This window comes from Mytilus galloprovincialis, chromosome 7 (assembly GCF_965363235.1).
Source record: "Mytilus galloprovincialis chromosome 7, xbMytGall1.hap1.1, whole genome shotgun sequence".
NCBI lineage: Eukaryota > Metazoa > Mollusca > Bivalvia > Mytilida > Mytilidae > Mytilus > Mytilus galloprovincialis.
In genome coordinates this window covers 57,829,355-57,973,533 of record NC_134844.1, presented here as the reverse complement: position 1 = coordinate 57,973,533, position 144,179 = coordinate 57,829,355, and the positions used below count along the sequence as shown (strand labels likewise).

At 31.5% G+C, this 144,179-nt stretch overlaps 1 protein-coding gene and 3 long non-coding RNA genes across 5 annotated transcripts; 1 reads left to right on the top strand and 3 right to left on the bottom strand.

The window, feature by feature from the left end:
* Positions 1 to 10,389: 10,389 nt before the first annotated feature.
* Positions 10,390 to 17,864, bottom strand: LOC143083368 (uncharacterized). The gene is made up of 2 exons (XR_012980668.1): positions 17,706 to 17,864; positions 10,390 to 15,605 (listed from the first exon to the last, which is right to left on the bottom strand). It is a non-coding gene; the product is annotated as an uncharacterized LOC143083368 (long non-coding RNA).
* Positions 17,865 to 41,487: 23,623 nt separating this feature from the next.
* Positions 41,488 to 89,225, top strand: LOC143083367 (uncharacterized). Of its 2 annotated transcripts, XR_012980667.1 has the most exons (4): positions 41,488 to 41,693; positions 82,675 to 82,852; positions 83,980 to 84,114; positions 88,786 to 89,225. It is a non-coding gene; the product is annotated as an uncharacterized LOC143083367 (long non-coding RNA). The 2 variants fall into 2 exon arrangements; XR_012980666.1 differs by lacking the exon at positions 82,675 to 82,852 and having other exon boundaries at positions 41,519 to 41,693.
* A 6,435-nt stretch (positions 89,226 to 95,660) lies between these two features.
* LOC143083365 (uncharacterized) lies at positions 95,661 to 109,675 on the bottom strand. The gene is made up of 4 exons (XM_076259623.1): positions 109,587 to 109,675; positions 107,603 to 108,112; positions 100,261 to 100,423; positions 95,661 to 98,237 (listed from the first exon to the last, which is right to left on the bottom strand). The coding sequence occupies exons 1-4, from the start codon at positions 109,666 to 109,668 to the stop codon at positions 98,114 to 98,116; spliced, it is 879 nt and encodes a 292-aa protein (XP_076115738.1). The 5' UTR covers positions 109,669 to 109,675; the 3' UTR covers positions 95,661 to 98,113.
* Positions 109,676 to 121,955: 12,280 nt separating this feature from the next.
* LOC143083362 (uncharacterized) lies at positions 121,956 to 124,705 on the bottom strand. Its single transcript, XR_012980664.1, has 3 exons — positions 124,167 to 124,705; positions 123,361 to 123,429; positions 121,956 to 122,599 (listed from the first exon to the last, which is right to left on the bottom strand). It is a non-coding gene; the product is annotated as an uncharacterized LOC143083362 (long non-coding RNA).
* Between the last annotated feature and the right edge of the window lie 19,474 nt (positions 124,706 to 144,179).

Here is a 144,179-nt window from a genome sequence, read left to right as displayed (position 1 = left end):
ACTCGCATTTTGAAATATTTTATATGAATTTAAACAGGATTTTTCTCAAAATCGTAAAAATTAAAATCGCATTTAGAATGAAATTCAAAACAGTGTAGCTGTGGCCATTGATTGACACATCAAAATCATCCATTGACTGGGACAATTTACGTGAACGTTTGTCTGTAACGACCACTGTTCACGACGTACCTACGATAGACATTTAAACGGTGGGATCACCAAAGGTTTCTTAACGCCTTTAATTATAAAACAATTCGAAAAATTAATCAGGAATAACCTTTGTGTTTTGATTTATATAATTGATATAAATCAAAATATCGTGTTATTTCTGATTAATTTTTCGAATTACTTTATTTAGGTGTTGAGAACCTTTGGTGACCCCATAGTTTAAGTGTCTTTAAAAAGTACATAGTGAGGATTGGTCGTTACATACAAACGTTCACCTAAATTGTCCCAGTCAATGGATGATTTTAATGTGTCAATCAATGGCCACAGCTACACTGTTTTGAATTTCATTCTAAGTCTAAAATGACAAAATCGCAATAATAAATGCACGCAATAATTTCTGAATTTACAATAATTTAAAACAAGACTGTGACAGTGTAGGAATAATGCATACGTCTTCGTGTTTTTTCTAATCTTTTGTGTATGCTTCATTGCCATATATATGTTGTGATGTTGTGTTGATGTCTTTAATTAATAAACTGTAAATTGTATTTGCGTCAGACTCGCGTTTTGTCTACTCATTAGTGTCGCTCGAATAAAGAAAAAAAAGGCCAAAATAAAGTATAAAGTTGAAGTTGAAGATATACAACATAATTCAAACTTGCGATATCCTCAAATATTTAATAAATGTTGAACATGCCTTTATTTTTATCAAGTTTTCATAACAAATGTTTGCTAGCAATCTTTGATTTATTGACTTCTCAATTTGTCCAGATACGAATAAGAACCATACATTTTTAACGGCCACATACTTTTCTTAAAACTATGATTGTGGCAGCACTCCACAGTTTGGTGTGTAGGTTTGCTTTTTGGCCCCTGTGGATTTTGTTTAAATATGAGACCTAGTGTGGAATAAAATTCATTTTTGAGTAGCTGGAGATTAGAATAGCCTTAAAAGTGGGTTTATATGAACATCAAGATTATGTTATACATGTGATATTTTTTGTGTGAAAGTCCGTATTTGCATATCCATACACACATTGGTCAGGCAATTATTGTAATGTTCTTTTTCCAACTTTTAGTCGCAATAACTTTGTGATCAAATTTTACAAAAAAATAAGACGAAAGACACCCATTTTTTATTTGATCATAAGGTAGTTTAATTTCAACAGTTTCGGAAAAGGTATCACTTAAACACATTGAAATTCTATTTTGATCCGAAGTTGGTGGAGATATGTGACTTTTTTACCCCTCTTTTTGCAATATTGTCTGGTTAATAAATGAAGACTGAATACATAACAATTATATTTCGTCCTTTTAACTTTTGAAAATCAAATTTATGGTAGATACTGATTACATACATATGCACATGTATAACACAAACAGTTAGGTTGATGTATTAGAAAGCCAGGAATAAAAGATGATTAATCGTTTCTGGTTCAATTTTAATTTTATTGTCTAACTATGGAGTGCTACCTGTAGAACACTAGACAGAAAAAGTAGAATATCATTTTCTGGGCTGTAGGTTGACCTTTAGTGTACCAATGACAGAAGGAAGTTATATTTGGAGTACGGCCATAGATTGTAAGGGTAACCCTTTTTGTTAAATTAATTTATGAATATCTGCAATTTCGTCAATTCAGAATATCAATTTTGACACACGGGAAAAAAATTTCTAATGAATAATCTGTTAATATTGTTGCCTTTAAAACAAAACTACCGTTTTCCCTAGTACATGGATATGTTTTTAACTGGAGAATGCCATAGTCTGGGGTTCAAATAGTGTTCATTGTACCCTTACTTTTGGATCATTCGTATAGTTAACGGACACAATTGTTATAAAGATATATTGAAAGATATTATGTAAAGTTCTAAATGATTGTCAGACACAGCTAGCGAGAAAAAAAATATTAAATATAAATTATCTTATCTCCTATTTTTATACATTTTACCACAAAACACCGTTGTTTATGATGCCAACCAAATAATATATTACGCTTTCAAAGTGTCAAACGAGCCTTACGTGTTTATATTTTTGAAAATGCAAAGAATACAAAACAAAATAAAAAAAAAAAAAATAGAGCAAGAAAATGAATATAATAATGCAATCATTTTTTTTTTATTATCAAAAAGGTCAGACCAAGTTGAAATAAACTAAAACTAAGAGAATCAATAACCTGGAGATCGTAGGAGTTTGGATACATCAAGTTAAATGAAAACAAAACACGGTTGCGTAGAAACTAATAAACAAGCATATTTGCGACTAATTATGTTTAAATATTTATAATTAGTTAAAGATATGACTTTAATATTAGAAACAACAATCATTATATTTTGTCCTTATCTTGATAACATCTAATTTTCATTATATATTCATCATGCATCATACAGATAAGACTCATATTTATCGAGTGATATATAGACCAGAATATGTCATCATAATTTGCCAATATTTTAATTTGGAATATATTTCTTATTCATCATATGTTTCAAATTCATATGGCTTTATTTCATTTATTTGTTGATAAATGTTCGTTAGTCCTTAGAGAGTTTTGTCTGTCGCTTTTCCTCAATTTAATTGTACAGTTATTAAATTGGCATAATACAAAATATTTAGATCAATTCCTTTGTTATAAAATATTTTCCTACCCTTCCTAAATCCCCAAAAATATGAATCCACAATGACATAAAGTTCGAACGATTCTGCCAATCTGTCAGTACGTTTAGCTATACTTTTTGGATTTTTCTGGATTATAGCTCTTCGTCTTTTATATAAGCTTTGGATTTCAAATATTTTGGCCACGAGCATCACTGAAGAGACATGTATTGTCGAAATGCGTATCTGGTGCAGGAAAATTGGTACTGTTAATGTTATAAGGCTTAGAATTACTAAATTAAATGTAAAGAATAGAGAAAACATACATATTATAACATGAAGAGGAACTCGACTTTGGATATATGTAATCTAACAGATCTTATCAAAATGTGATTTTTTACCGTAAGATTGAATCCCAATTTTAAATGCTGATAAAATTAGTATTATAATTTTAAAAGAGGCTACGTTAGGCTTTAGACAAAATTGATCATAAAGGTCTGATATACTAAAGGAAGATTTTAACATTAGTTTACAAATATATATACTAGGCAAAAAAAGAAACGTTACATTGGTTTTTTAATTTGAAAATATCACATATATTAATTTCAAATATTTTCATGATTAAAACTAGTAACCTGAATGATTTATCTATCAAATTTACTCATTTATAAAAATATCGGAAATGACGTGACGTCATTTTCTGATTTCAAACAAATAACCATTTTTTCAAAAATCTAGCTGTATAGAGTTGGAATCGAGTTGTCCTTTTTGTCATTTATTGTGTCGAACACGATTGTACACAAAAGGTCGCATTAAAAAATTGAAAAAGTTACACGTAAAACAATGCCCCGTCTACGCCAAAATGAGAGAGAACGAGTTATTGGGATGTTGGCAGCAGGAATGACTCAAGCGCAGGGTGCAAATCATTTTAATGTCTCTAGAATGAATATTGCAAGTCTTAAGACTCGTCTTAGAGATACTGGCACAACAAATGATCGCCCCCGTAGTGGCAGGCCTGGTGAAACGACGTTACGTCAAGACAGACACATCCGCATCATTCATCTCCGGAATCGATTTGTAAACGCGTCAAAAACTGCACGACAAAACCCAAGGAAGAGATAACAACATAATATCTGCTCAAACAGTTCGTAACCGATTGCGTCAAGTTGGTCTAAGAGCTCGTCGTCCAATGAAGGGATCTGTCCTTACGCAGCGTCACAGGATGGCGCGACTTAAATGGACACGGGCACGGATTCGATGGAATAGGCAAACATGGAGACAGGTTCTTTTTACCGATGAATCTAAATTCAACTTGAAATTTATCGATGGTAGAGCGAGGGTCTACCGGAGACGCAATGAACGATTTTCTGATGCGTGCGTGCAGGAAACAGATCGGTTTGGTGGTGGCGGAATCATGGTATGGGGCGGAATTACCTACCAGGAACGCACCGAGCTCAAAATCATCGTTAGTAACCAAAATGCAACAAGGTATAGGGACGAAATTCTGGCTCCAGTTGTTCTCCCGTTTCTCCGAAGACATCGTTTAACCACGTTTTTCAGCAGGACAATGCCTATTGTCACGTGGCACACATTTCGATGACCTTTTTGGAGAATAATCATATTGTGTGTTGCCTTGGACAGCAATGTCTCCAGATTTATCACAAATTGAACATCTTTGGGACGAACTTGGACGACGTATCAGAAATAGCCAAAATCCACATGCGACGGAGGTGTCAGGCGGTCATAAATGCAAGAGGTGGTCATACAAGGTATTGACATGTTAACCCGAGTTCTGTACTGGTCCTGTTAAAATTGTCCGAAAATGTGCAATACTCCAATAAAAAAAACTTGTTACTGTTCTCTTCAAAATCATGTTCCATTAAATTATCATTTTTTTGTTATAAAAAATTTAAATGATCTTATAAGCATGTAACGTTTCTTTTTTGCCTAGTATATATAAAACGGATACGGAGGGCACATATTTATATAATGCAAGAAAAAAATCCTTCCCTTCGTCATATTTCAGCTGATGTTAATCAAGAATCTGTACCGGAACCTCTGTGATTTGGATATTAGTTGTTTATCGGTCGTTCCATTGTCTATATCACTCTGCTCAGCTCTTAATAAAGATGCGTCTTACGGATTTCTGACGTCAAATACGTTGATCCGGCCATAATAACTTTGACCCGGACATATCATCGACTTCTTAATGTTTGAACCGACGTTGATAAGTTTGACCAGAAGTTATCAAGTCATCTTCCTGTTGCTGGTCACTTCTAAAAGAGGCAAAAAACAGCTCGATAAATCGATTATCAGGTTATTTGGATATTGATATTGTAAAATATCAGCTGCTCGACACAATATGAAGGTCTTTTGATCTCGTTCGTTGTGCTCACTCGACAAAAAGCTTTATATTGTGACTTGCAGCTGATATTTTACAATATCAACTTGCAGACAACCTGATAATCGGTACATACGCCATACATCACTGTGTAAGCTTGTTAATAGTGACACGTCTTACCATAATTCAGTTATAATTGTAACGAAAGAGAACATAAAATGAAATAAAGGAAAATTAAACCTCTCCGATGTGGAAAATTGATTAAACGTTAAAGTGGTATGAATGTTTTTATTATAAAAAAATTATCTTTAAGGGAACGAGCTCAACTTTTTATAGTAGGGAAGATATTAAATGAAGCGTTTTAACTTTTGTAATTAGTTTAATTGGTACCATATTTTAACATAGATCTGACGAAAATTGTTTCTAACATATTATTTTTATTCAAGATATGTATTGTAGTAATATAGCTTGTTTAAGTAACTAGTAGTGTGAATGCTATATCAGAGTTTAAAATTACCAATTAATTAGGGGTTCGGTTTTATATCGTAATGCAGTCAAAAAAGCATTGCTAATAAAATTTATAAATAAAGTATTTTTGACTTATGTTTTGATATTCTTTACAACATCATATGTAATGCAAGTAGTGTAAATGCTGAAATAAATATTTTTTTCCCTTTTTGGTGGGATTACAATATCATACCTACATTTGTAAGAAATACACCGTTATAAAATCTATTCAAACATACGTTTTGGCATTCCAGAATAATGCTAAGACAAGGATTCAGTAGGACAACAAACAAGTTAGAAAAGATAACTAACCATCATTACTAAGCAATGCTATTTGAAACCTGGTATCATAGAAAATTGAACCCTTTATAGACCTTAGATTTGCAAATTACAATTGATAATTAAAACCCTTTGATTAGTAATAATCGTTTGTTAAATTGTTTTGTTATTAAAGTTACGCAAAAAAAAATAAAAAAATAGGATTTTCTTTACTCGTGTAATACATTTAATAAGTAATCCATATAATATTTCCATTTTGCGTTACTAATGAAGGTACTTCTGAGATGTTCATATTTGGATATTTTGATCATTAAACGGTTCATATTTTTGGTATACTTTATTTCTTGAAATCGAAACTTGCGCTTATATAAAGTCTATATGAACTATATATTTCGTTCTACAATTGAATTAAATACAGTGTTTTAATTTAGCACAGATTTGAAAAAAAACTTATCCAAGTTATGATACAATTGATTATTATCTGTTCGGTTCAGGAAAATGTAATACTAATTTTGGAAATTATTACATTTTCTGAACTAGCATTATAAAGTATCAGTGTCGCTGAAAGTAGCAATCAAATATTAACGATATTTAAACTATTTTTTTTTCAAAATATACACATACAAAATGATTTATGTCAGAAAAAAAGTATCTTCAATATAAACGTATTACTCGATTTATTTCACTTGACTGGGCGGGGTTTAACCGGTTCGCTCATAATAAACCAGTCCATCTATAGATAGGTGTTTTAGGATAAACTCATCAATGAAGCGTCCTGTCATTCTTTTGTAAATTCCTTCAATGACACTGATAGGTGATTAGAAATCAACAATAATATAACCACAATCATCCTTATCATACACATCTTCAAATAGACTGTCCTAATGCAAATTAAAACATAAGCTTCGCCCGATCAGTTGAAATAACATTGATAATAATAGCAGTTAAACAAATATATGTATTGTCTCTCAATGAATGCAATACAAGTGAGCTTTAAATTAAGCGATGAGGGAATGATGCAGCTAACACACACATCATTTGACTCAGAATAAAATCATAGATAAGATTGAATATATAACGTGTCACTGTATTCTAAATTTGAAAACTTAACTGTCTAGAGTGGATAAATATCGTATCACATTCGATGCAGTGGTAGAATCTACACATCTTTGAACATGATGAACTATGGATCACATGTGGAGCCGGATGAACTATTTTAAATGTGTATACACCTAAAACTCAATATATAGGCTGCATGGTTGTCTACAATTCCGTATAGCCACGTCATTTGATCTTTGTTGGGTTGTAGTCTCATTGACAATCATATCACGTATCCTTATTTCTATAATTGTAAATCCTTTCACATTTGAATCATTTGCGTTGAAAGTTATTTGATTTGACATCCCAAGTAGTGACCACTAAAATTAAAACTTCATCTGATATAGTATAAATGGTCAAAGTTTTTATTTTTTCTAGAATAAAAAAACACCCGAGATGTAAGGCTTTTTAACAATAGAAAAGAAATGAGGAACATCAACAACATGTGGCCCACACTGAGAGTGACATGGATATAAAATAATACTTTAAGAGTACTTGAAATCATGGGGTACCTATTTCCCTGATTTTTGTGGATGGTCTTATATATAATACAAATATAAGTGTCGAACGAAATATAAGTTCTGTTGGCAAAATCAAGGCAAGAAAGATCACTGTTACCGTAGGCTTGACTACATGGATACGGGCATGTGATCTAGATGATACATCGAATATCAGCAAAGCACTTTGAACTACATATACAACTTAAGACAATATTTTACCAAATTTCAATTTTTAAAAAACTTCAACTTTACAAGTTTTAATCCAAATGAAAAATTAGCTTCGATCGATAAAAAAACATACTCCTGTCACGCTTTGCGACGATGAAGTGTTTATTTTTTCTCCTTGAAGTTCTCATACAAAAAATAAATCATTCATTTGGATGTTACTTAATATATCATAATCATGAATTCTACTATCTAAATCAGACAAAAGACTATATTTCGTTTGACACTTATACTCGTGGATAAAACCATCCACGAAAACCACGAGAATAGTCACCCCAAGATTAAAAGAACTCTTGAAGTATTATATCGTATCCATGTCACCCTCAGTGTGGGGCACATATTGCTTTCTTTTCTATAGTCAACAAGTTTCAGATCTCGGTTTTTTCTTATTCTAGAAAAATAATTATAATTAATACTATATCAGTTGAACACCTATCTCTAATGTTTGTATATTTTATTTACATAAACAACAGTAAGGAGATGAAGTTTTCGTTTAAGTGGTCACTACTTGGGATGTTAAATCAAAGAACGTTCCACGCAAATGATACACATGTGAAAGGGTTTACAATTATAGAAATAAGGATACGTTATATGGTTGTCAATGAGACTATAACCCAACAAAGTTCAAATGACGTGGATATAAGGAATTGTAGACAACCATACAGCCTATGATATTTGTTTTCAGGTGTATACACATTTAAGAATGTTCATAGTTCATCCGGCTCCACATGTGATCCATAGGTCATTATGTTCAAAGATATATAGATTCTACCACTGCATCCAGTGTGATACGATATTCATCATCTCGAGAAAGGTAATTATTTTTTAATATTTACAATTTAACTGTGGAGAGTGGAAAATATCGTATTACATGAGTTTTGATGGTGGAATCTGTTTCTCTAATACTCTTTAAACTTATTCCTTCTTTCAAATGATCTGCAAAAAAGATATGTTCTTTCTATGTGACGTTTTAATGCATAGTCGCCCTTTTTTCATGTCGCCACAATAGGCAATTCAGAGGAAAGCAAGAAAATTCGACGTCATAATCGAATTCTGACCCATGAAGAACTAAGATTAAACGAACTACACGTTGCTTAAAAAAATAATCAACCTGTAAGGAAAATGATAAATCGTGTAAGAATAAGAGAAATACCACTGCATCGAATTTGATACATAAAGGCAACAGTAGTATACCGCTGTTAATACTCATAAATCCATGGACAAAAAACAAAATCGGGGTAACACTAAAACCGAGGGAAACGCATTAAATATAAAAGGAGAACAACGACACAACACTAAAATGTAACACACACAGAAACGGACCAAGCATCAGACAAAATCCCACGAGAATAACAAATATAACATCAAAACCAAATACATGAATTTGGGATAGACAAGTACCGTGACACGCCTTATCGCAATGTGAAATTACACTCAAAAATAAGAGAAAACAAACGACGCAATGTTAAAATGGAACACACACAGAAACGAACAATAATATAACAATGGCCATATTCCTGACTTGGTACAGGACATTTTTAAAGGAAAAAATTGTGGGTTGAACCTGGTTTTGTGGCATGCCAAACCTCGCACTTTAATGGCAATGTTAAATATAACATTGAAATGACAACATAATATTACAGGACTACAATACAAATAAATAGGAGAAGGTATTAGACAAAGAAATGCATGATTAATGAATAACAAAAAGCATCAGGTTTAAAATTCAATACGTCAAAAACGCGCCTCGTCCACACAAGACTCACCAGTGACGCCCAGATATAAAAGATCGAAAGCGAAAAAAAGTACAAAGTTGTACAGCACTGAAGATCAAAAGTTGAAAAAGGCTGTGTCAAATACGGCTATGTTTTTATGCTTGGGATAAGAACATCCTTATTATATAGAACAATATACGACATTTATCCGCTCGAGACAGTTAAATTTTAAATTTAAAACGCAAGCCTCGCCGAACGTTTAAATATCTAAAATTTAACTGTCGAGAGTGGATAAATATCGTATTACACGAAATTTGGTGCTAGAATCTGTTTCTCTAATGATTTTCAACAATATGCAGGCAAACTTATTCTTTCTTTGCGACTGATCTGCAAAAAGATGTGTTCTTTCTATATGACGTCATCAGGCATGGTCGTCTTTTTTCATGACGTCACAATAGGAAATTCTGAGAAAAACAAGAAAATTCGACGTCATAATCGGATTTTAACCAATAAAGAACTGATATCAAACAAACCACACGTTGATTAAATTTTTTTATACAATGGGTGCAGAATGGGATAAATTGACGAAGAATTAGAGAAATATATTTATACACGAATTTCAGTGCCCAACAAAATATAAGAATTGTTATCAATTCAAGACATGGAAATGACTCCATAACCGTATGTTTGACTTCATGTATACGGGCATATTCTCCAGCAAATACCCTAAGAACTATAAATCACTTGAGATCACCCTAGTTTTTCGTGGGGTTTGTGTTTCTCAGTCTTTATTTTCTATGTTGTATGTTGTGTACTATTGTTTTTCTGTATGTCCGTTTTCTTTTTTATGCATGGTGTTGTCAGTTTATTTTTGACTTATGGGTTTGAATGTCTCTCTGTTATCTTTAACCTCTCTTTCATGGCTGATAGGGTCTGACAAAACAAAGAGATATAATCCTAAACCACCAGAGGAAATATTTACTGTTTTATGGCTCACTATGTACAAAATGTTCATGAGAAGACGACATGGTTAAACACATTTCAAGGAGGTATTGACAATCTATTATATATGCTACTATAAAGATGGTGACCAATAAGATTTCAGATGGATACGTCAATATCACGGAAAAATCTTTTTAAGCCAAAATTTCCTTTATTAGCACATATAACATCAAAAAGAATTTATGCACAATTACATATTTATGAAAACAGAAATGTAAAGCTACAACTAACACATCTAATAAGATGATAAGAAGTATACACGCATTTGAATTAATACATTAAATAAAAAATAATATACAATTTATCTTATAGATGCAAAATATAAAGAATATTTTATGATTAATGCTCATAACAGAATGTTTTTGTTTGAAAGCATACGATGCTCATAGAATCTTGAACTTTTCTTAACAATCAAAACCTTATTTTCTCATATGTTGTTTAAAAATGTTTAAAATTATTGATTACATGACATTAATTTCCACAACATTTACCCTAGCTGTTTGTAATGTAGCCCAAATAAAAATATCAAAATAAAAAGACCAGGTCACTTGACTTAAATATCGATTTAATATATTGAAGTACTATTGAAAAAAATCGATCGTTCCGGATGTAGGATAAAACTATTAACTAAATATTGTTTAGATGCACAACATACAATGACATATATAAAGAAATATTTACATTTGTAGGTTAACATATAATGAGGTGTTATATACATCTAAAAAAATAGAGAGCAAATGGAAAAGAATGGATGTTAAGGAAGCAGTAGTATAAAATTAAAGTATTTAACCTATCAAAACAGAACACAATGTAAGAAAAAAAATACGATTTAAAGGGACCCTTCATTAATTATTTCTCGACTTCTTCAATATTTTAAACATGCAACGTAGCAAGCTAAATGGTCTTACCCGTTAAACATTGTAATGTCAACTGACTTTTTTTAGGGGGGGGAGGTTGAAACTATTTGTATTCATATGTATATATACTACTGAAAAAAAAAATATCCGGATAAAGCTTTAAAATCATAAAATAATTGGCTACTTCATCTAAACAAAATGTCTCATCCGGTTAGAAATGATCCATTGTAACTTAAAGTGTATGCAGGTTTACTTGAAATAAAATTTTAGAACTAAAGCTATGTAAAGAAAAACAGTAAACGGGGAGATAACTCCCAAATCGAAACATATCCTGTTGAAATTGGTAAGTTTATAAAGCGCAACAATTTCATTTGCCTAATAACTTGACGGCATGTTAAAAAAATTTCAGAAGCAAAAGAGGCGGGGAAAAAAATAATCAGAACAAAATCAATAGGTCTTTTAAAGGAAATACCTCAATGTGTATGTACAAAAAAAATCTCAACAACAGCCGACACACGACAATGTTTGTGTACTGATATCGAAAGTGAAAATACTAATTGGCTTATTTCAAAGCAAAAATTCGAAGACAAATATGTAAGGGTTCCGCGGAACCCAGTGTCTCGCCTTCTTTTGTTGTAAATCGCAGGCTCAACAGAAACGAAGAAAAAAAGTATAAAAAAATTCCCTCTCAAAATATCTTTTGATTGTAAGAAGCTTCTGTCCAAGTTTGGTTAAATTCTAGGATAGTTTATTAATCTAATAAATGTTTAAAAACCTTTAACTGCAGTCTGTTTGTAATGTTAACTGGAGGAAAAACTAAGTCAATTTATAAGTAAAATACAAAATATTAACAAAATGTCTTTTTAGATACAAGCTTTTGATCATATACATGCTTTTGACCATGTTTGGTACAAATCCAGAATAGTTTAAGAAAGTTATTAAAATTTAATAAACTTTAACCACAGAGTGAATGTTATGTTTCCTGGCAGAAAAACTAAGTCCACTTATAAGTAAAATGTGGGAAAATAATTATTTTCTTTTTACAAAATTTACATCTGGATACTATCTTATGATGATAGACAAGCTTCTGTCCTAGTTTTGAAGAAATCTACTGAAGGTTAATAAAATTATTAAATATTTTAAAAACTTTAACCACAGAGTGAATACTTGTGGACGCCGCCGACGACGACGCTGACAAAAAATAGGATCGATATGTCTAAAGTCGAAAGCTAGACAAAAAACAGACAAAACACGATAAAAAAAAACACACATTAAAATATGTAGTTCATTCTATTTATAAAACTGTGATTAAGTGACTGAATCCTACAAATAATGGTGAGGAAATTACCCGGATGAGTAGTCACCTTCTACTTATTGAATACCACATGGTGTACATGTATTGCTCGTAAAGAGTAAGTCTCAAATAACTTGTTTTCTTTTAGAAGTAAAGAAAATAGGAGGATGGTTATATGTGGTCACAGAATATGAAACATACACATGGTCATTTGTGAAACATGTGTTCCATAACATTCAACCAATTTCACTTTAAATTATAGAGATCAATTAAGCTATATCATTATGCAAGTTTACATATTTATGTGCTCTACGCGTAGTTATTTTTAGACGCGTAATACCTATTGTAACATGTGTAAGAACCGGTTTTGATTTCGCGGGTAGTATATTATTACTATATAAGAAAAGGAGCTAGTTTTTTCAGTTATCGAGGTTAGGCGGTGACCACGTTGATTACTACTACAGTGTAGACATATTTACAGTAGTGTAGAATTGTTATGTAGTTCAGAGATTAATTGGATGTGTACTAATTTTAATATTTGTTAATTTTTAGATATTCTGTAAGGCCAGTGTACCATGATTTTTTTTATTTAGTGGACGTTACGTATTTGCATTCAGTGAATCCAATGTTTTGGTGGACAATGAAAATTATTGATGATTAAGTTTGTACAAATAAATGTTTAATAAAATGGACATGGTCACCGTGCTGGACAAAATCAGAAATATGTCTCTTTATTTTATACCAACATGATGTAGTTTACAGTTTGGGGTTGAAGAAGGTTTCAAAAATTAAGTAGCAATGTACACACAAATACTTTATGTTCGTTTGAACAAGTGAATTAGAACATAAGGGAATATATCATAATCTTTGGAAATTTGCATGAAATATGCATATGTCAATGAAATTATGCATCGTACATCAAAAACTGTATACCGCATTTAAAATCATTTATGCTTGTAGTCTAGATATACCATCATACTATGAAACCACAAATCTTCGAAGAGAAGAGCTTTTATTGCTTGTATCATGTTTATCTAAATGACAAATGTCTACAGAAGAACATCTTTAAGAAAAACAGATTTTCAGTAAAAAGAGAAAATTGATGTAAATGAGATTTTTATGATATGTTATGTACTATGATTAGTAGTATACACTCATTTGAATTAATACATTAATGAAAAATAATACAATATTTTAAAAATGCAAAAAACAAAATGACTATTTTATGTTACATGCTCATAACAAAATGTTTAGTTTGTAAAGTATTCGATGTTGTTTGAATCTTGAACCTTTCTTAACAATCAAAAGCTTTTCCCCCCATATGATATTTTTGATAAAAAATAATCATTACATGACATTTATGTCCACAACATTTTCCCTAGCTGTTTGTAATGTAGCTGAAATAAAATGTCAAACTAAAAAAGACCAAGTCACTTGACTTAAATTTGTATTTATTATTTTGCAGTTCTATTAAAAAAATCGGTCGTTCCGCATGAAGGTAAAATCATTAACGATTTTTTGACGCACAACATACAATGACATATAAAGAAATATTTACATATGATAAAACATTTAGGGTTACGGAACCAACTGTAAAAATATATCAGTATTGAACTTATCAATAATAGGACATATTTTGAGAGAAAAATTACGATTTTAAGGGGACCCTCCATTAATTAAGATTCAACTTCTGCAATATTATTGTCATCAAACGTAACAAGTTAAATCGTTATCGCCTTACAAATGTCTGCTGTAAACCATTTTTAAACAAAATGAATTGCAGTAAAATGATCAATTTTGAAATGAGCATTTTTTTAATGCTTTTAATTCACATCGAATTTGAAAAGATTCTTTAAATATTCTTATTTTGATATGTTTTGTACTAAAACTTAAAATTGAGAATGGAAATGGGGAATGTGTTAAAGTGACACCAACCCTACCATAGAACAGACAACAGCCGAAGGCATCCAATGGATGTACAATGTAGATAGAACCCCCGCACCCGGAGGGGTCCTTCAGCTGGCTCCTAAACAAATATGTATACTAGTTCAGTGATAATGGACGTCATACTAAACTCCGAATTATACACAAAAGCCTAAAATTAAAAATCATACAAGGTCAGAAGCTCCTGATTTGGGACAGGCGCAAAATTGAGGCGGGGTTAAACATGTTTTTGAGATCTCAACCCTCCCCTATACATCTAGCCAATATAGAAAAAACAAACGCACAACAATACGCACAGTAAAACTCAGTTCAAGAGGAGTCTTTAATATATAGCAAAAGAACAATGTTCATCTTTTTTTACATATCACTTACCGATATATTGATTATATCCTGTCACTCAATTACCGACATAACATTTTGTTATAGGATCTCATAGATCCAAGTGAAGTTAAAACTAATGATACTACTTATATAAGAATGTTTGGATCTTTTTTCGTAATATTGACACAGAAGTAATACTTCAAAATAGAGCTTTGACATTGTTATAATTTCACCTTACCCACTGTTAACTCTCATTCATCAGCAGAAACACTCCACTTCATCGTGTGATATTGACGTAACTCAATTGTAAATCGATATATGAGCATACATATTTACATTATGCGGGTTTCATTGAAAGTTTTATGCCCTTCACGCAAAATCTTTTGCAGCAAGGATTTAAGGAAAATAAGTACCTGGAGCCGCTTACCCTATCTAACCATTCGATCTCGATTTGTGAAGTTGCATGTAAAATTAATTTTGTTGTTGTTTTTTTCTAAAAAGATTCACTATATTCGATCATCGCTAATTTACAACTGTCTTTAAATTCCAAATAATAAATCATTAAGTTTATGCAAAGAATTTAAAAAAAAAATCAAATGATATCCTTATCAAGGACTGTTTTCTTTCAATTAGTCATTTAAAAATAACACCCAAGACAGGCAGTTTTCCCATTGAAACATTTACTGTAGAATCTCCATCCGGCTTCAATGTGATGTGGTATGTCTGTCACAACGTCTGATCCAAACCAGAGTAGTTCACATCTAAAATGTATAAAATGACTGCTTTTATACTTTGATTTTGATAACAAGTAAACTAAAAGCAAGAAAGATTCAAAACGGAAAGTCTTTATCAAATGGTAAATTCAAAACTCAAACACTTCATACGAATGGAAAACAACTATGGTATTCCTGACTTAGGTAGTAACATATGTATCACATAGTAGATTAAACCGGGTTTTAAAGTTGTAGAACTCTAACTTGTATGATAGTCGCATATAATTCAATTATTTTGACAACGAAAACAACTATGGTATTCCTGACTTAGGTAGTAACATATGTATCACATAGCAGATTAAATCTGCTTTTAAAGTTGTAAAACTCTAACTTGTATGATAGTAGCATATAATTCAATTATTTTGACAACGAAAACAACTATGGTATTCCTGACTTAGGTAGTTACTTATGTATCACATAGTAGATTAAACCGGGTTTTAAAGTAGTGAAACTGTCAGTTGTATGATAGTCGCATATAATTCAATTATTTTGACAACAATGTGTGAGCACAGACATAAAAGGTATTAATGTCAAAAAAACTATTTAGAGGTCAACATGTGATATAATCTTAAATCACCATAAAACAAATAATTATGCCACCAAAGAAAATAAAATTATACGCATGCAGTCGCCTTAACGAATACCTAAATAGGGTGCTTTGAATACACAGAAAACTTGTTATGAGCTTTGTAAACAATATTTTCAGTAACAAATTTACTGCATATATGTAAATCTTAATCAAGTTAAAAACAAACAATCATGCAAACAAAAAATCAAAACTATACGAATGTAGTCACCTTATTCAACACAAAATGAGGTGTTTTCAATACACAAAAAACTAAAATGAGCCTTGTTAACAATATTTTCAGTAACAAATTTACTGTATATATGTACTTTGGACTCCTTGGTATTTTTTCCATACAATACAATATTTCCCCATAACACCCATTTATCTTTTCATATAAGACTTAATAGCTCATCTAAGTTCATTAACCAAAATTAAAGCTGATATTAGATTTAAGATTTTTTTTCTTTTGATTTGAGACCCAAATAGTACCAATACAAATATAAGTAAAAGTCCGAGTCAGCCTTTTCTTGCATATTTTAAAAATCAAATATCTAGAGAGGGGCTCCATGCCCTAGGAATATATATTTTTAGCTTATTTGTTTCATTAACAAATGCTCGTCCGACTTATATAGTAAAACATTTATAAATTATTGATTACACAACATCCTTACAAGATACCTTACTGTATGCATTTCCTTATCATAATCATCTCTAATTGTCACCTTTTGTACCACTGTGACACTATTTAATATCCTTTATAAATGTGTCATCGAATAAACATTTATTTTTTCTTGTCTTCTTTCAAGTGTGCCTTTTGTTTTCTATATTAAAGACCAAAAGAACGGTTTTCTTACTTCAAATATCGTAAGTCAAGGTTTTACAAACGTATAGCAAACGACTAGTATGACATTAGTAATTTTTCATACATTCCAAATTCCGGATCTATTTGTAACCAAACTTAATAAATGGCTTAAAACAACAATATGTGTAACCCAACTATACAAATAAATGTCATTTAAAACATAATATGTGTAACCAAACTAAACTGATAAATGTCTTTTAAAACATAATATGTGTAACCAAACTAAACAAATAGATGTCATTTAAAACATAATATTTGTTACCAAACTAAACAAATAAATGTCATTTAAAACATAATATGTGTAACCAAACTAAACAAATAAATGTCATTTAAAACATAATATGTGTAACCAAACTAAACTAATAAATGTCTTTTAAAACATAATATGCGTAACCAAACTAAACAAATAAATGTCATTTAAAACATAATATGTGTAACCAAACTAAACAAATAAATGTCATTTAAAACATAATATGTGTAACCAAACCAAACAAATAAATGTCATTTAAAACATAATATGTGTAACCAAACCAAACAAATAAATGTCATTTAAAACATAAAATGTGTAACCAAACTAAACAAATGAATGTCATTTAAAACATAATATGTGTAACCAAACTAAACAAATAAATGTGTAAGTGTTTTTGACAACACAAACCTGTTCATGGCGCTGTTGAAATTATAACCCATACAAGTCTTTGACATTCCACAGCTTGTAGCACATCTCATTTCTGAACATGTAATGTCACCGACAACAACCATGTCAGACTTGGTATTATCCATACTACAGCTGTCAAAATACCCACTAAATTTGTCTGAAACTGTATCAAAATTTGTTTTATTTATTTATTCGAAAGCATTATTCAAAATCCTATAGCATGTGGAGACGTTTTCTTCTCGAAACATTACGAAGGTAACTGGTTACAAATTCATTTAAATTAAACATAAATGTTACGCACTACAAAGTCGTGTGCAGTTTCATATTTCTATAAAATAATGTTTAACTGCATATGTTATTGTCAAGTGATCACGCGATTTTGTCAAAAAATATAAGGTTATAATATTACTGTTATGTCATTCATAAGCTTTATTTTTTGCATTTATCAAAGACAGGAGATACAGGAGAAATGATACAGGAGAAATAACACTGTTTTGAATTGTTTTGCTTCATATCTGTTAAGTTCTATCCACAAAATTGTACACGAACTAGTACGGTATTCTTATGTACATACTAAAATATGAATCAATAAAGAAAAGATTTTTTAATTATATTTTTCTTATGCGCTGTTGAAGCATATTCTATAAGTATATAAAGGCCAATCAAAGTCTATAGAAAAAAACAACGATGAAAATAGTATATACTTAGCTATACATGCACTTATTACAAGACTGTTTCAAAAATTGACATTCATGTGGTTATAACAAATATAATAAAACTGAGCAAACAGCGCACGATATACCTTTATGGTGCATATTGAAATTGTAATTCCAAAGAATACATTGTTTATTTCGCAAGAATTGAATCGTATATACAAAATCCAAGAATTATGTAAAAAAAAAGGTATATTATCATGTGTGTATATGACATTTAAAAAAAGTAAAAACACAAAAATACTAAACTTAGAGGAAAATCTAATCGGAAAGTTCATAATCACATGGCAAAATCAAATAACAAAACACATAAAAAACGAATGGACAAGAACTGTCATATTCCTGACTTGGTACAGGTATTTTCAAATGTAGGAAATGGTGGATTAAACCTGGTTTTATAGCGCAAACCCTCTCACGTTGATGACAGTCTCATCAAATTTCGTTATATTTACAATGATGCGTGAGCTAAACAAACATAACAAATAAAATAGTCAAAATATGGGTACAGCAGTCATCATCGTGTAACAATTTTAAAAGGAACAGTTTAACAGAACACAGAAACATCTATCTATAAACACATTCATTGATTCACGTGTCTGACGTCAGAAATTTTTATACGTCACATAAATTTGTCGTTTAATGTATATATAAACAATTTTAAAATTTCAAATAGGCAATGTTAGCATACAGGGTTAAAAAATCAAAAGTATGCAAGAAACAATTTCAGAAATAGACCAAAATTTGAAATAGTCCAAAAGTTATATAGAATTTATAAGAATCCACAAATAGTTAATTAATACGCGAATGGATAATTTTGACGTTTGTGGTTCAACGTATTTTGTAATTCATAATAGAAATATATTATATTGACATACAATAGAACAATATCATACTGACGGGATCTTTTTAAAGTACAGAATCACGTTATAAGAACCAAAGAAATACAAAAAGTCGCAAATACAAAACACACCAGCCAAAAATGAAAGATAATACAAACACATCGACGGGATGTTTAAGTACCAAGCCACGTCAAACGGATATCACATAAAACAATCCAACAGCAAAAGTAATATTAATAATAGAACAAAGAGATATGAAAGAACAATAAAACACGTTGTTAAGATGATAAACAACATCAGTACGCAGAATCTATACATCAAGACCATCATTTATTATTTTTGAAGTTGACACGGAATATTTATCAACAAGGTCTTGGTACCTTCCGATGAACTTTTGTAGAAAAAGGACAAGACGTTCTTTGACATTACCCTGGTTCATCAACTTTCTACTCAGACTCTGATGACGTTTTACAAAGTCTGAGTAGGAGTTGTAAGCTCTTCAATATCGCATATGCAGGCGAAATTGGTATATTGCTACTAAGGTGTGGGAAATTTGTAATTTCAAAATTAAAATCGTCTCGTTTGTCATAGATTCTGGTACTGAGATGACTGTGTAAGTCAAATTCGAGATATAAGTCTAAAAAAGAGGCGGAGGAAGCCGTGTCTGTTGTTTCTTTAATTTCTAGTTCTGGGGATATATTAATGGAACCCAATCAGAAATGTTCGGATTGTTTATGGAAAGAACATCATCAATATATCTGAAAGTGAAATTAAATAATCTGGCTTCTTTGATCCCCTTGTTTTTGACAAGTGTCTGAAGGAACTCCGATTCTTATGAAAATAAGAAGAGGTCGACAAGAAGAGGCGCACAGTTTGTTTCCATAGGAATGCCGACAATTTGTTGGAAAAGTTTACCTCCAAACTCTATTGTCACTATTAACGAAATATGCCTTATGAAATCCCAAAGTAATAAATTTATAGTCATTATTTAACGTGTTTTTAATTCTATATAAACATATATTTATTTGAATATTGCTGGGTAGGGTCGACATCTCGGGTGTGCCCAAAAACCGATAAATGCATTGACTTTCATACTCAGGATTTAAACAATTTTTACTTTGCAAACGATATCGGCCGGTTTATATGTATATCTTGGTAATGGTTACCTATAAAATACTTTAATTATCCTGTTAAATAGTGATTCTACTTGTTTACATCCGCAGTACTAGTGACACCGTTCTGTACTCCCACTTTACGATCTCAATATCATTGTTTGTTCAAGTTAATACCTTTTATTTCATATCGGTAAAGAATAAGCTTCTCCTATTGGATAAATAGAGGCCACTAGACATTCATTATTTTTCAGTAATACATTCAATCGGTCATTAACAGAACAAAACGGACCAGAAAACCGGTCGTTAACGAACTTTTGACATGATAATAACCGGTGGGGCGTGGTTTCCGTCTGATAATGACCGTTGGGGCGTGGTTTATCTGTTAATGACCGGTGGTGCATGGCCTCTCTGTTTAGGGAGATGTCCCTTTTATAAAACATTTTCCTGTTTTCAATATTATATTTAAGTTGTTGAATTGTTTACTATATGTGTTCGTTAATTATAAAATTATAGAGAATTTGATTAAATATTTATATACTAAAAAATAGCACTAAAAGAATGGCAGTATTACTACGACTGGTATTCACTCTTGCCATAGAAATCGTATAACTACTCGAGTTTGCTTTAAGCATTTTGAATTTATGAGAATTTACCAAAACATGGTTTCTCAATGAAACAAACATAATAGTTCTTGAAAAACTGGTCATTATCGTGATACAGGGACTGCCCGTAGGACAGTGGTATTAACTGCGACAGCGATAATGACCTCGCCATCGGCTCAGTCATTATCACTATCTTAGTCAATACCACTGTCCTGTAGGCAGTCCATATATCACGATAATGACCAGTTTTTCAAGAACTATAATATAAATCAATGCTGAGAAATTTAGTATTTATTTGTGCCTCCCTTTTCATTAACATTGTCTATATTTATAATAGAACATATAGAAATGTAAACTTAGTTTTATTTGCTTTGAAATACAACTCGGACAAGAATGGTAAAATAAGGACAACTTAATAACGTTTCTTTATTGAAGATTAACACAATCTGTATGTCTTTCTAAACGTTACTAACCAAAAGACGTAAGAAACGTTGCTTTTGATTGCATGATTTGACGTTTTCTTTACGTCATCGTTAGTGCACAAATACGTTAATAGGAGCCTACAAAATAATATCGCAGTCTGGATCAATCCTTTGAACCGTCAACTACCTTTTTTATTGACCACCAGTTGTATTGTGTTATCTGTTGGATGCTGAGTGTGTATTTGTTGTTATTGAAATAACAAGTCAAAATACTGCTGAAAAATTTATTATTGTTACGTAACACGTTGATTACAAATTTGTTTCTTCACACTGCCGTTGAGTTAAACGATTCCTCCTGGATGAGTTAAAAAGAGTTATATAAACCCTTGATTTGTTACAATATAGCAAGGATTTTCAGGGTGTTGCATATGTATAACAATGTCCCCTACCAGAATTTTGCAACGTTTTGATGAGCTGTTACTGATAGGGGCAAATTTTAGTTGTTACTAGTGTAGCAGAATGACAAATCGACAAATAAATCAAAGTAGTGCTTCATTTTTTATACCCAAAATGAAATAAAGTTTGGATGAAATTAATTCACACATACTGGACTCAGGTCGCGATTTGTGAAAGATTTCCTTAAAATGCAGTTAAAATCCGTATTTCTTAAACAACAAATCGTGAAATAAATTAAAAGAAAATGCAAAAGGAGAATATTTTTTTTCAAATACCACACATGTAAAGATTGGAAATAATAGGAATACTGGATTTAGTGAACAGTTTGTGAACACTTACTTTAAACTTATGTGTCAATGTTCCGAACGACAAAATCAAAATAAAACAAATAAAAGGGCAGCTTTATTTGACAATTGCAAAGTTGTTTTAAAGTTGCTAAAAACGAACAAAAGTTGTCATTCGATATATCGACGGACGAACGAATGGAGGAATGTACTAGTAACGGACGAACGTTCTGGCACTAGTTTATCATACTAATCAAGTGTGTGTATTGCCTTTAAAATATAATATAACAAGAATTTACAGGGTGTTACAAATAAATTACAAAGTCCCTTATCTGAAGTATGCAACATTTTGATGAGCTTTAATGATATGGGCAAACATTTAGTTGATACTAGTGTAGCTAAATGACAAACCGATAAATAAATCAAAATGGTGCTTCATTTCTTAATTCCCACAATGAAATAAAGTTTGGAGGAAATGAATTCAGATTTACTAGAACATTACTCTGAATCAACTAATCGAAAGAAAAATCAATAAACAAGAATGTGTCCATAGTACACGAATGCCCCACTCCCATTATCATTTTCTATGTTCAGTGGACCGTGAAATTGGTATAAAACATATAATTTGGCATTTAAATTAGAAAGATCATAACCTAAGGAACAAGATGATTGGACTTCAACTAAATCAAAAACTACCTTGACCAAAAACTTTAACCTGAAACTTGCACTATCATTTTCTATGTTCAGTGGACCGTGAAATTGGGGTCAAGAGTATAATTTGGCAATTAAATTAGAAAGATCATATCATAGTGTACATGTGTACTAAGTATTAAGTTGATTGGACTTCAACTTCATCAAAAACTACCTTGACCAAAAACTTTAACCTGAAACTTGCACTATCATTTTCTATGTTCAGTGGACCGTGAAATTGGGGTCAAAAGTATAATTTGGCAATTATATTAGAAAGATCATATCATAGGAAACATGTGTACTAAGTTTGAAGTTGATTGGACTTCAACTAAATCAAAAACTACCTTGACTAAAATCATGAACTGTTCAAGTATCCAACACTATTTGTGTAAAATGTTACATAAGTTTTTTATTCGAAGAAAATTATTTTCATAACAAATTTATTTTAATCAGAATTTACAACTGTTTTTTAACGTAAATATTTTTACCAGTAGAAAATTTTAATACAGGCAATAATTTTTAAGCTTTATATTACATTGTATACGTCAATTTTAATCATAGTCAAGAAATTATTATATATTCAGATTTTTTTTATTTGTTTTTAAAAACTTTGATATAAGAAAATTTAACAAGTATAAGAACTACGATATAGGAAAATTTTATAAGTATAAGAAACAATTTTAATGAGTAATGTTTAGTTGTTTTAACTATTGATCAGTAATTGTATAAAGTTTTATAATGTTAGTGTCTCATAAGTCAGTATTTATGGCTGGATATTGATTGTTTTATGTGTAAATATTATAATTGTTGTATATGTTTTATGGCAATCAATATGTGACACTTTAATAAACAAATTTATATTTATATATTATACTAAAAACTTTAACCTGAAACTTGCACTATCATTTTCTATGTTCAGTGGACCGTGAAATTGGGGTCAAAAGTCTAATTTGGCAATTACATTAGAAAGATCATATCATAGTGAACATGTGTACTAAGTTTGAAGTTGATTGGACTTCAACTTCATCATAAAAAACTACCTTGACCAAAAACTTTAACCTGAACGAACGAACGAACGGAGACACGGAAGGACGGAAGGACGGACGGACGGACGCACAGACCAGAAAACATAATGCCCCTCTACTATCGTAGGGATCGTAGGTGGGGCATAAAAATCAATCCCCCGTTCCCAAAATTTAGATTCATCTACCAAATAGGTATAAACCCTCTATATATAACTCCGTATGATACGACGCAACAGTTTAAAATATAATCAGGGTTTTTTTTTTACAGAATTACATATATAAATCATGAGACATCTTTAGAAGCAACTTTTATTTGAAAGAAACAATTTAAGATAGAAACAAATCAAAATAGATTCTCAACTTTTTATGAAACTACCAAATATCTTAGGAAAAGATTCAAGCATTTTTATAAAATAATGCGATAAAAGAACAGACCTTCAATTAAATTTCTTCATACATGGGCAACATTTTTTCACGGAAATCGATCGAGCAGAACGTAATTTAACTGGATCACCTATTGACAATGACAGGTCACCATAATATATATCGAATATTTAATCAACTGATTTGGAAATATAGAATATATCAGTAATATATGGAAGAAAGCAAACGAGTATGAACGAAAGAACAGATATGTCGCTGGTTAAAATCCCCCCCTTTTTTTTATTATTATTTCACAAAAAGTTTGGGCCAAGGATTAAAGCTCATTATTTTCTTCATTATAACAGGACAATTTATATTTATCATCTGTTTTTTAAAGCTGATTATTGTATTCTTAATATGTGCTATAAATATGTCTATATAATATCTTCGGAACACCATATATTTGAATATAGATACATGTAAGCCTTAAAAAGGTTGTCATTCGGAAGGTGAAATACTAATGCAATTATTGACAAATAATGGTAATCTAGAGCTAGTTCTGCCTGCATAGCATTGTTTTAGTCATATATTTCACTATATATCATAAAAAAATTCTCCTAGGCTGAATGCAATTATTGCTTTACAGTGGTGTTAAATACAGTCTCAATTTTGTTTCAGGAGTTAGTTTAACAGAATGAGTCCTTATTTGTCAAGTTCAATGTCCTTTGAACAAAATTATCGAATTTCATCTTTTGAAATTTTAGGCAAGTAAATATGAATAGACACATTTCGTTTTAAATACATTTATTACGGTTTTTTTTTCTTTTGCCCATGTAGATATTCATGAATGATTCTCGAATTATAATTAGTATCAAAAACCAAAAAAAGTATTTTGTACATATATTCAAGGTACTATCATTGCCATATTAAATATAGATATCTATAGTAAGAATATGGACTTGTAGTTTCATAGAATAATCTATCAGGAAAGTTATAGTATCAAAGTCTGAATAGTTCGAATTGTTATGACTATTTTTAGGATTTCGACGAAAAATGTTCAATTGTATTTTTGACATACCCAAGTTAGTACAAAACAGATGTACTGCAAACAAATCTCATATATCCCGTCTATCAAAAAATCAATCCAATCAGACCTCACAAAACGATTTCCTGTCCCCTAAGGGACGACATCAAAAGTTCAATGTATGATAAAAAACTTAATTCACATAGTTTTTTCGCTGACCCCCCTACCCTCTTCCTAACTTAATTTGGGAAAAATTGATTTTATACCTATATGGATATATGTAAAATCAATTTTAGATTAACAAAACTTGTAGCAATGTTGACCCCCACCCCCAAACTATTCGATTTAAGTTTTTGATCCTACATCGATCTTTTGATGTCGTCCCTAAAAAGTCTTTGAAATTAAAACAAATAAGTTCTAACAATAAAACACGCTCCGAGCAAAACTTTACCTTTTCATTGATTTTCGTCGCCTCGCGTAATCTATCGCAAATAAAAAGTGTACAATAAAGCACAGCACTAATTATCTACGTCCAACTTGTCTATTGATATGTAATCAAATTTCAAACAATGCACAGAAATGCTATTCTTTTTTGCTTGTATGTTTTGGTGAGCACATTCATATTACCGTTCGCCGCCTTGGATGCCAAAAAAAAAACGTTCGATAACAATGATTCAGAAAATAAATTTTAGAAATATCTCATTAAGTTTACCCTACGAGTATGAGTAAGTTATCTTATTCTTATATATAACGAATTTGTGAATATAAAACTTAAAGATAATGTGTATGTATATATAAAACTGGTATATGTTTCAAAAATCAATATCATCTATTTATTTTAATTAAACAAAAGATGTTCATCTAAAATTTTATGTGTATTTTTTAACAAAAACATTTTTTTTGGTATATTTTCATAATGCCATATTGGTTGTCGTGAGAATATAGCCCCTCCACTGAATTCAGAATACAGGTATCAAAATTGTAAGCATGTATTATTTAATGTTATGTGCAACTGTCGGGTTTTCAATTTTTGATGCGAAAAATAAATTATTGGAATGATATATTAAAACTGATCAATCCACAAAGACGGAAATGGAAATGTAATACATTGCCGTTTACCCTTAACATTCAGATACAATGTAAAGATGCGTAAAGTAAATTGATGTAGTTTTAAACGGACAAGAACAAAACATGAAAATCAAATTTGGACAGAAACTCTTTAAATCGAAAAGAAAAACAGATGCAAACGTTTTTTCTCATCAATGAAGAATATATATTATAAACCTCATATGCATTTTATGAATTGAGACAAAATAAAAACATAGCAAATGGAATACAAATTTTGAAATTACCTTCAAGTTGTATTGTCCAATTTCCTATTCTGCCGAAGTCTGTAAATACTCCAATACTTCTCACTTCAAACTGATCTGTATTTGTCAAATTTCCCAAAACGTGTTCACCAACAACAACCCCAGTTCCTAATTTAATTTCTCCATCCGCCCAACTAATCCAGAATGGTATATAAACAGTGCAGTTCAGTATATACCGGGTGTCAAAACTTTCATATTTGCGGCTTTCAGAATGGAGCGAATCGTTTGTGCGGTAGACAATGTAGGACTGGTAATTAAGATAACCAATTATAATCTCATACAATGGTTTTGAAGAGTTTCTGACATCAGAACTTGACAGAAGGACATGTGCAAAATTGCATGCCTTTATTTCAAACACTAACGACGTTATTCCACTAAGGCCCAGGTTGTACCTATTTATGTCAATAGTGTAGTCCATGATATCAGCTGTATTCCCTGCACGAACATAACCATCAACCTTTGTTGATACATTGGTTGTTATCTGTACACCTTCAATATATAAACATACATTATATCATAATCATCGTAAAAACATCGTAAATGTATCATGTATATAGAGAGATATAGAAAAAATGCAGCAACTACATATCCAATCTGGTATCTATTTACTATCGATAAATTAGGTGCTGCTTTTTCTAATATCCACTTAAATTGGTTGGCAATAAGACTAGCTGATCATTTGATTATTCAATTTATATTTTGTTTTATTTAGGTTTTTTTTAAACTTTAAACTGATCTCTCCTTTGCCTAATACCTTGTCCTTGCTCCCTTGAATATTAAATATATACTTTATGTCTCTGGGAATGTGGACTAAAAATATTGTAAACTTTAACATAATTGGGGTCACAGTAATTTAGGAAAATTCTAAATTTATGCAAATACAATAAATGAAAATCAACAACAAATATTAAAATACATTACATGCTCCTGACCTCCGACAGAAACATAATAATGTGGTTGGGTTTAACATGTTTTCATCGGCTCAGAACATTCCCTTAATATATGTCATTTAATAATATCACAACAGTAGAACAAACGTTAAAACTCAGTTGGAAAGATTTTTACTCATCATCATATCGACATGAAGCACAAAAAGAAATTAACAAAAAGACACAAACTGTCGATCTAAGAGTACCCGCCGTTACTGAAAGCTAGTTCAAACCTAAATAAACAATTTTGTTTTAAGATTTTAACTAATGTACGGATTCTGACCATTTGGAACGCATTTTCCAGTTGTGCTATTACGAAAACACTCACACACATGTTTAACCCTGTCATAGTGTTCTTATGCTTGTCCTAAGCAAGGAGCCTGCAATCAATCTTGTCACATTGGTTGATATATGTCATCATTTTATTTTGTTTTGTGTATGGTTTAGAACATTTCTTGTCGATGGTTTTACCTTTTGAATTATTTAACATTTTGTCACCTAGGATTTTATGGGTGTTTTTTTTTTTTTTTTTTTTTTGGCGTACTAAACAATAGGAAATTTCTTCATTTGTAACTATGTACCCTGATATGTAGTTATTTCGATCCCGTCCATTTATTGTCGGTGGATAGCGTCACATATGATAAGGGACAATCATACCTAATCCCCTTTCGTTTTTTGTTGTTGAACTAAGTAGAATTTAGATGGGAACTGAAGCAACAATCATCAAGATACTTAAAATTTAAGGACAACAAAAACCAAGAAAACAAAACGAAAGATATTGCTTCAGTGACAAAAATAAATGTTCATAAAATCAAAGAAAAGACAAATAAAATATATATAACATTTAATTTACGATTATTTCTTTGATGTCCACAAGTTGTAATTTCTTTCATCCTTTTTAAGGCTTTTATATACTTTTGGTAGTAGTTGCATGTCGTGTTAAAAAAAAAGGTTTGATACGAAATGACACTATATTAAAATGATTTGTGACAAGGCATTTATATGAACTTTGAGAAGAGAAATAAATGTATAACTAAAACTTACCACCAGCTTTAGAAGTCAAGAAAAATAGAAGTAGAATTTCAAACATCTGTTCTGTCTTGAAAACCATATTCAACATGTTCATACGTTCCAGTAAACTCTAAACAGTATGCAAACTTTACATCAAGGATGTCCCCTTATATACTCGATGCTTATTTATTATTGATCAATTTGATCGATGTTTCTTTTTTTAATATGATTAAAAGCTAAGTAATTGGAATTTAACACGTGGTTACTTTTGTCATAGTAACAACTAGAAACAGTACGTTTGTCCTCTTTGGATTTATAAATGATGGTAAAAGTACAGCATAGTTATAATGCTTATAAACAGTATCCCCATGTGTATCAGGCATTTAAAAAATAAAGTATAAATATTGAACAACATGAAAAAAACGAAAATGTGGTATGAGAGCGCAGAAATAAAGACCAGCAATTTTTAACCTAAGTGAACGGCAGTCTCAGATTTGTCTATTAAATGATACTTGCAATAATCTTAAAATAACAAAACTTTGTCAATTGTGTTAGGATTGGGGTTATGTTTTTATTTCTAAAATAAAATATTCTGATCCCTTATTTGATGAAAGAGAAAAGATATTCTAGTCAAGCAGATGACAAAAAAGAAATATTATGATTGCTTTACCTTATAGTATTAAAATTTGAAAAAAATGATCTAATTGATCGCGTCGAAAAAGTAAATAAATTTTTGACGAAGAAAAATAACTGACCCATATAATAGTAAATGTCCATTGCACATAATCCAGGGGATCCAAAATAATGGTAATTTATCTGTCAATATTGATATAGAAAGGTGGTCACGTTACTAGCTTGTGTTGGCTTAGAGCATTTTTTTTTTAATTCTAAGACGTTCTGCGTATTATAAATACTTCAAATTACTGATTTGTATTATATTTAAGCGTACGTTTTATCCGTTGACGTCCGTTCTGTCCGGTGGAAAATTTTGAGCATGTTCAAAACTTTGAACGGACGTCCAACGGATAAAATGATCGTTGAACGGCCGTTAGGCGTCCGTTTTGTACAGTTCTCGTCCGTTTCGTTTCCGTTTTGTATCCGTTACGTGTCCGTTAAGCCTCGGTCACACCTTACCGGATAACTCGAACGGACGCCTAAGGGATAACTTTTTTTTCAATCCGTTCATGTCCGTTAGACGTCCGTTCATATCCGTTGCATGTCCGTTAAGCGTACGTTTTATCCGTCGGCGTCCGTTCTGACCGGTGGAAAATTTTGAGCATATTCAAAACTTTGAACGGACGTCCAACAGGATAAAATAACCGTTGAACGTCCGTTATTCGTCCGTTTTGTACGGTACTCGTCCGTTTCGTTTCCGTTTTGTATCCGTTATGTGTCCGTTATACATCCGTTGGAGGTGTGGAAGATAAATTCACCAACGGACTTCTACCGGACGTTTAACGGATAAAACGAATGTTGAACGGATGAGAAACGGACTTCTACCGGACGTATAACGGATAAAACGGATGATGAGCATGTTCAAAACTTTGAACGGACGTCCAACGGATAAAATGATCGTTGAACGGCCGTTAGGCGTCCGTTTTGTACAGTTCTCGTCCGTTTCGTTTCCGTTTTGTATCCGTTACGTGTCCGTTAAGCCTCGGTCACACCTTACCGGATAACTCGAACGGACGCCTAAGGGATAACTTTTTTTTCAATCCGTTCATGTCCGTTAGACGTCCGTTCATATCCGTTGCATGTCCGTTAAGCGTACGTTTTATCCGTCGGCGTCCGTTCTGACCGGTGGAAAATTTTGAGCATATTCAAAACTTTGAACGGACGTCCAACAGGATAAAATAACCGTTGAACGTCCGTTATTCGTCCGTTTTGTACGGTACTCGTCCGTTTCGTTTCCGTTTTGTATCCGTTATGTGTCCGTTATACATCCGTTGGAGGTGTGGAAGATAAATTCACCAACGGACTTCTACCGGACGTTTAACGGATAAAACGAATGTTGAACGGATGAGAAACGGACTTCTACCGGACGTATAACGGATAAAACGGATGATGAACGGATCTGAAACGGATAAATGCAAAATGAAAATTTCGCGTCAGAAATGCCAATTATTGGTATGTCAGATTTCTTAAGGTTCATGAATTTTTATTATTCATAATCGATCTTAGAGTATAGATAGGCACGTCTTCACAATCAATCTGTTCTTATTCAGGCCAGACACTGCCCTTTGGTGGAATTTTGAAGAATAAACCAAAACCAGTTACACAGAAACATTTTGAATATTTATGCGATTTACATGTATTATTATTGTCGCCTTTGATTTTTCCGTATATCTTGTTCTTCCGTTTTATCCGGTACGCTTCCGTTAGGTGTCCGTTTTATGCGGTACTCGTCCGTTTGATGTACGTTCGACATCCGTTCTGTCCGGTACGTGTCCGTTTCTCGTACGTTGCATATCCGGTGTGTGTCCGTTATGCATCCGTTACACACCCGTTTTATTCGGTCAGTACTTGAACGGACTCCCAATGGATAAATTTTTTTCAACGGACAACTTTTATTTTCATCTGTTAGGCGTCCGTTTGTGCTATCCGGTAAGGTGTGACCGAGGCTTTATACGTCCGTTGGAGGTCTGGAAGATAAATTCACCAACGGACTTCTACCGGACGTTTAACGGATAAAACGGATGTTGGACGGATGAGAAACGGACTTCTACCGGACGTATAACGGATAAAACGGATGATGAACGGATCTGAAACGGATAAAATCCAATTGCAAATTTCGCGTCAGAAATGCCAATTGTTGATATGTCAGATTTGTTCAGGTTCATGAATTTTTATTATTCATAATCCATCTTAGAGTATAGACACGTCTTCACAATCAAGCAGTTCTTATTCAGGCCAGACACTGCCCTTTGGCGGAATTTTGAAGAACAAAGTTCCAAAACCAGTTACACAGAAACATTTTGAATATTTATGCGATTTACATGTATTATTATTGTCGCCTTTGATTTTTCCGTATATCTTGTTCATCCGTTTTATCCGGTACGCTTCCGTTAGGTGTCCGTTTTATGCGGTACTCGTCCGTTAGATGTACGTTCGACATCCGTTCTGTCCGGTACGCGTACGTTTCTCGTACGTTGCATATCCAGTGTGTGTCCGTTATGCATCCGTTACACGTCCGTTTTATTCGGTCAGTACATCAACGGACTCCCAACGGATAAAAATTTTGTCAACGGACAACTTTTATTTTCATCCGTAAGGCGTTCGTTTGTGCTATCCGGTAAGGTGTGACCGAGGCTTTATGCATCCGTTGGAGGTCTGGAAGATAAATTCACCAACGGACTTCTACCGGACGTTTAACGGATAAAACGGATGTTGAACGGATGAGAACCGGACTTCTACCGGACGTATAACGGATAAAACGGATGATGAACGGATCTGAAACGGATAAAAGCCAATTGAAAATTTTGCATCAGAAATGCCAATTATTGGTATGTCAGATTTCTTAAGGTTCATGAATTCTTATTATTCATAATCCATCTTAGAGTATAGACACGTCTTCACAATCAAGCAGTTCTTATTCAGGCCAGACACTGCCCTTTGGTGAAATTTTGAAGAACAAACCAAAACCAGTTACACAGAAACATTTTGAATATTTATGCGATTTACATGTATTATTATTGTCGCCTTCGATTTTTCCGTATATCTTGTTCTTCCGTTTTATCCGGTACGCTTCCGTTAGGTGTCCGTTTTATGCGGTACTCGTCCGTTAGATGTACGTTCGACATCCGTTCTGTCCGGTACGTGTCCGTTTCTCGTACGTTGCATATCCGGTGTGTGTCCGTTATGCATCCGTTACACGTCCGTTTTATTCGGTCAGTACTTGAACGGACTCCCAACGGATAACAATTTTGTTAACGGACAACTTTTATTTTCATCCGTTAGGCATCCGTTAGGCATCCGTTCGTGCTATCCGGTAAGGTGTGACCGAGGCTTTATAGATGCAAAGTAAATGATACTTTTATAAATTGTGACTTGGATGGAGAGTTGTCTCATTGGCACTCATATCACATCTTCCGTAACGAGAAATGTTAAAACAGTGCTGTGATGAGAGGTTTTTTTTTAATATATTATATTCTTTTGACTTTTTTTTATTTAAGACAAAGAGTTCTTAAAAGTGTTCTATGGATATAACTGACTAAATCAATTCTAGACGTAGAACTGACCAAATCAGTTCTAATCGTATAACTGTTCTAGTCGTATATTTGGTCAGTTCTAAATAGAACAGAAGTGACTAAAACTGTTCTAGGGTAGAACTGTCAGGATCAGTTCTAGGTAGAACTGTCGAAGTCCGTTCTAGGTTGAACTGACCAAATCAGTTCTAGATTAGAACTGTTCTAGCTAGAACTGTCTAAATGGTGTCATTATGGCAGTTCTTCACACTGTTCTAAAATAGTTCTCCTTCAGGATAGATGCTGACAGATAAAGTGATTTCATTGTACATGTCTTGGTACTCGGTCAAGTAGGAGCAAACTTAAGAAGTAAAATCAAGCTTACAATCGGTACAATTTAGGGGGGAAACCTACTATTTTATGTGTTATCTTCACGACAAAATCATCGGAAAACAGTTAATCTCCACCCCCCCCCCCCCAACCACCCACCCCCAAATAGCCTATTGGAGTCAAGTGGTATAGTATTACCATTTTCGAACGGAGCTTGTTTATAGTATTCCCGGCCACAATCATTTTACATAAAATTTAGAAGCCTTATCGTATAATTCTAAAGAAAATACTTTCATGTGTTTTCAAAATTTAAACTGCAGTTTTACATATACTGATAAAAACATAGTGTATACCCTTACATCCATTCTGGTACTCCAGAGTTGACTTCCTTTACCTGGGGTTGATAAACAAAAGGCCAACCTAATGTAAGGAAATTGAAGTACTGCCTTTTTGCATCGGCATGATCATGAGCGGGACAGTCACATGTATTGCAGATAAACTGTTGAAGATGTACAGTTAACCATATATACATATTATTAACTGTTTTATATATATATAAAACAGTTAATAATTACAGCTTAAATTCAAAGCTTGAGTACAATTAGAAATATGAAAAATAGTTGACTTTATTGCTATAATTGAAATATATTAATTGGATTGTAAAAGACATATAAATAGAGTTCTTGACATTAGACAATATTTTTCTGTGCAAGGGGAGACAATTGGAATTCAATTTTCATTACAATTTAACCTTGGTTAGAGATGAAACATATTTTGTGTTCTGTAATCCCACTAGGCCACGATCGCACTACGATCTGTAAAAAAAATTCAAATTTTGACGATCGTAGTGCGATCGTGCAGAACGCAGAAAGGTCGTAGTACGGTCGTGGTGAGGTCTTGATGATCGTGGTGAGCGTGGCCAACTTTGAACATGTTCAAAACGATCGTGGTGCGGTCGTGGCGAAATCAGGTCATAGTAGAAGCGTAGTGAGAGCGCAGAAAGATCATGGTAAGATCGCAAAGGTCGCTGTACCATCGTAGCGAGAGCGTGATTTTATTGGGAGAGACTGCGCTACGATCTCACAGCGACGTTATTGCGACCTCACTACGACCAACACGTTCTCACCGCGACCCAACTACGCTTCCACAACGCTGTTCAAGACCATAGTACGATTCTAGCACGACCTTGCCGCCCTCATCGCGCTCTTCCTACGATCTGACTACGTTCATACTACGACTTTCATTCTTATTGTCATTTTCAAATAAAATATATAAAATCTCTCCAGGTTTCGTTTGTCTGTATGTAATAAGGACTTCTTGTCCATTTTTTCTAACTGCTCAACCATGCCACATTATGTATGTATGTGCCTATCCCAAATTAGAAGCCTGTTAATCAGTGATTGTTGTTTGTTAATGTGTTACATATATGTTTTTCATTCATTTTTTTAACATAAATAAAGCTGTTAGTTCTCTCGTTTGAATAGTTTTACATTGTCATTTCGAGGCCTATGCGGAATGGGCTTTGCTCATTGTTGAAGGCCATACGGTGTCATTCTGGTCTCTTGTGGAGAGTTGTCTCATTGGCCAATCATACCACATCTTCTAATTTTTTTCATATTCACACATCTGTTTCAACTCTTCTATCGTTCACTAAAATATCGTCATTTGAGCTTGATGGACCAGGAATAGGTTGTAATTCAGGCTGTATTGGTCGTTCCGACATCTTTGCTGGATCAGGGTTCGTAACTATATATCAGAGCTCTCTCTGCCTCTGAATCAACCACTATACCACCACGCCAACGTGGTCTAGTAGATTTTGGTGGTATGACTGTATTGTTTCCGAAAAATCTACGTATTAATCAGAAATAGAAGAAAAGGAACTGTATTGATATGGAACACGATTTTGATATTATTGCTCAGAACGTGGTAAGATCGGTATGAACGTAGTATAATCGTGGTAAGAACGTGCTATAATCGCAGTAGAAGCGTGGTACGATCGTGTTGCAATCGGATAACTCGTGGTATGGTCGTAGTAAGAACGTGATGAGCGTAGAAAGATCTTGATAAGCGTAGTGAGGTCGCAGAATAAGCGCGATGAGAACGTGGTATAATCGTAGCGGGATCGTTGTAGAAGCGTTATGAGGACGGTGTATCATCGTGAAAGCAACAAAAAATTACATTTTCATGCTGCTTATACCGCGACCTCACCACGATCTGATTTTATTTTAGATCGCGGTGAGCGAGGTGCGATTGTGGTCTAGTGGGACTGAGGTTTAATGTGTATTTCACTACGGAAGCGTATAAGTAGGGAAACGTATTAGGGCCATCCTTTTTTTAATTGTCAACTTTGACCTTGGAATTATCAACTTTATTTTTTTGACAGCATTCTAAATATCTGAACAATATTCAAAACTTTTAATTATCAACAAAACCCAGGAGTAATTTCTTTTCCATGAGCAAGGTGGCCGCCTCGTTGGTCTCGTGCTCGCGTGTTCGCCGTGAGTGTAAGAGGACGTTTTTTCAAGCCCGGTCTAGTCAAACCAAAGATTTTTAAATGGGTATGTGCTGCTTCTCCGATAAGCACGCATCATAAAGGAGTAAGAGAAAAGACAGGTCTGTCAGAATATTTGTTTATTTGTTAGGATGACATGTCTTCCTGAGGACTAACAGGGGCCTGAAGACAAAAACACTTGGATAAGACAGGATTTAAATGAATAGTCTGCGACACAAAATACACATTTTCATGTGTTGTAACATACGCTTATCTTCATTCCGCTAGAACAGAGGGGGAGGACAGGGGGGGTACCCTTCTCCCTTCTCCCACCCATCTTCTCCTTTCTCCTACCCCTGTTCTCCTTTCTCCCATTAGAATAAAACATCTCCTTTTGAGATATTTTTTCTTGAAATATAAGAAAAATTTTTAAAAGGAGAGATATTTTATTTTTTCTCCTTTCTCTAACTTTTTCTCCTTTCTCCCAGCCTTCCTCTCCTTTCTCCTACCCCCTTTCTCCTTTCTCCCACCCCCTTTCTCCTTTCTCCTACCCCCTTTCTCCCCGTCTCCCTTACGCCTGTCCTCCCCTCAGAACATCATGTCACTCTATACTGTGTTGAGAAAGGAAATTATCAGTCAAACGAAAATATCTTAAAATAGCGAAAGTCTCATTTAGCAACATATGAATGTAAACCTATTACTTCTACTATCATAATATTAAAAAGATATAAGTATTACTTTTCATTTTCATCTTTTTGCAGTTATTGCATAATCTTTCGTCTCTTGCTATTCTAAGATATCTTCCCTTTTCTATCAAATAAATTATGGTTACTTATTTTAAATTTGTTAATAGTTTTCTAAACTCAAATTTTAAGCAAGTTAAATCTCTTTCTTCGGGAGAGATCCGTTTGCGCCAAAAATGCGTCCTTTTTTAAAATTACATGGTATCATTTGCGCCAAAAATAAAACGTACGGTTGCGCCAATTAGAAAAAAATTACTTCCCTCCTCCTTTATTGGGACTTGGAACAGGCAGTTAACACTGCAAATGTTTCTTTTTCTAAAACGTAAGTTCTCTTACTTCTTGACTGCATAGGTACTTCCCAATTTCATGTATGTAGTAGCTTGTATCTTCACAAATATTGTCCATAAAGACAAAACACTGAAGGATGAAATGCATAAAACAGTTCACAATAATTCCTATGGAATGCTTCTGCTCCATGACTGGTACGTCTTGCGGTGGATAAAGTTTCATCCCATACGGAACAACGCACTGTGTCAAAAATATATGTGACTAAAACACAATCAGCAAAAGCTTCTATTTACTTCTCTTTTTGGCATAACTTGTATTAAATATTCAACAAAGCAATAAGTTTTCTTCTCTCTATATATATTGACTGTCTGAATGCATTTCAAGTGATTTCTCTCCAGATGCTCATCTTCATGGTGAAATATTTCCGAACATATGATACTTTTTAAGCCAAAAATAAGAATAAATATCAATCATTAATATTTATGATAGAAATGTGTACAGGTAAATTGACGCAAATGAGTTTCGAATATTGGCGCAATTGATACATTTGGAAAACAAAATTTGGTGCAAATGATACCCCTGAAAAACAGTAATTGGCGCATAAGAACTGCTGCCCTTTCTTCTGTATTATTTAGTTTTACATGTTTATAAATAGTGAGTTTGCTGTTATCCTTTTAACAATCTTATTAAAATATAGATCTCTGAGATCTATTTCTATATTTTAATTCGATTGTCCTTTTTATATCTGATATTTTATTTTTACCAGCTTTTCATAAAAATTCTTTAGTTTAAAATTTTGTTTGTTCTCTTGTAGTTTTTTAGTTATCTTATATGAGGACTATTTTTCAAAGTGCGTAAATGGACACGCAGCCAGACTAATGGATATTTAGACAGACGAGTGGCCATGCAGAAATGTACTCCGATTTTTGGATATGTGATGAAATCACCATACTATTTGGCATCAGTCTGATTAAAATCAAACCTCTCAGCGCTCCCGTTTTCTGATTTCTGTTTTCAGAAAACGGGAGCGCTGTTAGGTTTGATTTTTATCGGACTGATCTGGCATGCACACGCTAGCAGACACATGTAGACGTCTGCAGAACCCTTAAGTTATTTAATGTCTCTACTATACAGGGTCACTCCTTTAAATGAGTTCTGTAGCAATGTCCGTTTTTCCGAATGTTAAATATATGAATAAATGGAACATCTCAGCCTATGAGATATCGTTGGGTGGCAATTTTATTAAACGGCATATCAATGGAACATAATATCTTACAGCTAATTTCCTAATGGTTGTAGAGTAAAACTTTGGTTGGCTTTCTTGCTTTATTTGTTTAAACGTTTACCCAAGTTTTGTTATTAAGATTAAAATCTTCAAACAATATATGTAAGCATATGTTAAACTTGTATATATTATATCTAAATTTGAAGTTATTCCAATTACAATTGTACAATATACAAAGAAACAAGGCTAACCAAAGTATTGCTATACGTGCATTAGGAATTTAGCTGTAATGGATATTAGAGAAACTTCTTCCTGCGATGAAAGTGTGTATCTCTAATTTTTACAAAGGTATTTTATCATCCACAATAAATCTGAATAGGAACAATCTTTATGTCAGCTATACGAATAAATCTTTTTGATCAGAGTCAATATATCAATTGGAGTATTTTTCGAGTGCAAACAACATTCCCAATCCCAAGACCTTTTCAATGTGACATGCATGTAAAAAAAAATACACAACTTTTACAAAATCCAACCTTTAATTTGCGCAACAAGGTTAAATATAATTTGCGTCAAAAAAATAAAAAACTGCATTTGCGCCATTTTACAGGTAACTTATAACGGAAAAGTTTTGAATATTAGAATAAGATTTCTTTAGATTACCACGCCCCCCCCCAACCCAACCGGGTAACTAATTGAGTACATACTCATTTTCAAATATAAATCTAAGAGTCACTTAAGTTTGGAATTATATAATACTCACATGTTTGTGGTATCACTTCTGAGCCGTTACATTTCCCAAGTAATTGATTGTTTCATATTTTTCATGTCTGGCCGTAGATAGCCGACTATGCTTTTCGTTCATTGTTTTGTACATTAATTAGGTCGTTAGTTTTCTCTCAGACTGTTGAATTGTTTTACTTTGTCATTCCGGGGCCTTTTATAGCTGACTATGCGTTATGGACATTGCTTATTGTTGAAGGCCGTACGGTGACCTATAGTTGTTAATTTCTGTGTCATTTGGTCTCTTGTAGAGAGTTGTCTCATTGGCAATCATACCACATCTTCTTTTTTTTAATATACATATAGGTACGGGTTTTCTTCATTTTTGAAGATCGTACGGTTACCTATAGTTGATTTCATAATCTTCATTTGAAATTTGGTAGATAATTGTCTCATCAGAAATAATACCCCAATCTTCTTTCCTTTTATAAAGATGAAATAAGTCTGTATTCTTTTATGACCACACATACATTTTTGTACTTATATAGGTTATCAAATGAACATGAGACACACGTGCGAACCGTTGCTTACAAGTCTTGTGTCAGAACATACTTTTGATTGTACTCCAGTGTATAGTGCTTTCTTTTAGGTCTTTTAAGAATATGTTTTATTATAATTTAGGAAAAGGAGATTTTTAATACTAATTTTAAAACACAATTCGGTGTGTTTTAAACTTATCATTTAAAGTATCTTGTGAATAAAACTATTTTGTTATACTATTTACCTGTATTTAACTATATTTTTGGCGCAATTGAAATGTTTCATTTTGGCGCCAATGAAATATGGTTTGTAGCGCAAATTAAAGATATTTTTGGCGCAAAATAGAATTGACACACAAGCAAAGCTTTTTAAAACTGGTGCTTCGTGTAGGTCTAATACAAAACCACTGTAAAAAACACGGTAAATATTCATGACCCTTTAACCCGAACTCCTACGTCGTTCGGGTTTATTAGGGTCACCAGAGCTGTGCAGATTAAATCGTATATACCAACTTGCTTGGTCAATAACTATAACTTAACATGTTCTCGTCTTATATATTCACATAATTCGACACTGGACTTTAGATATACACCCACTATCACATGTATCATTATCATCCAGTTTTAAGTATGGATATAAATTGTTAGGCTGTGAATATATGAAAACTTGATTTAAAAAGTAGCCCCAACCCTGTCGTGAAAAAAAATCATAAAGAGGACGACCATTTGATAATGTGGGGTGGGGGGGGGGGGGGGGAGGGAGGCGGCAGGAGGATTTTGAAAATAGATAACTCAGCCTTGATAATCACAAAAATAAATGGTTTGTTCTGTGGTAGTTTGAAAATAAATTACCTGACTTGCAATGTATAGAAAATAAATAACTCAGCAGGTCTAATCGAAAGTATGAGATGGCACCAGATTCTTCATAAATTCATCTTTTTTCCCCAAAAAAATCGGGAAACACTTCCCAATTTTTTTTTTAACAAAAGTATAAATATTATTTAAATATACTTGAAATGTCTGAAAATTGGTTTCATTTAACTTAAGGTATATTGTCTCAGGAAACCTTACCTCACCTTTATTTTAACAGGGCCGTAACTACATGTAGGAAATTTCAAAACCAAACGCTTGTCTCTATATCAAATTGTGTTCACCTCCTTACAAGAAGAAAGTTCTGTTTTCCCTCAGACTTATAGCCCTGATTTTTCGGGATCAATGTTTCTTATTTATTTGTCTTTTGTTCATTGATTGCCCTTCTGTATTCTGTTAGTGTTGCATTCCTTTTGTAATCTAGTAATTTTGTTATGAACTTGATCATGAGTTTAAAAAAAACAGCAGCCACAGGCCTTACTATGTGAATTCCATTTTTGCTTTATCATGCACATTGATCTTTTGATGTTGTCCCTAGAAACTTCAGTCTTGCACTGAATTTATAAATTTTGCTTTGAGACCAAAATATTGTCAAAAAATTATAAAAACAAAACCTCATTTTCAGATTATGAAAGGGTCTTCGGAACACCCAGAAAGCATGATTTTGCATCATTTGTTCTATAGCTTCTTGGGCCTTCAGTGGCTCCAAAACCCTTCAAAAAAAATTTTGCATCCCTCCGCTCGGCGTAGTATGTTTGCCAATACATTTAAAAGTTCCTACTTATAACTAAACTTCAATACTATGTATGTATGCAATACATGTATATGCAGTTGGGAATTTAAAAGATTCATTTCTGCAGAGGGGATGGTTAATCTAATTAAATGGTACATAATGACTTGACTATACTATATGTATTATTTATAACAAACAAATCATTTAAAAAATTGTATGTTTTCGAATATCAAAAACATGGTTGTGAAAATGAATAATCAGTCCCTTGCTTTGATGAAAATGAAAAATCTTGCTTCAATAGTGCAGAAAATGAATAATCTGTCCTCTTAGTTTACAAAAATAAATAACCGATCAAAAACAAATCCTCCTGCCCCCCCCCCCCCCCCAGAATATCAAATGGTCATCCCCTAACCTTACATTGCAGCCTGAGTGGCGAAAATAGGAGACCCAGTTTAAAAATCTCTAAATTGAAAAAAGAATTGGAAGAAGAAAAGTATACCATACCATATATAGTTTTACTAAGAATCATCATTTTAAAGAACAGGATTAAAATGTCCTTATTCGTCAGTTGAGGATCCAGAATTTTTTGTTTTTCACTGACTGCCTAATAGGGGGCCCGCTACAGTAATGCTTCAGTGATTCCCTACGTAGTCAACTTAATTTTTCCTAAAAAATGGGGGACCGGGTACTCCCCCCCCCCTAAATCCGCCTCTGTTCGTGTGAACACAACAGTTCCATAGAAAAAAGTTACGGAAGTTTCCTGTCGTGGTGATTGGGTGATGTATAAACAGGTATGTTAAATACGTAATTCACAATAACTTTTCATTGGACAATCCCATGTTTTGTTGCTAAAAATAAACCTGAAAATCCTAGTTTGTACGTCATCAGGGTTTACCTAGTAAATACACAAAGAAGACAGATTAATAGAATAGATAACGCGTGGAGATTTGATCACAAAGAAATTTAACAAGAACATGGATTTGTAAATGTGGAACAGCATTAAAACTAAAAACGAAAAGGTATTTATCTCCTTTTATAACATTTTTGTTTAAATAAAATGAAGTAAGTTACTGTTCTATAATTATGATCTATATAACCATATATATATATATGTCGTGTACAAGTTGCGATTTTGTACAGGTTATAACATATACAAAAATATTGTACATGTTATAACTTGTATAATGCAAAAATACAAGTTATAACATGTACAAAAGTACCTCATACATGTTATAACCTGTACAAAATATTGCTTAAAAATGGTTTTAACTTGTACAAAATTTTAAATAAATCTTCATGAAGTAAAAATTACATTTAAATTCACCAATTCATAAAGAAAAACAATAAATACATTTATAGGCCAGAACGTGTCTTTTTTTGTAGAGGACAATGATCACAAAGTTTCAGAAATATATGTTTCATGACTTATGTTGGCAAAATGTGTTTTCATGTAATTGTATGTTTTATGCAGTCCATCATGGCTTAAATAAGTGTGAAACTATTTACTAAAAGCTTGCATTCCTCAATGACAATTACATTAGAAAATAGTAACTAAATTCTTCCAAAAAATTTAGTTTAAACATATTTATTTATATTGGATTGGGAAACAAGTTTTGCGGGTGCGATTGCTGCCTTGTAGCGGCATTAGCCTGCTCTTTTTCGAAATCTACAAGGGTGTCTTTAACGTGCAAGAGCTTTGGCTCTCTCTTAACACGGGTCAGCCATTTAACGTCCCCTTCCCACGGACTATCATCGATTCCTCGAGACCATACTCACAAATGATGTCAAGGGAGAGCCGAAAATTCAGTTCCTGTAATTTTTTTTCCCAGACGGGAATCGAACCAGGAACCTTTATGTTAGTAGTCCGATGCACTACCACTACACCATGGCTCCAAAAAATTTAAGAACGAATCCTAATAATTTTGAGAAATACTCCTCCCTCTAGTTTTTATAGCGTGCAAAGACTAAAACAATGTCTTATATGCTTACTCAGTAAAAGCAAGAGAGAACTGAAATAGTTTTCATTGGACCACGCTTCATTATCAATATCTTTGGATCTACTCTTCAACATTTTTGGCCTCCAGCATGACTTATGTAAATTTATAACTCAATTTTTGTTTATAAACTATAAGATCATTGCATGAGGCGAATGTCATTTTGATGTTTTAAATATATATCCTCTACTTTGAAAGCATGTATTTGTGGCCTTTGGATGTTGTCTGCTCCATGGGCGGGTTGTTGTCTTTTAGACACATACCCCATTTCAATTCCCAATTTTATTTGTAGACACATCTATCCTGGCTATCCTCTTATGTCTTTTAGTGTCAACTAGAAAGAAGGTATTTAACTATTGCCTTCAAAGTGGACACTCACAATTATAATTCATCAAATAAAGATATGTCCTAAGATATATCTTATGACAGGTCTTAGGAATGCTTCGTAATACCGACCCCTGGACATTAACTGTATCAAAAAAGGAAAAAAACACACTAACATGAAGGAATAATACAAAAGTTATGAAAATGTTATTGAGGTCAATATCATCTGTTGCGATAATAGAAAAATATCCGTATTTTTCGATTTTGTACAAGTTAAAACCATTTTTAAGCAATATTTTGTACAGGTTATAACATGTATGAGGTACTTTTGTACATGTTATAACTTGTATTTTTGCATTAAACAAGTTATAACATGTACAATATTTTTGTACATGTTATAACCTGTACAAAATCGCAACTTTACACGACATATATATACTAAAAATAGTTTTTAAATGGAAATACCTTGAAAATTTGTCAAATATTCAAGACAAAGGGAAACGACTTAAACATCAGAAAAATATTATTGAAAGTTCGAGTTACATGTACTACATTTAATTTTTAACATAAAAGACAAGTTGTGATTAGAAATGCGAAATTAACCTGAAAGTTTAAAACAGATTTGTAAGTACATCAATGTAATGTTTGTATGCTCGATAACAAAGACATTTCGGCAGGTGTGTATCTTGGTTTCTGAACAAATTTATTTGTCATTGTACTGTATATGGTGTAAAAATTTATATGAATACGAGTACAAGATACGAGTATAATACAAAACTGTACATGTTTTTGTTTGTCATATTATTTGAGAGAGAGAGGGAGAGTATATATTTTTAAAATGTTTTTTTGTTATATTATTTGAGAGAGAGAGAGAGGGGGAGAGAAAACTCTGTTATCCTGGAAGTCGGAGACTTAGACATACTACATTTTTATTATAAGAACAAGAAAATTAGATAATTAAGGGGAATGTATATATTTCACTCGTACTAATATAGTTTACCATTTATAAAAATACGTGAATGATTATCATCTGAAAATTCACAGATTTTTAAAATATTGTTAAGTATAGTAGTGTCACGCAATGCTGTCTATCAACTAACACGGAATAAAGATAAACTATTGAGGTATGATAATTTACTAATTATGATCGATATTTACGATTGGTAGATAAGTTTGGCATATTGTAACTAATATATAATTGTTTTATTACTAATTTTTGCTGGTTTAGTACTTAGTAGTTGTCCCCTAAAGGTTATATAGCTATAACCGCCTCCATATTATTCGTGTTTCCACTCAAATACAATCATTGTACATTTTGATAGAATATTTACTTTATACATTTTATAAACAAAAATTGGAGTTTCAAAACTGGTTATATATCAGACATTACAAGGTTAGATATATTTTGAACACTTGGTCTGTGATACCTCTTTTTTTACTTGTTATTCCGTGACACAGGTTTTATTTGGAAAACGAAAAAAGTTTCGGTATATGTCTTTTTGTACTTGTTATTCTGATACAGGTTTTATTTGTAACGAAAAAAAGTTTTGGTAGTTTATATATTAGATACATGTACATGTAGTTTCCTGTTTAATCATTCCGTCATTACGTCTAGACAGTAAAACATGTTGGTTTCTGTATAACGGTAATACTTTTCTGATACCTTTTGTACTCCTGTTTCGTAGTTATTATAATTTTCATGTTTTCGTAGTTATTATAATTTTCATGTTTTCGTAGTTATTATAATTTTCATTTTTTGGAAGAATTCAAAATATATATATAATTAAAAATGATAAGGGAACGACCATTTGACTTCAAGTTTGTGATGTTTTTTTACTAAAATATTATTCCGATCCCGAACTTGATGATAACAAATATTGTAGTCAACCAGATGACAAAAAAATCTGATTTGCCTCCATAGCTCATAGTGTTGAATTTTGAGGAAGAAAAAATTTCTAAAAAAAATACCAGTACCCCCCCCTTTTAAGTTGATGGTTGGTATACAGTGGGATGGCCTACAGATTAACAGGCTAACAATACGATACAAATGGCTCGTATCGGGATCTAATTACATTCGCACCCACACGTTCGCCCCATAGGCCAGGAATCTGTCGATTTGATTTATTTAAAAAGAAAATAAACAGGAAGTGTTCATTACAAAATGAATTGACAAACTAAATCAATAAATCAAAATAATTGTAAAATTTTAGCGATTTCTGTAATTTAGTTCTCTTTTTATTTCGATATTACCGCTATTTCTCCTATTAGTTCTACAGAAATTAACAAAAATGTATGCTTCTTTTGAAGGCAGATTGTGAGCGTAAATGAACGGTGACCCCATTTTTTTATTTCATTTTTCTATTTAGTATAAGATAAAGTTCATTTATAGACAAATATAAAGAAATCCTATATTAAATAAAAAAAATTATTTAGAACCGCGAGCCCCCTTAAGTAGTTTTAAAAAGAACAGCAAACAGATGCATACATGTAATAATTTCAATTATCACATTAAGGTGTTCTAAAAATAACAAGATGTATTATAATTGCCAATGAAACAACTCTCTACCCATGCTACCAGTGACCAAATGTCATAGAATTTTGGAAAACAATGATTCAGAAAAAAAACATAGAAGTACTGAAAACAATTCAGTTTAAAAGAACAAAACAAGTAGCCAAAATTGAACTTCCTTTATGTTAAAAGATATATACATCTTATGAGTTTTGAGAACGTTTTTGTATATATAAACACGATGCATGATTTGAATATCATATAGTTATTTAAATACACAGCACATGAACATTGTACATTTTATTTGTATTACTGTTAATTCAGAAATTATTGCGATGTTTTTATCATTGCGAAAAATGCGACAGGGTTATAATCGTAAAAGTTTAAACTCGCATTTTAGTCTCAAATAACAAAATCGCAATAATAAATGTACGCAATAATTTCTTAATTTACAGTATATGAACAAAACTGACATTTTTATACATTTTTCACTTGGAACTAATGGCATTCGTAAAAGTAAAATAGCTTCAAAACTGTTCCCAGAATGCAGGTATCAAAGTGATAAAAACATATCATTTGACGATATGTACAAATGTACTACTGTAAATATAGAAATTCTTGCGTGCATAATTTCTCCCTTTAGTAAAAAGATAAACTGCTTCGCTGAGCGCAGCTGGATACGCAAAAATGGACATAATATTCAAGCTTGATACAGGTCTGAATTAGGATTGTAAATAAATATTTGACATATGATAGCTTTCTGAACAAATGTAGTCAAAGAACTTGAAATTGGTTATATGAATTGAATTTATATTCAATTAAAGATTTTTTGCTTTGTGCAATGCACTGTGCTGTTGCGCAATACATAGTTAATCTGTTGTCAGATTATAAACAAATAAATTTCAATTTCTTCTCAATGTCATATTTGAAATTTATGAAAATCAATAGCCTAAGGGAGATTACATCAATAGCTATTCATAATTCACCAAAGTTTCTTGAGAACTGCTGAAAGCATTTTTGAGTTATTGTCTGAAAACTGGAAAATCTCCTTTTTTTATGAATAAAACCCTGTAACTGGGAAAAGTAAAATCTAAAATTTATAAAAATCTAGAGGGAGCTCATCTCAAAAGATATAAACAATTCACCAAAATTCTTTGCAAGTTGGTGAAGCATTCTTGAGTTATTGTCAGAAAACTGGAAAATCCCCCCTTATTAATGAATAAAACCCCAAAACTCGGAAACGGTAAATCGGAAATTTATAAAAAAAACAACACGAAAGGGAGCTCACGTCAAAAGATATAAACAATTCACCAAAGTTTCATGCATATTGGTTAAAGCATTTTTGAGTTAATGTCCGACATGTTGACGACGGACGGACAGACGGACGGACTGTCAACGGTATACCATAATACGTCCCTGAAACGGGCGTATAAAAAAACCTATTTGATGGAGATAGCAATGCTCAACAGTCTTGAAAGGTGTAAACGAATATGCAATACCATGCCCTTAACGAATTACAGGGCAGTTTTTTTAATAAAAGGGGATGTAAGTGTAAATAAGTGTTTCTGACAACATAAACCTGTTAATGGCGCTATTGAAATTGTAACCCATAAAAGTCTTTGAAATTTCACATCTGCTGTCAAAATATCCAGCAAAGTCTGAAACTGTATCAAATTTGTTTTTTCTATTTATTCGAAAGCATTATTCAAAATAGCATATGAAGACGTTTTCTTCTCGAACATTACGAAGGTAACTGGTTTCGAATTCATTTAAATTAAACATAAATGCTGTGCACTACAAAGTCGTGTGCAGTTTCATATTTCTATAAAATAATGTTTAACTGCATATGTTATGGTCAAGTGATCAATCGATTTTGTCAAAAAATATAAGCTTATAATATTACTGTTATGTCATTCATAAGCTTTATTTTTTGCATCTATGAAAGACATGAGATACAGAAGAATACTTCTTTGAATTGTTATGCTTCATATCTGTTACGTTCTATCCACAAAATTGCACACAAACTAGTACGGTATGCTTATGTACATACTAAAATATGAATCATAAAATTTAATTCTATAGAAAAAAACAACCATGAAAATGGTATATACTTAGCTATACATGCACCTATTACAAGACTGTTTCAAAAATTGACATTCATGTGGTTATAACAAATATAATAAAACTGAGCAAACAGCGCACGATACACCTTTATGGTGCATATTGAAATTGTAATTCCAAAGAATACATTGGTTATTTCGCAAGAATTGAATCGTATATACAAAATCCAGGAATTATGTAAAAAAGTATATTATCATGTGTGTGTATGACATTTATAATAGTCATTATTTAACGTGTTTTTAATTCTATATAAACATATAGTTATTTGAATATTGCCAGGTGGGTCGATTTCTCGGGTGTGCACAAAAACTGATAAATGCATTGACTTTCATACTCAGGATTTAAACCATTTATACTTTTCAAACGATATGGACCGGTTTATATGTATTTCTTGGCAATGGTCGCCTATGAAATACTTTGAATATCCTGTTAAATAGTGATTCAACTTGTTTACATCCGCAGTACTAGTGACACCGTTCTGTACTTTCACTTTGCGATCTCAATATCATTGTTTGTGCAAGTTAATACCTTATCAATGCTGAAAAATTTAGTATTTATTATGAGTGTGCCTCCCTTTTCATTAAAATATTGAAATGTTCTCTTAGTTTTATTTGCTTTGAAATACAACTCGGACAAGAAGGGTAAAATAAGGACAACTTGATCAGTTTCTTTATTAAAGATTAACACAATCTGTATGTCTTTCTAAACGTTACTAACCAAAAGACGTAAGAAACGTTCCCTTTGATTGCATGATTTGACGTTTTCTTAACGTCATTGTCAGTGCAAAAATAGGCTAATAGGAGCCTGCAGAATAACATGGCAGTCTGAATCAGTACTTTGAACCGTCAACTACATTTTATATTGACCACCCGTTGCATTGTTTTATCTGTTGAAAGCTGGATGTGCATTTGTTGTTATTGAAATAACAAGTAAAAATACTGGTGAAATATTTATTATTGTTACGTAACTCGTTTATTACAAATCTGTTTCTTCACAATGCCGTTGAGTTAAACGATTCTTCCCATCCTCCTGGTTGAGTTAAAAAGTGTAATATTAACCCTTCATTTGTTACAACATAGTAGATTTACAGGGTGTTGCATATGGCTCAATATCTTTAATTGTTTTTACATAGGCGGTAATGGTAACGTTTTTTCCTGTAGCTCAGTCCATATCGTAAACTTGGATATGTATGATAGCTCGTTTCGAAGCTGTGACATTTTCATATATGTGGTTAAATTTTCGGGATACGAAGTGAGATTACTTTTCCCGTAAATTAGCAAACCCCGAACATCCTTTTGTGATGCGGCTCCTTGTGGTAAAATATCCCCTTTTTAACACAATAAGTTCTTTGAAAATTGAATACTTTGAACACATTCAATAGCTCCATAGTTTTTACACATTTATTCTATGGTCCTCTACTTTCCTAATCACCACAAATAATTAAGTTCAGTCATTTGTTAAAAATAGAAACATGTCCAATATCACTACACAGAGATTTTTTCTTTACACGTGACTTTTGAGTTCCTCATTTCGAGGCGCATTAGGGATGTTGTCCCCTATTGCAATCCATAGTTCTGATTTTTCCAAATATTTTTATGTGATCTTCATCGGTATGACATTTTGAATAAATCTATGTATTTTTGTCCATTTCTGAAAAAAAAATAAAGTTGTTTCAGCACTATAAGGCAATGACACTTGTATCGCTATATTTATTTATTTTGAATACAAAGTGAATGCATAATTAATTTCTTCCAGTATACCTTCACTAGTCAAAAGAAGGACAAAACATCTGAATGTAACCTTAAATTACAACACACAGACCCTGTTAAAGCATTCAATAAAATTTTCTGGTGCCTAAAAGTACATTTTGACAGAGAAATTATGCAAAAATGAAGATTTCATAAAAAAACACCAAAATACTTAATTATTCTAGCCAGTGGAAACCTTGTATTGTATACGTTAGAAACCACTATAAACTACTGTAAAAGTCATTGGAATCATATAATTAGAGTGCAATGAAGTGCAAATTTTCAAAACTTGTTCTTTTACATAATTCTATTTGAGAAAAAATGTTTTCACATGTATTTCAGTGAAAATCTTTTATCAGTGAGATATCGGCATGAGGTTTTAAAGGAAACATTGTGGCATCACACGTAATATGGCGTCATTAACTAACGACATATCAAAATTATGCTAATTATAGTTTGCAGTGTTACATGAAGAACAGTTGCCGCAAGGTTTAACTTGATATATGGAGTCGAAAAGATCAGTAACCAAGCATTTTCATTTAATACCAAGACCATAGCAACAGTTTTCATATCAGTATATTTTTAACATACCGACTGTAATTTGAATTGCATAAATACCATAAATAAACATTTTAGAACTTGCCAAATAAAACAAAATGCTTACCAGTTATTCAGGACTTTTTAAAACCTGTAGTTTGCCATCTCAGGTTAAAAAGTAATGATATGTTTGGAACTGAAATAAGACAAAAAAATTACTCAGGCTGTGTTATTATTTGGTTTAGATACATAAGTATTATTGAGAGAGCAAAAATCAAATTCTTGAAAGTTTTATCGCAAAGAAAGAAAAATGCTTCTCCCTTGTGGCTTATCAACCTTCATTTAAATCTTTTATATTAGCAGCAACGAGTGCTAGCTAACTAGCTTAATAGTTGAAAAGGTGCAGCAATATTGTTTTCAAAAGTTTTGTTGATCCTCTCCCTTTTTCACTGAGAAAAGACAATATCTTGTGATTTGCTAGTGTGCATTACAAATAATAGGTCATGATTTCCTTAATACATGTACATGTTTGACTGTTTATTAACTGCATATGATATCTACTGACCATGGGTCAAATTATTGGATAAAAGCACATGTGATGATGTATTTCACTTTACTCATATGAGTGTTATCTCCCTTGATTATCAGTTATTCCTGTAAACCGGAGTGATAATTACATAACAAAGACTGTATTGTGTCATGTTTACTTACAGCTAAAACTATTATGTTAGTTCATGCCTTTTTCAATTCATAAACAAATTCCTTTCGGATCTCTCGGGGGTGTAAACAAAGTTAGAATTGTGCCTAAAAAAGTGTTCAGCCCCGTGCCAGTAATGCATTTTAAAAGCGAAAATTTCATTGAGTAATTTGCTGGTATTTATCTATAATGGTTATCTAAAATCATCTGGGATATCTAGGTATAAATTAAAAAAATACTAACCATCATTTTCACACTTTTTCCGGGTGTACAAGGTGAAATCATCCATAGATCACTCTGAAAACTTCTGATTAATCTTTTTGTAAATTGGCTCAATATCTTTAATTTTTTTTACATAGGCGGTAATGGTAACGTTTTTTCCTGTAGTTCAGTCCATATCGTAAACTTGGATATGTATGATAGCTCGTTTCGAAGCTGTGACATTTTCACATATGTGGTTAAATTTTCGGGGTACGAAGTGAGATTACTTTTTCCGTAAATTAGCAAACCCCGAACATCCTTTTGTGATGCGGCTCCTTGTGGTAAAATATCCCCTTTTTAACACAATAAGTTCTTTGAAAATTGAATACTTTGAACACATTCAATAGCTCCATAGTTTTTACACATTTATTCTATGGTCCTCTACTTTCCTAATCACCACAAATAATTAAGTTCAGTCATTTGTTAAAAATAGAAACATGTCCAATATCACTACACAGAGATTTTTTCTTTACACGTGACTTTTGAGTTCCTCATTTCGAGGCGCATTAGGGATGTTGTCCCATATGTATAACAATGTCCCCTACCAGAATTTAGCAACGTTTTGATGAGCTGTTACTGATAAGGGCAAATTTTAGTTGTTACTAGTGTAGCTAAATGACAAATCGACAAATAAATCAAAACAGTGCTTCATTTTTAATACTCAAAATGACATAAAGTTTGGATGAAATTAATTCACACATACTGGCGTCAGGTCGCGATTTGAGAAAGATTTCCTTAAAATGCCGTGAAAATCCGTATTTCTTAAACAACAAATCGGAAAGGAGAATCTTTTTTTTCAAATACCACAAAATGTAAAGATTGGAAATAATAGGAATACTGGATTTAGTGAACAGTTTGTGAACACTTAAATAATCTTATGTGTTAATGTTCGGAACGGCAAAATCAAAATAAAAAAAATAAAAAGGCAGCTTTATTTGACAATTGCAAAGTTGTTTTAAAGTTTCTAAAAACGAACAAAAGTTATCATTCGATATATCGACGGATGAACGAATGGAGGAACGTACTAGTAACGGACGAACGGTCTGGCACTTGTTTATCATACTAATCAAGTGTATGTATTACCTTTAAAATATAATATAACAAAGATTAACAGGGTGTTACAAATAAATTACAAAGTCCCTTACCAGAAGTATGCAACATTTTGATGAGCTTTAATGATATGGGCAAACATTTAGTTGGTACTAGTGTAGCTGAATGACAAACCGATAAGTAAATCAAAATGGTGCTTCATTTCTTAATTCCCACAATGAAATAAAGTTTGGAGGAAACGAATTCAGATATACTGGAACTCTGAATCAACTAATCTAAAAAAAAATTAATAAAAAATCAATCCCCCGTTACCAAAATTTAGATTCATCTGCCAAAAAAAATAGGTATAAACCCTCTATATATAAGTCCGTCTGATAGGACGCAACAGTTTTAAATATAATCAGTTTTATTTTACAGAATTACATATATAAATCATGAGACATTTTTAGAAGCAACTTTTATTTGAAAGAAACAATTTTGAAGATAGAAACAAATCAAAATAGATTCTCAACTTTTTATTATACTACCAAATATCTTATGAAAAGATTCAAGCATTGTTATAAAATATCCCGATAAAAGCACAGACCTTCAATAAGTTTTCTTCATACATGGGCAACATTTTTTCACGGAAATCGCTCGAGCAGAACGTAATTTAACTGGATCACCTATTTACAATAACAGGTCACCATGATATATATCGAATATCTAATCAACTGAATAGGAAATATAGAATATATCAGTAATATATCGAAGAAAGCAAACGAGTATGAACGAAAAAGCAGATATGTCGCTGGTTAAAATCCTTTTTTTTAAGGAAGTAAATATGTATAGACACATTTCGTTTTAAATACATTTATTACTTTTCCCTTGTTTTGCCCATGTAGATATTCATGATGGGATCTCGAATTATAATTAGTATCAAAAACAAAAAAGTATTTTGTACATATATTCAAGGTATTATCATTGCCATATTAGATATAGAAATCTATAGTCAGAATATGGACTTGTCGTTTCATAGATTAATCTATCAGGAAAGTTATAGTAAAAAAGTTTGAATAGTTCGAATTGTTATGACTATATTTAGGATTTCAACGAAAAATGTTCAATTATATTTTTGACATATCCAAGTTATTACAAAATAAATGTACTGCAAATATATCTCACTTATCCCGTCTATAAAAAAATCAATCCAATCAGACCTCACAAAACGAATTCCTGCCCCCCCCCCCTTCCCCCCAAAAAAAAAATAAATTTGAAATTAAAACAAATAAGTTCTGACAATAAAACATGCTCCGAGCAAAACTTTACCTTTTCATTGTTTTTCGTCGCCTCGCGTAATCTATCGCAAATAAAAAGTGTACACTAAAGTTCAGCACTAGTTCTCCACGTCCAACTTGTCTATTATATATCAAATTTCAAACAATGCACAGAAATGCTGATTTGTTTTATACATTTTTGCTTGAATGTTTTGGTGAGCACATGCAAATTACCATTATTGAACATTATATGTTCATTTTACATTGTATTTGCATTTTTTTTTAACAAAAACATTTTTTTTTGTATATTTTCATAATGACATATTGGCTGTCGTGAGAATATAGTAGCCCCTCAACTGAATTCAGAATGCGGGTATCAGAATTGTAAGAATGTATTTTTTTTAATGTTATGTGCAACTGTATTTAACCCGTTTTTCAATTTTTGATGAGAAAAAGAAATTAATCGAATGAGATATATTTGTATCAAAATTGATCAATCCACCAAGATGTAAATGAAAATGTAATGCATGCCGTTTTCACTTAACATTCAGATACAATGTAAGGATACGTAAAGTAAATGATTGTAGTTTTAAACGGACAAAAACAAAACATGAAAATCAAATTTGAACAGAACCTCTTTAAATCGAAAAGAAAAACAGATGCAAACGTTTTTTCTCATCAATGAAAAATATATATTATAAACCTCATATGCATTTTATGAATTGAGACAAAATGAAAACATAGCAAATGGAATACAAATTTTGAAATTACCTTCAAGTTGTATTGTCCAATTTCCTATTATGCCTCTGTCTGTAAATACTCCAATACTTCTCACTTCAAAATGATCTGTATTTGTCAAATTTCCAAAACGTTTTCACCAACAACAACCCAAGTTCCTAATTTAATTTCTCCATCCGCCCAACTAATCCAGACTGGTATCTAAACAGTGCAGTTCAGTATATCCACGGTGTCAAAAACTACATATTTGAAACTTTCAGGATGGAGCGAATCGTTTGTGCGGTAGTCAATGTACGAATAGACATTATAATTACCAATGCTAATCTCATACAATGGTTTTGACGAGTTTCTGACATCATAACTTGACAGAAGGACATGTGCATTATAGCATGCCTTTATTTCAAACACTAAAGACTTTATTTCACTAAGGCCTAGGTTATATCTATTTACGTCAATAGTGTAGTTCATGATATCAGCTGTATTCCCTGCATAAACAGCACCATCAACCTTTGTTGATACATTGGTTGTTATCTGTACACCTTCAATATATAAACTAACATTATATCATTTTTATTGTAAATACATCGTTTATATATCATATAAATAGAAAGATATAAAAAGATGCATCAGGTGAATATTGAATCTGATATTGATTTACTATCTATCTATAACTCTGATGATACTTTGTATAATATCCACTAATTTTAGGTCAGATATAAACATGAATTCATTTGAATTTCTGTTCAGATAGATATTAAAATTAATACCCCTTAAGTGAATGGTGATAAGATAGGCTGATCATTTGATGTATTCAATTGATATCTTTTTTTCTTAGTGGTCCGACTACAAGCTCTTTTTTTGGTAAAATTTCAACTGATCTGTTGCCTTATAAATTTTCTTTGCTCCCTAATACATTTAATGTATACTGTATAACTCTAGGAATGTGACAAAGAAAACTAAACTGAGGCAAAATTTGGGTCAAAGCAATATAGCAAAAGTCCTAATTGATGGGAATACAATACATGTAAATAAACGACAATTAATTAATTAATTAATTACAGACTCCTGACCTGCGACAGGTACATTATAATGTGGCGGGGTAAAGCATTTTTGATCGGTGCTAAACCCTACCCTACAGAATGTTAAAGGGTGAAACTTTGCACATTTATTTTTATCAGATCGGTATTTAATTGACCACAATAATTTACGATTATAGTAAAGAGTTTTAAGTATTTGTAGATTTATTGCTTTAGTGAACTTTAGAAAACTGTCTGATTGACCGTTAAATTTAATGTATGATGCAGCTGTGTTTTAACTGTAATCATTTATAATTAGAAGCCATATAATTTATTTCTCTGTTTGTTTATATTATGTCCCTATAGTTGTGTGGTCTGGGGATGAATGACGATTTTATGTGTGAGAAAGTGATGAAAGTAGAGATTTCAGAACTTCGTCTATCGCGACGTCTGTTCTGAATGATGTGGAATTTACTACTGAATATGGAATTTCGGAAATTCGTCTGTCGCGACGTCTGTTCTAAAGGATGTGAAAATTAGTACTGAAAATTCTTATCTCGCCAAAATTATTTCAGATGTTCTAAGGTAAAATGGTAATACATGTTATTCAAATCCGAAGTTTTTGTGTCGCCAAAATCAGAGGATGATGAGTAAATGTGAAAAGTGTATAATGTTAGTTGATATGGAATCAACAGTCAGTGTTTTGGAAAATAAGTGTGATTTTGTGTATAATGTTTATGTAGCTAGAAATTGTTTGTATCCGTGTATTATAGAATTAAATATTCTGTGTGATTTTTCATGCAACGTAGATTTAGGAAATGTTATTATGTTAATGATAATGTGTATTGAAGTAGTTTGGCGTCATTGGGCTCCAAGACAGTTAAAAATTTTCGAACAAGCCTTATGAAAGAAATTTGTAAACTTATAGAACAGCATACCATCCTGAAACAGATGGCTTATTGGAACGTTTTACGGAACATTAACCGCAATGTTATCAATGTATGTTAGTGGACACTAGCGTGATTGGAACACGTTTATTCCTTTTGGATTGATCGCCTTCTTCGTTGTACGAAAGTGTACAAGAGACTCCGTTTTTCTTAATGCATGGCCGTGATCCGGTACTACCAGTGGAAGCAGTGACGGGTCCGCCTACTATAACGTATACCTCGAGTGACGATTACAAATCATGAAGGGTGACTAGACTGCAAGAGGCATTTACACTAGCCAAAAACAATTTACAAGCAGCTCAGAGGAAGCAAAAAGAACAGTATGACTTGAAGTCTGGTGTGATTAACTATGCTATTGGTGAAAAGATATGGGTTTTTAATCCAAGTATAAAACCATGACTATCGACAAAATTGTTCCTAATTGGCATGGACCATATATAATTATTGATATAAACTTTCAGATGTGAACTATAAAATTCAAATGTGTGATTCGAAAAAGTCAGAACAAACTATACATGTTAATCGCATCAAACAATTTGTAGATCCTGATGATAGGCCCATTACAGATGAAGGAGATATTGGTCCGAACATTGATTCAATTGAAAATAATGACAATACAATGGTGGAAATTTTAGATACAATGCGATCATGAAATGAGTCTAAGAGATAAGAAAAACATTATTTTGTACAGTATGAGAATGGTGAGACCATGTGGGTAAAAGAGAATGATATTAAAGATTTTGCCATTATAAATGATTTTCATATTTCGAATGAGAATGCATAGACATTGAATTTGTTTAAATGTGTTTAAAAAAAACAACAAAAAAGAAACATACAATGAAAAAGAAAAAAAATATTGTGTATGTATATGAGTAAAAGTGTGTTTGTGTGTCGGGACGCCACAGTTAATTTGGGAGGTATGTCATAGGGTGAAACTTTGCACATTTATTTTTATCTAAGATCGGTATTTAATTGCCCAAATTAATTTACTATAGTAAAGAGTTTTAATTATTTGTAGATTTATTGCTTTAGTGAACTTTAGCAGACTGTCTGATTGACCGTTAAATTTAATGTATGATGCAGCTGTGTTTTAACTGTAGTCATTTCTAATTAGAAGCCGTATAATTTATGTCTCTGTTTGTTTATATTCTGTCCCTATAGTTGTGTACGTGGTCTGGGGATGAATAACGATTTTATGTGTGAGAAAGTGATGAAAGTAGTGAAGGCCTTCACGATAATAAAAGTTGGTAAATGTTGAGATGCGGGAGAGTGGAGGATAGTTAATGAAAGTGAATGGATGTGTCTATATATCAAACAATGTAACATAATTGAAGTGTATATTTCTGAACCTGTTTATAATTAACATATATATCTGAACATGGGTCTTGAAAGCCAGTGCCTTATAACAGCTCCGTGACAAGAAGAACAGTTGTGTAACATCACATCATTAGAATAAATTTCCAAACTCAGTTGTTAAGATCGTTACCCATCTGATATGTATAAAGCACAATAGAAAATTAACAAAAAAATAGTTACTGAATGATAATTCAAAGTTATATAAACAATGAAGTAAATGTTTGTTTTAGATTAAATCTGATCAAAGGAGTCCAGACATTAGACCGAATTTTACAATTTGTTATTTTGTTGTGCTGTTATGCAACTGCTAAAATAATTTCTATGTTTGTTAGAAGCAGAGAGTCTGCAATCTAGCGTTTGGTGTTGGTTTATCTGCCATCATTTTATTTTGTTTTATGTATTGTTTAGAACATTTTCGATCGATGGTTTTACCTTTTGATTTGTTCCACATTTTGTCATCTACGAGATTTTTTTTATAGCGTGCTAAACCATATGAAATGTGTTTATTCAAAAAGTTTTAACTGTGACCTGTATTTGTTACCATCTTGTCCAGTTATCCTTAGTGGAACGTTGCTCATAAAGGCAATTATACCTTTTCCCATTATGTTCTTTTAAATTGAACTGACTAAATCATGTAAGTAGGATTATAAGGGTACTGAAGCAATAGTCAACAAGAAACATCAAAATTACGAAAAAGAATACTTCAAATATCCATAGAAAGATACACCTTTAGTCACAACACAAAAAACTGTTTATAAACTTAAAGAAACGACAACACAAATAAAAATATATGTTATATTCAATTTATGATTAATTGAATATCCTTTTTAAAGCTTGTTATACAGTTGTGAAGAATTAGTTATATTGGAATTGCTTCGATATTAAGATATGACATTTCAAAGGCCCTTTGAGAAGCGAAGTAAATATATAAATCAAAACTCAACTTACCACCAGCTTTAGAAGTCAGGAAACATAAAAGTAGAATTTCAAACATATGTTGTGTCTTGAAAACCATATTCAACATGTTGATACGTTCCAGTTAACTCTAAACAGTATGCAAACTTTACATCAATGATGTCCCCTTATATACTCGATGCTTATTTATAATTGATCAAATTTGATCGATGTTTTAATATGATTAAAAGCTAAATAATTGGAACTTATTGCGTTGTTACTTTTGTCGAAGTAAAAACCAGAAACAGTGCATTTGACACTTGAGATTTAACATTAATGATTGAAAACAATATATTGATAATGTTTCAAAGCAGCATCTCCATGTGTATCAGACAGTAAACAAACTGAAGATATTTAACAATAAAACATAAAATTGTGCAGCCCGTAATCGTTATGATATTATTATTTTTTTTAAATTTTACGTTTATTATTTCAATTTGGACAGGTCTTTAAAAAAACCCTTAATTATTGGTTTTAAATGAAAAACTATTCCGGTCAACCGAAATACTTTCATATTATTAAACGGAAATTGTCAATGCAATGCAGCTTTATCCTTACACACAATTCTGTGGAAGGACATGCATTCTTTATTACTAGTATAAGACTGCATTTTTGCTATTTTTTACGATTATTTTGTTAATGATTCCTTGATCTATTTCCATACTTTTTGATTGATAGTGGTTTTTAAATATCAAGAATAGATATATAATTTTGTGTTCTGTAATGCCGTCAAAATATGCATTTCTGCCTTTAGCAGATTTTCATTGTGCAGTACTTTTAATATTCAATCGAGCTCGGACGGAACCTATGCTTATTACCTACAGCCAATAAACACTCTACCATACAATTATTACTGAACAAACGAGTTTGCAAAATAGAACATCCATATAAAATTATATTTAATCGAATAATAACTTACAATGGAGTATTGAAACGCGGTGTATATTTAGCAATCCCATTTATATCCGTTTTAGTTGATTAACAATTATAGTAATCTTGATTTAAATCTCAGATTTAAATATTGTTTTATCGAGGCGAATATATGTAATGCGATTGCTTCATATGTTGTTTTGAAGTATATGTTGCATTATAGCGTCCTGGATATATATAATTGAATGATATCTAGTGTGTATGTAGTAGTAAATTTGAAAAGACTGTCTGTATGTATCCGGTTAGTCTTTGCATACTTGATATTTTTTTTCGAAATTCTGTTTTCAAATTAACTTTTACTGCAGTGAATGTTGTTCCGCTTCTTTTAAATTTTACGTTTTGTATCTCAATTTGGACAGGTATTTTAATAAAAACAAATAAACTATTGGTTTTCAACGTACACACTAATCTGGTCAACATCAACACTTTTATTTTATTAAACGGAAATTGTCAACGCAATACAGCTTTATCCTGACACAATATGCTGTGGAAGAATTTGAATTATTTGTTATTACTACATGTAGTATAAGACTGCATTTTTGCTACTTTTAACGGTTATTTTGTTCATGATTTCTTGATCCATTTCCTAAGTTTTTGATTGATAATGGCTTTCAAATACTAAGAATAAATATATACTTTAAACGTTGTGTAGTGTTTTAAAGCATTGCAAATATTTAATTAAATTCTGTAATACCATCTAATTATGCATTCCTCCCCTAAAATCATTAGCATTTAATCGAGATCGGGTTGAACCTATGCTAATTAAGTACAGACAAAAAATCTCTACCATACAATAATTACTGAACAAACGAGTTTGTAAAATAGTATATTATTATAAAACTATCTTTAATCTAATAATAACTTTCAATGGAATATTGAATCGCGGTGTATATCTAACAATTAAATTGACAACCGTTTTAACAGATTAGATATATTATAATTATTATAGTGATCTTGATTGTAACATAGTTTACGAAGCCAATATATTTATTGTGATTGCTACATTGATTGTTTTGAAGTTTATGTGATATTATAACTGCCAGAATATACAGTTGAATGATATTTAGTTTTTATGTGGTGGTAAATTGGAAAAACTGTCTTTACGTATCTTGTTAGTCATTTTCATAGCATTCCAGGAAAATTTAAAAATCATTTCATGAACTGATACTTTTGCTTAATAAAACAAATAAAAATATACACAAATTATATCAATACATGTAGAAATATGGAATATGTGTTTATAAGACAGCAACCCAACATTAACAACACATAAATTTAGGCTGACGTTAACAATAATCAAGTGTCTTTACAGTTAAATCTATAATATAAACCACCTAGTCGCCCCAAGACCTATAACTATAATTGAAGTCAATTTTATTTTGTATTTTGAGGTTTTTATTGTCAGGCATACCATATCATTTTTTTTTCAGCCAAACTTAAAAAAAAACCAGAAAATTTCCCGATTTCCCGAACACTAGAAAACATAGAATATTTTCGTTTTAAAACAATGCACACCAACATCATTGTTGAAAAAATGTTGTACTGGAAATTGTTCTTTGCCATTTTTCAATTGTCCAACCCCGCTCAAAATGAGTACAGGAGGGCTTCATAATAAATATATTTGTTATTTTGGTGAAATCAGATGCGTACAGAACTTTACACTGAACAAGAATGTACACCCTTGATTGCATCAGGATAAGTAATACCCTCGATGGAAGGGTAATCCCTCTATGGAAGGGCAATCCCTCTATGAAAGGGCAATCCCTCTGTTGAAGGGTAATCCCTTTATGGAAGGGCAATCCCTCTATGAAAGGGCAATCCCTCTATTGAAGGGTAATCCCTGTATGAAAGGGTCATTCCTCTATGCAAGTATACACATCATATAGAGGGTTTTTTCCCACCTGTTTAAGGCATTCATATTATATCTCATTATTTTCTGTTACATTGAACTAAAAAATAGATTTAAAAGTTTACTGAAGCAATAGACATCATGAAACCTATTTTTTTTTATGGAAAAAAAAATATAAAATATAAAAAAAACGAATATACATATAGTCAATACACCAGCAGTGGCATCGACCCAGTTTTGATTCTGATAAGGCTGAAGATGTTAAGGATGAGTTATATAGCCACCTATGGCTGTGGATTCATTAATATGAATTTTTGTTTGATACTTATTTTCGTGGATTTTGTGCGAACAGGTTGACGGATTTGAAATTTTTAATTTGCTTGTATGCAGACTTTGACATAACTACTATAATAAATATCCACGTGTCATTTTTTCTCTATCCACTCAAATTGGTATCCACGAAAATAAATGAATCAACAGTTGCAAAGTTAATAGTAATTGCCGTTCAATGTTACTTAATTGTTTTATATTCGTAACTTAACATTTATGTTTGCTTGTATACAAAAGTGACGCGGAATAATTATTTTGATAGATATGGATCCTGTATTTATCTCTCACCATTGCGTTTAAATGTTCATTCACCTTCTTCTTTTTTTTTATTATGATTCATTTCACAATTTCTTTTCATTTACTGAACTCTATACAAAGAGACATAACTCACATATTTTTGACATGTTACATACATGAATAATGCTATAAACAGTCAGTGGACTCGCGATATTTTATCATATCGATGTTTTTTAATTATTGTTTTCAATCATAAAATAAGTGGCTATTTAATACACACACCAGATATGCATTTAAATATCATATTATACATTTTTGAAATTGACAATAAAAAAAGTAAGATATCCTTGCAAGCTAACAGAATGAAGAACGTTAAGTTGCCTTTTGATCGTTGAAGCATGGGAGTGATAATTAAGATGTCGATCCTTAAAATATTTGTGCAGGAGTGGACACATTTATAATTATAACCATATTGATAATTCATGTCAACATAGAATTGCTGACTTGTGAGCTAGTTGATAACCTTGGGAAGGAAACCTCCAACAGTAGTGGCATCAAGCAAGTATTCCATCGAACTTGAAAATAAGGTTACAACAGACATGGTTACGTCTGCCGACTATTTTGATTTTCATTAAAAAATGAGTATTGTCGATTGAGAATTTTTTTTTTACGACAAATGAGATGAATTCAGCTTCCCATTTGGGTCAATATCTTTAATTGTTTTTACATAGGCGGTAATGGTAACGTTTTTTCCTGTAGCTCAGTCCATATCGTAAACTTGAATATGTATGATAGCTCGTTTCGAAGCTGTGACATTTTCACATATGTGGTTAAATTTTTGGGGTACGAAGGGAGATTACTTTTTCCATAAATTAGCATACCCCGAACATCTTTTCGTGATGCGGCTCTTTGTGGTAAAATACCCCCTTTTTAACACAATAAGTTCTTTGAAAATTTAATACTTTGAACACATTTAATAGCTCCATAGTTTTTACTCATTTATTCTATGTTCCTCTACTTTCGTAATCACCACAAATGGTTAAGCTCAGTCATTTGTAAAAATAAAAACATGTCCAATATATGAATATCACTACATAGAGACTTTTGAGTTCCTCATTTCGAGGCGCATTAGGGATGTTGTCCCATTTGTCACTTTGCATATTTCTATGTAGCATCACTCAAGCACAATCTGCAAGTGGATTTTTTTTTTAAAGTTACCGATTTTTACCATTTGTGTTGATATAAAGACCAAATTGAGGACAATGCAATAAATTAAGGTAAAAACCATATAGTTATACAATGTTCTCAAATTACTGAATTTTGAAAGCATTTGTGTGTGACAAAAAGGGGACTTCTAAATTAAGTTTTAAATATTTGAAAATAGTTACTGGTGAGTATTTATTGTTTAATTTTCGAACGTTTCTTTAAAACTATTATTCATGTGATAACAATCATGTTAACAACAGTTTAAAGTGGTTAATATGAGGAACTAAAGAAGAGGGACGAAAGATACCAGAGGGACAGTCAAACTCATAAATCGAAAATAAACTGACAACGCCATGGCTAAAAATGAAAAGGACAAACATACAAACAAAAGTACACATGACACAACATAGATAATGGAATCACAACCGCCTACCTGAAATGAAATGTTCAAATTGACCAAACTGTTGTAACCAAAATCATGTTCTTGAATGAGACCTTTCAAATATATTTCTGGATTTGAACACAACGTGTGTAACAGGATCCTTTCAATCTAGAAACCTGCGATCAACCTCCGTTTTTTGTTGGGTATTTGTTGTTTAGTCTTTAGGTCTTTGTGTTGTTAGGTAGACTGCTGTTGGTCTTTTGATCGTTTTCTTATTTTGTGTTGCACTGACATTTTGTTTCTCTTTAAAATCAAAAGCATGAAAATTTTAAACTTATGATGCCTTCAAATATAATTTTCTTTAAATAATAATAGCATGCCTATAGTTAGATATGTAAAAAAAACAATTAAATCTATGAGAATGTCTATTAAGCATGAATATTTTGATGTTTAATTCGTTTCAAAAGTTACAAGAAGTACATGTTTCCGTTTACAATGTCGATGAAATATCATCATTTATCAAAATAAAATTTCCTTTCTTCAAACCAGACCAAATCATATTTTCTGATTTTTTATTAAATATATCCGATCGGGTTCAATCATGTGATCCAGCTATTTACATAAATTATAGCCGGCATCAATAGTTTCATGCAGTGTACCGGGGTAAGAAAGAGAAATATGAGAAATATTTTAGTTGTTGTGAACTTACTTCTTTATAATACAAACGGGTCCGAGTGGTTGAAATCTTACATGGGTGTTCACAACAAGCGTTTGTCTCAATAAACAATTACCACAACTTTATACACGGCAGTTACTTTTAATATAAACAACATGTAAAAAAAACAATACTTTATTATCAATACACAATAAATGTACAATAAGTTTATTCACATAGGAATACGCGAATAAATAATAACAAATGAAATCAACGTAGTCGTATCACATACCCTTTCTTTTTCATGTTTTTTTTTTCAATCCTGCTTAAAACATGCATGGCGTGATTATCTCGTTTACTGAAATGTTTCACATTGTAGTAGCTGATCAATCGTGCAAACAAAAAGAGAGGTAAAATATACCAAAGGTAGTCAAACTCAAAAGTCGAAAACAAACTAACAATGCCATGACAAAACACTAAAACTGACCAAAAGAGAAGTTTAAGGTACACAGGCAGCAAATAATACTAAAGACTGAGCAACATCAACCCAACCAAAAACTGGGGGAGATCATATATACATAACTAACGCCGACGACCCGTAGTTTATAGCCTTGTCCTGATGACTTTGGTGGCTATATGTGTCTCAATTGTAAACCATACATACAGATATCATGACTTTCATATATCATAACGTACTCTTTCAAAAATAATACTGGTGCCAATCGAAAATTCTGAATTGTTTATTATAACAAACATAATTGTTCAACAACAGCTAAAGAATAAAACAATATATAAACACGGACGGCAGTGCAAGATTCTATAAATATTACATATCAGCTAATACTAGGACTGACAATTCAAACCCAACACACGCAATTGATATACGAACTTGTTTATATGTATACAGAAGTTAGCATGTAGATCAGTCCATCTGATTCATTGAAGTTATTACACTATTGTCATCATTTTGAATCGGGTTTTTTTTCGGTACTAGGAAAGATTTAACAAGACTCCAATCTAGCTACTTCGTATGACTATAATATGAAAAAGATCAAGATATAATCAAATAGAGCTATGGAAAAGAGTTAAAAATATAAAAATATATAATGAGGCATCTCTTGTAGTTCTAAGACCAGTGTTTTTAAATGTTTCCATTTGGTTTAAAAATCAAATTTTCAACTGGAAAATAAAGGGTCGTCTAAAATTGCGTATTATCTTCCATCTCACTATGGATGGGATATAATTGACAACATTTTAACCCGGGACAATTTATCTGTGTCAGTCATCGGCGATGTTTTCCACTCATGTCTGAGAGTTGTTTTATTGTCCCAGTCGTTGTTTTCGATAGTATTTGAGTGGTTTTTTTTATTGTCCAAGCGATTGTGTTCGTTGATATCAGACTGCTATATTTTGATTTAGGAAATTAATGATATAGCAAATATTGGTAGTCTCCAATATTTTTATTCACAGCCAATTTATACTTTTACTATCAGTGTTTGAAATATTGTATAATGCATATGTCCGACTATCTTCTTTTCAGACTGTAATTTGACTTCTATATATCTTTGTTAATTTGTTTGTGTCCTGGAGTTAAAGTCTCATTTTCACCGAGTCTGGATTTCTTTTTAAAATAAATTGGAAAGCAGGGCTCTTGATGTAAGTCGACCAGCTTGTGATTATATTTGTGCATGTTTCAAATCAAATTCAAAACTTATAGAATCAATCACAGTCAAAAGGAAAGTACGTCGTCCGTAATTATGATTGGAGTAAACTATTGGTACCAACATTTACCTCTTTTATTTCAAACTTCAAACTAACCGTGTACATGTACTAGTTTAAAAAAAATAGACACTACATCATAATGTAGGAATCAATGAAAGAAAATAGTTCAAGCATTTGGGGCTATATCGATTTTAACGAAATCCCAAAAGAACCTCTTGCCAAAAGAATGTGTCTTTACGATTAGATAGTTTCTCCTCATTTTCTGCCGAAATCACACCAATGAAAAAGGGATCTATATCAGATTATCGATGTCAATGATCGCAACAAGAAACATAAAATAATTGTATCGACAGGCCACATTTAATGACAAAACTGAGGTTAAGTCGGACATGTATTTAGCACATGCAGCAAAGAATTTCTTAAACCAGTACCTATAATTGTGTTCTTTGTGAATTTAAGTTCTTTTTAGAAATAGTATCTGTAAAACTCGGCTTACACCATAAAAAAAAGTCAGTTTGAACCACAGATACTAATACATTTAATTTAGACATCAAGTATTGCATAAAAAAAAAAAATATTTATTGAAATTATGAAAATTCGCATGCCGTTGACATGTAAAAAATATTAATTGACTTAAAAACAACAACAGTTCAGGCTATATATAAAAAAAAGGAGAAAAATGGATGCTAAATAGATATAGGAGATGTGGTGTGAGTGCCAATGAGACAACTCTCCATCCCAATAACAATTTAAAAAAAGTAAACCATTATAGGTCAGTGTACAGCCTTCAACACGCAGCCTTGGCTCACACGGAACAACTACCTATAAAGGGCCCCACAATTACTAGTGTTAAACCATTCAAACGGGAAAACCAACGGTCTAATTCTATAAAGCATATGTTTACTACTACATGTACTGGTATAGTCAGAAAAAGCGACATTCCTCAAAACCAAATCGGCAAATCAAAATGAAAGATAAGTCACAAAATTGATAAGTTAAAGTAAACTTATTTCAGATTATACGTTATCAGAAAAAAAAGATAAGAATTATTGTATATTCATGAAATATTTGACGCTGAACTATTTATTTCTCAATAATAAAGAATTATGATGGTTGAATTATTAAAATGCTATTTACTGGTATCCCTAATTGTGTGGTGATATGAAAAGATCTGCAAAGTGTTAAGTCGAACTCCTCATCGATGGTGCTTTAGAAAAAAAACAGACCCGCGCCAAGTATGAAGAAACTGAGAACACTGCTCGGTTTTTTTAATCATTTGATGATATCAAATCTTACATATGATGATGCTTTATAGAGGGGCGAAAAGATAGGGGGTAACAGCACGAAAGAAAGCGAAATAAAATTGGCATTTCACGATGAACGAACAATTAAAAATTACTTGCACGTTGATCTTTTTACCGATTTCACAAAACACGGTGAATAGCGAACCTTTTTCACGGCTACACGTGAAATAAAAATGGCAAAACACGTAACACGAGCATAACTCTTTACCACCCTCTTAATCCCCGTACACAGAAGTTCCAAGTGTAGCATGGAATTTCCAAATGTAACATTCGGAAATTTATATACGGAAGTTACGAATTGAAACTGGAGTATTGGAACTATTTTCCGAATCATCATTCGTAAAATTACAAAATGACTTCCAAGTCGTTTCCAGTAAACTTCCGAATGACTTCTAAGTTAACTTCCAAGAACGATTTCTATTTGAAAAAGAAATCTCTTTTTCCCACTTTATTTGAATGAATTGTGTATAGATTTGATATTGGCAAGCTTGTATATTTTGGGGCACAAGCCCCAAAATGATAAAATAACATATTTTTGAAACGCATCATTCAATGAGGAACACAAACTATCTCCATCATTTTCATTTTGGGGCAAAGTCCCCAAAATGAAATTACAACATATAATTTAATTTGTCTGTATTATATGATTATGTTGCTGATTCAAAAGAGATATAGATTTGATATTGGCAGGCTTGTATATTTTGGGGCAAAAGCCCCAAAATGATAAAATAACATATTTTTGAAAAACAGCGTTCAATGAGGAAGCAAGCTATCTCCATCATTTTCAATTTGGGGCAAAGTCCCCAAAATGAAATTACAACATATAATCTTGTCTGTATTATAAGCGTATAATGAAGATCTTGTAAAAATTTTTTTAAAGAAAAGATCAAATTAGAGCATACTTTCCGATAGGAGCAAGAACAAAGAAAATATCAGTTTGCTTGAATAACAAGTCAGAACGGCAAATGTTTTCTTTTATCTTTAATTAGTAACAACATTCTTCCTTCAGTCACAATGTCGTTTTGTTATAAATCGAACAGTTGGTGTTTTTGTTTTCGTTTGTATTGATTCACAATTTGTTTTTTATGTCGTGGCCTTGTAAAGCTGACTGACTATGCGGTATGGATTTTTACTCATTATTGAAGGCTGTACATTTACCTAACGTGTAAATGATTAAACCCGATTCATACAGACTATGTTAGATACTAGTAGTTGTCTCATTGGCAATCATACTTTATCTCCGTAAGCACTTCCTTTCACACATTGTTCTAATCAGTCAATCAGTTTAAACATAGAATGCATGACAATAAATGGTGCATGTAACATTAGGCCTAAATGTGTCAGTTACTGCTTTGTAATGCCTACAAGTACATATCTGTACAAAAGTGTTTGATAATATATTTTAATGGTATTCCAAACAATATTGTATGCTACACTTCTTTTTCACATAATAGCCTCAGTTGTCCCATATTCGGCTCGAGTTCAGGAGGTTGTTGGCTCAATATCCGACAGAGTCAAACTACAAGACTTGAAAACGTGAATTTGGTGTTTTTACCGCTTAACACACAGTGTTTAGTAGTTGTAGAATGTGCACGGGTCTTCATGTAGACTAGTATCTTGTGAACTAGCCCTCAGTGTATCTAGTGAACTAGCGCTCAGTGTGTAGGTCCAGTACAAAACAGTGATTATATTCATGTCACATTATCATGCTCTCGTCCTGAATGTGTATTTTATTTGTTGCTGGACGTTAAACAGCCATCAATCCTTCTTTTCTTCTGAACATACATTACGTCTGAAACAAATAAATAAACATATTATATCTTACTTTAAAACATGAAAAAAATAATGGCCAACAAGAGATATCGATAAAGTAGCGACATATTCATTGCTGATTTATTATATTTAGCATATTAAATTTAAATGTTAAATGCTGAATTGAATAAAATGCTTCCCTGAGCACAGCCTGATACGACCGCAGAGGTCGGACCTTGAACAGTAAGGGCAAATTTAGACGCTTGATACGATCTGAATTTGGATTATGATAACATTTTTGACAAAATATAGGTTTCTGACACAAAATAAATGTGGTCAAATTTGTAAAATTTTAAAAGAAGAAAAAAATATGAACTCCTTCAAAAAATTGGAAAAAAACTATTCCCCCCCCCCTTTTTGGAGCAATTACACCCAAACTCAATCCCATCCTTCCTGTTGTAGTATGGAACCTTGTAGTGCAATTTTAAAGAGATCTTTACACTTAAACACAAGTTATTGTACAGAAACGACACCAATGCTTGTTTTTGCCGTTTTCCCTATAGCATTATACGAACCCATAAAAAGAAAAAAGAAAAAGTGGTATGATTTCCAATGAAACATCTCTCTCGTAGTTTATTTTGCTAGTTCTGTGAAATGTATATTTACCGATATCTTTTGATGTTTTAATAAATTCTTTCAGAAAAAGAAAGTACCGGCATATATTTACATGTATATTCAAGTATAAAATACTTGCATGAGGAAATTCTGAACGAATACTTTTACGTAACCTCCTGAACTAGAGCCGAATATGGGACAAACGAGGCCATTATGTAAAAAAGAAGTGTAGCATATTAAATTTTTTGGAATACCATTAAAATATATTATCAAACACTTTTGTACAGATATGTACTTGTACCTACTGGCAAGTGTGAACCATAACTTGATGATAACAAGTATCCGAAAAAATATTGAGTAATTTCAGGCAAGGTGTGTTATTGGCCAAATGTTACTTGTAGCCATTACAAGGCAGTAACTGACACATTTTGGCCTAATGTTACATGCACCATTTATTTTCATGCATTATGTTTGAACTGATTTACTGATAAGAACAATGTGGGAAAGGAAGTGCATAAGGAGATAAAGTATGATTGCCAATGAGACAACTACTAGTATCTAACATAGTCTGTATGAATCGAATTTAATCATTTACACGTTAGGTAAATGTACAGCCTTCAATAATGAGCATAATCCATACTGCATAATCAGCTTTACAAGGCCACGACATAAAAAAATTGTTCATCAATACAAACGAAAAAAAACCACCAACTGTTTGATTTATAACAAAACGGCATTGTGACTGAAGGAAGAATGTTGTTACTAATTAAAGATAATAGAAAACATTTATTTTACGATATTTGCCGTTTTGACTTGTTATTCAAGCAAACTGATATTTTCTTTGTTCTTGCTCTTATCGGAAAGTATGCTCTAATTTGATCTTTTCTTTAAATTTTTTTTTACAAGATCTTCATTATACGCTTACAAAACTATATATCGTTTGAATCAGCAACACGATCATATAATACAGACAAGATTATATGTTGTAATTTCATTTTGGGGACTTTGCCCCAAATTGAAAATGATGGAGATAGCTTGCTTCCTCATTGAACGCTGTTTTTCAAAAATATGTTATTTTATCATTTTGGGGCTGTTGCCCCAAAATATACAAGCCTGCCAATATCAAATCTCTATCTCGTTTGAACCAGCAACATAATCATATAATACAGACATATTAAATTATATGTTGTAATTTCATTTTGGGGACTTTGCCCCAAACTGTAAATAATGGAGATAGCTTGCTTCCTCATTGAATGCTGTTATTTTATCATTTTGGGGCTTGTGCCCCCAAAATATACAAGCTTGCCAATATCAAATCTATTCACATTTCATAGAAATAAAGTGGGAAAAAGAGAATAAAATAGATTTTCTCTTTTTCAAATAGAAATCGTTCAAGTTGTTTCCGAGTGGATTTCCAAGTTGTTTCCAAGTTATTTCCAAGTGATTCTAAACAGATTCCAAATCACTTCAAAGCATTAAGATTTTAATATCCGAATCACTTCCAAGTTGGTTCCGAGTGATAAAGACTACACTGGATAGACAGGGTCACAGAAAAAGTATAGGACCGGGCTTTTAAAATAGGGTGGATTAAAATGAGGTTTTATAAGAGGGGTCAGTAACTGTTTTAAACGGGTTATTTGGTCATAACATAAAACAATGAGTCCATCCACAAACATTTTTTTACTGTATGAGTGAATACTGTAGAAAAATAACAAAACAGTATTATAGGTCAGCAAAAATTGTGTCTCAAGACAATCCTTTATTGCATTTGTCAATTTTATTTCAATCACTCAGCCATTCCTGGTGCAGATGGCTTTACAACATCAGCCAATACTAAGTTGATGTCTGTTACCAACCTTCCAGGATATTTCTCAATAATTATGTCTCAAAAGAAATAATAATTTTGTTAAGCTTCAAAACATTTCAATTTTATATATGTATTTGTTTCCAGGGTCAATTTTACAGAGCAGGTAACATCCACGCTTTCTTCATTAGATTGTTTTCAATCTGTTACAGCATACTTTATTTATTAAACAGTAAGGATTTTCCAACTGTTTAAGGTCAAACAGTGAGTCATCTGGTCATTGGCAGATAGTTGTCTCATAAGCCATTATACCACATTTTCTCCTCATACATTTTTAAAGGAATTTTTTTAGAGATATTTATAGTACCATTAAAATAAACAATATTACTGCCTTAAATACATGCATGTATCTTACCATAAAGTACCCTCAACTTGGACTTGTCCTCAAGGGGTGGTCGGACACTGTGACTTTTCTTTTTTGAACCATGATGCCCAGTGATAGAGTGGCCCTTTAGTTCTTCAGTTGTGAGCATACGCCTTAAGAGCCACTTACTATCCTGTTTCCAACCACGTCCAGGCAAGTCATGGTTCAGTTGGGCCTGTCAACAGAAAATTATATAAAATATGTTATACTGAATAAAGAACTTTCAAGTTGGCAGTTATCATTTTATTATCCAAAAGTACATTGTATCTTTGATCTGAACTGGCTTTCATTTTCAGTATCACTAGATTGGCCATGATAAAAACATATTGGGTCAGTTCTCTAATCTAATACACCGTACAAGTTAAATAGTTTTGAAGGGATCTACTATTAGTTCCATTTCATTCACAAAAGATTGGTAGTGTTTTTTTCGGTAAAATGTACATATATGTTCTATGAATGAAATATTTTCTTCTCACATTGAATTTGAAAAATACAAAATCTCTTGCTAATCATTTACTTGCTGGAATATCAAACGACCTTTTGTTGTTTCATCTATTTTCTTTGTTGCATTGATTAACCTGTCCAGTCACTATGCAGTGTTACATTTTTATATTAATAAGCAACACATACATGGTTACTGGAGAGGTACTGCTTTTCAGTCACTGAAAAACTATAAGAAAATTTTAAAATTGAATACTCAATATGTATTGTACTTTCACATGTACAAATTCATAAGTGTCAGTAAATCTGAAAAGACATGGATGAAAAAGACAAAATACAAATAAAATTGCTATTTAAACCAAAAGCAAGGGAAAGATTGGTAGTAACACTGGAGAGTAGCATTTTAAACTTTGTTAATGTAAGTTAAATTTAGAACTGAAATGAAAAGCTATGTTTAAAGAAAGAATAAACAGTCATGATGCATAATATATACTAGATTACCTTTGTAAATCCATTATAGAGAACTTGAGTTGGGACAGGCTCACATCTTTCTGTCGAACGAAGTTGAGATGGTGACTTTGGAGTCTAAAAGTGATATAGAATGATACATAAGAGTATTTTTTTTATTTTGAATATCAGGTGCAATGTCAGGGGGTACTAATTAAACAAGTGCTAAAAATGTAAATTGTCAAAGAATTCAATGACACCGAATCTTAAAACATCTTGTATAAAAAGTTCAAAGCATTCTATAAGCAATAGAATTAGGCCCCTACCTTTAAAAATTCACTGTATTGGAACAAAATTCTAACTTAATCTATAACTTGTCATGGTGTTAACTTTTTAGAAATATTAAGTCAATATCTTAAACCAGAACTCAGCAATGTCAGGCCTAAAACTAATAGCTGTATGCTGGTTTCTGATAAGCATATATATCAAAATATTTCAAACACCTAGAAATTTTCCAGATTGCTGAAAATTTTCTAAGTCCAACATGCAAAGAAATTTCTAAGTCCAAATTGCATAGAAAATATTCTAAGTCAATCCCAAGTGACTCGGAATGATTTTATAAAATTTCCGAATGATTCCAAATGCTTCTGAATAGGTTCCAAGTGGTGAATTTTCCAAGTCACTTGGATTCCAAGTTCTTCCGTGTATTTCCAAATACTTCCAAGTAGTTCCAAATCAGTTCCAAATTAAAATTACTTCTCACTTGGAACTCCTGTGTACGGGTCATGTTAATATCAAAATACAGTAATTGAGCTATACTTCTTCAATACATTTTCACTGTTAATAATATTGATCATGCTATAAGAATCTTCATTCATTTCCATATTGTCGGGTTTATTTTAAAAGTATTCTAGAAAAGGATGAAAATAAAATAAAATTAACTTCGAATTTTATCCCGAAAATTAATCAAAAATACCTGAACATACACAAAGTTCGCTACGTGTACTCATTGACAAGTTAATTCAAATGTCGCCAGAGATGTGAGAAATTTCCCCGAATGCATGAGATGTTCAATTAATCGATTTACGAGGATAGCGTGCATGTGCTTGTAGGTAATTTGTTGACGTTACGTTACGTATCATTTTAGTAACGTCATTGAAATATGTATGGCAACGTAACCATGTGAAAAAACAACGTCTCGGCGCTCAAAGGGTTAATGTGTTTGTATTGCTGATCGCGCTATATTTAACCAGGGAAACTTCGATCTATAAATAGAGCAAAATATATAGTTAGAACTTGATGCGGAGATCACTAAAATAGTGAGTTATGCATTTTTTCCTTTTGTAAAATATAATATAACAACAAATCTTCCTATTCCTCAATCCCAACGTCTACATAAAAATAACGTCTCTCTTGAAAACTCGATAAACAATTGCTGGGCAAAAGTTGACGTCAATAATAGGAAAGTAAATGTACGGGAATAAATATATGGTAATATTATGTAAATTGTAAAGCAGGCCTTTATTTAGGAGAAAATAAAGATAAAAATATGGATTCAAAGTTTGTCTTATAATTTGTGAATATGTTACAATAGCAAGAAATAACATAACATGAGAATAACAGATGGGAAAATATAAACAAGGAAAGTAACTGTGAACAAAATCGCTAACAGCAACTTAGAATGATTTTTGTCATAAATTGAAAAATACTCTTGATTTTATACGGAGTTATCTTTCTTGTACCATTTGCCACGTATATGTCGTTTTAATAGCATTTTACATGGAACCAATCTGCAATATCGCCAGCAAAAATGTTAAGTAACTGTCTTAAAATATGTTCATTTGTAACATGTGGAATTAATCAATAAAAAGTTACATTTTCTGAATGCAATTCATGTTGATTCCAACAGAGAGGATTGTATTTTTTGTTATAAATTGTATACGAGTGTTGTAAGTCCTCAGAACAAGGTTTTTTTTTTAATTTGATCTATAAATGTATAATTGGATGACATATTTGTATACATTTCACTGAATTGTTGGTATATCCAACGGCTATTATAATTTATAGTTGCACCATTTGCGCTAACAACAGCAGATAGTAGCTTTATTATTATCAATATTAGTTTTGGAACTAATAAGACAACATCCCATAAAAATATCTGTTCAATTAGCCAACTAGATTAAAAAAATCATTATATTTAGATAAGAGTAATTTTCCTGTTTACAAAAAAATAGTTGTAGATATTGCATATAATTGTATCTCTTCTGTTGGACAATTCGTTTTTTTTTTCTGTGCAAGGGTATGTATATATGAAGAGGATATTTTGACTAGCATAATACATTTTTAACGGAAATGAAAATGCCAATAATTCAGCATTCCGATCACATCCACACGTTTACTTCATCTAATTGAACTTGTTTGATTATTTTCATATTTGTAAATTCATCGTACTTTTTCATTAAAACATTACAAAAGTCGAAAACATAGTCTCTAAAGCCTTGCTACCTCGACTGTTATTATTTTATATATATATTACATTACCTCAATCCCTTTATCTTCTGGACAAGACTCATATTGAGTGCTTTAAATGAATGCTAAAATTAAGGAGTATCGATAATATCTGGATAGGACAGTAGGATATTGAACCTCCAAATCCTTATTGGTCTAAGTAGAATACTACTGTAATTTCTAGTCATTCAACTTAGGTTAGGAGGATAGGACATATCACCTCCAAATCTTTATTGGTGGCCTCGGTGGCCGAGTTGTCTAAGTAGTAACGACTGTAATCACTAGCCAGTCAACAGGATAGGAGTGTAGAAAAATTCCCCATATCCTATTTAGGACCTCGTTGGCTGTGTGGTTTAAGAAGTCTACATGAATGAATGAATGAATGAATAAATAGTTTATTAGAGTGCAACCTGAATATTTACAATATAATGTACATTGAGTATTGACATAATGATGCAGCCAGCCAAATAGGCTTATGGTGCACTATCATGTTTTAACTTTAAATATTACAGATATAAGAAAATGAGGTCAAAATTATAACATTTAAAAAATGTAGACATGCGTATACTTCGATATTTACTATAGAAAGATTAAACAGTTATATAAATTCACGTCTTATATTGGAACATTCTAAAATAAAGTTTGCTACAAGTTTGGTATTAGCATTTAAGAGTACTGTAATGGCTTCGTTTGAAGGTAGCTCATCAATGTGAATAGAAGGTAACTCCCGTAACAGTCTGTTTCGTGCATCAGTATAACGGTCATAATAGATGAGGAAATGTGTTTCATTTTCAATCGAACCTGAATTACATAATTTACATATACGTAGATTAGGTGGAATGTTTCTGCAACGACCTTGTTCAATTTCTAGTGGGAAAGTTCCAGAACGAATCCTTGCAAGTGCTGAACGTTGCACCCTTGATAAATGTCTTTTTACATATGATTTCGTTGAGAATTCCGACTTAAAAGTTTTATTCGTTCTCAGTTTTGGCATTGTTCTAACTTCATTAATCCATCTATCTTTGCAGTCATCTACACATTTACTGTTGACTGTTTCTAAAACGTAGTTTGTAGAAATATTCTCGCCACTGTAGTTGATCAAATGCATAAGATGACAAGTATTTAAAACTGTCTTTATATTGTTCAACCAGGTATTTGTGAAGCGTGTGGAGGTTTCAATGTCCCAACAGAACACTTTACGACAAAGTGTATTGTCTGGCATTTTCATGAGGCGACACCATAAGCGTATCGCATTACACTGCGTATGAATATATACAGGTAGCCAACCCATATCCCCTAAGACAGCAGGAATCGAAGCACAGTTGCTAATTCCAGACGCATAATCCATAACCGGGATAACTGTGTTGTCATATATCTTTGTGTATATTTCGAAGTCCATATTTCCCATATGCAAGAATTTGGATGTTAACGATCCTAATGATCTGCTAACTGCCGCTGACAGTTCATTAACAGACACCTTATAGTCGATGTTTTCGGACAGTGTAAGGCCTAAATAACGATACTTTTCTACGTAATCTAATTCCTTTTGTCCGAGTCTGAACAAAACATCTGATCTACTGGAAGATGCCTTACGAACATAAATAGCTTTGGTTTTTTCAATGTTCACATTAACAATGATTAAGAAGATTTTTCTACAATTGTAATCACTAGCCAGTCAACTGGATGGGAGGGTATGACACATAACACCCAAATCTGACTTAAATGTTCTAGGGATTTGCAGTTATCAAATCATCCGTGTTGATATCTTACATTGGCATAAATAATTAAATTAAAATAAAGTTTGGATATTGTTAATGAAACAAATAGAATTAATAATTTTCTTTCTGCCAGTTCACACCACCTATCCTAATCCCCCGACAGGTTCGCATTAGAATAAAGTTTGAAAAAGAAATTTTACCCTTAAAAAGTAACATCACAAAATTGAACTCCGAGGAAAATTCAAAAAGGAAAGTCCCTTATCAAATGGTAAAATCAAAAGCTCAAACACATCAAACTAATAGGTCTTCTCTGTCAAAGACAAAAAGGAAACTGACGGATCTGGTTATGTGGACTGTCCATCTTTTCAAGTAAAAACAAATTAAAAACATTCAAATCCCCATACTATGATCATTTGATGGTTTGACGGTAGAACAAGGCAGCATTACTCGGCAATTCACTCCTCCTTATTCTTTGATTGATTCGAATTTATTTAGAAAGAAAAAATCTTTTTAACAAACAAATTTCATATAATGAATAGAACATCCCTTGTTAAAAACATAATATTGATATAAGTAAAAATGAAACACGCCTGTATTGTTCCTTAAAATACAGAAAGTTTTCCGTTTTGCTTTGCAATGTTTCAGTTCTGTTCTGTTTATCAATTTATTTCAAAAAGACGCTTAGTTAACGACTTTAATGCACCCACCTAACACACGGCTGTATTATATATCATTCAAAAGCTAATAACCTGTACTTTCTGTTTTTCCCGGTCGTAAAAAAGTCGTACGGTGCATTTTCTGTTAAGTCAAGGTCAAAGGTCATAAATAAACATTCCAATTTTTGCGATTACTAAACAAAAAGCCATTTTCTTATTCTTGTACCATAAAATTTTCCAAAATATCATATGAACTTTATGGAACATGATACATCATTTCCAAATCAAACAAAACATAAGAGGTTAGATGCGCAATATTTCCCGAAAAATTGAAATTTATCATCAATCCTAAAAAAATGAAAAATTGTTCCAAAAGCAAAATATATCTTGGGGAATCGATATTTGTATGCTAAAAAAATAGATAAATGTATATGTTTTAGGTCAAGGAATATTTGTTTTGTAATTTTAAGATGCAATTATTAATTATTGTTCATAGAACATCCTTGTATTGAAGTGTTTGCAGTTGCCCAAAAATCTGCCATCTGCAAATAGTGATCATTTCGTTATTCTATGTTAAGATAGCACATCGCTTATTGTCAATATCAGGGAGCAGAATGATTTTCCATAATAAAAGAAGGGATATTTAAAGTTCGAAAAGAATATATACGAGCTAATTGTGGTAAAAATATGTTTTTTACGAAGTCAAACTTATTTACTTTTTGTAATCATGTTTAAATGCAAACATGACTTTGCGACTGAATCGTAGGCAACATTGAAATAAGTAACCTTGTAAAGAAACACTTGCTTGTCCAAAGCGGGATGTAAACGAACTTAATAGAATTCTGCTGCTTCTTATTTAGTTTAAAATCGTGTTAGTCATATTAAATGTGTTTAGAAGTTTAATCGCTTTAATTGTTTGAATAAAAGATGCTTTGATCATTTTCAACATAAGCTTTTAAAATACAAATGCAGGTCATTGTGTATGTAAAACACTATAAGCAGTTGTGAAATAAAAAAATGAAAAAGTTGAATACCCTTCCTGACCTCATAAGATCATTCGCTGTTTTAGGCAGTGATCGTTTTCATGGTGTGCTGTGTTTTGTGGACTGTTGTTCGTCTCTTGGACTTTAATTTAATTTTGTTCATTGTTTTAATAAAGTTTATTTGATTCATGGTTTGAGATGTTGATTGGCCCTATAGTATTATTTTACTTTGAAGACATTAACTTGCAGTAATGAAAATCGGCAAAAAACGAACAAGACAAGCAACAGTATACAAAACCCAACATATAAAACTACAGATTAAGTAACACAAACCCTCCAAAAATATTTGGGGTGAACTCAGGGGCTCCCAAAGGGAAAGCAGATCATGTTCCACGTGTGACACCCGTCTTGTGGCTATGAAATTCCTAACTCGGTGCCAAGCCTTATTCGGTAGGTGACAATCAAGGCAGAGATGACGGTATTTTGGGTACGTCGATTGGAACCTATCAGTCGTCATCTGGCAAAATAGATATTTCATAATTGTCAACCAACTAGTAGTGGCGTCCATAAAATGTTCTAAGGGATAATTTCAATTTTGCATTTGAACTCTGGTTTAAAACCATATTCGAACCACCATTTTTCTTCAAATGTCCTGTACCAAGTCAGGCATATGACAGTTGGTATCCATTAATCTGTTTCTTTGTATGTTGGCGTTTGTTTTTGAAGCTGTTCAGTGTTTCTGTTATATCGTTGTGTTCCTCTTATAGTTGATGCATTTTCCTTGGTTTTGGTTTGTGACCCGGATTTGTTTCAGTTACTAGTAAATCGATTGATGACTATTGAATAGCGGTAAACTATAGTTGCCTTTATTTAATATCTTTATTGTGAGCAGTTACGCACTATCACGAAAATCGTGAAAGTAAATGCAAGCTCTGAAATATTGTATCAACTTGGAGATATATACTCCACAAGAAGATTCCGCGAAATCGCGTTACAATTGGACAAGTGTTTAAATAAAAAAGGTTTATTTAATTTCGCGGGTAGTACGTCGACTGAGCATGCAAAGACAAATTAAGGAAATACAAAACCCTACATTTATACGTCATATCATAAATATTTCGGACTTGTTATTGTTTCAGAGGATTTTCATTGAAATCGGTCTCCTCCTTTAGCAGTATCGATATGCAGCCGTTGCTATAATATTGCTACATAGAAATGAAAACTTTATAATTTGGTAGTAAGGAGTGTTTTTATGGGTTGATTTATGCTCTTCTCTTTTGTCGTAAAACTTGTTTTAAACCAACCCTCATCGTCGATTTCTAGATACGTGATAGAGTAACTGTATCTGTTGAGTCTTTTATTTTCAATTTGAATGGAAAATACGATTCCAACATTGTCACAAATTTGGCACTATTCAGTGAGATGACATCATCTATATAGTGGAAAGTGAAGTTTCAAGATAATGCTAGCTTCTTTTCAGTCGTCATCAGAAACTCTTGCATGAAGTCATCCTCGTATGAAAAATGAACTAGTCATTCAAGCTATTCAGGAAGTCTAGTTGTAACTAGAATCGTTGCGTAATAATGGATTTTTTTTCTTCAAAATTATTCTCATTTGATGAATTAATGCATTTAAACAATGAACAACGCAATTTAAGCAATCAAGAAGTCATGTTTTATAATGTTTTTACTAGTTTTTTATTTCTTTGAAATTTCATTTTATTTTCTATTTATGTTTGTCTAAATCTTCAATTTCTTTTTTATGGTTCACATTTAATAAATAAAAGGTCTTTTCATTACATCAATATTTATAATAAAGCTACAAATCAAACAATCAGAAAAGTCGAAAGATGTTTAAATTATTTCAGTCTGGTAGTTAAAATGCAGATTGCAATTTCTTAGTTTCTCCCCCTTTATTTCAAGCAATAGTATAATTTGCGCACATATTTTTTTACTTTAAATTTTTCAATTTCTTTCATATTTGTTGAATAAATCTTATATTGACAACATACAATGTTTAAATAGGAAGAAATGCTTAAAAGCTGTTTTTTTCGCAGATGGTGGTATTTTGGGCAACTGTATGAGTTGTTATGATTTGCTGTTTGTTTAGAAGAAAGCATAATTTTAGAAAATTTATGATGTCAAAAACTTCTTTGATAGTCATTACAGGGTTTTACTTAGTTTTAAGTGATTAGCAGTTGCATCAGATAGAAAAATTTGGGTTTTCACACATTTTGTTAACTTTTGCTCGAATTTCAGGAAACATGTGCTGTCTAGCAAAAAAACGCTTTAAATATTTTAAAATGCATGATTAATGTCTGTTAATCTCTCTGCTCAAAGTTTAAATTGTTTGCATATATGAATTTAGTGTATAAAAGTCATACTATGCAATCAAGATGAAATCTTAGAAAATATGTACTTATTCGTCCTTGACCTTTGATCTTGATTTTACGGAAATTGCACCGTACGATTTTTTTACGACCGGGCAAAACAGATAGTACAGATGTGTAGCTTTCAAATGATATATAATTTAGCCATGTGTTAGGTAGGTGCATTAAAAATTTAATTTTATGGTTAAAGTCACTCGCCTAATTATTGTCTTTTCCTTCCAAAAACAATTATCTACTGGAATTAATATATGTAAATATGGGTCAATAGGAGTACAACATTCTGTGACGATGATCGTAACTCGACCATTAGTTCCATAGTTATAATCTTTGTCAACTTTTCATAAATGGAGATTTACTTCACTGAGCGTTTATCATCATAAATTATGATTCGTAACGAATGTGATATCATTTATTTTGTAAATTGATCGAATCGACTTCAAATATAGATCAGATCGACCTGGTGAGATCGACTTGGTGGTCAAACTAACCAAATACCTGCCATGTCTTTGTTAAAATGCATATAGATTATACATACGCAAGCAAAGTGACCTTTAAGGATCGTAATGGTCTTTTCTTATCTTTTGGTAGCTGCTTTTTTGTCATATATATATATGATTGTTTGGTTGCTGTTTTTAAACATACAATGGATATTCAACATTTGATTTTCTTCCTTAGCGTTCATTGCAGGTTTTTGTTTGAAAGGTTTTAATTTATTCACACCTTGCTAAGTGGGTGTACTGAAGAGTCTGAGTTTTTTGTGTTTATGACTACATATATTAAAACAGAAGATGTGGTATGATTTCCAATGAGACAATTCTCCACAAGATACCAAAATAACATCAGAAATTAACAACTATAGGTCACCGTACGGCCTTTAACAATGAGCAAAACCAATACTGCATAGTCAGCTTTAAAAGGCCCGAAATGGTAATGTAAAATAACTCAAACGAGAGAACTAACGTCCTAATTTATGTACAAAAAAAAAAGAATGAAAAACAAAAATGTAAACCATAAACAAACGACAACCACTGAATTACAGGCTCCTGACTTTGGAAAGCACATGAATACATATTGACGTCAAGATAGTGATCCGCCTAACTAAGACAATGCACAATACACTGTGTTAAAGATCAACTATCTTTTTTTCACAATCTATCTTCTTTTTCTTTTTCTTCTAATAATTAATCGTATACATAGTTACATTTAAACATGGTCTAAGGAACTGTTAAACAAAGTAAACAAATCAACCAATGGATCAGAATTAATCCATATTTGTAAATATATCGATTCTAACATAATATCGCAATGATCATGCTATTTATTCACAGCAAATAATTACGTTTTCGAAATTGTAAATTAGCACACTATTTTTTTTAACTATCAATCATATCAATATTGGATATAATTAAATCAATGTAGTAGTAAACATGTTTTTTTTTTACATAATTAGTTGCTTTTGAAGCTAAACAAAAACTCTTTAAAATAATGAATGGAATAGCTGTGGATTTCTTACTATTAGTTGGATACCAATTTTCGTGGTTTCGTTGCAGGTGAACCACGATTACAAATCTTCAACGAATTACAATGTTACTATAGGCTTTGTTTGCAAAGATTGGTTTAACCGAGAAATCAAATACCAACGAAAATGCAAGTTTTCATCAATCCACGAAAATTGATTCACACGAAAATAAATGAACCAACAGTAGCATAACAGGACAGGAAAGTGAATTAATGATTTATTCAACTTAGTTTTACAGCGCAAATGTCCATAGTGTTACAGGAAAAATAACGAAAACATTAAAACATTTTGTTTTCGTCTTGTCACTCATTGGCTTACACTATCAAGATAATGCATTGTGCGATCTTTGACGATACATTTTTATAAAAGGTCAACAATTGTGTTTTCGAAACCAAAACGAGGGATTTCAAGCGAAAACAAACCTTATTTTACTGCACTATCCAACACTTCAGAGATCAAAATGTGACCGTTATAGGTTCAAAACGTTCTTTTTTAATTAATCTCATAGACTTGTGTTGCGCCTTTTGTGTTTTTTCATAAAGAACTGTATATTTTTTTGTATCTTATTACACAGTTTAATTGCAACATGTAAATCATTTTGACAGACATATTTTTTTTCAGATTTGTTGAGCGCTTTGAAAATACAGCAGATTTTTCACAGATTATAAGTAGAATTACAATTTGTCATAGATCACGATCCGATACAAGATCTTACACGATACTATCGCAATGATTAGCCACCTTTAGATATTCTTTCATGATAATTTTTCTCCATATAACGAATGACAACCATGGTCAGGTAATGAAAATACAATTAATTGAAAAACAATTCTACACAAATGAAATTTCAATAATTCACACAATGTTTCAATAATGACTTAAAAATCATCAAAACTCGTCAAAATTAGTTTCTCTAAACATGTTAAATTAAAGAAGGTATTTTCAAAAATCATTTGTCATTCAGTTGCAAATTCTTTCAATAAAATAGGGAAAAACTAAATAGAAATCATCTATAGTCACAATATATGTATGCTTTAGATCGCATTATTACTACATTTAAATTGGCATATAACTACATTTAAATTGAAATATTACTACACTAAAATTAGATGAACATTTCAGTTGGATGTTCTTTCCCAAAGCCATTAGCCATTCGGTCACGAAGTATTTTGATTAATATGGACATACATAATAGTAAATATACATAGTTATGATTCATCTATGATTGTAATTGAAATATAATACATATCACTACAATCTTAATTAGTTGGACATTTAATTTCGTCGATAAAAAATTAGGCACGCTGATGAGCAATGTAGAATAATTTTGTCTTCATTTATATATCATGTAGGCACTCAAAATACATAAACTATTTAAAATAATAATATACGGATGCGTAAAATCTTTTGGCTAATGAACTCAAAAAGAATATTATGCTCCATCCTTATAAGTGGGTGTCTATGGGTGCTAATGCCAATCTTGATTATAATTATTTGGGTCAATGTTTGATTGATTTTCATGTAAACATGTTGGTTCTATCAATCGAACATATGGTTCAGGGGGTCCCAGTCTGTCCTACAACTACAATACACTGACGTCATAGCATACACTATTTTCCTTTGTATTGATGTTAGTTACCCGTGTTTTTGAATTATTGCCAGATAATCGGAATTATCCATATATTGTCATTAACAAAAATCCCCAATATACCCAATTTTTCTTTTCAATATTTCATTACAATATAGTTTAGAAATCCATATTTGAAAAGGCTATCAAATCCTTGTTATTTTTATTGTTTTTGAAAAATGTTGCCAATGTATAATTTATCAAAAGTCAAGAGAGAATCATTTCCCGCCGAATTTCATATGACTTATATCTGTAAAACATGCACACTAACCCTTAATGATTTTCTGTTTTTTTTTTAGTTCCATGGCACAGATCGAAAAACGACCAAAGATACCAACAGTTAACAAAACACAACATAGAAAAGTTAACCATGTGTTAACTATATTCTGAGCAACACCACAAAAATTCGTGTAGATATAAGGTGTTATTGAAGGGTAAGCTGGTTTTGTTCCTCATTTGACATCCGTAGGTTTGTATGAGATTTCCCTTATTTTCAGTCTCCTAAATTCTGCTAAATACAAGTATTTTAAAATCTTTATCGTGTGACTTGCAATTATATTGAGTCCTAGCTTATTGCTTTCGGTTTTTGTGTTGGGGATGTGAGTTGTTGGAGGATCCGATACCTCTCTGGCCGAGTGTTCAAGGGCAGTTCATCACTAACCTTAAAATTCGTAATTTCAATCAAGCAGATTTCTTAAAGCGTCTGACAGTTTTTAAGTTTCCTCGCTTCTTAGATTTTCATTGGGGGTATGAATAACTCTCGAACTTAATCTAATTGAATATTCCTGCTAATTTCAAAAACAAATAATTAGAAGCAATAGAAGTGTACCATTGTTGTTATTTCACAAATAAATTAAGAAGACAAAAATACAATAAAAAAGGGCTATCGTTTGAACTCCAAAAGGAACCAAAATAAATAAGTCGGTAGGAAATGTTCTCCTGTTGTGCATATGTTCCAGACCATATGAGTATTTGGACCCTACGCGTATGGTCATAACGATATCGGAATATACTCATATGGTCTGCCCATACGCGTATGGTCGGGGTAATTAACATTCTGTTACAGCTTACTTTTAATACTTCTAAACTCTCCATATGGTATGACCGTTCATTAAAAAGACGCTATCATATAGGTAATTTCATTATTATGTTATGATAAAAAGATTAGGTAAACAAAAATTAAAAGCTTCACAAAGTTTATTTTATAATAAACACATTTTATACCGATGGTCATTACCGAAGACCATTGCCGATTTGTTATTACGGATGAACGGCAATATGTCGACGTAAATAATTAAATTCCTAAATTTTCTAAATGAACTGTTACTGGAAAGTAACATTGTTTATTTTAAATGTCTTGTGAATATGGTGTATTGCAGTCATTTTGCGATATTTGAGATCTAGTCAGAGCTTCTTAAAAAAACCGTAGAGATCAGAATGGCCAAAGCTCTCGGTATCACTGTACGCAGCTGCAAAAAGGCTAGCTTTTCACTCCCAAACAAAAGGTGTAACTGAAAAGGATCGTGCACTACCTGACTCTCAAATGCAAACAAAGTCATGATACCGTGTGGTAGTAAATGTCACCCCAAGCCTGCATGCAAGAATGTAACTATCGATGAAAACTAACTATGGCATCAATATTTAATTTTTACGTAATTTTCGAATTATGAAATTAACAAATTGTCATGTAACCAGCATTGTTTTTTTTTAAAAGTTTTTGTAATATTGGAACGTTTATAATGTCATTTGAAAAAAATACGTAAATGGTAAATACTCATATGGTCCGGTCCGTTCATAACCAAACGAGTATAAACCTCATATGGTCCGATTTGAAGTGACACAACGGTTTATCTCCATTTAAAGTTGTGGGCACATTAAATACAAATTAAAGTTTAAAAAAGATGAATGAACCTGCATTTTTATCGAAATATCTGTTTTTGTATGGGAGACGAACAAATGAGTTACTTATCTCGAGAACAAACTGTAGGACAATGTAAGTTGCTGGTACAGATTCATGTCTACATTAATTTTATAATGAGCAAAACACGTGTTCACAATCATTGCATAAGGCACATATAGCACAAAAACATTTATATGGTTTATGTTGAAATTATGCAATGAGTATGTATATTTGAAATAGTGATAGTAAACAAGTTACTACTAATTTAAAACAGGACTTCATGTTCGTGTATTTTTCTATTCATTTGGTTTATGCTTCATTGCCATACGTATATTGTGATGTTTTGTTTTATGTTTTTAATTTATTAACTCATCATAGATACAAGGATTGCATTTTTTTATTTTATTTTCGCTACACGCGCGTTTCGTCTATAAAAGTCTCATCAGTGACGCTCGAAAAAAGGTAAAAAGTCCAAAATAATGTACGATGTTAAAGTTGAAGGTATACAACATACTTCAGACGTTTGATAAATTTTGTACATGCCTTTATGTTTATCATTTCAAGAACTTTTAATAACAAATGTTGGCTAGCGACCCTTTAACTTTTATTGACTTCTCAACTTGTCCGGAGATGAATCAGAGCCATACATGTTGAACTTTTTAAAACTATGATTGTTGACCTCAAGACCTCAAGACCTCAAGACAGAAAGTAGATTCATTTCGTAGGCTTTAAGTTGACCTTTTGTGTACCTGACAGAAATGACAGAAGGAAGTCATAGTTGTAGAACTGTCATAGGTTGTAATGGTAAACACATGTTGTTAAATCAATTCATGAATATTTGCTATTTTGTCTATTCATAATATAAATGTTGACCAATGGAAAACTATGTTCATATGAGTCCTTTGTTAATATTGTTGCCTTTAAAACAAAACTACCGTTTTCCCTACAGGGAGATGTTCATAACTGTAGATTGCCATGATCTGGGGGTTCAAATAGTATTTATAATACTATTTTTTATTGATAATTTGTAACCTTAATAACGATATACAAAAATAGATAACGCTAAGTTCTTAATGATTGTAAATAGCTAATGGGAAAGATCAATTGAGTAGAAAATATTTTAATACGTATATTTATAGATTTTACCACAATACACCAGTCTTTATTATATGTATTAAAACAAAATATTTCGCTTTCATAATGTCAAACGTGAGCCTTACGTATTTATTTTTTTGAAAATGCAAAGAATACGAAACTAACACATATTAGCAGGAACATGAATCAAACAAAATAATCAATTTAATAAGGTGACGTATGAGTTTGGATACATTAAGTAAGAACAAAAAAAAACGAACAATCGTAACAACATGAAAGTGAAGTAGAAACTAATAACAAAAATTTATACAGCTAATTATATTTCAAATATTTATAATTTGTTAAAGATATGACTATAATACTAAAAACCGCTCAACAAAATTTCTCCACTGAGTTTCAAATGACAATATTAATGAAATAACAAGTTGTTAAACCTATTTTGCTATAAATCATTATAATTTGCCAATATATTCATTATTCATCAGATGTTTCAAATTGGTTTGGCCTTTCCTCTTTACTTTCTAATAAATGTGCGAAAAGTAAAAAAAGAGCAATATAGTTACAATATAGTTATGCAACACAAGGGACATCTGATAATATAACAATGAAGTAAAACATTTTAATTTAAACAGAAATTTGTCATTTATTGAAAATAAGGTAATTTGTCTGTCGGAACTTAATGCACTGTACAATCCATCAGTGTTTCATAATCTCAAAGTTTCTTCAGAACTGGTTTGAAAACTTCTTTTTCTACAGGCTTTTAAAATATCTGATCATTTTTTTATAGCTTATTATAACTAATTATAAGAAGATGTGGTATGATTGCCAATGAGACAACTCTGCACAAAAGATCAAACGACATACAAATATTAACAGCTTTTGTTCTGCAGTTATGCAACACAAGGGGCATCTGATAATATAACAATGAAGTAAAACATTTTAATTTAAACAGAAATTTGTCATTTATTGAAAATAAGGTAATTTGTCTGTCGGAACTTAATGCACTGTACAATCCATCAGTGTTTCATAATCTCAAAGTTTCTTCAGAACTAGTTTGAAAACTTCTTTTTCTACAGGCTTCTTAAAATATCTGATCAATTTTTTTTATATTTATTATAACTAATTATAAGAAGATGTGGTATGATTGCCAATGAGACAACTCTGCACAAAAGATCAAATGACATAGAAATATTAACAGCTTTTGTTCACAAAGATTATTTGGAGCTTTATATATTAGTTTATACGTTAGTCCGTAGAGAGTTTTGTCTTTCACTTTCCTCGATTTGATTGTACAGTTATTAAATTGACAAAAAGTTATGTAGATCCATTCCTTGTTAAAAACAAGTATTTTAGAATACTAAAGTAAGGAATAGAGAAGTCTGATATCTTTATCAAAGAGGGGCGAAAGATACCAGAAGGACAGTGAAACTCAAAGACAGAAAATGAACTGACAACGACATGGCTAAAATTGAAAAAGACAACAGAAAAATAATGGTACACATAGATTAACACAGAAAACTTAGGAATAATTAACAGGAACTCCCCTTCACCCCCCCAAAAAAATGGGGGTGATTTCAGGTGCTCCGGAAGCGTAAGCAGATCATGCCCCTCGTGTGTCACGCATCGTGTTACTCATGTTACAAATCCGGTAAATAATCTGATTCGGTAGGTCACATTCATGAAAAGGGAAGGGGATTGTAGTTACAACGTATAAGGAACATATCCTATAGCATCTTTGAAACGGTTATTTCATAACGGTCAACCAACTTGTGATGGCGTCCGTAAATTTACAAAGGGATGATTTCAACTTCACCATTCAGAACTCTTGATTTAATAGCCTCCTTGTGAGCAGCAATCATCTATTAAGGAAATCATGATAGGAAATACAAGCAATGAAATATAACATGCAAGAGGAACTCGACTTTGATTTTATGTACTCTAACAGATCTTATCAAAAAGTAATGTTTTACCGTAATATTGAAACCCGGTTTGATTGCTGATACAATTGGTATTATAATTTTAAAAGCTTTTGACAAAGTTAATCTTAAAAGTCTGATAAACAAAATAAAAGCTCATGGTACTAATGAAAGCTTTTATTATTGGTTTACAGATTGATAGAAAAGGGATCCGGAGAGCATAAATGGATGGAGAGTTGTCTCATTTGCACTCACACCACATCTTCTATATATTTGTAATGCAAGAAAATAATTCGTCTCTTCGAGATATTTCAGCTGGTGTTCAGCAAGAATCTGTACCGGACCATCTGTGATTTGGATATTAATTATTTACGCGATACATCACTGCGTATGCGTTTTACTAGTGACACGTCTCCACATAGTAATTATTGTAACGAATGAGAACATAAAATAAAATAAAACTCCGTAGTAATTTTCCGTAGAGGAAAATTGAACCTCTCCAATGTCGAAAATTGAACCCAATGATAATTTTTTGACTCTTCAATAAGTTATCTAGGTTACAAAATGAAATATAATATAATGAAATACGCATTTTGCAAATGCTTCTTGCTGAAATAAAGTGGTGTGAATGTTATCATGATTTTAAATTTATCTTTAAAGAAAGGAGCCCAATTTTCAACATACCATACCTCAAAAGGAATATAGCAAATCTTTCAAAATATGTTATTTATTCAAGATACAAGGTGCAGCGTTATTACTTTCGAACGTAGTTTTTAAATGGTACCACATTTTAACCTAGTTCTAAGGAAAAGTGTTTCCAACATATTATTTACATTTAAGATATTTATTGCAGTTGTGGTTTTTCAATAACCATCTATGCCTGTTTGGGCTCTTACCTAAGTTTGTTGATATAACGGAACTATAAACAAATGGAACAAGTTAAAAGGTTCAGTTAGGTAAACAGCCTGGTCAAAATTCGATTATGACGTCGAGTGTTCTTGCTTTCCTCTGAATTGCCTATTGTGATGACATGAAAAGGGCCACTATGCATGACGACGTCACAAAAAAAAACCACATCTGTTTGCAGATCATTTGAAAGAAGGTATACGTTTGCCTGCATATTATTTAAACATCATTAGAGAAACAGATTCCACCACCAAACCTTATATAATACAATATTTATCCACTTTCGATGCAGTGGTAGAATCTACACATCTATGTACATGATGAACTATGGATCACATTTGGATCCGTATGAACTATGAACATTTTTAAATGTGTATATTCCTGAAACTTAATATATAGGCTGAATGGTTGTCTAGAATTTCTTATATCCACGTCATTTGAACTTTGTTGGGTTATAGTATCATTGACAATCATATCACGTGTCCTTACTTTTATAATTGTTAACCCTTTCACATTTGAATCATTTGCATGGAGAGTTTTTTGATTTGACATCCCAAGTAGTGACCACTAAAAAAAAACTTAATCTGATATAGCATAAATAGTCAAAGTTTTTATTTTTCTAGAAATAAAAACCACCCGAGATGTGAAACTTTTTGACAATAGAAAAGAGATGGAGAACATCAACAATATGTGCCCAACACTGAGAGTGACATGGATATGAAATAATACTTTAAGAGTACTTTAAATCATGGGGTACCTTTTTTCGTGGTTTTCGTGGATGGTCTTATCCATGAATATAAGTGTCGAACGAAATATAAGTACTGTTGTCAAAATCAAGGCAGGAAAGATCACTAGTACCGTAGGCCTGACTACATGGATACGGGCATGTGATCTAGAGAATACATCGAACATAAGCAAACTTAAGTTTTCTCAATTGAAGTGTTTCATATTTGTTATGTCCGGTCCATTTCTAGCCAACCATACGTTATGTTTTTTTTCTGAGACAACTATCCACCAAGGTTCAAATAAAGTTGATGTAGGCAATAAAAGGCAACCGTACGGCCTTCATCAATGAGAACAAAACATACCGTATGGTCGGCTTTAAAAGGACCCGACATGAAAAATATGAAACACTTCAATTGAGATAATTTACTGCCTAGTTTATAACAAAGCAAATTACGAAAAACAAATATGACAGACATGAAATAACGACAACTTCTTAACTACAGGTATGCATGCAAAAATTACCAGATAAAGCTTAAATATTCTATTGAAGCAATTTCGATGCTATAATGTGACACTAATTTAATTACTTGGCGTCAAAAAAGTATGATTGTTTTAATTTGATTTGCATTTACCTTTCAGTAATTTGAATAAAATCTACCACTAATTAATAACTTAACTGGTAGAGTAAAGATGAGCAATAATGAGCAACACCTGTATAGTTCAGTTAAATACAAAATGCATTGGAATTCCAAATGTTTGAAGATATAAAACTGCTGCGTTTGAAAAATCACATATTTTGTTTCGGATAAAAAAAAAACAATACTATCTCTCATAAAATTGATCTAGTTCTGAATGCAAAGTGTGATGCCAAAACAGATTATTTTCAAAATTATAATTTTTTTTTGATGATCAAACTCTTCACATCGTAGTCTTTTAAGACTATTTCCAGTCAGAAAGGGAACAGCTTAATGTGAACTGGTAGACATAGATCCAATTAAATTTAGTGCTTATCTTTTATCTAACAAAGACAGTTAAGCATGTATCTTATCATGACATACACACTTCAATTGACGAAAATGAAAATGACTATGTTTCAAGGCATGCATCTCAAACATTTACTGGATGTATACGACTTGAAGATTTATATGGGTGTCTATATACTGCAGACACTAATTTGTGTACAAGATTCAACTTTGTCGACATTTCTACTTTCAAAGACTAAGAAAGGTTTTCTGTTTCTCTCTTTACGCATCATCCGTATATATGTTAATTTAGTGAAGGTTTATTTTGATATATTGGTTGTAAATATACTCTCCTATCTTTAAACTTAACTTTTACTATTGATCTAAGAAAAACTCTCTCTTATTGGAGGAAATAGTTCCTAAGATTTATATAAAGGAATCATCTTTTTTTTCAGAATAAGAATGAAGGAATATATTATTGGATGCCGTGAGTTGTCTTTACTCCTTCGCGGTCGTTAAAGAAAACGACAAAATGTCCTCTTAAAAAAAAGGAGGTCACGGCCAAAGATCAAGGTCATGTTTTGAATTTTAAGTTTTGCTTATTACAGCTTCTCATCAGTAACCGTATATATATATGATATCGACAAAATATATGTACTTAATTGTCCATAACGACACGTCGCAACACATAGACATTTGACACTTGATAGAAGTTTTCTACCCTCTTATATGAAAGATAAGCTGTTTGGTGATATTACTTATTAGCCAAAGATATTAGAGGCATACGGTCTTTTGAAGTGAGGTTCTTGCTGTGTATCACATTGAAACCTAGTTCAAGGTTACAAATGCATTTACCGTTCTAAATTTTAACTTTTTGCTATAAATTCATCTTTATACTCAAGAAGAATACTTGGATCTTATCAGTAACATATCTGATGGTATCGGAGGTAGAATGTTTAAGCCGGTTGCAATTATCTCTCTTATTTCAAACACAAGTATATTGAAATCATAGTTTTTAATCATTATGGAGAACCCCATGATTGGTCGTTAATTGTTACTTTGACTTTACTGTTTTTAGCTTCTTGTTAGTTTTTTTTAGAAATTTAATGTTAAAGGGACTTTTAGAACAGTTGGCTTTTAACTTGTACTTTTTTCTTAAATTCTAAATGCAATAAGTTGACCATTTGTGCATCTTGTGCACGTTCCGTTTCAAATTAATATCAAAATCAAATATATCGATTTTTATAAGTTCAACCTGGTCCCTTGTTTTCTACATCAGTCACAAAAATTATTGAAAAAAAAGAATGATGATCTATAGAAATGATAACAAAATGAAGTAACAATGAACCCTACGGAATTTCAAACCATCACGATTTGATTAAATTTATAGTTATGACTTTAAAATTTAGAACAGAAATCCTCTCTAGCATTTTAGATACGGAATAAATGAACTAATAAATATGAAACATTGTAATTTCTAATTTGGAAAATAATTTACAATGAAGAAACAAATTATGTCTATAAAAACTAAAAAATGAATGAATAGAAATTAAAAAAATAAATAATATTTCAGTTAATGTTTAAAAGATGCAACCCCTCTTCCGACTTAATTAGACATGTGCACACCCATTATGTTCATACAAGTGAGTGTGGTAAGTATTTTGGTGTCTCAACACACATTCTTTTGATATCGAACAGTTACATAACAAAAGGTTAAGGTGTTACAATACATATTACTACGACGTATTTGTATGTTTTTTACTTTAATTATTTGATTATAATTTTCTTTTAAAAAACGTTGTTTGATTGACACGTGTAGTGACCTTCACGTCTTTTGGTATTTCAAAACCAAATATCCACGAATCTGCATATTTTAAATTGAGATTGTTCAAAGAAACTAAGTCAAAATAGGACTGCACATTTCATCAGGAAACTTTACCATCACACACTTGTCATACATATATCATGTCACCACTACTTATAAGACCATGCATAATTTACCGTTTCCTTCTTTTACTTTAATAATTTGAATGTTGTTTCATTGCAGTTTTTCGTTTTTTTTCCTTTTATATTTTAAACCTTTACTGTTTAGTCCATTTTTGATAATACTTATGACGTTGTTCGGTACTAAATCATTCCGTCATTGGCATGATTGGGTTATAGCGATAAGATCATTTTTGAAATATTGTCTTTCTTGTTTGCTTGTGTGTTTTGTCTATATGCCATTGTGTGTTTGTTTTTTGATACAGTAACTTGTTTTTAAGGAAATTAAGATTAAGCTGTATCCCCATTTATTTACGTTTTTACATATTATTTATGTTTTTGTTTTGCTCACACATAGTTGCCAATATAATGAAATTAAATGCGACTGTCATACAAATGACAGTTTTAGCTAACTATAAAACCTGATTTTTCCATAAGTTTTGATTTTGCCTTTCAATAAAGAAGTTTCTGGTACGAATTATCTTGCAGTTTTGTAATTTTATTATTCAATGTTTGCAATCTATACTGTGCTGTTGGGTTGCTCTCTTTACATACAACGTATTTCCAACATCCGCTATCCTCCATATATCTTAGGATTTTAGTATATGCATTAAAGTTTATGATTTGTCCGTTTCAAGAGGTGTTAAGTCTTTTATCTAATTTTGATAGTAGAATTTATTATTATGAAATAGTCAGTAAGGTAAAAATAAAATGATTTATTTTTTGTATGGGAACCATAAGGAGAAAAAAATAGACACGTCATCGTCGCATACCATCATTTGAAGTATGTTTTTAATCGATCAAAACTAATTTTCGTGTGAATTAAAAGATTAAAACTTGTAAAGTTTAAGCGTTTTAAAGATTGAATTGGTAAAATCCTGTCTTCGGTTTTATATTTAGTCCATAATGCGTTTGCTGATATTAGATTTATCCTCTAGATCACATGCCTGTATCCATGTAGTCAAACCTACTGTGATAGTGATCTTTCTTGCCTTGGTTTTGACAACTGTACTTATATTTCGTTCCACACTTATATTTGGGGATAAGACCATCCCAAAAACCACGAAAATAGGTACCCCATGATTTTATATCGTATCCATTTCACTCTTAGTGTGGGACACATATTTCTGATGTTCCTCATTTCTTTTCTATTGTCAAAAACTTTCATAACTCGGGGTTTTTTTTTATTCTAGAAAAATCAAAACTTTGACCATTAATACTATATCAGTTGAACACATATTTCTAATGTCTGTTTTACATAAACAACAGAAGGAGATGAAGTTTTTAGTTTTAGTGGTCACTAATTAGGATGTCAAATCCAAAAAAAATATCCACGCAAATAATACAAATGTGAAAGGGTTTACAATCATAGAAATACGGATACGTGATATTATTGTCAATAAGACTACAACCCAACAAAGTTCAAATGAGGTGGATATAAGGAATTTTAGACAACCATTCAGCCTTCAATATTGAGTTTTAGGTATATACACATTAAAAAATGTGCATAGTTCATCAGGTTCATATATATGTAGATTCTACCACTGCATCGACTGTGATACGATATTTATCCATTCGAGACAGTTAATTGTTCAATTTTTGAACGTGAAGCTCGCCGAGCGTTTTAAATATTCAAAATCTAACAGTAGAGAGTGGATAAATATCGTATTACATGAGGTTTGGTGGTGAAATCTTTTCCCCTAATGATCTTTAAATGATATGCAGGCAAACTTATTCCTTCCTTCGAATGATCCGTAAAAAGATGTGGTCTTTCTATGTGACGTCATCATGCATATTCGCTTTTTGTCATGTCGTCACAATAGTCAATTCAGAGGAAAGTAAGAAAATTCGACGTCATAATTGAATTTTGACAAATGAAGAACTGAGATCAAACGAACCACACGAATTAAATAAAGATAATCAACATGTCAAGAAATGGATAAACCGTGTATGAAATAGAAAAAATAGTTTGTACACGAGTTTCAGTGTCCCACAAAATATAAGAATTGTTGTCGGGATATATAAATGTCTCCATAACCAAAGGTTTGACTCCAATGATACGAGCATATGAACCAGCAAATACCCGATGAACAATAGATTATCTTAGATCACCCCATGTTTTGTTGGGATTTGTGTTTCTCAGTCTTTATTTTCTATGTTGTCGTTTGTGTACTTTTGTTTGTCTGTATGTCTTTTACTTTTTAGGCATGGTGTTATCGTTTTTTACCACTTATGAGTGTTAATGTCTCTCTGTTATTTTTAACCTATCTTTCATGGCTGATAGGGGGTCCTACAAAACAAAGAGATATAATCCTAAACCACCAGAGCAAATATTTACTGCTTAATGGCTGACTATGTACAACCATTTTCATGAGTAGCCGACATGGTTCAACACATTTAGAGGCGGTATTGACAGTCTATTATATATGCTACTATGAAGATGGTGTTTAATATTTTACCCCAGTAAGATTTCGGATAAAACAGTCAACAGCACGGATTAAATTTCCTTTATTAGCACATATAACATAAAAAAGCATTTATGAACAGTTACATATTTATGAAGAGAAAAATGTGAAGCTAAGTCTAACACATATCACAAGATGATAAAGAGAATCAACGCATTTGAAATAATACATTAATGAAAAGGTATATCATTTACTTTATAAATGAAAAATATAAAAAGGCTTTTTCATGTGAAAATCTCACAACTAAATGATTTTTTTTTTGTATACAAATATTTAAAATAGTCATAACATGAGAATAATTTCCACAACTTTTCCCACAGTTTTTTGTGATGCAAGTTAAGGTTTCAAAAAACCAAGATTTTGAAATAATATATTAAGTAGTACTGTTTTTAAATCAATCGTTCCGTATGCAGATAAAAACCATAAAATTCTTTGGATGCACAAAATAAAATGACATATATAAAGCGTTATTAACATTTGTAGTTAAAATATAATGAAATATTATGTATACATCTTTAAAGATGTAATAATGATAAAACTATGGAGGTTACAGAAGCAGCAGTATAAAAGTATCAGTATTAAACCTATCAATAACAGGACATAGTGTACATTTGTAACAGTAAAATGACGATTTTTAATGGGACATTACATTGTTATTTGACTTCTCTTATATTATATACATCCAATGTAGCAAGCTAAATCGCCTTACCTGTCAAATATTATTATGTCAACTGAGGTTTTTTCCATGTTAAACTATTTAAAATTGTATTTCATCTGCATGCAGCGTATTGAAAGAATAAATTAATTTCCTCAAATGATACGGAAAAAGTAGAACATCATACTGAGCAATGCTGAAGAGTCTAATGTGTTGTTAGAACAAAACAGGTCACGAGAGATCAACCTATTCAACATTATTCTGAGTTTCTATTATAGAAGACAAGGTTTGATTTAAATTTTGTTCATAACTATTAATACGATCCATTATAAATATATAAAATTCAATTGTTTCAATAACAACCGAAGGTCTTTCCGACTAACATGTGGATGTTGAAAATTTAAATAAAATGTATACGGACATGGAAACACTTTTTTTAAACGATGGAATAGTAACCTTTGGAAATGAAATATAGTCAAACAATAATATATCTTTCAAATGTTTCAAAAAATAAAACAGTTAGACATAAAGCAGACGTTCAGTTACTATATGTTAAAAAAAGTCACAATTCTTTAAAATATATGGTTTCTATGTTTTTTTCTTGAAGGGGGTTAACAGGTAACTTCTGGTGTTCAAAATGCCAATTTTGTTGTAATATAATAGCTTTCATTACACCTTTGCATTAAAATCATGAAATAATTTGCTGCTTCAACTTAACAAAATGTCACATTGGGTTAGAAATGATACATTGAAATTTAAAATGTATGGTAATTATGCACATTTCCTATCATGATTTTCTTGATAGAGATTTGCTGCTCACAAGAAGGCTATTAAACAAAGAGTTCCAAATGGTGAAGTTGAAATCATCCCTTCGTATGGCGTTGTCAGTTTATTATCAGATTTATGAGTTTGACTGTCCCTTTGGTATCTTTCGTCCCTCTTTTACTTAAAATAAAAATGTTGAACAAAAGCTATACCAAGAAATAAGTAAACAAGGAGATAAATCCCAAATGGAAACACATGAAACATGTCCTGTTGAAATTGGTGAGTTTCAAAAGCGCAACAATTTCATTTGCCTAATAACTTTAATCCATGTTGCAAATAAACTCATCATAAGCAAAAATGGCGGTGAAAAAATAAAAAAAAATCAAAATGTCTTTTCAAGGAAAGAACTCAATGTCTATGTACATAAAAATTTAAATCAACACTCTACACACGACACTGTTTGCCTACTGAAATCGAAATTCGAAATTGAAAATACCAATAGGCTTAATTCATAGCAAAATTCGAATTCGAATAAAAACGGACAAAACACTTAAAAAACACATGATAAAATATGTAGTTCAAACTATTTATAAAACTGTGATTAAGTGAGTGAATCCTACAAATAATGGTGAGAACAAAGTATCCGGATGAGTAGTCACCTTCTACTTATTGAATAGCACATTTATTGCTCGTAAAGAGTAAGTCTCAAATAACTTGTTTTCTGTTAGAAGTTCAGACAAAAGGAGTATGGTTATGTGGTCACAGCATATGCAACATACACATGGTAATTTGGGAAACAGGTGTACTATAACATTCAACAAATTTTAATTTGAATCATAGGGACCAAGTTAGCTATATCCTTACGTAAGTTTGAGTAACCTCGATCTCGATTTGTGAAGTTGCATATAAAAATAACTTTTTTGTTGTTTTTTGCAAAATAGATTCACTATATTCGATCATCGCTAATTTACATCTGTTTTTAAATTGCCAATAATAAATCACTAAAGAATTGTTTTCAAATGATATCCTTATCAAGAACTGTTTTCTTTCAATAAGTCATTTAAAAATAACACCCAAGACAGGCAGTTTTCCCATTGAAACATTTACTGTAGAATCTCCATCCGGCTTCAATGTGATGTGGTATGTCTGTCACAACGTCTGATCTAAACCAGAGTAGTTCACATCTAAAATGTATAAAATGACTGCTTTTATACTTTGATTTTGATAACAAGTAAACTAAAAGTAAGAAAGATTCAAAACGGAAAGTCTTTATCAAATGGTAAATTCAAAACTCAAACACTTCATACGAATGGAAAACAACTATGGTATTCCTGACTTAGGTAGTAACATATGTATCACATAGTAGATTAAATCTGCTTTTAAAGTTGTAAAACTCTCACTTGTATGATAGTCGCATATAATTCAATTATTTTGACAACAATGTGTGAGCACAGACATAAAAGGTATTAATGTCAAAAAAACTATTTAGAGGTCAACATGTGATATAATCTTAAATCACCATAAAACAAATAATCATGCCACCAAAGAAAATAAAATTATACGCATGCAGTCGCCTTAACGAATACCTAAATAGGGTGCTTTGAATACACAGAAAACTTGTTATGAGCTTTGTAAACAAAATTTTAAGTAACAAATTTACTGCATATATGTACTTGGGAATTTGTGTCACATTTTTGGACTCCTTTTTTTTCCAACAATAAATACAATGTGAAATATTTTGCCAAATAACACCCATTTATCCGTTCATATAAGAATTAATAGCTCATATGAGTTCATTAACCAAAATTAACGCTGATTCTAAATTTCTTTTCTTTTGATTTGAGACCAAAATATTACCAAAAACAAATATAAGGTAAAACTCCGAGTCAACTTTTTCCTGTCATATTTTAACAATAAAATTTCTTGAAAAGGAGCTCCATGCCTTATCAATATTTGTAGCTTATTTTTTTATTTAGAGGTCAACATTGTGTTATAATCTTAATCAAGTTAAAAACAAACAATCATGCAAACAAAAAATCAAAACTATACGAATGTAGTCACCTTATTCAACACAAAATTAGGTGTTTTCAATACACAAAAAACTAAAATGAGCCTTGCTAACAATATTTTCAGTAACAAATTTACTGTATATATGTACTTTGGACTCCTTGGTATTTTTACATTTTTTAAAAATCAAATATCTAGAGAGGGGATCCATGCCCTAGGAATATATATTTTTAGCTTATTTGTTTCATTAACAAATGCTCGTCCGACTTATATAGTAAAAAAATTATAAATTATTGATTACACAACATCCTTACAAGATACCTTACTGTATGCATTTCCTTATCATAATCATCTCTAATTGTCACCTTTTTGTACCACTGTGACACTATTGAATATCCTTTATAAATGTGTCATCGAATAAACATTTATTTTTTCTTGTCTTCTTTTAAGTGTGCCTTTTGTTTTCTATATTAAAGACCAAAAGAACGGTTTTATTACTTCAAATATCGTAAGTCAAGGTTTTACAAACGTATAGCAAACGACTAGTATGACATTAGTAATTTTTCATACATTCCAAATTCCGGATTTATGTGTAACCAAACTTAATAAATGGCTTAAAAAACAATATGTGTAACCCAACTAAACAAATAAATGTCATTTAAAACATAATATGTGTAACCAAACTAAACTGATAAATGTCTTTTAAAACATAATATGTGTAACCAAACTAAACAAATAAATGTCATTTAAAACATAATATGTGTAAATGTCATTTAAAACATAACATGTGTAACCAAACTAAACTGATAAATGTCTTTTAAAACATAATATGTGTAACCAAACTAAACAAATAAATGTCATTTAAAACATAATATGTGTAACCAAACTAAACAAATAGATGTCATTTAAAACATAATATGTGTTACCAAACTAAACAAATAAATGTCATTTAAAACATAATATGTGTAACCAAACCGAACAAATAAATGTCATTTAAAACATAATATGTGTAACCAAACTAAACAAATAAATGTCATTTAAAACATAATATGTGTAACCAAACCGAACAAATAAATGTCATTTAAAACATAATATGTGTAACCAAACTAAACAAATAAATGTCATTTAAAACATTATATGTGTAACCAAACCAAACAAATAAATGTGTAAATGTAAAGAAGTATTTTTGACAACACAAACCTGTTCATGGCGCTGTTGAAATTATAACCCATACAAGTCTTTGACATTCCACAGCTTGTAGCACATCTCATTTCTGAACATGTAATGTCACCGACAACAACCATGTCAGACTTGGTATTATCCATACTACAGCTGTCAAAATATCCACTAAATTTGTCTGAAACTGAATCAAAATTTGATTTATTTATTTATTCGAAAGCATTTTTCAAAATCCTATAGCATGTGGAGACGTTTTCTTCTCGAAACATTACGAAGGTAACTGGTTACGAATTCATTTAAATTAAACATAAATGTTACGCACTACAAAGTCGTGTGCAGTTTCATATTTCTATAAAATAATGTTTAACTGCATATGTTATTGTCAAGTGATCACGCGATTTTGTCAAAAAATATGAGGTTATAATATTACTGTTATGTCATTCATAAGCTTTATTTTTTGCATTTATCAAAGACAGGAGATACAGGAGAAATGACACTGTTTTGAATTGTTTTGCTTCATATCTGTTAAGTTCTATCCACAAAATTGTACACAAACTAGTACGGTATTCTTATGTACATACTAAAATATGAATCAATAAAGAGAAGATTTTTTAATTATATTTTTCTTATGCGCTGTTGAAGCATATTCTATAAGTATATAAAGGCCAATCAAAGTCTATAGAAAAAAACAACAATGAAAATAGTATATACTTATTTATACATGCACTTATTACAAGACTGTTTCAAAAATTGACATTCATGTGGTTATAACAAATATAATAAAACTGAGCAAACAGCGCACGATATACCTTTATTGTTCATATTGAAATTGTAATTCCAAAGAATACATTGGTTATTTCCCAAGAATTGAATCGTATATACAAAATCCAAGAATTATTAAAAAAAAGTATATTATCATGTGTGTATATGACATTTATAAAAAGTAAAATTACAAAAATACTGAACTTAGAGGAAAATCTAATCGGAAAGTTCATTATCACATGGCAAAATCAAATAACAAAACAGATAAAAAACGAATGGACAAGAACTGTCATATTCCTGACTTGGTACAGGCATTTTCAAATGTAGAAAATGGTGGATTAAACCTGGTTTTATAGCGCAAACCCTCTCACGTTGATGACAGTCTCATCAAATTTCGTTATATTTACAATGATGCGTGAGCTAAACAAACCTAATAAATAAAATAGCCCAAATATGGGTACAGCAGTCATCATCGTGTAACAATTTTAAAAGGAACAGTTTAACAGAATACAAAAACATCTATCTATAAACACATTCATTGATTCGCGTGTCTGACGTCAGAAATTTGTAAATGTCACATAAATTTGTCGTTCAATGTATATATAAACAATTTTAAAATTTCACATAGGCAATGTTAGCACACAGGGTTAAAAAATCAAAAGTATGCAAGAAACAATTTCAGAAATAGACCAAAATTTGAAATAGTCCAAAAGTTATATAGAATTTACAAGAATCCACAAATAGTTAATTAATACGCGAATGAATAATTTTGACGTTTGTGGTTCAACGTATTTTGTAATTCATAATAGAAATATATTATAATGACATACAATAGAACAATATCATACTGAGGGGATCTTTTTAATGAACAGAAACACGTTTTAAGAGCCAAAGAAATACAAAACGTCGCATACAAAACACACCAGCAAAAAATGAAAGATAATACAAACACATCGACGGGATGTTTAAGTACCGAGCCACGTCAAACGGATATCACATAAAACAATCCAACAGCAAAAGTAATATTAATAATAGAACAAAGACATATGAAAGAACAATAAAACACGTTGTTAAGATGATAAACAACATCAGTACGCAGAATCTATACATCAAGACCATCATTTATTATTTTTGAAGTTGACACGGAATATTTATCAACAAGGTCTTGGTACCTTCCGACGAACTTTTGTAGAAAAAGGACGAGACGTTCTTTGACATTACCCTGGTTCATCAACTTTCTACTCAGACTCTGATGACGTTTTACAAAGTCTGAGTAGGAGCTGTAAGCTCTTGAATATCGCAAAAGTTGGGAAATATATATCCCATATGCAGGCGAAATTGGTATATTGCTACTAAGGTGTGGAAAATTTGTAATTTCAAAATTAAAATCGTCTCGTTTGTCATAGATTTTGGTACTGAGATGACTGTGTAAGTCAAATTCGAGATATAAGTCTAAAAAGAGGCGGAGGAAGCCGTGTCTGATGTTTCTTTAATTTCTAGTTCTGGGGGATATATTAATGGAACCCAATCAGAAATGTTCGGATTGTTTATGGAAAGAACATCATCAATATATCTGAAAGTGAAATTAAATAATCTGGCTTCTTTGATCCTCTTGTTTTTGACAAGTGTCTGAAGGAACTCCGATTCTTATGAAAATAAGAAGAGGTCGGCAAGAAGAGGCGCACAGTTTGTTCCCATAGGAATGCCGACAATTTGTTGGAAAAGTTTACCTCCAAACTCAACAAATATGTTGTCGATAAGAAACTCCAGCATACTGACCACTTGTTCTTCTGTGTAGCATGTTTTAACCTTTTGTTTGTCACTATTAACGAAATATGCCTTATGAAATCCCAAAGTAATAAATTTATAGTCATTATTTAACGTGTTTTTAATTCTATATAAACATATATTTATTTGAATATTGCTGGGTGGGGTCGACTTCTCGGGTGTGCCCAAAAGCTGATAAATGCATTGACTTTCATACTCAGGATTTAAACAATTTTTACTTTGCAAACGATATCGGCCGGTTTATATGTATATCTTGGTAATGGTTACCTATAAAATACTTTAATTATCCTGTTAAATAGTGATTCTACTTGTTTACATCCGCAGTACTAGTGACACCGTTCTGTACTCCCATTTTGCGATCTCAATATCATTGTTTGTTCAAGTTAATACCTTTTATTTCATATCGGTTAAGAATAAGCTTCTCCTATTGGATAAATAGAGGCCACTTGACATTCATTATTTTTCAGTAATACATTCAATCGAACAAAACGGACCCGAAAACCGGTCGTTAACGAACTTTTGACATGATAATAACCGGTGGGGCGTGGTTTCCATCTGATATTGATCGTTGGGGCGTGGTTTATCTGTTAATGACCGGTGGAGCATGGCCTCTCTGTTTAGGGAGATGTCCCTTTTATAAAACATTTCCTGTTTTCAATATTATATTTAAGTTGTTGAATTGTTTACTATATGTGTTCGTTAATTATAAAATTATAGAGAATTTGATTAAGTATTTATATACTGAAAAATAGCACTAAAAGATTGGCAGTATTACTACGACTGGTATTCACTCTTGCCATAGAAATCGTATAACTTCTCGAGTTTGCTTTAAGCATTTTGAATTTATGAGAATTTACCAAAACATGGTTTCTCAATGAAATAAACATAACAGTTCTTAAAAACTGGTCATTATCGTGATACAGGGACTGCCCGTAGGACAGTGGTATTAACTGCGACAGCGATAACGACCTCGCCTTCGGCTCAGTCATTATCACTATCTTAGTCAATACCACTGTCCTGTGGGCAGTCCATATATCACGATAATGACCAGTTTTTCAAGAACTATTATATAAATCAATGCTGAGAAATTTAGTATTTATTTGTGCCTCCCTTTTCATTAACATTGTCTACATTTATGATAGAACATATAGAAATGTAAAATTAGTTTTATTTGCTTTGAAATACAACTCGGACAAGAATGGTAAAATAAGGACAACTTAATAACGTTTCTTTATTAAAGATTAACACAATCTGTATGTCTTTCTAAACGTTACTAACCAAAAGACGTAAGAAACGTTGCTTTTGATTGCATGATTTGACGTTTTCTTTACGTCATCATTAGTGCACAAATACGCTAATAGGAGCCTACAAAATAATATAGCAGTCTGAATCAATCCTTTGAACTGTCAACTACATTTTATATTGACCATCCGTTGCATTGTTTTATCTGTTGAAAGCTGAATGTGTATTTGTTGTTATTAAAATAACAAGTAAAAATACTACTGAAATATTTATTATTGTTACGTAACTCGTTGATTACAAATCTGTTTCTTCACACTGTCGTTGAGTTAAACGACTCCTCCTGGATGAGTTAAAAAGAGTTATATTAACCCCTGATTTGTTACAATATAGCAAGGATTTACAGGGTGTTGCATATGTATAACAATGTCCCCTACCAGAATTTTGCAACGTTTTGATGAGCTGTTACTGATAGGGGCAAATTTTAGTTCTTACTAGTGTAGCTGAATGACAAATCGACAAGTAATCAAAATAGTGCTTCATTTTTTATACCCAAAATGAAATAAAGTTTGGATGAAATTAATTCACACATACTGGAGTCAGGTCGCGATTTGTGAAAGATTTCCTTGAAATGCAGTTAAAATCCGTATTTCTTAAACAACAAATCGTGAAATAAATTAAAAGAAAATGCAAAAGGAGAATATTTTTTTTCATATCCCACACAATGTAAAGATTGGAAATAATAGGAATATTGAATTTAGTGAACAGTTTGTGAACACTTATTTTAAACTTATGTGTCAATGTTCCGAACGGCAAAATCAAAATAAAACAAATAAAAGGGCAGCTTTATTTGACAATTGCAAAGTTGTTTTAAAGTTGCTAAACACGAACAAAAATTGTCATTCGATATATCGACGGACGAACGAATGGAGGAACGTACTAGTAACGGACGAACGGTCTGACAATAGTTTATCATACTAATCAAGTGTGTGTCTTACCTTTAAAATATAATATAACAGGGTGTTACAAATAAATTACAAAGTCCGTTACCTGAAGTATGCAACATTTTGATGAGCTTTAATGATATGGGCAAACATTTAGTTGTTACTAGTGTAGCTAAATGACAAACCGATAAATAAATCAAAATGGTGCTTCATTTCTTAATTCCCACAATGAAATAAAGTTTGGAGGAAATGAATTCAGATTTACTGGAACATTACTCTGAATCAACTAATCGAAAGAAAAAATCAATAAAAAATCAATCCCCCGTTACCAAAATTTAGATTCATCTGCCAAATAGGTATAAACCCTCTATATATAACTCTGTATGATACGACGTAACAGTTTTAAATATAATCAGTTTTTTTTTTACAGAATTACATATATAAATCATGAGACATCTTTAGAAGCAACTTTTATTTGAAAGAAACAATTTAAGATAGAAACAAATCAAAATAGATTCTCAACTTTTTATGATACTACCAAATATCTTATGAAAAGATTCAAGCATTTTTATAAAATAATGCGATAAAAGCACAGACCTTCAATTAAATTTCTTCATACATGGGCAACATTTTTTCACGGAAATCGATCGAACAGAACGTAATTTAACTGGATCACCTATTGACAATGACAGGTCACCATAATATATATCGAATATCTAATCAACTGATTTGGAAATATAGAATATATCAGTAATATATGGAAGAAAGCAAACGAGTATGAACAGATATGTCGCTGGTTAAAATCCCCTCCCCCTTTTTTTTATTATTATTTTACAAAAAGTTTGGGCAAAGGATTAAAGCTCATTATTTTCTTCATTATAACAGGACAATTTATATTTATCATACATGTAAGCCTTAAAAAGGTTGTCATTCGGAAGGTGAAATACTAATGCAATTATTGACAAATAATGGTAATATAGAGCTAGTTCTGCCTGAATAGCATTGTTTTAAGTCATATATTTCACTATCTATCATAAAAAAATTCTCCTAGGCTGAATGCAATTATTGCTTTACAGTGGTGTTAAATACAGTCTCAATTTTGTTTCAGGAGTTAGTTTAACAGAATGAGTCCTTATTTGTGAAGTTCAATGTCCTGTGAACAAAATTATCGAATTTCATCTTTTGAAATTTTAGGCAAGTGAATATGAATAGACACATTTCGTTTTAAATACATTTATCACGTTTTTTTTCTTTCTTTTGCCCATGTAGATATTCATGAATGGATCTCGAATTATAATTAGTATCAAAAACAAAAAAAGTATTTTGTACAAATATTCAAGGTACTATCATTGCCATATTAAATATAGATATCTATAGTCAGAATATGGACTTGTCGTTTCATAGAATAATCTATCAGGACAGTTATAGTATCAAAGTTTGAATAGTTCGAATTGTTATGACTATTTTTAGGATTTCGACGAAAAATGTTCAATTGTATTTTTGACATACCCAAGTTAGTACAAAACAGATGTACTGCAAACAAATCTCATATATCCTGTCTATCAAAAAATCAATCCAATCAGACCTCACAAAACGATTTCCTGTCCCCCTAAAAAGTCTTTGAAATTAAAACAAATAAGTTCTAACAATAAAACACGCTCCGAGCAAAACTTTACCTTTTCATTGATTTTCGTCGCCTCGTGTAATCTATCGCAAATAAAAGTGTACAATAAAGCACAGCACTAATTATCTACGTCCAACTTGTCTATTGATATGTAATCAAATTTCAAACAATGCACAGAAATGCTATTTTTTTTTTTTGCTTGTATGTTTTGGTGAGCACATTCATATTACCGTTAGGCGCCTTGGATGCCAAAAAAAAAAGTTCGATAACAATGATTCAGAAAAGAAAATAGAAGTTATGAAAAAGAAATCGGTTATGAAAAAGCAAACATTTAAAATAAATTTTAGAAATATCTCATTAAGTTTACCCTACGAGTATGAGTAAGTTATCATATTCTTATATATAACGAATTTGTGAATATAAAACATAAAGAGAATGTGTATGTATATATAAAACTGGTATATGTTTCAAAAATCAATATCATCTATTTATTTTAATTAAACAAAAGATGTTCATCTAACATTTTATGTGTATTTTTTAACAAAAACATTTTTTTGGTATATTTTCATAATGCCATATTGGTGGTCGTGAGAATATAGCCCCTCCACTGAAATCAGAATGCAGGTATCAAAATTGTAAGCTTGTATTATTTAATGTTATGTGCAACTGTCGGGTTTTCAATTTTTGATGCGAAAAATAAATTATTGGAATGATATATTAAAACTGATCAATCCACAAAGACGGAAAGGGAAATGTAATACATTGCCGTTTACCCTTAACATTCAGATACAATGTAAAGATGCGTAAAGTAAATTGATGTAGTTTTAAACGGACAAGAACAAAACATGAAAATCAAATTTGGACAGAAACTCTTTAAATCGAAAAGAAAAGCAGATGCAAACGTTTTTTCTCATCAATGAAAAATATATATTATAAACCTCATATGCATTTTATGAATTGAGACAAAATAAAAACATAGCAAATAAAATACAAATTTTGAAATTACCTTCAAGCTGTATTGTCCAATTTCCTAATGTATAAAAGTCTGTAAATACTCCAATACTTCTCACTTCAAACTGATCTGTATTTGTCAAATTTCCCAAAACGTGTTCACCAACAACAACACCAGTTCCTAATTTAATTTCTCCACCCGCCCAACTAATCCAGAATGGTATATAAACAGTGCAGTTCAGTATATACCGGGTGTAAAAGTGTTCATATTTGCGGCTTTCAGGATGGAGCGAATCGTTTGTGCGGTAGACAATGAACGACAAGATATTATCATAACCAATTATAATCTCATACAATGGTTCTGATGAGTTTCTGACATCAGAGCTTGACAGAAGGACATGTGCCCAACGGCATGCCTTTATTTTAAACACTAACGACGTTATTCCACTAAGGCCCAGGTTGTACCTATTTATGTCAATAGTGTAGTCCATGATATCAGCTGTATTCACTGCATTAACATAATCACCATCAACCTTTGTTGATACATTGGTAGTTATCTGTACACCTTCAATATATAAACATACATTATATCATAATTATCGTAAATACATCGTAAATGTATCATGTACATAGAAAGGTATAGAAAAAATGCAGCAACTACATATTCAATCTGGTATCTATTTACTATCGATAAATTAGGTGCTGCTTTTTCTAATATCCACTTAAATTGGTTGGCAATAAGACTAGCTGATCATTTGATTATTCAATTCATATTTTGTTTTATTTAGGTTTTTTTCAATGGTACAATCACATGTCAATAATTTATTTAACTTTAAACTGATCTCTCCTTTGCCTAATACCTTGTCCTTGCTCCCATGAATATACGTTATGTCTCTGGGAATGTGGACTAAAAATATTGTAAACTTTAACATAATTGGGGTCACAGTAATTTAGGAAAATTCTAAATTTATGCAAATACAATAAATGAAAATCAACAACAAATATTGAAATACATTACATGCTCCTGACTTGCGACAGAAACATAATAATGTGGTTGGGTTTAACATGTTTTCATCGGCGCGGAACATTCCCTTAACATATACCATTTAATAATATCACAACAGTAGAACAAACGTTAAAACTCAGTTGGAAAGATTTTTACTCATCGTCAGATCGACATGAAGCACAAAAAGAAATTAACAAAAAGACACAAACTGTCAATCTAAGAGCACCCGCCGTTACTGAAATTTAGTTCAAATCTAAATAAACAATTTTGTTTTAAGATTTAAACTAATGTACGGATTCTGACCATTTGGAACGCATTTTCCAGTTGTGCTATTACGAAAACACTCACACACATGTTTAACCCTGTCATAGTGTTCTTATGCTTGTCCTAAGCAAGGAGCCAGCAATCAATTTTATTTTGTTTTGTGTATGGTTTAGAACATTTCTTGTCGATGGTTTTACCTTTTGAATTATTTAACATTTTGTCATCTACGATTTTATGGGTGTTTTTTTTTTTTTTTTTTTTTTTCTTTTGCGTACTAAACAATATGAAATTTCTTCATTTGTAACTAAGTACTCTGATATGCAGTTATTTCGATCTTGTCCATTTATTGTCGGTGGATAGCGTCACATAAGGGACAATCATACCTAATCCCCTTATGTTCTTCAATTTTGAACTAAGTAGAATTTAGAAGGGAACTGAAGCAACAATCAACAAGATACTTAACATTTAAGGACAACAAAAACCCAGAATATCAAAACGAAAGATATGGCTTCAGTGACAAAAATAAATGTTCATAAAAATCAAAGAAAAGACAGATAAAATATATATAACATTTAATTTACGGTTATTTCTTTGGTGTCCACAAGTTGTAATTTCTTTCATCCTTTTTAAGGCTTTTTTATACTTTTGGTTGTAGTTGCATGTAGTGTTAAAAAAAGTTTAATACGAAATGACACTATATTAAAATGATTTGTGACAAGGCATTTATATGAACTTTGAAAAGAGAAATAAATGTATAATTAAAACTTACCACCAGCTTTAGAAGTCAAGAAAAATAGAAGTAGAATTTCAAACATCTGTTCTGTCTTGAAAACCATATTCAACATGTACATACGTTCCAATAAAGTCTAAACGGTATGCAAACTTTACATCAAGGATGTCCCCTTATATACTCGATGCTTATTTATTATTGATCAATTTTGATCGATGTTTTTTTTTATATGATTAAAAGCTAAATAATTGGAATTTAACACGTGGTTACTTTTGTCACAGTAACTACTAGAAACAGTACGTCTGTCCTCTTTGGATTTATAAATAATGGTAAAAGTACAGCATAGTTGTAATGATTATAAACAGATATTTAAAAAATAAAATATAAATATTGAACAACATAAAAAAAAAACGAAAATTTGTTATGAGCAGCGCAGAAATAAAGACCAGCAATTTTTAACCAAAGTGAACGGCAGTCTCAGATGTGTCTATTAAATGATACTTGCAATAATCTTAAAATAACAAAACTTTGTCAATTGTGTTAGGATTGGGGGTATGTTTTATTTGTAAAATAAAATATTCTTATCCCTTATCTGATGAAAGAGAAAATATATTCTAGTCAAGCAGATGACAAAACGAAATATTATGATTGCTTTATCTTATAGTATTAAAATTTGAAAAAAAAATCTAATTGATCGCGTCGAAAAAGTAAATAAATTTTTGTCGAAGAAAAATAACTGACCCATATAATAGTAAATGTCCATTGCACATAATCCAGGGAATCATAAATAATGGTAATTTATCTGTCAATATTGATATAGAAAGGTGGTCAAGATACTAGCTTATGTTGGTTTAGAGCATTTTTTTTAATTCTAAGACGTTCTGTGTATTATAAATTATAATACTTCAAATTACTGATTTGTATTATATATCTGTAATAAGCGCCAGTTCATAATGTTATAGATGCAAGGTAGATGATACTTATATAAATTGTGACTTGGATGGAGAGTTGTCTCATTGGCATTCATACCACATCTTCCGTAACGAGAAATGTTAAAACAGTGCTGTGATGAGAGTTTTTTTAATATATATTATATTCTTTTGACTTTTTTTTATTTAAGACAAAGAGTTCTTAAAAGTTTTCTATGGATATAACTGACTAAATCAATTCTAAATAGAACTGACTAAAACTGTTCTAGGGTAGAACTGTCAGGATCAGTTCTAGGTAGAACTGTCGAAGTCCGTTCTAGGTTGAAGTGTCCTGTCGAAGTCCGTACTAGGTTGAACTGACCAAATCAGTTCTAGATTAGAACTGTTCTAGTAGAACTGTCTAAATGGTGTCATTATTGCAGTTCTTCATACTGTTCTAGAATAGTTCTCCTTCAGGATAGATGCTGACAGATAAAGTGATTCTATTGTACATGCCTTGGTACTCGGTCAAGTAGGAGCAAACTTAAGAAGTAAAATCAAGCTTGTAATCGGTACAATTTAGGGGGAAAACTTACTAATTTTATGTGTTATCTTCACGACAAAATCATCGGAAAACAGTTAATCTCCACCCCCCCCCCCCCCAATAGGCTATTGGAGTCAAGTGGTATAGTATTACCATTTTCGAACGGAGCTTGTTTATAGTATTTCCGGCCACAATCATTTTACATAAAATTTAGAAGCCTTATCGAATAATTCTAAAGAAAATATGTTCATGTGTTTTCAAAATTTATATCTTGAATATATAAACTGCAGTTTTACATATACTGATAAAAACATAGTGTATACCCTTACATTCATTCTGATACTCCAGAGTTGACTTCCTTTACCTGGGGTTGATAAACAAAAAGCCAACCTAATGTAAGGAAATTGAAGTACTGTCTTTCTGCCTCGGCATGACCATTAGCCATTAGCGGGACAGTGACATGTATTGCAGATAAACTGTTAAAGATGTGCAGTTAACCATATATATATATATATATATATATATATATATATATATATATATATATATATATATATATATATATATATATATATATATATATATATATATATATATATATATATATATATATATATATAACAGTTAATAATTACAGCTTAAATTTAAAGCTTGAGTACAATTAGAAATATGAAAAATAGTTTAATTTATTACTATAATTGAAATATATTAATTGGATTGTAAAAGACATAAAAATAGAGTTCTTGACATTAGACAATATTTTTCTGTGCAAGGGGAGACAATAGGAATTCAACATGTTCAATTTTCATTACAATTTAACTTGGTTAATAGAGATGAATTCAATTAATGTTTATTTCACTACGGAAGCGTACAAGTATGGAAGCGTATTAGGGCCATCCTTTTTTTAATTGTCAACTTTGATCTTGGAATTATCAACTTTATTTTTGACAGCATTCTAAATATCTGAACAATATTCAAAACTTTTAATTATCAACAAAACCCAGGAGTAATTTCTTTTCTATGAGGAATGTGGCCGCCTCGTTGGTCTCGTGCTCGCGTGTTCGCCGTGAGTGTAGGAGGACGTGTTTTCAAGCCCCGGTCTAGTCAAACCAAAGATTTTTCAATGTGCTGCTTCTCCGATAAGCACGCATCATAAAGACAGGTCGGTCAGGATATTTGTTTATTTGTTAGGATGACATGTCTTCCTGAGGACTTACAGGGACCTGAAGACAAAAACACGTGCATAAGACAGGATTTAAATGAATAGTCTGCGACACAAAATACACATTTTCGTTTGTTGTAACATACGCTTATCTTCATTCCGCTAGAACATCATGTAACTATACAGTGTTGAGAAAGGAAATTATCAGTCAAACGAAAATATCTTAAAATAGCGAAAGTCTCATTTAGCAAAATATGAATGTAAACCTATTACTTCTACTATCATAATATTAAAAAGATATAAGTATTAATTTTCATTTTCATCTTTTTGCAGTTATTGCATAATCTTTCGTCTCTTGTTATTCTAAGATATCTTCCCTTTTCTATCAAATAAATTATGGTTACTTATTCTAAATTTGTTAATAGTTTTCTAAACTCAAATTTTAAGCAAGTTAAATCTCTTTGTTCGGGAGAGATCCGTTTGCGCCAAAAATGTGCCCTTTTGCGCCACCTGTTTTAAAATTACATGGTATCATTTGCGCCAAAAGTAAAACGTACGATTGCGCCAATTAGAAAAAAATTACTTCCCTCCTCCTTTATTGGGACTTGGAACAGGCAGTTAACACTGCAAATGTTTCTTTTTCTAAAACGTACTTTCTCTTACTTCTTGACTGCATAGGTACTTCCCAATTTCATGTATGTAGTAGCTTGTATCTTCACAAATATTGTCCATAAAGACAAAACACTGAAGGATGAAATGCATAAAACAGTTCACAATAATTCCTATGGAATGCTTCTGCTCCATGACTGGTACGTCTTGCGGTGGATAAAGTTTCATCCCATACGGAACAACGCACTGTGTCAAAAATATATGTGACTAAAACACAATCAGCAAAAGCTTCTATTTACTTCTCTTTTTGGCATAACTTGTATTAAATATTCAGCAAAGCAATAAGTTTTCTTCTCTCTCTGTATATTGACTGTCTGAATGCATTTCAAGTGATTTCTCTCCAGATGCTCATCTTCATGGTGAAATATTACCGAACATATGATACTTTTTAAGCCAAAAATAAGAATCAATATCAATCATTAATATTTATGATAGAAATGTGTACAGGTAAATTGACGCAAATGAGTTTCGAATATTGGCGCAATTGATACATTTGGAAAACAAAATTTGGCGCAAATGATACCCCTGAAAAACAGTAATTGGCGCAAAAGAACTGCTGCCCTTTCTTCTGTATTATTTAGTTTTACATGTTTATAAATAGTGAGTTTGCTGTTATCCTTTTAACAATCTAATTAAAATATAGATCTCTGATTTCGTTATACTATGTAGTACAACGAAATCAGAGATCTATTTCTATATTTTAATTCGATTGTCCTTTTTATATCTGATATTTTATTTTTACCAGCTTTTCATAAAAATTCTTTAGTTTAAAATTTTGTTTGTTCTCTTGTAGTTTTTTAGTTATCTTATATGAGGACTATTTTTCAAAGTGCGTAAATGGACACGCAGCCAGACTAATGGATATTTAGACAGACGAGTGGCCATGCAGAAATGTACTCCGATTTTTGGATATGTGATGAAATCACCATACTATTTGGCATCAGTCTGATTAAAATCAAACCTCTCAGCGCTCCCGTTTTCTGATTTCTGTTTTCAGAAAACGGGAGCGCTGTTAGGTTTGATTTTTATCGGACTGATCTGGCATGCACACGCTAGCAGACACATGTAGACGTCTGCAGAACCCTTAAGTTATTTAATGTCTCTACTATACAGGGTCACTCCTTTCAATGAGTTCTGTAGCAATTTCCGTTTTTCCGAATGTTAAATATATGAATGAATGGAACATCTCAGCCTATGAGATATCGATGGGTGGCAATTTTATTAAACGGCATATCAATGGAACATAATATCTTACAGCTAATTTCCTAATGGTTGATGAGTAAAACTTTGGTTGGCTTTCTTGCTTTATTTGTTTAAACGTTTACCCAAGTTTTGTTATTAAGATTTACATCTTCAAACAATATATGTAAGCATATGTTAAACTTGTATATATTATATCTAAATTTGAAGTTATTCCAATTACAATTGTACAATATACAAAGAAACAAGGCTAACCAAAGTATTGCTATACGTGCATTAGGAATTTAGCTGTAATGGATATTAGAGAAACTTCTTCCTGCGATGAAAGTGTGTATCTCTAATTTTTACAAAGGTATTTTATCATCCACAATAAATCTGAATAGGAACAATCTTTATGTCAGCTATACGAATAAATCTTTTTGAACAGAGTCAATATATCAATTGGAGTATTTTTCGAGTGCAAAGAACAATCCCAATCCCAAGACCTTTTCAATGTGACATGCATGTAAAAAAAAATACACAACTTTTACAAAATCCAACCTTTAATTTGCGCAACAAGGTTAAATATAATTTGCGTCAAAAAAATAAAAAACTGCATTTGCGCCATTTTACAGGTAACTTATAACGGAAAAGTTTTGAATATTAGAATAAGATTTCTTTAGATTACCACGCCGCCCCCCCCCCAAACCCACCCGGGTAACTAATTGAGTACATACTCATTTTCAAATATAAATCTAAGAGTCACTTAAGTTTGGAATTATATAATACTCACATGTTTGTGGTATCACTTCTGAGCCGCTACATTTCCCAAGTAATTGATTGTTTCATATTTTTCATGTCTGGCCGTAGATAGCCGACTATGCTTTTCGTTCATTGTTTTGTACATTAATTAGGTCGTTAGTTTTCTCTCAGACTGTTGAATTGTTTTACTTTGTCATTCCGGGGCCTTTTATAGCTGACTATGCGTTATGGACATTACTTATTGTTGAAGGCCGTACGGTGACCTATAGTTGTTAATTTCTGTGTCATTTGGTCTCTTGTAGAGAGTTGTCTCGTTGGCATTCATACCACATCTTTTTTTTTATATATATATAGGTACGGGTTTTCCTCATTTTTGAAGATCGTACGGTTACCTATAGTTGATTTCATAATCTTCATTTGAAATTTGGTAGATAATTGTCTCATTAGAAATAATACCCCAATCTTCTTTCCTTTTATAAAGACGAAATAAGTTTGTATTCTTTTATGACCACACATACATATACATTTTTGTACTTATATAGGTTATCAAATGAACACGAGAACACACGAACCGTTGCTTACAAGTCCTGTGTCAGAACATACTTTTGATTGTACTCCAGTGCATAGTGCTTTCTTTTAGGTTTCATGATCACTTTAATTTATAGCAGAATTTTGTTAACATTAATATTAAGAGTAGTCACTTTTTAAGAATATGTTTTATCATAATTTAGGAAAAGGAGATTTTTAATACTAATTCTAAAACACAATTTGGTGTGTTTTAAACTTATCATTTAAAGTATCTTTTGAATAAAACTATTTTGTTATACTATTTACCTGTATTCAACTATATTTTTGGCGCAATTGAAATGTTTTATTTTGGCGCCATGAAATATGGTTTTTGGCGCAAAATAAATGCCAATTGACACACAAGCAAAGCTTTTTAAGACTGGTGCATCGTGTAGGTCTAATACAAAACACAGTAAATATTCATGACCCTTTAACCCGAACTCCTACGTCGTTTGGGTTGATTAGGGTCACCAGAGCTGTGCAGATTAAATCGTATATACCGACTTGCTAGGTCAATAACTATAACTTAACATGTTCTCGTCTTGAATATTCACATAATTCGACACTGGACATTAAATATACATCCACTATCATTATCATCTTGTTTTAAGTATGCATATAAATTGTTAGGCTGTGAATATATGAAAACTTGATTAAAAATAGCCCTAGCCCTGTCGTGAAAAAAAATCATTAACCTTATATTGCAACCTGAGTGGTGAAAATAGGAGACCCAGTTTAAAAATCTCTAAATTAAAAAAAGAATTGGAAGAACAAAAGTATACTATACCATATATAGTTTTACTTAGAATCATCATTTTAAAGAAAAGGATTAAAATATCCTTATTCGTCAGTGGCGGATTCAGAAATTTTTGTTTTTCACTGACTGCCTACGAGAGGGCCCGCTTCAGTGATTCCCTATACATGTAGACAACTTAATTTTTCCTAAAAAACGGGGGACCGGGTACTCCCTCCCCCCCTAAATCCGTCTCTGTTCGTGTGAACACAACAGTTCCATAGAAAAAAGTTACGGAAGTTTCCTGTCGTGGTGATTGGGTGATGTATAAACAGGTATGTTAAATACGTAATTCACAATAACTTTTCATTGGACAATCCCATGTTTTGTTGCTAAAAATAAACCTGAAAATCCTAGTTTGTACGTCATCAGGGTTTACCTAGTAAATACACAAAGAAGACAGATTAATAGAATAGATATCGCGTGGAGATTTGATCACAAAGAAATTTAACAAGAACATGGATTTGTAAATGTGGAACAGCATTAAAACTAAAAACGAAAAGGTATTTATCTCCTTTTATAACATTTTTGTTTAAATAAAATGAAGTTAGTTACTGTTCTATAATTATGATCTATATAACCATATATTTATATATATATATATATATATATATATATATACTAAAAATAGTTTTTAAATGGAAATACCTTGAAAATTTGTCAAATATTCAAGACAAAGCGATACGACTTAAACATCAGAAAAATATTATTGAAAGTTCGAGTTACATGTACTACATTTAATTTTTTATCATAAAAGACAAGTTGTGATCTTGAAATGCGAAATTAACCTGAAAGTTTAAAAAAGATTTGTAAGTTAAATGTTTGTATGCTCGATAACAAAGACATTTCGGCAGGTGTGTATCTTGGTTTCTGAACAAATTTATTTGTCATTGTACTGTATAGGGTGTAAAATTTATATGAATACGAGTAAGATACGAGTATAATACAGAACTGTACATGTTTTTGTTTGTCATATTATTTGAGAGAGAGAGAGAGAGAGAGAGAGAGAGAGTATATATTTTTAATATTTTTTTTGTTATATTATTTGAGAAAGAGAGAGGGGGAGATAAAACTCGGTTATCCTGGAAGTCGGAGACTTAGACATACTACATTTTTATAAGAAATTTATATAATATGGGGAATATATATTTATTTCACTCGTACTAATATATTTATCATTAATTTTACAAAAATACATGAATGATAATCATCTGAAAATTCACAGATTTTTTAAATATTGTTAAGTATAGTAGTGTCACGCAATGCTGTCTATCAACTAACACGGAATAAAGAATGATAATTTATTAATTATGATTGATCTTTGCGATTTGTAGATAAGTTTGGCATTTTGTAACTAATATATAATTGTGTTATTACTAATTTTGGCATGTTTAGTACTTAGTAATTGTCCCCTAAAGGTTCTATAGCTATAAACGCCTCCATATTATTCGTGTTTCCACTCAAATACAATCATTGTACATTTTGATAGAATATTTACTTTATACATTTATAAACAAAAATTGGAGTTTCAAAACTGGTAATATATCAGACATTACAAGGTTAGATATATTTTGAAAACTTAGTCTGTGATTTCTCTTTTTTTTTTACTTGTTATTCCGTGACACAGGTTTTATTTGGAAAACAAAAAAAGTTTCGGTATATGTCTTTTTGTACTCGTTATTCTGATACAGGTTTTATTTGTAAACGAAAAAAAGTTTTGGTAGTTTATATATTAGATACATGTACATGTAGTTTCCTGTTTAATCATTCCGTCATTACGTCTAGACAGTAAAACATGTTGGTTTCTGTATAACGGTAATACTTTTCTGATATCTTTGCATACTTCTGTTTCGTAGTTATTATAATTTTCATGTTTTCGTAGTTATTATAATTTTCAAGTTTTCGTAGTTATTACAATTTTCATTTATTTGGAAGAATTCAAAATGATTAATATAGATAATTAATTGAAAAATGATAAGAGAACGACCATTTGACTTCAAGTTTGTGATGTTTTTTTTTACTAAAATATTATTCCGATCCCGAACTTGATGATAACAAATATTGTAGTCAACCAGATGACAAAAAAATCTGATTTGCCTCCATACCTCATAGTGTTGAATTTTGAGGAAGAAAAAATTTCTAAAAAAAATACCAGTACCCCCTCCCCCCCCTTTTAAGTTGATGGTTGGTATACAGTGGGATGGCCTACAGATTAACAGGCTAACAATACGATACAAATGGCTCGTATCGGAATCTAATTACATTCGCACCCACACGTTCGCCCCATAGGCCAGGAATCTGTCGATTTGATTTATTTAAAAAGAAAATAAACAGGAAGTGTTCATTACAAAATGAATTGACAAACTAAATCAATAAATCAAAATAATTGTAAAATTTTAGCGATTTCTGTAATTTAGTTCTCTTTTTATTTCGATATTACCGCTATTTCTCCTATTAGTTCTACAGAAATTAACAAAAATGTATGCTTCTTTTGAAGGCAGATTGTGAGCGTAAATGAACGGTGACCCCATTTTTTTATTTCATTTTTCTATTTAGTATAAGATAAAGTTCATTTATAGACAAATATAGAGAAATCCTATATTAAATAAAAAATTTCATTTAGAACCGCGAGCCCCCTTAAGTAGTTTTAAAAAGAACAGCAAACAGATGCATACATGTAATAATTTCAATTATCACATTAAGGTGTTCTAAAAATAACAAGATGTATTATAATTGCCAATGAAACAACTCTCTACCCATGCTACCAGTGACCAAATGTCATAGAATTTTGGAAAACAATGATTCAGAAAAAAAACATAGAAGTACTGAAAACAATTCAGTTTAAAAGAACAAAACAAGTAGCCAAAATTGAACTTCCTTTATGTTAAAAGATATATACATCTTATGAGTTTTGAGAACGTTTTTGTATATATAAACACGATGCATGATTTGAATATCATATAGTTATTTAAATACACAGCACATGAACATTGTACATTTTATTTGTATTACTGTTAATTCAGAAATTATTGCGATGTTTTTATCATTGCGAAAAATGCGACAGGGTTATAATCGCAAAAGTTTAAACTCGCATTTTAGTCTCAAATAACAAAATCGCAATAATAAATGTACGCAATAATTTCTTAATTTACAGTATATGAACAAAACTGGCATTCGTAAAAGTAAAGTAGCTTCAAAACTGTTCCCAGAATGCAGGTATCAAAATGATAAAAACATATCATTTGACGATATGTACAAATGTACTACTGTAAATATAGAAATTCTTGCGTGCATAATTTCTCCCTTTAGTAAGAAGATAAACTGCTTCGCTGAGCGCAGCTGGATACGCAAAAATGGACATAATATTCAAGCTTGATACAGGTCTGAATTAGGATTGTAAATAAATATTTGACATATTATAGCTTTCTGAACAAATGTAGTCAAAGAACTTGAAATTGGTTATATGAATTGAATTTATATTCAATTAAAGATTTTTTGCTTTGTGCAATGCACTGTGCTGTTGCGCAATACATAGTTAATCTGTTGTCAGATTATAAACAAATAAAGTTCAATTTCTTCTCAATGTCATATTTGAAATTTATGAAAATCAATAGCCTAAGAGAGATTACATCAATAGCTATTCATAATTCACCAAAGTTTCATGAGAACTGCTGAAAGCATTTTTGAGTTATTGTCTGAAAACTGGAAAATCTCCTTTTTTTATGAGTAAAACCCTGTAACTGGGAAAAGTAAAATCTAAAATTTATAAAAATCTAGAGGGAGCTCATGTCAAAAGATATAAACAATTCACCAAAATTCCTTGCAAGTTGGTGAAAGCATTCTTGAGTTATTGTCAGAAAACTGGAAAATCCTCCCTTATTAATGAATAAAACCCCAAAACTCGGAAACGGTAAATCGGAAATTTATAAAAAAAACAACACGAAAGGGAGCTCACGTCAAAAGATATAAACAATTCACCAAAGTTTCATGCATATTGGTTAAAGCATTTTTGAGTTAATGTCCGACATGTTGACGACGGACGGACAGACGGACGGACTGTCAACGGTATACCATAATACGTCCCTGAAACGGGCGTATAAAAAAACCTATTTGATGGAGATAGCAATGCTCAACAGTCTTGAAAGGTGTAAACGAATATGCAATACCATGCCCTTAACGAATTACAGGGCAGTTTTTTTTAATAAAAGGGGATGTAAGTGTAAATAAGTGTTTCTGACAACATAAACCTGTTAATGGCGCTATTGAAATTGTAACCCATAAAAGTCTTTGAAATTTCACATCTGCTGTCAAAATATCCAGCAAAGTCTGAAACTGTATCAAATTTGTTTTTTCTATTTATTCGAAAGCATTATTCAAAATCCTATAGCATATGAAGACGTTTTCTTCTCGAACATTACGAAGGTAACTGGTTTCGAATTCATTTAAATTAAACATAAATGCTGTGCACTACAAAGTCGTGTGCAGTTTCATATTTCTATAAAATAATGTTTAACTGCATATGTTATGGTCAAGTGATCAATCGATTTTGTCAAAAAATATAAGCTTATAATATTACTGTTATGTCATTCATAAGCTTTATTTTTTGCATCTATGAAAGACATGAGATACAGAAGAATACTTCTTTGAATTGTTATGCTTCATATCTGTTACGTTCTATCCACAAAATTGCACACAAACTAGTACGGTATGCTTATGTACATACTAAAATATGAATCATAAAATTTAATTCTATAGAAAAAAACAACCGTGAAAATGGTATATACTTAGCTATACATGCACTTATTACAAGACTGTTTCAAAAATTGACATTCATGTGGCTATAACAAATATAATAAAACTGAGCAAACAGCGCACGATACACCTTTATTGTGCATATTGAAATTGTAATTCCAAAGAATACATTGGTTATTTCGCAAGAATTGAATCGTATATACAAAATCCAAGAATTATGTAAAAAAGTATATTATCATGTGTGTGTATGACATTTATAATAGTCATTATTTAACGTGTTTTTAATTCTATATAAACATATAGTTATTTGAATATTGCCAGGTGGGTCGACTTCTCGGGTGTGCACAAAAACTGATAAATGCATTGACTTTCATACTCAGGATTTAAACCATTTATACTTTTCAAACGATATGGACCGGTTTATATGTATTTCTTGGCAATGGTCACCTATGAAATACTTTGAATATCCTGTTAAATAGTGATTCAACTTGTTTACATCCGCAGTACTAGTGACACCGTTCTGTACTTTCACTTTGCGATCTCAATATCATTGTTTGTTCAAGTTAATACCTTATCAATGCTGAAAAATTTAGTATTTATTATGAGTGTGCCTCCCTTTTCATTAACATTGTCTATATTTATGATAGAACATATTGAAATGTTCTCTTAGTTTTATTTGCTTTGAAATACAACTCGGACAAGAAGGGTAAAATAAGGACAACTTGATCAGTTTCTTTATTAAAGATTAACACAATCTGTATGTCTTTCTAAACGTTACTAACCAAAAGACGTAAGAAACGTTCCCTCTGATTGCATGATTTGACGTTTTCTTAACGTCATTGTCAGTGCAAAAATAGGCTAATAGGAGCCTGCAGAATAACATGGCAGTCTGAATCAGTACTTTGAACCGTCAACTACATTTTATATTGACCACCCGTTGCATTGTTTTATCTGTTGAAAGCTGGATGTGCATTTGTTGTTATTGAAATAACAAGTAAAAATAGTGGTGAAATATTTATCATTGTTACGTAACTCGTTTATTACAAATCTGTTTCTTCACAATGCCGTTGAGTTAAACGATTCTTCCCATCCTCCTGGTTGAGTTAAAAAGTGTAATATTAACCCTTCATTTGTTACAATATAGCAAGGATTTACAGGGTGTTGCATATGGCTCAATATCTTTAATTGTTTTTACATAGGCGGTAATGGTAACGTTTTTCCTGTAGCTCAGTCCATATCGTAAACTTGGATATGTATGATAGCTCGTTTCGAAGCTGTGACATTTTCATATATGTGGTTAAATTTTCGGGGTACGAAGTGAGATTACTTTTTCCGTAAATTAGCAAACCCCAAACATCCTTTTGTGATGCGGCTCCTTGTGGTAAAATATCCCCTTTTTAACACAATAAGTTCTTTGAAAATTTAATACTTTGAACACATTCAATAGCTCCATAGTTTTTACACATTTATTCTATGGTCCTCTACTTTCCTAATCACCACAAATAATTAAGTTCAGTCATTTGTTAAAAATAGAAACATGTCCAATATCACTACACAGAGATTTTTTCTTTACACGTGACTTTTGAGTTCCTCATTTCGAGGCGCATTATGGATGTTGTCCCATATTGCAATCCATAGTTCTGATTTTTCCAAATATTTTTATGTGATCTTCATCGGTATGACATTCTGAATAAATCTATGTATTTTTGTCCATTTCTGAAAAAAAAATAAAGTTGTTTCAGCACTATAAGGCAATGACACTTTTATCGCTATATTTATTTATTTTGAATACAAAGTGTATGCATAATTAATTTCTTCCAGTATACCTTCACTAGTCAAAAGAAGGACAAAACATCTGAATGTAACCTTAAATTACAACACACAGACCCTGTTAAAGCATTCAATAAAATTTTCTGGAGCCTAAAAGTACATTTTGACAGAGAAATTATGCAAAAATGAAGATTTCATAAAAAAACACCAAAATACTTAATTATTCTAGCCAGTGGAAACCTTGTATTTTATACGTTAGATACACTATAAACTACTGTAAAAGTCATTGGAATCATATAATTAGAGTGCAATGAAGTGCAAATTTTCAAAACTTGTTCTTTTACATAATTCTATTTGAGAAAAAATGTTTTTACATGTATTTCAGTGAAAATCTTTTATCAGTGAGATATCGGCATGATGTTTTAAAGGAAACATTGTGGCATCACACGTAATATGGCGTCATTAACTAACGACATATCAAAATTATGCTAATTATAGTTTGCAGTGTTACATGAAGAACAGTTGCCGCAAGGTTTAACTTGAAATATGGAGTCGAAAAGATCAGTAACCAAGCATTTTCATTTAATACCAAGACCATAGCAACAGTTTTCATATCAGTATATTTTTAACATACCGACTGTAATTTGAATTGCATAAATACCATAAATAAACAATTTAGAACTTGCCAAATAAAACAAAATGCTTACCAGTTATTCAGGACTTTTTAAAACCTGTAGTTTGCCATCTCAGGTTAAAAAGTAATGATATGTTTGGAACTGAAATAAGACAAAAAAATTACTGTGTTATTATTTGGTTTAGATACATAAGTATTATTGAGAGAGCAAAAATCAAATTCTTGAAAGTTTTATCGCAAAGAAAAAAAAATGCTTCTCCCTTGTGGCTTATCAACCTTCATTTAAATCTTTTATATTAGCAGCAACGAGTGCTAGCTAACTAGCTTAATAGTTGAAAAGGTGCAGCAATATTGTTTTCAAAAGTTTTGTTGATCCTCTCCCTTTTTCACTGAGAAAAGACAATATCTTGTGATTTGCTAGTGTGCATTACAAATAATAAGTCATGATTTCCTTAATACATGTACATGTTTGACTGTTTATTAACTGCATATGATATCTACTGACCATGGGTCAAATTATTGGATAAAAGCACATGTGATGATGTATTTCACTTTACTCGTATGAGTGTTATCTCCCTTGATTATCAGTTATTCCTGTAAACCGGAGTGATAATTACATAACAAAGACTGTATTGTGTCATGTTTACTTACAGCTAAAACTATTATGTTAGTTCATGCCTTTTTCAATTCATAAACAAATTCCTTTCGGATCTCTCGGGGGTGTAAACAAAGTTAGAATTGTGCCTAAAAAAGTGTTCAGCCCCGTGCCAGTAATGCATTTTAAAAGCGAAAATTTCATTGAGTATTTGCTGGTATTTATCTATAATGGTTATCTAAAATCATCTGGGATATCTAGGTATAAATTAAAAAAATACTAACCATCATTTTCACACTTTTTCCGGGTGTACAAGGTGAAATCATCCATAGATCACTCTAAAAACTTCTGATTAATCTTTTTGTAAATTGGCTCAATATCTTTAATTGTTTTTACATAGGCGGTAATGGTAACGTTTTTTCCTGTAGCTCAGTCCATATCGTAAACTTGGATATGTATGATAGCTCGTTTCGAAGCTGTGACATTTTCACATATGTGGTTAAATTTTCGGGGTACGAAGTGAGATTACTTTTTCCGTAAATTAGCAAACTCCGAACATCCTTTTGTGATGCGGCTCCTTGTGGTAAAATATCCCCTTTTTAACACAATAAGTTCTTTGAAAATTTAATACTTTGAACACATTCAATAGCTCCATAGTTTTTACACATTTTAGTTTATGTTCCTCTACTTTCCTAATCACCACAAATAATTAAGTTCAGTCATTTGTTAAAAATAGAAACATGTCCAATATCACTACACAGAGATTTTTTCTTTACACGTGACTTTTGAGTTCCTCATTTCGAGGCGCATTAGGGATGTTGTCCCATATGTATAACAATGTCCCCTACCAGAATTTAGCAACGTTTTGATGAGCTGTTACTGATAAGGGCTAATTTTAGTTGTTACTAGTGTAGCTAAATGACAAATCGACAAATAAATCAAAACAGTGCTTCATTTTTAATACCCAAAATGACATAAAGTTTGGATGAAATTAATTCACACATACTGGCGTCAGGTCGAGATTTGTGAAAGATTTCCTTAAAATGCCGTGAAAATCCGTATTTCTTAAACAACAAATCGGAAAGGAGAATCTTTTTTTTCAAATACCACAAAATGTAAAGATTGGAAATAATAGGAATACTGGATTTAGTGAACAGTTTGTGAACACTTAAATAATCTTATGTGTTAATGTTCGGAACGGCAAAATCAAAATAAAACAAATGAAAAGGCAGCTTTATTTGACAATTGCAAAGTTGTTTTAAAGTTTCTAAAAACGAACAAAAGTTATCATTCGATATATCGACGGATGAACGAATGGAGGAACGTACTAGTAACGGACGAACGGTCTGGCACTTGTTTATCATACTAATCAAGTGTGTGTATTACCTTTAAAATATAATATAACAAAGATTAACAGCGTGTTACAAATAAATTACAAAGTCCCTTACCAGAAGTATGCAACATTTTGATGAGCTTTAATGATATGGGCAAACATTTAGTTGTTACTAGTGTAGCTAAATGACAAACCGATAAGTAAATCAAAATGGTGCTTCATTTCTTAATTCCCACAATGAAATAAAGTTTGGAGGAAACGAATTCAGATATACTGGAAATCTGAATCAACTAATCTAAAAAAAAATTAATTAAAAATCAATCCCACGTTACCAAAATTTAGATTCATCTGCCAAAAAAAAAAATAGGTATAAACCCTCTATATATAAGTCCGTCTGATAGGACGCAACAGTTTTAAATATAATCAGTTTTATTTTACAGAATTACATATATAAATCATGAGACATTTTTAGAAGCAACTTTTATTTGAAAGAAACAATTTTGAAGATAGAAACAAATCACAATAGATTCTCAACTTTTTATTATACTACCAAATATCTTATGAAAAGATTCAAGCATTGTTATAAAATATCCCGATAAAAGCACAGACCTTCAATAAGTTTTCTTCATACATGGGCAACATTTTTTCACGGAAATCGCTCGAGCAGAACGTAATTTAACTGGATCACCTATTTACAATAACAGGTCACCATGATATATATCGAATATCTAATCAACTGAATAGGAAATATAGAATATATCAGTAATATATCGAAGAAAGCAAACGAGTATGAACGAAAAAGCAGATATGTCGCTGGTTAAAATCCTTTTTTTAAGGAAGTAAATATGTATAGACACATTTCGTTTTAAATACATTTATTACTTTTCCCTTGTTTTGCCCATGTAGATATTCATGATTGGATCTCGAATTATAATTAGTATCAAAAACAAAAAAGTATTTTGTACATATATTCAAGGTATTATCATTGCCATATTAGCTATAGAAATCTATAGTCAGAATATGGACTTGTCGTTTCATAGATTAATCTATCAGGAAAGTTATAGTATAAAAGTTTGAATAGTTCGAATTGTTATGACTATATTTAGGATTTCAACGAAAAATGTTCAATTATATTTTTGACATATCCAAGTTAGTACAAAATAAATGTACTGCAAATAAATCTCACTTATCCCGTCTATAAAAAAATCAATCCAATCAGACCTCACAAAACGAATTCCTGCCCCCCCCCCCTCCCCCCAAAAAAAATAAATTTGAAATTAAAACAAATAAGTTCTGACAATAAAACATGCTCCGAGCAAAACTTTACCTTTTCATTGTTTTTCGTCGCCTCGCGTAATCTATCGCAAATAAAAAGTGTACACTAAAGTTCAGCACTAGTTCTCCACGTCCAACTTGTCTATTATATATCAAATTTCAAACAATGCACAGAAATGCTGATTTGTTTTATATATTTTTGCTTGAATGTTTTGGTGAGCACATGCAAATTACCATTATTGAACATAATATGTTCATTTTACATTGTATTTGCATTTTTTTTTAACAAAAACATTTTTTTTTTGTATATTTTCATAATGACATATTGGCTGTCGTGAGAATATAGAAGCCCCTCAACTGAATTCAGAATGCGGGTATCAGAATTGTAAGAATGTATTTTTTTAATGTTATATGCAACTGTATTTAACCCGTTTTTCAATTTTTGATGAGAAAAAGAAATTAATCGAATGAGATATATTTGTATCAAAATTGATCAATCCACAAAGATGTAAATGAAAATGTAATGCATGCCGTTTTCACTTAACATTCAGATACAATGTAAGGATACGTAAAGTAAATGATTGTAGTTTTAAACGGACAAAAACAAAACATGAAAATCAAATTTGAACAGAACCTCTTTAAATCGAAAAGAAAAACAGATGCAAACGTTTTTTCTCATCAATGAAAAATATATATTATAACCCTCATATGCATTTTATGAATTGAGACAAAATAAAAACATAGCAAATGGAATACAAATTTTGAAATTACCTTCAAGTTGTATTGTCCAATTTCCTATTATGCCTCTGTCTGTAAATACTCCAATACTTCTCACTTCAAAATGATCTGTATTTGTCAAATTTCCCAAAACGTTTTCACCAACAACAACCCCAGTTCCTAGTTTAATTTCTCCATCCGCCCAACTAATCCAGACTGATATTTAAACAGTGCAGTTCAGTATATCCACGGTGTCAAAAACTACATATTTGAAACTTTCAGGATGGAGCGAATCGTTTGTGCGGTAGTCAATGTACGAATAGACATTATAATTACCAATGCTAATCTCATACAATGGTTTTGACGAGTTTCTGACATCATAACTTGACAGAAGGACATGTGCATTATAGCATGCCTTTATTTCAAACACTAAAGACTTTATTTCACTAAGGCCTAGGTTATATCTATTTACGTCAATAGTGTAGTTCATGATATCAGCTGTATTCCCTGCATAAACAGCACCATCAACCTTTGTTGATACATTGGTTGTTATCTGTACACCTTCAATATATAAACTAACATTATATCATTTTTATTGTAAATACATCGTTTATATATCATATAAATAGAAAGATATAAAAAGATGCATCAGGTGAATATTGAATCTGATATTGATTTACTATCTATCTATAACTCTGATGATACTTTGTATAATATCCACTAATTTTAGGTCAGATATAAACATGAATTCATTGAATTTCTGTTCAGATAGATATTAAAATTAATACCCCTTAAGTGAATGGTGATAAGATAGGCTGATCATTTGATGTATTCAATTGATATCTTTTTTTCTTAGTGGTCCGACTACAAGCTCTTTTTTTGGTAAAATTTCAACTGATCTGTTGCCTTATAAATTTTCTTTGCTCCCTAATACATTTAATGTATACTGTATAACTCTAGGAATGTGGACAAAGAAAACTAAACTGAGGCAAAATTTGGGTCAAAGCAATATAGCAAAAGTCCTAATTGATGGGAATACAATACATGTAAATAAACGACAATTAATTAATTAATTAATTACAGACTCCTGACCTGCGACAGGTACATTATAATGTGGCGGGGTAAAGCATTTTTGATCGGTGCTAAACCCTACCCTACAGAATGTTAAAGGGTGAAACTTTGCACATTTATTTTTATCAGATCGGTATTTAATTGCCCACAATAATTTACTATTATATTAAAGAGTTTTAAGTCTTTGTAGATTTATTGCTTTAGTGAACTTTAGAAAACTGTCAGATTGACCGTTAAATTTAATGTATGATGCAGCTGTGTTTTAACTGTAATCATTTATAATTAGAAGCCATATAATTTATGTCTCTGTTTGTTTATATTATGTCCCTATAGTTGTGTGGTCTGGGGATGAATGACGATTTTATGTGTGAGAAAGTGATGAAAGTAGAGATTTCAGAACTTCGTCTATCGCGACGTCTGTTCTGAATGATGTGGAATTTACTACTGAATATGGAATTTCGGAAATTCGTCTGTCGCGACGTCTGTTCTAAAGGATGTGAAAATTAGTACTGAAAATTCTTATCTTGCCAAAATTATTTCAGATGTTCTAAGGTAAAATGGTAATACATGTTATTCAAATCCGAAGTTTTTGTGTCGCCAAAATCAGAGGATGATGAGTAAATGTGAAAAGTGTGTAATGTTAGTTGATATGGAATCAACAGTCAGTGTTTTGGAAAATAAGTGTGATTTTGTGTATAATGTTTATGTAGCTAGAAATTGTTTGTATCCGTGTATTATAGAATTAAATATTCTGTGTGATTTTTCATGCAACGTAGATTTAGGAAATGTTATTATGTTAATGATAATGTGTATTGAAGTAGTTTGGCGTCATTGGGCTCCAAGACAGTTAAAAACTTTCGAACAAGCCTTATGAAAGAAATTTGTAAACTTATAGAACAGCATACCATCCTGAAACAGATGGCTTATTGGAACGTTTTACGGAACATTAACCGCAATGTTATCAATGTATGTTAGTGGACACTAGCGTGATTGGAACACGTTTATTCCTTTTGGATTGATCGTTGTACGAAAGTGTACAAGAGACTCCGTTTTTCTTAATGCATGGCCGTGATCCGGTACTACCAGTGGAAGCAGTGACGGGTCCGCCTACTATAACGTATACCTCGAGTGACGATTACAAATCATGAAGGGTGACTAGACTGCAAGAGGCATTTACACTAGCCAAAAACAATTTACAAGCAGCTCAGAGGAAGCAAAAAGAACAGTATGACTTGAAGTCTGGTGTGATTAACTATGCTATTGGTGAAAAGATATGGGTTTTTAATCCAAGTATAAAACCATGACTATCGACAAAATTGTTCCTAATTGGCATGGACCATATATAATTATTGATAAACTTTCAGATGTGAACTATAAAATTCAAATGTGTGATTCGAAAAAGTCAGAACAAACTATACATGTTAATCGTATCAAACAATTTGTAGATCCTGATGATAGGCCCATTACAGATGAAGGAGATATTGGTCCGAACATTGATTCAATTGAAAATAATGACAATACAATGGTGGAAATTTTAGATACAATGCGATCACGAAATGAGTCTAAGAGATAAGAAAAACATTATTTTGTACAGTATGAGAATGGTGAGACCATGTGGGTAAAAGAGAATGATATTAAAGATTTTTCCATTATAAATGATTTTCATATTTCGAATGAGAATGCATAGACATTGAATTTGTTTAAATGTGTTAAAAAAAACAACAAAAAAGAAACATATAATGAAAAAGAAAAAAAATATTGTGTATGTATATATATATATATATATATATACCATGTATGAGTAAAAGTGTGTTTGTGTGTCGGGACGCCACAGTTAATTTGGGAGTTATGTCATAGGGTGAAACTTTGCACATTTGTTTTTATCTAAGATCGGTGTTTAATTGCCCACATTAATTTACTATAGTAAAGAGTTTTAATTATTTGTAGATTTATTGCTTTAGTGAACTTTAGCAGACTGTCTGATTGACCGTTAAATTTAATGTATGATGCAGCTGTGTTTTAACTGTAGTCATTTCTAATTAGAAGCCGTATAATTTATGTCTCTGTTTGTTTATATTCTGTCCCTATAGTTGTGTGGTCTGGGGATGAATAACGATTTTATGTGTGAGAAAGTGATGAAAGTAGTGAAGGCCTTCACGATAATAAAAGTTGGTAAATGTTGAGATGCGGAAGAGTGGAGGATAGTTAATGAGAGCGAATGGATGTGTCTATATATCAAACAATGTAACATAATTGAAGTGTATATTTCTGAACCTGTTTATAATTAACATATATATCTGAACATGGGTCTTGAAAGCCAGTGCCTTATAACAGCTCCGTGACAAGAAGAACAGTTGTGTAACATCACATCATTAGAATAAATTTCCAAACTCAGTTGTTAAGATCGTTACCCATCTGATATGTATAAAGCACAATAGAAAATTAACAAAAAAATAGTTACTGAATGATAATTCAAAGTTATATAAACAATGAAGTAAATGTTTGTTTTAGATTAAATTTGATCAAAGGAGTCCAGACATTAGACCGAATTTTACAATTTGTTATTTTGTTGTACTGTTATGCAACTGCTAAAATAATTTCTATGTTTGTTAGAAGCAGTCTGCAATCTAGCGTTTGGTGTTGGTTTATCTGCCATCATTTTATTTTGTTTTATGTATTGTTTAGAACATTTTCGATCGATGGTTTTACCTTTTGATTTGTTTCACATTTTGTCATCTACGAGATTTTGTTATAGCGTGCTAAACAATATGAAATGTGTTTATTCAAAAAGTTTTAACTGTGACCTGTATTTGTTACCACCTTGTCCAGTTATCCTCAGTGGAACGTTGCTCATAAAGGCAATCATACCTTTTCCCATTATGTTCTTTTAAATTGAACTGACTAAATCATGTAAGTAGGATTATAAGGGTACTGAAGCAATAGTCAACAAGAAACATCAAAATTACGAAAAAGAACACTTCAAATATCCATAGAAAGATACACCTTTAGTCACAACACAAAAAACTGTTTATTAACTTAAAGAAACGACAACACAAATAAAAATATATATTATATTCAATTTATGATTAATTGAATATCAACTAGTTCTCAATTATTTAATCCTTTTTAAACCTTGTTATACTGTTGTGAAGAATTAGTTATATTGGAATTGCTTCGATATTAAGATATGACATTTCAAAGGCCCTTTGAGAAGCGAAGTAAATATATAAATCAAAACTCAACTTACCACCAGCTTTAGAAGTCAGGAAACATAAAAGTAGAATTTCAAACATATGTTGTGTCTTGAAAACCATATTCAACATGTTGATACGTTCCAGTTAACTCTAAACAGTATGCAAACTTTACATCAATGATGTCCCCTTATATACTCGATGCTTATTTATAATTGATCAAATTTGATCGATGTTTTAATATGATTAAAAGCTAAATAATTGGAACTTATTGCGTTGTTACTTTTGTCGAAGTAAAAACCAGAAACAGTGCATTTGACACTTGAGATTTAACATTAATGATTGAAAACAATATATTGATAATGTTTTAAAGCAGCATCTCCATGTGTATCAGACAGTAAACAAACTGAAGATATTTAACAATAAAACATAAAATTGTGCAGCCCGTATTCGTTATGATATTATTTTTTTTTAAATTTTACGTTTATTATTTCAAAAAAAAAAAACTTAATTATTGGTTTTAAATGAAAAACTATTCCGGTCAACCGAAATACTTTCATATTATTAAACGGAAATTGTCAATGCAATGCAGCTTTATCCTTACACACAATTCTGTGGAAGGACATGAATTTTTTATTACTTGTATAAGACTGCATTTTTGCTATTTTTTACGATTTTTTTGTTAATGATTCCTTGATCTATTTCCATACTTTTTGATTGATAGTGGTTTTTAAATATCAAGAATAGATATATAATTTTGTGTTCTGTAATGCCGTCAAAATATGCATTTCTGCCTTTAGCAGATTTTCATTGTGCAGTACTTTTAATATTCAATCGAGCTCGGACGGAACCTATGCTTATTACCTACAGCCAATAAACACTCTACCATACAATTATTACTGAACAAACGAGTTTGCAAAATAGAACATCCATATAAAATTATCTTTAATCGAATAATAACTTACAATGGAGTATTGAAACGCGGTGTATATTTAGCAATCCCATTTATATCCGTTTTAGTTGATTAACAATTATAGTAATCTTGATTTAAATCTCAGATTTAAATATTGTTTTATCGAGGCGAATATATGTAATGCGATTGCTTCATATGTTGTTTTGAAGTATATGTTGCATTATAGCGTCCTGGATATATATAATTGAATGATATCTAGTTTGTATGTAGTAGTAAATTTGAAAAGACTGTCTGTATGTATCCGGTTTGTCTTTGCATACTTGATATTTTTTTCGAAATTCTGTTTTCAAATTAACTTTTACTGCAGTCAATGTTGTTCCGCTTCTTTTAAATTTTACGTTTTGTATCTCAATTTGGACAGGTATTTTAATAAAAACAAATAAACTATTGGTTTTCAACGTACACACTAATCTGGTCAACATCAACACTTTTATTTTGTTAAACGGATATTGTCAACGCAATACAGCTTTATCCTGACACAATATGCTATGGAAGAATTTGAATTATTTGTTATTACTACATGTAGTATAAGATTGCATTTTTGCTACTTTTAACGGTTATTTTGTTCCAGATTTCTTGATCCATTTCCTAACTTTTTGATTGATAATGGCTTTCAAATACTAAGAATAAATATATACTTTAAACGTTGTGTAGTGTTTTAAAGCATTGCAAATATTTAATTAAATTCTGTAATACCATCTAATTATGCATTCCTCCCCTAAAATCATTAGCATTTAATCGAGATCGGGTTGAACCTATGCTAATTAAGTACAGACAAAAAATCTCTACCATACAATAATTACTGAACAAACGAGTTTGTAAAATAGTATATTATTATAAAACTATCTTTAATCTAATAATAACTTTCAATGGAATATTGAATCGCGGTGTATATCTAACAATTACATTGACAACCGTTTTAACAGACTAGATATATAATAATTATTATAGTGATCTTGATTGTAACATAGTTTACGAAGCCAATATATTTATTGTGATTGCTACATTGATTGTTTTGAAGTTTATGTGATATTATAACTGCCAGAATATACAGTTGAATGATATTTAGTTTTTATGTGGTGGTAAATTGGAAAGGACTGTCTGTACGTATCTTGTTAGTCTTTTTCATAGCATTCCAGGAAAATTTAAAATTCATTTCATGAACTGATACTTTTGCTTAATAAAACAAATAAAAATATACACAAATTATATCAATACATGTAGAAATATGGAATATGTGTTTATAAGACAGCAACCCAACATTAACAACACATAAATTTAGGCTGACGTTAACAATAATCAAGTGTCTTTACAGTTAAATCTATAATATAAACCACCTAGTCGCCCCAAGACCTATAACTATAATTGAAGTAAATTTTATTTTGTATTTTGAGGTTTTTATTGTCAGGCATACCATATCATTTTTTTTCAGCCAAACTTAAAAAAAAAACAGAAAATTTCCCGACTTCCCGAACACTAGAAAACATAGAATATTTTCGTTTTAAAACAATGCACACCAACATCATTGTTGAAAAAATGTTGTACTGGAAATTGTTTTTGCCATTTTTCAATTGTCCAACCCCGCTCAAAATGAGTACAGGAGGGCTTCTGATAAATATATTTGTTATTTTGGTGAAATCAGATGCGTACATAATTTTACACTGAACAAGAATGTACACCCTTGATTGCATCAGGATAAGTAATACCCTCGATGGAAGGGTAATCCCTCTATGGAAGGGCAATCCCTCTATGAAAGGGCAATCCCTCTGTTGAAGGGTAATCCCTTTATGGAAGGGCAATCCCTCTATGAAAGGGCAATCCCTCTATTGAAGGGTAATCCCTGTATGGAAGGGTCATTCCTCTATGCAAGTATACACATCATATAGAGGGTTTCTTCCCACCTGTTTCAGGCATTCATATTATATCCCATTATTTTCTGTTACATTGAACTAAAAAATAGATTTAAAAGTTTACTGAAGCAATAGACATCATGAAACATATTTTTTTTTATGGAAAAAAAAATATAAAATATAAAAAAAACGAATATACATATAGTCAATACACCAGCAGTGGCATCGACCCAGTTTTGATTTTAATAAGGCTGAAGATGTTAAGGATGAGTTATATAGCCACCTATGGCTGTGGATTCATTAATATGAATTTTTGTTTGATACTTATTTTCGTGGATTTTGTGCGAACAGGTTGACGGATTTGAAATTTTTAATTTGCTTGTATGCAGACTTTGACATAACTACTATAATAAATATCCACGTGTCATTTTTTCTCTATCCACTCAAATTGGTATCCACGAAAATAAATGAATCAACAGTTGCAAAGTTAATAGTAATTGCCGTTCAATGTTACTTAATTGTTTTATATTCGTAACTTAACATTTATGTTTGCTTGTATACAAAAGTGACGCGGAATAATTAGTTTGATAGATATGGATCCTGTATTTATCTCTCACCATTGCGTTTAAATGTTCATTAACCTTCTTCTTTTTTTTTAATTATGATTCATTTCACAATTTCTTTTTATTTACTGAACTCTATACAAAGAGACATAACTCACATATTTTTGACATGTTACATACATGAATAATGCTATAAACAGTCAGTGGACTCGCGATATTTTATCATATCGATGTTTTTTAATTATTGTTTTCAATCATAAAATAAGTGGCTATTTAATAATTCAATGTTCTTACAGTCTGTATGTCACTTGAACATTGTTGTTTGATTGGTTTGCAATTCGACTCAAAATGAGTAAAAAATGACTAATTTACTAGAGAATACACACACCAGATATGCATTTAAATATCATATTATACATTTTTGAAATTGACAATAAAAAAAAGTAAGATATCCTTGCAAGCTAACAGAATGAAGAACGTTAATTTGCCTTTTGATCGTTGAAGCATGGGAGTGATAATTAAGATGTCGATCCTCAAAATATTTGTGCAGGAGTGGACACATTTATAATTATAACCATATTGATAATTCATGTCAACATAGAATTGCTGACTTGTGAGCTAGTTGATAACCTTGGAAAGGAAACCTCCAACAGTAGTGGCATCAAGCAAGTATTCCATCGAACTTGAAAATAAGGTTACAACAGACATGGTTACGTCTGCCGACTATTTTGATTTTCATTAAAAAATGAGTATTGTCGATTGAGAATTTTTTTTTTACGACAAATGAGATGAATTCAGCTTCCCATTTGGATCAATATCTTTAATTGTTTTTACATAGGCGGTAATGGTAACGTTTTTTCCTGTAGCTCAGTCCATATCGTAAACTTGAATATGTATGATAGCTCGTTTCGAAGCTGTGACATTTTCACATATGTGCTTAAATTTTCGGGGTACGAAGGGAGATTACTTTTTCCATAAATTAGCATACCCCGAACATCTTTTCGTGATGCGGCTCTTTGTGGTATAATACCCCCTTTTTAACACAATAAGTTCTTTGAAAATTTAATACTTTGAACACATTTAATAGCTCCATAGTTTTTACTCATTTATTCTATGTTCCTCTACTTTCGTAATCACCACAAATGGTTAAGCTCAGTCATTTGTAAAAATAGAAACATGTCCAATATATGAATATCACTACATAGAGACTTTTGAGTTCCTCATTTTGAGGCGCATTAGGGATGTTGTCTCATTTGTCACTTTGCATATTTCTATGTAGCATCACTCAAGCACAATCTGCAAGTGGATTTTTTTTTAAAGTTACCGATTTTTACCATTTGTGTTGATATAAAGACCAAATTGAGGACAATGCAATAAATTAAGGTAAAAACCATATAGTTATACAATGTTCTCAAATTACTGAATTTTGAAAGCATTTGTGTGTGACAAAAAGGGGACTTCTAAATTAAGTTTTAAATATTTGAAAATAGTTACTGGTGAGTATTTATTGTTTAATTTTCGAACGTTTCTTTAAAACTATTATTCATGTGATAACAATCAAGTTAACAACAGTTTAAAGTGGTTAATATGAGGAACTAAAGCAGAGGGACGAAAGATACCAGAGGGACAGTCAAACTCATAAATCGAAAATAAACTGACAACGCCATGGCTAAAAATGAAAAGGACAAACACACAAACAACAGTACACATGACACAACATGACACAACATAGATAATGGAATCACAACCGCCTACCTGAAATGAAATGTTCAAATTGACCAAACTGTTGTAACCAAAATCATGTTCTTGAATGAGACCTTTCAAATATATTTCTGGATTTGAACACAACGTGTGTAACAGGATCCTTTCAATCTAGGAACCTGCGATCAACCTCCGTTTTTTGTTGGGTATTTGTTGTTTAGTCTTTAGGTCTTTGTGTTGTTAGGTAGACTGCTGTTGGTCTTTTGATCGTTTTCTTATTTTGTTTTGCACTGACATTTTGTTTCTCTTTAAAATCAAAAGCATGAAAATTTTAAACTTATGATGCCTTCAAATATAAGTTTCTTTAAATAATAATAGCATGCCTATAGTTAGATTTGTAAAAAAAACAATTAAATCTATGAGAATGTCTATTAAGCATGTAAATATTTTCCACAATGAATATTTTGATGTTTAATTCGTTTCAAAAGTTACAAGAAGTACATGTTTCCGTTTACAATGTCGATGAAATATCATCATTTATCAAAATAAAATTTCCTTTCTTCAAACCAGACCAAATCATATTTTCTGATTTTTTATTAAATATAACTGATCGGGTTCAATCATGTGATCCAGCTATTTACATAAATTATAGCCGGCATCAATAGTTTCATGCAGTGTACCGGGGTAAGAAAGAGAAATATGAGAAATATTTTAGTTGTTGTGAACTTACTTCTTTATAATACAAACGGGTCCGAGTGGTTGAAATCTTACATGGGTGTTCACAACAAGCGTTTGTCTCAATAAACAATTACCACAACTTTATACACGGCAGTTACTTTTAATATAAACAACATGTAAAAAAAACAATACTTTATTATCAATACACAATAAATGTACAATAAGTTTATTCACATAGGAATACGCGAATAAATAATAACAAACGAAATCAACGTAGTCGTATCACATACCCTTTCTTTTTCATGTTTTTTTTTTCAATCCTGCTTAAAACATGCATGGCGTGATTATCTCGTTTACTGAAATGTTTCACATTGTAGTAGTGATCAATCGTGCAAACAAAAAGAGAGGTAAAATATACCAAAGGTAGTCAAACTCAAAAGTCGAAAACAAACTAACAATGCCATGACAAAACACTAAAACTGACCAAAAGAGAAGTTTAATGTACACAGGCAGCAAATAATACTAAAGACTGAGCAACATCAACCCAACCAAAAACTGGGGGAGATCATATATACATAACTAACGCCGACGACCCGTAGTTTATAGCCTTGTCCTGATGACTTTGGTGGCTATATGTGTCTCAATTGTAAACCATACATACAGATATCATGACTTTCATATATCATAACGTACTCTTTCAAAAATAATACTGGTGCCAATCGAAAATTCTGAATTGTTTATTATAACAAACATAATTGTTCAACAACAGCTAAAGAATAAAACAATATATAAACACGGACGGCAGTGCAAGATTCTATAAATATTACATACCAGCTAATACTAGGACTGACAATTCAAACCCAACACACGCAATTGATATACGAACTTGTTTATATGTATACAGAAGTTAGCATGTAGATCAGTCCATCTGATTCATTGAAGTTATTACACTATTGTCATCATTTTGAATCGAGTTTTTTTTTTCGTTACTAGGAAAGATTTAACAAGACTCCAATCTAGCTACTTCGTATGACTATAATATGAAAAAGATCAAGATATAATCAAATAGAGCTATGGAAAAGAGTTAAAAATATAAAAACATATAATGAGGCATCTCTTGTAGTTCTAAGACCAGTGTTTTTAAATGTTTCCATTTGGTTTAAAAATCAAATTTTCAACTGGAAAATAAAGGGTCGTCTAAAATTGCGTATTATCTTCCAACTCACTATGGATGGGATATAATTGACAACATTTTAACCCGGGACAATTTATCTGTGTCAGTCATCGGCGATGTTTTCCACTCATGTCTGAGAGTTGTTTTATTGTCCCAGTCGTTGTTTTCGATAGTATTTGAGTGGTTTTTTTATTGTCCAAGCGATTGTGTTCGTTGATATCAGACTGCTATATTTTGACTTAGGAAATTAATGATATAGCAAATATTGGTAGTCTCCAATATTTTTATTCACAGCCAATTTATACTTTTACTATCAGTGTTTGAAATATTGTATAATGCATATGTCCGACTATCTTCTTTTCAGACTGTAATTTGACTTCTATATATCTTTGTTAATTTGTTTGTGTCCTGGAGTTAAAGTCTCATTTTCACCGAGTCTGGATTTCTTTTTAAAATAAATTGGAAAGCAGGGCTCTTGATGTAAGTCGACCAGCTTGTGATTATATTTGTGCATGTTTCAAATCAAATTCAAAACTTATAGAATCAATCACAGTCAAAAGGAAAGTACGTCGTCCGTAATTATGATTGGAGTAAACTATTGGTACCAACATTTACCTCTTTTATTTCAAACTTCAAACTAACCGTGTACATGTACTAGTTTAAAAAAAAATAGACACTACATCATAATGTAGGAATCAATGAAAGAAAATAGTTCAAGCATTTGGGGCTATATCGATTTTAACGAAATCCCAAAAGAACCTCTTGCCAAAAGAATGTGTCTTTACGATTAGATAGTTTCTCCTCATTTTCTGCCGAAATCACACCAATGAAAAAGGGATCTATATCAGATTATCGATGTCAATGATCGCAACAAGAAACATAAAATAATTGTATCGACAGGCCACATTTAATGACAAAATTGAGGTTAAGTCGGACATGTATTTAGCACATGCAGCAAAGAATTTCTTAAACCAGTACCTATAATTGTGTTCTTTGTGAATTTAAGTTTTTTTTAAGAAATAGTATCTGTAAAAATCGGCTTACACCATAAAAAAAGTCAGTTTGAACCACAGATACTAATACATTTAATTTAGACATCAAGTATTGCATAAAAAAAATAATATTTATTGAAATTATGAAAATTCGCATGCCGTTGACATGTAAAAAATATTAATTGACTTAAAAACAACAACAGTTCAGGCTATATATAAAAAAAAAAGTAGAAAAATGGATGCTAAATAGATATAGGGGATGTGGTGTGAGTGCCAATGAGACAACTCTCCATCCAAATAACAATTCAAAAAAAGTAAACCATTATAGGTCAGTGTACGGCCTTCAACACGCAGCCTTGGCTCACACGGAACAACTAGCTATAAAGGGCCCCACAATTACTAGTGTTAAACCATTCAAACGGGAAAACCAACGGTCTAATTCTATAAAGCATATGTTTACTACTATATGTACTGGTCTAGTCAGAAAAAGCGACATTCCTCAAAACCAAATCGGCAAATCAAAATGAAAGATAAGTCACAAAATTGATAAGTTAAAGTAAACTTATTTCAGATTATACGTTATCAGAAAAAAAGATAAGAATTGTTGTATATTCATGAAATATTTGCCGCTGAACTATTTATTTCTCAATAATAAAGACTTATGATGGTTGAATTATTAAAATGCTATTTACTGGTATCCCTAATTGTGTGGTGATATGAAAAGATCTGCAAAGTGTTAAGTCGAACTCTTCATCGATGGTGCTTTAGAAAAAAAAAAAAACAGACCCGCGCCAAGTATGAAGAAACTGAGAACACTGCTCGGTTTTTTTAATCATTTGATGATATCAAATCTTACATATGATGATGCATTATAGAGGGGCGAAAAGATAGGGGTAACAGCACGAAAGAAAGCGAAATAAAATTGCCATTTCACGATGAACAAACAATTAAAAATTACTTGCACGTTGATCTTTTTACCGATTTCACAAAACACGGTGAATAACGAACCTTTTTCACGGCTACACGTGAAATAAAAATGGCAAAACACGTAACACGAGCATAACTCTTTACCACCCTCTTAATCCCCGTACACAGAAGTTCCAAGTGTAGCATGGAATTTCCAAATGTAACATTCGGAAATTTATATACGGAAGTTACGAATTGAAACTTGGAGTATTGGAACTATTTTCCGAATCATCATTCGTAAAATTACAAAATGACTTCCAAGTCGTTTCCAGTAAACTTCCGAATGGCTTCTAAGTTAACTTCCAAGAACGATTTCTATTTGAAAAAGAGAAAATCTATTTTATTCTCTTTTTCCCACTTTATTTGAATGAATTGTGTATAGATTTGATATTGGCAAGCTTGTATATTTTGGGGCACAAGCTCCAAAATGATAAAATAACATATTTTTGAAACGCAGCATTCAATGAGGAACACAAGCTATCTCCATCATTTTCAGTTTGGGGCAAAGTCCCCAAAATGAAATTACAACATATAATTTAATTTGTCTGTATTATATGATTATGTTGCTGATTCAAAAGAGATATAGATTTGATATTGGCAGGCTTGTATATTTTGGGGCAAAAGCCCCAAAATGATAAAATAACATATTTTTGAAAAACAGCGTTCAATGAGGAAGCAAGCTATCTCCATCATTTTCAATTTGGGGCAAAGTCCCCAAAATGAAATTACAACATATAATCTTGTCTGTATTATATGATCGTGTTGGTGATTCAAACGATATATAGTTTTGTAAGCGTATAATGAAGATCTTGTAAAAACAATTTTTAAAGAAAAGATCAAATTAGAGCATACTTTCCGATAAGAGCAAGAACAAAGAAAATATCAGTTTGCTTGAATAACAAGTCAGAACGGCAAATGTTTTCTTTTATCTTTAATTAGTAACAACATTCTTCCTTCAGTCACAATGTTGTTTTGTTATAAATCGAACAGTTGGTGTTTTTGTTTTCGTTTGTATTGATTCACAATTTGTTTTTTATGTCGTGGCCTTGTAAAGCTGACTGACTATGCGGTATGGATTTTTACTCATTATTGAAGGCTGTACATTTACCTAACGTGTAAATGATTAAACCCGATTCATACAGACTATGTTAGATACTAGTAGTTGTCTCATTGGCAATCATACTTTATCTCCGTAAGCACTTCCTTTCACACATTGTTCTAATCAGTCAATCAGTTTAAACATAGAATGCATGACAATAAATGATGCATGTAACATTAGGCCTAAATGTGTCAGTTACTGCTTTGTAATGCCTACAAGTACATATCTGTACAAAAGTGTTTGATAATATATTTTAATGGTATTCCAAACAATAGTGTATGCTACACTCCTTTTTCACATAATAGCCTCAGTTGTCCCATATTCGGCTCGAGTTCAGGAGGTTGTTGGCTCAATATCCGTCAGAGTCAAACTACAAGACTTGAAAACGTAAATTTTACCGCTTAACACACAGTGTTTAGTAGTTGTAGAATGTGCACGGGTCTTCATGTAGACTAGTATCTTGTGAACTAGCCCTCAGTGTATCTAGTGAACTAGCGCTCAGTGTGTAGGTCCAGTACAAAACAGTGATTATATTTATGTCACATTATCATGCTCTCGTCCTGAATGTGTATTTTATTTGTTGCTGGACGTTAAACAGCCATCAATCCTTCTTTTCTTCTGAACATACATTACGTCTGAAACAAATAAATAAACATATTATATCTTACTTTAAAACATGAAAAAAATAATGGCCAACAAGAGATATCGATAAAATAGCGACATATTCATTGCTGATTTATTATATTTAGCATATTAAATTTAAATGTTAAATACTGAATTGAATAAAATGCTTCCCTGAGCACAGCCTTATACGACCGCAGAGGTCGGACCTTGAACAATAAGGGCAAATTTAGACGCTTGATACGATCTGAATTTGGATTATGATAACATTTTTGACAAAATATAGGTTTCTGACACAAAATAAATGTGGTCAAATTTGTAAAATTTTAAAAGAAGAAAAAAATATGAACTCCTTCAAAAAATTGGAAAAAAATTATTCCGCCCCCCCCCCCCCCCTTTTTGGAGCAATTACACCCAAACTCAATCCCAACCTTCCTGTTGTAGTATGGAACCTTGTAGTGCAATTTTAAAAAGATCTTTACACTTAAACACAAGTTATTGTACAGAAACGACACCAATGCTTGTTTTTGCCGTTTTCCCTATAGCATTATACGAACCCATAAAAAGAAAAAAGAAAAAGTGGTATGAAACAATGAAACATCTCTCTCGTAGTTTATTTTGCTAGTTCTGTGAAATGTATATTTACCGATATCTTTTGATGTTTTAATAAATTCTTTCAGAAAAAGAAAGTACCGGCATATATTTACATGTATATTCAAGTATAAAATACTTGCATGAGGAAATTCTGAACGAATACTTTTACGTAACCTCCTGAACTAGAGCCGAATATGGGACAAACGAGGCCATTATGTAAAAAAGAAGTGTAGCATATTAAATTTTTTGGAATACCATTAAAATATATTATCAAACACTTTTGTACAGATATGTACTTGTACCTACTGGCAAGTGTGAACCATAACTTGATGGTAACAAGTATCCGAAAAAATATTGAGTAATTTCAGGCAAGGTGTGTTATTGGCCAAATGCTACTTGTAGCCATTACAAGGCAGTTACTGACACATTTTGGCCTAATGTTACATGCACCTTTTATTTTCACGCATTATGTTTGAACTGATTTACTGATTAGAACAATGTGTGAAAGGAAGTGCATAAGGAGATAAAGTATGATTGCCAATGAGACAACTACTAGTATCTAACATAGTCTGTATGAATCGAATTTAATCATTTACACGTTAGGTAAATGTACAGCCTTCAATAATGAGCATAATCCATACTGCATAATCAGCTTTACAAGGCCACGACATAAAAAAATTGTGAATCAATACAAACGAAAAAAAACACCAACTGTTTGATTTATAACAAAACGGCATTGTGACTGAAGGAAGAATGTTGTTACTAATTAAAGATAATAGAAAACATTTATTTTACGATATTTGCCGTTTTGACTTGTTATTCAAGCAAACTGATATTTTTTTTGTTCTTGCTCTTATCGGAAAGTATGCTCTAATTTGATCTTTTCTTTAAATTTTTTTTTTACAAGATCTTCATTATACGCTTACAAAACTATATATCGTTTGAATCAGCAACATGATCATATAATACAGACAAGATTATATGTTGTAATTTCATTTTGGGGACTTTGCCCCAAATTGAAAATGATGGAGATAGCATGCTTCCTCATTGAACGCTATTTTTCAAAAATATGTTATTTTAACATTTTGGGGCTTTTGCCCTAAAATATACAAGCCTGCCAATATTAAATCTATATCTCGTTTGAATCAGCAACATAATCATATAATACAGACATATTAAATTATATGTTGTAATGTCATTTTGGGGACTTTGCCCCAAACTGTAAATGATGGAGATAGCTTGCTTCCTCATTGAATGCTGTTATTTTATCATTTTGGGGCTTGTGCCCCCAAAATATACAAGCTTGCCAATATCAAATCTATTCACATTTCATAGAAATAAAGTGGGAAAAAGAGAATAAAATAAATTTCTCTTTTTCAAATAGAAATCGTTAAAGTTGTTTCCGAGTGGATTTCCAAGTTGTTTCCAAGTCATTTCCAAGTTGTTTTCAAGTCATTTCCAAGTGATTCTAAACAGATTCCAAATCACTTTAAAGCATT

What these genes read in the sequence shown, in the direction of transcription:
- LOC143083365 (XM_076259623.1), bottom strand. Translation starts at nt 109,668, where the DNA reads ATGTACATGTTGAATATGGTTTTCAAGACAGAACAGATGTTTGAAATT. An exon ending in CTTGACTTCTAAAGCTGGTG is followed by an intron (nt 108,113 to 109,586) that starts GTAAGTTTTAAT and finishes TATATATTGAAG; the next exon opens with GTGTACAGATAACTACCAAT. An exon ending in TTGGACAATACAGCTTGAAG is followed by an intron (nt 100,424 to 107,602) that starts GTAATTTCAAAA and finishes ATTTTGATTCAG; the next exon opens with TTTCAGACAAATTTAGTGGA.